This window comes from Dermacentor albipictus, chromosome 6 (assembly GCF_038994185.2).
Source record: "Dermacentor albipictus isolate Rhodes 1998 colony chromosome 6, USDA_Dalb.pri_finalv2, whole genome shotgun sequence".
Taxonomy (NCBI): Eukaryota; Metazoa; Arthropoda; class Arachnida; order Ixodida; family Ixodidae; genus Dermacentor; species Dermacentor albipictus.
The window spans coordinates 72,774,251-72,888,274 of NC_091826.1; the positions used below are offsets into that span (position 1 = coordinate 72,774,251).

Sequence of the window (114,024 nt, forward strand, 5' to 3'; positions counted from 1 at the left end):
AGATATGTACCGCTCCCAGCTCTCTCTCTCTCTTTGCACGTCGACGTGTTCTCCTGCCTTGTGATTTGGCCTGTTTAAAATTAATAGGATTTTCAGCTGTTGGAGAATTGCGAAGCAATCCCCAAGCTTTGTTTTGATTTTTGCGTGTTTCTCGGCATTCGTCATTCCACCAAAGGATGCGACGTTTCTTTGCCCGTCCGTTAAATATAATAATGCATTTTGTTGCAGCGTCAATAATAAAACCAGTTAGGTATGCCACGGCATCGTCTATATTAAAATCAGTGATGTCGTCCTCGCCTAAATATGTGAATTGTCGAAACAGTTCCCAATTTGCTGATTGGACGTTCCATCGAGGGAAATGGAGCGAGTATGTATCTGGTTTTGTTAGATTTAATGTAATTGGGAAGTGATCACTCCCAGAGGAGTTCTTGAGAACAGACCACTCCAGGTACGGAAATATTGAGCTGGAAGCTATGCTCAAGTCAATGGACGAGTACGTTTGATGTGTAACATTGTAGTACGTTGGTTCTTTTTTATTCTATAAACATGCACCTGAAGAAAATAGAAAGTTTTCTATCAGGCGACCACGTGCATCGGAACGCGTGTCGCCCCGCAGGGGGCTATGCGCATTTAAATCCCCTACGACTATATATGGCGGAGGAAGTTCGTCGATGAAGCTTTCAAACTCTGTTTTATTAAGATGACAAGAAGGGGAGACGTACATCCAACTAACCGTGATTAGCTTACCAAAGAGCACAGCTCGTACAGCAACTGCCTCGAGGGGGGTCCGGAGATTTACTTGCTGACATGCTACGCCCTTATCGACTATTATGGCTACACCCCCCGAGGAGGTGGGTGCATCATGACGGTCTTTGCGGAAAATGCCATATTGCCTAAGAAAGTTGGTCTGTGTTAATTTTAGGTGTGTCTCTTGAACACACAGCACCTTGGGATTGTGTTTGTGCAGGAGTTCTTTAATGTCGTCGAGGTTATGGAGAAGTCCTCTAACGTTCCATTGAAGTATTTGTGTATCCATTATGCTTTATGTGCAGGGTGCTGTGTGTTTAAGAGACTAAGATTAGTTCACGAGCCCTTTGCAGGTGCCGTGACGGGAGTTTTGTCTTTTCTGGAGCGGTCGAGTGATGCTCGCCGCTCCTTAGGCGCTGGTGACGCCGTCTGGTTGGTCGTTGTGTCCATCGCCTCTTGCGAGGCGCTGGACACACGCTCTTCCGAGCGCTTTGTTTGACGAGACGGCCTCGGCACGTTGGACGAGGCCTTTGGGGGCACCTGCCCGGAGGTGGATGGCCCCTTCTGCTGGGGTGACGGAGCAGCGCTAGCTGCAACCGCCGCGGGGGCAGGTGGCGCAGCTACCGACTCACTGCTTGTGGGTCGGACAGCTGCCGGAAGCCGTTGTGGCGCTGACCCCTGACGCGCCACATCGGCAAAGCTGTTTGGCAGGTCGGACACCCACCTACGCGCTTCTTTGAATGAGACGTTCTCCTTTACTTTAATTGCAACGATTTCTTTCCTTTTTTCAAGGATGGACAAGACCGCGAGTATGCCGCGTGGTCCCCATCGCAGTTTACACACTGTAGAGGTTTATCGCAGGATTCAGTGGGGTGTTCGTCTGCACTGCACTTAGCACAGGTCAATCGGCCTCGGCAGTTTTGCGAGCTGTGGCCGAATCTTTGGCACTTGAAGCAACGGAGAGGATTAGGTATGTACTGCCTTACTCGAATCTTAATATAATCTGCTTCTATTGTTTCTGGTAGTACACTGGAGCCAAATGTGAGAATTAGGTGTTTGGTATCGATTTCTTTCCCGTCGCGCCTGATTCTAATTCGTTTTACGTTGATAATATTTTGATCCTTCCACTCTTCCCAAAGTTCAGCCTCCGTCAAGTTCATTAAGTCGTCCTCAGAGATCACACCACGGATGGTGTTCATGGTACGGTGTGGGGTCACTGAAACAGGAGTATCCCCAATAGACACTAGGTTACTTAGTTTTTGGTACTGGTTTATGTCATGCAGTTCTAACGGGAGGTCGCCACTTGCTAGCCTAGATGCATTGTAGCCTGGGCCAATAGTTTGAGTTAGAGATTTGGAAACGAGGAAAGGCGAGATCATTCTCGTTGTCTTCCCAGGTTTCTCCAAATGAATGACTTGATAGCGGGGAAAGTTTTCAGTGTGTCGGCCAAAAAATTTAAATACTTCTTCGGTGCGCCCTCGCTTCTGAGGGCGATCAGGGAGTTTTGGAAAGGAATAATCCATAAGGGAATGTTCAGTTTTCGGCAGTAACGGCAGCCGCCCACCATGGAGCTCAACAAGGGGACGCCACAGGTCTTATAAAGAAACAAGTCCTGCGAACGCCAACTGTATGTTTCCGCTATAACCAAATATGTACAACCAAGGTTGATTGCAGCACACATGGTTAACCCTTGCTGCCAGGAAGCTCGGAAGTAATAAAGAAATGAGAAGAAGACAGGAAAGGTGGAAAGTAAGGGAAAGACGAAGATTGCAGAGAAGGACAGGAAAAGGCAACTACCGATTTCCCCCGGGTGGGTCAGTCCGGGGGTGCCGTCTACGTGAAGCCGAGGCCAAAGGGGTGTTTTGCCTCCGCCGAGGGGCCGTAAAGGTCCAAACACCCGCCATCGGCTCGACCCCCAGGATCCCCTTTTTCCCCGGACACGGCTAAGCCACGCACGGTTAAACGCGGGAGGGTCCAACCCTCGTGTGCTCGGTTACGTGGTGTCGCAACGCACCAAACGCCTGCTGACGCAGACACCCCTGCGGGGATTTATTGTTCTTTACCCGCCTTAATTCACCCAAATTTCAGAGCAAGCTATACTTTTCTAAGTGCAAAAGACCGTGCAAAGCACAATGGCTACTAACTGCAGCGGTTCAGTTGGTCGACGTCGCCAAATCGAAATGCGCCAAGCGTCTCAACGCCTTGGCTTGGTCGCAAGAAATTCATAAAAGCCTCTATGCCGCTTATCAATGCATGCGCCTAGGGTGCAATGCTTTGATATCGGGTTTCTTTGCTACAGGTCCTGCGCCCGAACCCTGTTAGTAGAAAACTTCGAAAATGTTCATTTGAACGTTTCATACAGTGTTTCTTTGAAAATTATGAACTTGCAGTCACGAAGCCGTTTGAAGCGAGAAAGACGAACTTTAGACAAGTCCGCGTACTACCCATAACTCCCATGCTGGCTTAACCGCCCCGCTAGCAGCTTCCGCAGGCAATAGCGTCAGAGTTCCTTCTAGTAATTATTGTATCAAACTCTATGTTTCTATAAACATGTCCTTCAGCGACCACCTGCAAGGCTGCCCTCCGGAAGCAGCCTGAATTCAAAGCACCGTCCGGAATAGCGTGATAAACTACATCAGCCTTTTTCCGACCTGACATTCTTCTTCGAGGCAAAATAAGCACTAACGCGCGCGATATTTTGTCTTCAAATAAATTCCTTAGCGGGAAGAACACACTGCAAGACAAAAACAAAAGAAAAATGAAAACACCCCGCATTACGAGCAGAAAATAAAGGCTTCCACCAGAACTTGAACATCAACGCTTACTTTCTTCAAGTGAAGCAAAATTAGGGACTAATAATTGTAGGCAGCTAATGTTAATACGAGTAAAAAAATAGCAAACCAACAATCTGGTTATGAGGCACGCCGTAGTGAGGGACTCCGGAAAAATCCTGGTCACCTAAGGTTCTTCACCGTGTACCCAAATCTAGGTACACGGGTGCTTTTGCATTTTGCCCCCATCGAAACGCGGCCGCCGTGGCCGGGATGAAAACCAAGGCATCGAGCTTAGCAGCGCAACACCGCAGCCACTAAGCTATCACGGCGTCTTGTTAATGCGAGTCAATACACGCAGAAAATTAAATTACTTGTGCACAAACTCTCAAGCTAGACAAAGACGTATTTAAAAAGTAAAAAAAAAACACAGTGCGCCTAAAAGGAACGCCTTAATATAGAAAGGAAAACCTATATTTAGCAATGAAGACATCCGGAGAAACAGCATTTACTTAAAAAAACAGGTCAGCAACATTGGAGTCACTAGCTTAAAATAAAAAAATGCGTCGCCTTGTTGGTTGTTATTGTTCGCATAATTCAATGAAAATTTCAGAATACACATCAAAACACTTATCATTCAGGCGCTATTCATGTGAATGCTCTGACCTGCAGCCTCATAGGTGAAGAATATCGCGATTAAGTCGCAAAGCGCATGATAGTGCTCGTCTGCAGCCTTCTCCTTTTAAACGTGGTCAAAAATAATTTGTTCCACTTACAAGCTGCACTGTTCACAATATATCGGCGCATCGTGCAAATAGCGCAAGCGTCGCCAGTGAGCCCATGTGTTGTTTATTGTATATCTCAACATCACTGTGTGTGGCTCTCAGACAGCGTCAGGTAGTTAGTGACCAAGTGACGCAACAACCATAGATTATGCTGACTAGCGCATGCGACGGCCCCAAATACATCGACATACCAGTGTTAGTTGACAATATGAAAGAGTGGCAGCGAGCGAATACATTTGTGAAGCATTCCGAGGTCTTTCCAGGTGTGCCTGATGTCAAGCACTATTACTAAAGCCCGTCAAGTAGTCCAAGAAGTGACCACAGAGGGAGTGTCACTGCCGGGCCAAGAAATAATTGTAAATGAAACCGCCGAACTACAAAGCCGGTTTGATAATATTTGATGTAAGCTGTTACGTTTCAAACGGCGAAGGGCATTACTTGGGTGAATTCCACGAGGCAGGCGCTTTCGTCAGCACCCTATCCTGACGTCGACGCCGCCCTGGCGCCGGCTGCTGAGGTCAACCAAGAAGCTCCCATCAAAACGACAACGACCACCGAATTCTGTTGACACGCTAACCATCGTGAAGGCCAAGTTTCCCAGATCGTTGCAAGCTCACCGTCATACAAAGCCCGCTAATTGATGCAATGGGCCAACGCCTTCCGTGGGAACGGCGTCGGCGCCAGGTTCCCAGATTATCGCGTAGTTACCTTGTATGCGGGGACGATCACGAAACACTGGACGCGGAGTCGGGAGGAATGGTGCGACGCCATGAGTGGGGTTTTCCGAACGATTCGACGGTTTTGATTGGTCGAGACAGGACGCACTCATCAGATTCCCTAGTGTGGTCACCTAGGGAAACGACTGCTTTAAAAGCGGAAGGCCTTGGTGCAGTGAGTGTGTCCGGACGCCTGTTGGCATTTGTGTCCTGACGTATCCTGATGTTGTACTCAGATATGTAGTAAGCTCAGATATTTAAAGGTCTCCTACATGGACTGGACTTCGATATCTGGACCCAGTGCAAACGATGTAAATTAAGCCATTTGTCTTTCCCTACTACTCACGGACGTACTCAGCCTTGTGCGTCGAGGATTCCTGGCCTTAACAGTACACCTAGTCGCAACAAAGCAGAGATCGTCACTGTAAGAAAGCCACCGCTATGCGGAAAGTTTCAAAATTGAGGCCTTCGTATTTGACAAAAGGACGATTGCCGCTGTAAAAGGTGCGACCAAGTGCCTTTCTTCGACGTCTGTTGGCGGGCGCAAGGAGGGAAGGCATCTGGCGGCACTCCGCAGTAGAAGCAAATTGGGGTGTGCGAATATTGGACGCTTTCGGATAAGAAATTGAATATCGCTTGGACGGCGAAAACTGTACTGCCTATGATAAATGAAAACTCTGTGATCCCATCCGAGCACGTGGGGCACAACAAATGCAGTCTCAGAAAAATATATTTACTTGCAACGAAACAATGAAGCGTTGCTCCCGAATGGGGCTTAGCTTTTGCGGGCCTAGTACAGGTAGAACCAGTAGCAGCTTGTTCGAAGACACAAATGCACCTTGAAATTGGAGAAGTAGCCAAACGTGTGTGCAGTACCTTGCATCTGCTCTTGGCTGAGTGAATTCATGCCAGTGCTTTACGCAGTTGTATATTGTCTCGGGCCACAGGAGGAGTGATCTGCGTCAATGGTAACACCTCACGAGTTCATTGCAGTGTTTGTTCTTCTGCGTCCTCTTAGTCGCTGTAGAATTCCACGTCTGATACTTTCTTTCTTTCATCTGGAGAAAAATATTCCCGTTTATTTCCTTATCTTCTAGAAATCTGCTGCTACTCCCTCTTTCCTAATGCGCAACAAAGGTTACTCTATAGAATAGAATATTGTCTATCTGATTCGGCCGTCAACTACGCACTGTACGCAAATTTGCATATGTTTCAAGTGTCCAATGTTACACATCAAAAGGGCTGCAGGAGCCAACATGAAGCTGAAACTAAATTATGATAGCTTTTGTCTTTGCCACAGTGGATTAAAATCCAAAACGTCGGCGCGACTGGGCGTTGAACTGAAACTAAAACCTTGTAAGATTTATCCGGCCAGGGTGAATCAAAACATGAAAATTTACTTATAGATAAGGCTGTGTCCCTCGTGGAGAGCAAAATGACATTCGCACTTGAACAGATGTGGCAGTCGACATACACACGCGTGTGCGTGCTTTTGTGTGAATGCTTGAACGCGCATGCGCGAGTTAACAACAGACACCCTTAACTAACCAAAAATTATTACGAAAGCGTTTGGTGTTCACCTCGATTGGCTTTCATTGCTATTCGATTCGAAGACAATTAGCTTTCACAAATTACAATTCACACTTTGAAGAAACGAAGTCAAATTGTGAAAAAGCAACCATGCAAGGGGTGCAATAAAAACAGCGCTAAGCAACAGGACGAGGGAAGCGACACGGACAACAACGCTGACTAACAGCCAAAGTGGCTTTATTCTTTCAGTCAGCATATATATACTCCGCCTCGATTGGCTTTCATTGTTATTCGATTCGAAGACAATTAGCTTTCACAAATTACAATTCACACTTTGAAGAAACGAAGTCAAACTGTGAGAAAGCAACCATGCAAGACGTGCAATAAAAACAGTGCTAAACAACAGGACAAGGGAAGGGACACGGACAACAGCGCTGACTAACAGCCAAAGTGGCTTTATTTTTCCAGTCAGCATATATATAGTCTGCCGCTATCTCAAACCACACAATCAACAGAATGGGGCATGCGCTGAGGGGAATTGCAAATACTTCGATAGGAAGGCAATCTCCTTCGGAAGGAGAGACATAGAGGGAAGGCCTACGCATGCTTCGCCGCTAACATGAATGTGGAAAGCTTCGGAAATAAGACGTGCGGGGTCATCGCGGTATTTCGACAGGTAGGTCACATCTTTGAAAGACCGCTTGCAGCCGCATTCATTGCAATGCAGTGATAACTGACTATCTATAGCTCGTTTTTGAACTTTTTTTGAGTGCTCGAGCATGCAGTCATTCATGCACCGCCCCGTTCGGCCGGTATAAAAATGTTTGCATGAAAGCGGAATCTTATACCCCACACAGTCACAACAGTCATCAACAAACCTCTGTCTGTGCTGCTTTTTACAACTTTTTTTGTTGTTCTCGGTTACCCGATTGACTCTATGGCACAGGCTGCCTAACTTATTTATGGCAGTGTACAGCAACCTGACGCCTGTCTTGCTGACAACCTTTTTGAGATTATGCGCAACCTGGTGCACATATGGGATAAGCGCAACCATTTGCCGTGTGCGATTCTCAGATTGAGCAGCTGCTGACTGCTTTCATTTAAGTCTTGTTGCGAAGCTTTCAGCGATGCTGCTCAAAAGCATTACCGCGAAACCTACGAGCTTCAGCCTGGTTACTTGCTTTTCGAAGCTTGCATCCACTTGGTGGTCACAAGACCTCATGAGGGCCGCTTTCATGCAAGATCTTGCAATACCGCGCCTGACTGTCTTTGAGTGCGCAGAGCAAAAAGGGAGAAGGTTCTTATGAGACCGAGGAGCGTAACCCAAACACACATGATTACTTGAGAACGATAGCTCCAAGTCTAGGAAACGAAGCTTGTTGTCTGACGCATGCTCCGTGGTCAATTCAAAGGAATCTAAAACTATGCGATACAGGTCGAATATTATAGCAGCAGCAGGCTGCGCGTCAGTAGTGTTGTTATTGTAAAACATTAAAAAATCATCGACGTATCGCATCACTTTTACAGTGCCTGTCTGCCTGAGCTTAGTTCCAAGATTGTGGTCATAGGTGGCTAATAAGATGTCACTAAGAACAGGGGCTATACATGAACCGATGCACACACCTTTCTTCTGCATAAAAAAGCTTATCCTGCATGGAAACGTGGAAAGCATGTAAAACCTTAAAACCTCTAAAAACTTGTCAGCATTGATAACACATGCATTCTGAAACCTAAGAACGCCATATTTGTCAATGCAATGGCCGACTTCAATGCATACGTCTTCTTGAGGCAAAAAGTTATATAAGTCCATGATGTGCACGGAAAAGGTTCAGAAAGCCTTAGGACGTTCCTCACGGAGAACGTTGGAGAGAGTACCTGGCGTCTTTACGAGGAAGGCGTGATCAATGTCGAGGAGGCACAAAAACCTTTGCAGGAACACTCCCACTTGTCGTTGCCAGGTTCCGCGTTCACAAACAATGGCCCGAAGCGGGCACAGTCCCTTGTGTGTCTTGGCGCTGAAAAACACAGAAAGACTGGTGCCATCGCAGGCCTTTATGGAGGAGGCCATCTTGGAGAGTCCGGCTTTTTCGCAAAGCTGAACAGCCCTTGTTTTCACTTTCACAGGAGCCACTCCACGCATTTCTTTGAAGTTGCCTTGAATGGCCGAATCAGCTTTGCTCTTGTACAAGCCTCGAGGCATCCCGACAAAAACACCTTATTTGTCGGATAGGAGCAGCTTGAGGCCCGTATCCCGAAAGAGAGTCACTGCCGTGTGGAGTCGAACTGTGTTGCCTTTTTGAACCTGCTGGGGCAGGCCATCAACACTTTCTCTGACCCATCTATCAGCTTCATCTGTACTTGCTCCACCAGCAGCTGTCCTGACGAGGCTGAGCAGTTCCGTCTTATCCAGAGTAGGATGCTCACAAAATTTAGGACCAAGCTTGAGTAGATCAGCAACATTGTTCGGGATTGAGGCATCCCCGAATGTCGTTCCCTCTTGGCCTTGCCCCGGATTTCTACGTCCTCTCGTAGGCAGTCAAACCACCAAGTTGCCCCACAGGAACTTGGCTGTGTGAGACGCCATTCGCAAATCTTGAAGAAACTCTTTCTGAGCACTGTGGAAATGCAGCTCTTTATGGTTCACAACCTGCAAGCAGTCGGTGTAGAAGCGTACCTGTCGAAATGCTTCCGAGCGCGAAATTCGGCACGTTCTCTTTATATGGCTCTCCGAAGGCATCAGTCCCCCGAACAACGGATTGGCGGAGTATACAACAGTGGCGGAGTACATATATATGCTGATTTAAAGAATAAAGGCCCTTTGGTTGTTAGCCAGCACTGTTGTCTGTGTCCCTTCACTCGATCTGTTGTTTAGCGCTGCTTTTATTGCTCGTAATGATGAACCAACCAGCCCAAAGGCGTAATCTTCTTCCGTACTCTTATTCAAGACGTGTAAAGCTTGTTCTGCCAACGATATCCTCTCCTTTTTTTCCTATACATCTGTTTGCTTTCTTCAAGTCTATAATAATAGCGTAGATCCTGAAATACCATGGAAGCGAATGCAGCAATGCTTGCGCTGCATTTCGCTTCAATAAGTCTCCGAAACGTCATTACACTACCTCCAACACTAGGCATGCGAGAACACAGCGCACACGAAGCCACCACCGTCTTGGGTCGCCTAAGCTTTCCACCCACTCGTAGACTGCCTCATAGGCAGCGCGCGAGGAGCCGCACTCAGCCGTGCCATGCGCATCGACGGCCCGGCTAGATGCGGAGACGCGCACACACCTGCCCCTCTTCCCCTCCGCCCCTTTTATCGCGCGCTTGCTCACGTTACCATGCGCTCACCTTCCTTGTGACTTCTTTACGCATTGGGCGAGCGGGACGACTGCTCGCATCAAACCGCCGACCATCTCGACTCCCCATTCACAGGCTAGTCATTGCGATAGAATCTTGTCGCACTTGAACTTTATGCGGGACCTCACGCCGACGCCAACGCCGGAAATTCTCCTGGAGTTTCCCTATAATTATAAAATACGAGGAGATGAATTGCTTAAGGTGACAGGAAACTTTCTTATTCTTGTAATGCAGCAACTTTCGTCGTTTTCGGCAATATTCGTTTCCGTAAACACTACCCCGCTTGACTTAAAAGCAAAATGAATCCTAGGTATATAGAAGTTTCTGGGTCAGGTTTGCCACAGGTGTAACACTCTTTCGTCTTCGTCCGACAATATATGGGCAATGAAAGGCGCTTACTCTACACTCGCCTTACACTATAGGCGTGGTTCCCAATATGGTCCAGAATCGACTTTAAGACCCACACCTCACTACGAGTAGCAGCTAACTAGTTGTTGCATCAAAACGAAAAGGGCGAGACCCTTTGCCAAGATGAAAGCCCCAGTGAGCTGGCTGCTGGATTTGTGCCGCCTTGCAACGGCGCGACGACAGGCACGTTGTGCGTCGACTCGACTGTCCTGAATAAATACGTAATACGCAATCGACGTGTGGTTAGTTCTGGAGGCCATCAGAGAAGCAGTATTTCTCAAGCTTCATGCGAGCTAACATACCACCACGTGAAGTTTCAAACAGGCTTACATAAGCTGACTCCATTTTTAACTTCGTGCGACTAAGCAGCCGTGGTGGTGTACTGGTATTGTCATCGCGCTGCTACGCCGAGGGCACGAGATCAAATCCCGGCCACGGCGGCCCGCTCGGCGGCCGTATCTCGTTGGGGGCGAAATGTAAAAAAAAAATGCCCACACACTGTGTGCACGTTAAAGAACTTGCGGTGGTCAAAATTATTCCGAAGTCCCGCTACTGCGGCGTGCCTCATAATCAAATCGTTGTTGTGGCACGTCAAACACAACTACTCCAATAGTACGGCTGTTACTGCTTTGAACGATTGCTGGTTGTCATGGCCTCGTCCTCAAAACACTTCGAGACAAAGGAGCGATAATTGATTGTTTGATTGAAAACTTTATTATTCCACCAAGTTGGTGTGCCCGCCTCTTAGCCTACTCGCAGGTAGGTGTGGAGGACTAAGCAGTCCCCGCACGTTGAGGACGGTGAGTGTTCACGGCCTCAACGGCTAGGCGGATTGCTCGACGCTGGTCGTCCTCAGCCTCGCTCTGGACCAAGGCCTTCCAGGCTTCTCTACTGTCAATGTTTTCCTTGGCCCTCGGGGAGTCAGCACACTCCTATAACATGGCCTGGCGTACATTTCTTACAATTTTTGCAGTCAGTGTCGTTATAATTCCTCGTCTAAGTAGATCCAATACGGTGATGTATAATTGTTTCCCTGGAGGCACCGCCAAAAGCGAGCGTCCTCCAGAGAGAGAGAGACCGATGCGGAGGCGTAAAGATTTTTCTGTCGGCTTTGTAATGATCTACAATTTCGCTGTACGCGATCATGTTATCTTTGATCGCTGTAACTGGCTGCTCTACAGTTGCCTGTTAGTAGAGTGCTCGGGCGAGCTCGTGAGCGGCTTCGTTACCTGGGACTTCTTGGGCCGGAACCCAAATAAAAATTATTTCCCTCCTAGGCGGGTTTTTGACCAGAATTTTGAGGGTCTCTTCGGAGATTCTCCCTTTGCTAAAACTTCGGATAGGTAATTTGCTATTGCATAATATTCTCCCGCTTTTGTACCCGCACACGCCAGCGCTACTGCAATCTCCTCGGCTGTACAGGCGTCCCTCGTGCACGTGGAGCACGCGCTAATCTTAACGCACTCGTCGCCATCAACAACGGTCCATACTGCAGCCCCATCTCTGCCGCAAGCGGCATCCACGTACGCTACTTTATGCGGCGGTGTGTTTTTTAAGTTTATTTACAAGAGCTTTAGCCCTGTGATCTCTACTCTCTTCGTTGTAGATAGGATGCATATCTTTAGGTAGGGAGGGGGGCCAATTCGCAAGCGTTTTCGCACGTCCAACGTCCTACTTGCCTGTCGTGGCACCCCTGTCGCATTGGATTCCCACCCATGCCATGATTTTTCTGCCTGTTTTGGACTGGCCTAATCTTTCCAACTGAGACACTCGTACTGCCTCTGTGAGCTCAACTAGCGTGTTGTGAACACCCATTTTGAGAAGGAGGTCTGTCGAGGTCGAGTCTGGTAGCCATAGGGCTCTTAACGCTCTTCCTAGTGATCGCATCTATTTTCTCTTCTTCTTGTTTAAACACAAGATACGGTGTGGCATACGCTATTTGGCTTGTAATAAAGGCTTGCATGAACCTGAGGAGGCTGTTCTCTTTGAGGCCCCTGCCTTTGAGTGCAACTCTCGTAACGATCCCCGTGACCTGTGCCACGTATCCTTCTAAGTTCTTCATTGTCGTGAGTTTGTATCGATTTCTCTGGATATACATGCCCAGATATCTGATTTCCTCCACCTTGCGAACATCATTTCCGTTTACAAAAACATTGATGGGTCCGCTGCTCCCAGCGTGTCCCCTTTAATGTTTTGACTCAATGATTAATAGCTCCGATTTCTGTGGCGAGCATGCCAAGCCTCTGCTGGTCGCATACTCCTCCACCATATTCGCCACTGTCTGTAGTTTAAGTTGGATGGCTGCGTCACTCCCACTGTTAACCCAGATGTTAATATCATCCGCGTAAATGCGAAATTTTATCGAATTAATCTTATTGAGTACCGTCGGAAGATCCCTCATCGCTATGTTGAATAGGAAGGGTGATAGCACTGACCCTTGCGAGGTCCCCTTGCTCCCAAGTCTGATAGGATGGGACTTTACATCAAGAAATTTTATATTCGCCTCCCTCTGTGACAGAAACTCTTTGACGTATGCATACGCCCTATGTCCCACACCTAGCTCTTGAAGGCCTGCCAAGGTAGCTTTGTGGCTAACCTTGTCAAATGCCTTGGTGAGGTCGCACCTAGGATCGCCCTGGTGTCAGTTGAGTCGTATCGGTCTAGGATATGATTCTTACGTCTGAGAATGACATCTTGTGTACTGAGCCCTGGCCGGAATCCAACCATTTCACGCGGCCAGAGATCGTTCTCCTCCATGTACTTGGTCAGCCTCCTTTGAACAGCAAGCTCCATCAATTTCCCTACACACGAGGTGAGGAGATCGGTCGCATGTCGCTCAAGCCGGGTACTTTGCCTGGCTTTGCAATAACGACTACATCCGCCTGTTTGCATGTGTTTGGGAGTTCTGGTTTCTCTCACACTTGGTTCATGTATTTGGTTGGTGTGGTGATGGACTCATCGTCTAGAATCCTGAGAGCTCTGTTCGATAGTCTTGCTGCGATGCCAGAAGGGACGTAAGCGCGCCGTGCTCAGCCTTCGGCATGGTCGCAGTGTGGCCTGCGACCGCTGCACCGGGCAGACTGATGCATGCGTCAGCGGTTTCTGACATCATGTGATCGCCGTCATCGGTTTTCATAATGTCAACTGGAATTCTGCTTCGGGGCCGATGTAGCCGAGCAGTTGGGGCACATTTTCAAACGGTCGTTTCATAGCTGAATGTAAGAAATTATTTTTATTGTGCTTTCCAGAAATCAAAGCATCACAGCCTTTAGGTGAAAAATAAAGGTGCGGCACATCCTACGCACATGTGAGGTTTCGTTACTACCGAAGCTTTCTTTGATGTTTACTGAAATTGTTGTCATTGTTGTCGTCGTTGTTCTCGTCGTCATCGTTGTCGTTGTTGTTGTTGTTTGCCCCCAATTTATGGCTCCAGAGGGAAATTGCCCACCAGAGGGAAATTGCCCAACGTTGGCAATGGATACACTACTTAAATATTGGTCTGTATTACGTATAGTTAAATAACAATAATACCATATTAAGTCGCGATCATGAGAGTCTCTTGATGAACCCGCAAGATAATAAAAGAAAACAAATAAAATGTTACAATGAAGAAAAAGTGGTTCGGCATGTTAGCCTCCCTGCAGCAATCGTATACTCGGGAACAGTTTGACATACTTCATTTCTGGCACTACCAAGGAGCCTGCCCGAAAAAGGTAAATTGTCAAATACTGAGAGACTAGGGCCACTACTCGTTAGGGATTCATGGAAGTGTGCCTATTTTCGGGACTATTTCTTCCGCAAAAGAGGGGCAAATAGCCCAATGATTGTACGTATCCTCATGTAGCACGAATGTTCGACGGTGCGGTATATTTCAAGGTTTAATTAAGTTTACCTTGTTTAATTGCGCTATTATGCACACTATAAGTATACTCATGCCTCCTATTTTCTCATCTATCTACATTTCAGCGCTCTTCGCTCAACGCACGCTCCACTCCCCATCGTGCTCACTTATCGTCCTGCACTGGCCAGCTGTTCCTGTTTCTGACTTTTTCTTCACTTCTGTGCATCCGTATTTATTATTTCTTTCTGTTGCCGACTTCCCTTATCTGCAGTGCAGCGCTTTTCGTTCTATGCACGTTCTGGTCTCATTTAGTTTCCTTTTACTTCTTTCCCTAATCCGGCTGCCATCAAGTCGTTCTGTTTTCCTTTGCAGCCGACATCAATTTTCTGTTGCCGATTTCACGTCTTCTTGTTCTACCTATTTATGTCAGCACCTACTCAGAGGGACACACTCCTTCTTAAGTATTGGTCAACGACGTTCAACGGCGCAGTACCACACGCCCATTTGAACTTGCGCATTGGCACATACGCATTTGCATATGCATTGGCACATACACACTGGCCCAAATTGTATAGTTGGAAAACACCGCTGGGGCTAGCACCCGCAGTGCAGAGGCAGAAGGCAAAGAAAGTTCGGCTTCAAAAAACGGCTAACAAATATTTTGTGCCAGTATTATATGTCTTGCGAGAGAGGGACCGGCTTGGCAAGAATGATTTGGCAGCTTATTTTTTTTTCGACCTTTCTCTACTTAAACTTATGAACCATCGTGTTTTCAAATAAATGGTTTATTCATACCTTCACAAATGTAATACGAGGCATTGCACTCTTCGCTGCTGAACATAATCAGAGTCATACATTTTCAAAAGAGGTCAGGATTTTTTGCATACAAGCGTCAGCCTCGTCATAACACGGGGCAATAGCAGACATACACCTTCTGATGACCTATAGTGGAAAACAATATAAACTAGCCTCATCGTAGATCATAGATGCTGGTTTTGTCCTGGCGCACACAGGTCATGGGCTGTTGGAGAGTATGGACAGTCGATGTGTTGTTCCTGTTCGTTCTTACTATGTGCAGATGCGACGGGGATCAAACACCAGATCCGTGCCTTTATCTCAAGACGCCGTAAGTTATAGTGCTTAGGAGTTTTTACGCTAAAGGTACCTAACGCTGCAAGTAACCTGTGAATGCATGACGGTTATTGGCTTTGAGGATCGTAAAAAAGTTCTTGAAAAATATTTTCTTGAAATGAGCAAACACGTTTGAATGCCTGCGATGTTTACCATTCTAATTCCTTCAAAACGACCTAATATTAAGGGACGTATAGCGGGCAATGTATAGTTTTCCCGTTCCCCTTCACCTCATCGTTTCTTTGCAGTTTATGTGGCTTCCATAGTAGAGTATGTAGTGGCACGGCAGCTCAGTAGAATGGCACACGGGGCGTGCCTTTCTGTCGAGCAGCTTGTTGTTGTCGTTGTCGTTCTGAGTGATTGTTGCGCTTACCCCCAAAGCTTAATTGGCCATGAATTTGGTGTTTGAGGCGTCAGTGGTAGTGCCCTGCCAACCCTTTATTTAAGCGAAGCTTTCATTGCGGCTTCCCTCCTCATCCTATTGCTGCTGCTAGGTTGTTGTTTTTGAGCGCGGCAGAGAGGATAGGCGACCTGAGAAACTCCTTTGGACCTTTGGAGCTCCGTAGGCGTCGTCACAATATCCTCTCTATGGCTGTAATGATCAGTGAGCTCTCCCGACAAAGCGCTGCAGCAGCTGCAACGTTTTCCTTTGTACTAACGCGCCACAGACATGAGGGGACATACATAAAATGGGAGAGAGGATTGAAGATTGGGCGTGTCGGCACAGCATACTAAATGGGGGATTGCGTCGCAGTTTGACGGGACACACAGCAAAGCGCCCTGCCATCTGTTTCCCTCCGGTGTGTGACGTCAAAATGCTGCGCAATCCCACTTCTAGTAGAGAGGAGGTAAAGAGAGGACGCGGGTACAAGGGACGCAGTAACAGCCTTGAAACTCCACGCTCATGGCAGCCTGCATACATGGGGGTAGCGCGAGAGAGGGAAAAGGTGACGTATCAAAGCAAGGAAACACTGGTTACTAGACAAGGCTGCCACCTGCGAATGAAGTGCATAAATTCATATTTCCCGTAAGGTACTGTACGTTTCTGCTATTTCTGATAAACAAACTCCGTGCCAATTTGTCAAGCGGATAGCAGACGCAGGCCGTGCAGACACAAAGCCGTGTTAAAGCCCCGCAGCATCCAGACGACACATTCGAAGAGGCTGCCCATCAAATGAACATTTTTGTACCCGCCGCGGTAGCATTGTGGCTATGTCGTTGCTTGGGGTCGCGGATTGAACCGCGACCACGGTAGCGGCATTTTAACAGGGGCGAAATGCGACGACAGTCGTGTACGTAGATTTTGGTGCACGTTAAATACCTCTACGTGCTCAAATTTATTCCCCTACCTCGTGTCTCATAATCACATTGAAGGTGTTGCACGTAAAACCCATTTTTTGAATATTGATTAATGCTTCTGACAGGACGCGATGCACTGCGAGATGTAATGATAGTGCTAACCTTCTCGCAGACCATGAACAATGGCGCAGAACAACGCCTCAAGCAAATACGTCCCGCTGTATGTTCCACGTACTACGAAGACACACAATAGCGGTTTACGCAAGCTAACCTTAAACATCAACTCACCACTCTCGTATTGCACAATACGCTGAAGAATTCAAATATTCGCCGTAAACATCACCGTCCATTGTCGTTGAGTGGCCAGGAGCGATACGCCTGCTCAGCATCCGTTCCATCAAATGAGTTACTTTTCGACTTATTTTTTCGCAATGGCGTCAGCCCCTGTTGTGCAGGTGCCCACGAATGGAGGTTTCACCAGGCTACCGAACACATAAGCTGTCCATAACAAAGCTAATGACATGCTCAACTACTTCCAGAACGTCACTTACATTGAAGAATTCGGACTGGGAGGTATAGGGTGCATTCGCCGGGCCAGACCTTTCTTGAAGCCTTACTGAAATGCACATCATTCGCTTCCATTCCGACGAGTGCTTTTGTCCCGCCTCACCTCGCGTGCAACAAGGTTCTCCTAAGGGGCGTAGATCCCCGTTTAAGTCCTGCTGAAGCGCTAGACTCAAGCTCAAGAAGGGCAAAAACTAGCAGTAACCGACCACCGCCACCGCTCCCGAACAGATGTCATTGCAGTTAAAGACAGGGCCTATGGGTACCGTGGTGGTACAGAGCGCCAGGGCAACACTTCAGTCCTAGATATTAATTCCTCTAAAGTTATCGTCTCTGCTGGGAAAAAGACAGTGACTAAAACTATGGATATATTATATTCCAGCCTGCCTAACGTTTTAAGCAGATCAAGCAAATCGTTTGCAGCGAGTATATGCAGATATTGCAGGCCACTACGGAATCGCTGCAGTCCTCAGCGCCTTGTATCACAACTGAAGTGGCTAGCGACATGGTAGAGAACAGGAAATGTGCCACTCTTGTGTTTTCCGATACATAACCCAGTGTCCATCTCATTGTCTTACCACCTTCATGAAATAGCTCAGGTAGAGTCTTAAATACCTTGGTGTGATTTATGACGCATATCTGTCCAGCAGGCTCGTGCAGCAGCCGCATGGTACTCACTGTCGGTCCCTGCGTGGGAGACGCCCGTTGTGCACTGACACACGTGCTACAGGACCTTCAATAAAGTTTATTCAATCAACTGTCTCCCACACATAGATTATGTGATAGGAAAAGGTACCCGCGCTATTCGCATTTTGCGTATGCCGAGCAATCGAAGAACAGGATTGAGAAGAGATACACTCCTAATGATGTACCGCAGGTACGTCTGCCCTCTATTAGGATTTGATTGCCGTACTGCTCTCCGGAGCTCCAGCCTACAAGTCTCGCCCCCTGAGCCTCTTATAATACGAATCATTGCGTTTGTGCCTAGGGCTTGCTAAATTGTTAGCACGCGCGCACGCAGTCCTGTCCATACTTTGAGTATGCCAGCATATGGTAGAACATATATAAATATTAGTTCCAACACAACAGTTCTTCGGCCTCGTTTTATTGACTTCCGTTTCCAAAAACAGATATTTTCGCATAACTTGGTATGATACACGCTCAGAAAGTAGACAAAGGTGTAATATTCATGACATATGCACGATTACTAAGCAACGCAAAAGGGCACACACAGTGAAATAAAAAAAAACTCAAGAAAACGCGAAATCCGTCTCATGTACACACAGAAAAAGATTTCTATATAATGCCCTAAAGACCAAAGTAGAAGAGCTTCTGATATACTGACTGAAATATTGCACATAACTGGACGACGTGTATGACATAGTCATGACAGCTAAAGAAAGGCAAATTCACTGGTAATGGCCAAAACAATCACAAACAAAATACTTAAAGAATAGAATAAAATGCTAAGTTTGCTTGATTGACAGCCATACCAAAAATGCAAGAGCTTATGTATAAACCTTCACAAAAGTATATCAAATGCATGACATGTTCATTACTACTGAACAAAATGAAAAAGACATGGCAGAACGAAAATACCATTGTACTAAAGACTGAAATACATATTACCACATCATTTTGCACTTGGCCACAACTAGAGTAACGGTGCCAAGGGGCAGCAGAAGATAGTCAGCTTTTGCAGCAGCTCATAGAAAACATTCGCAGAACAGCCTATTCCTCAATCAAAGACCAGGTAAAATAAGCCAACAACACGACTTTTCTTTCACCCCGAATGCAATGCTTAACAGTAAAATTACGTCACTTAAGGCACTAATACCCGTGTCACACGGGACATCGGATCTCCTTCAAACGTCCTTCCCTTAAAGGACCGCAAGGGAGTTTCACCTCAAAGGAGTTAGCTCCGTGTCACACGGCCTATAAACGAGCTTTTGAAAGCTGCCGCTGGAAGCCCATTAGGCGCTGCTCACCTCGTACGCAGTCATGAAAGAAAAACGTTATATATGCATGAAAGGTCTTGGGAAAGACGTGAATCACTCATTCTGCATGCGCGAGACGTGCGATCGCGTTGACCAAAACAACAAAAAATTGCGCAGTCAGGGCAAACGCAGCAGCAATTCCGAGAACGCCCGGTTCGAGAGTCGAATGTAGCTGCTCAACTCAAATATCTTTGACAGTGCTCAAATACAATATTATATGCAATAAAAACAGTTATAATTGCTGGTAAAAGTGAAATTAATAAACATGAGGGTAATTTGACTCGAAATTCAAGCACGCTGGAAACAAGAGTACACCTTTCATTCTGCAAGGGAGATCTTCCATCTCCTTTCGCTAGGAACTTCCTTAAACTTCCTTTGCTAAAGGACTGCCGTGTGACACGGCGTGCATCTCCCTCGAGATCTCCATGTGACAGGGGTAGAAGTCTTACAAACTGGGCACTCCTTTGTGTAGTAAACATGAATTGCAAAAATCTCCATTAAGCTCACTTACAATGCTCATGCTTTCCAGAAGAAAAAAAGCACCGCGTATCACGCCTACCCGTGAAGGTTGTTCGCACGGTTTTCCCGCCGGCGATTACTGAGATAATACACAAACACAAACAGTAATTGTTTAGCTGTTAGTACGGTTGTAGAACGTGGCACACAGAAAAAGCACCGAGGGCGGAATGGAAAGCTGAGCAAGTTACTGAAGTTGCAGAATGAGACTTACCTCAGACAAAGACAAGTCATAGACCACGGGACAATGAGGAGGAACATATATTTGTCAGCTTTCTCTATCGGTAAGAGGGAAGTGTAACGCAATCAAGGCGCAACGACATCCGGAGACTCATGGAGCACACACATGGACGGCCGTGTACGTGTACATGCGCCTTCCGATGTCCCTGGGTCTGCGCGCTCACCTGTTGTCTTTAGGCACCCGGAACAACTTTGCAGGGCTTCTTCTTGAGGTATTCGTGCACCACTGCACGATGCAAGAGCGGTGCGAGTCGTGGAACGGGTGAAAGATCGCGGAGCGCTAGCACACAGCTATCGAGGACCATGAAACTAAAGAAACTGCCCACGCCTGTCAATGCACAGCAGCGCAAGCTTCCAGATAACAGCAGATAACGAAACATGAAATGTCATGCGGCCCGCTAAGCTTGCGCTGGGCGCGCGCGGACACAGTCGAAGGTGAGGGCGTTGCGAGAAAGGGCAACGAGAGAGGAGTTTAAAGGAGCGGCGAAAGGGCACGGCTTCCTGGATCGGTAAGGAGGTCGTACAAGGGAAGCGGATTTGCTTTCCCGCCCTCCCGATGGATTGTGCCAATTACCTCTGCCACCGGAGCGGCCGAGTTTCCAAGACCGGGCCAATGTGCGCGCCCGCACGGGCCTCATTTTCAAAGCGATAGGCGATCGTCGCAGAGTGCGCGTAGTCCCGGTAGCTTCGTATGCGCTGTGCTTTCGACGTTTCGTTTGCGTTGAAGCGAGAGATGCATGAAGGTCAATTCGCTCGCTGTTTCTGAAGCGAATCCTCACTCCAGACTTTTGAAAGCGTGTCTCCGCGGTCATCAAGCGAGATGTGTTCATGTTTACCTGTGCGCGCGTGACACCATGGTTGTTAATTTAGCTAGTAAGCAAATGTTTTCAAGTTTACACTGCCGATAAAGCTACTACCATTACTAGGTGAATATATCTACTAATTTGTTATTGCAATCGGTGCTTCGCCTTTTGGGAGAAAGTGCGAAACTTTAAAGCATGACATGCTTTTAGCTCCCGTTGTCAGCAGTCTTCAAGTGACCTTGAGCCAAAAGCCAGAGCCATTATCCGGGAAAGTTGACAAGGAAAATTATTCACCCCCTAGGCACGCTTCCAAGTGGGGTATGAACGTAAAGTACAATATAAGGTATAGCACATGTAATACATTATACTTGATGTAAACAAAACATATCAGCGCATGAAATAATAAATGGTGCCTGCTTGACACTGGCTTTGCCACACACAACAACAAAGTTGCGAGAAAAAAATGAGATAATCCGGGCAACCAGTCAAAACTTATAAATCCAACCCTTTGTGCAGTGCTACATTACGTACGCCAGTTACTGCCCAAACAAGTTACAAAAAATACTGCTTCCGAGTTCTTCCTAATGTTTACTCACGACATCACTCAAGCTGTAACTTCTAGCACGTTAAAGTTTTATTTGTCATTTCCACTTGCGACGTTCAAAAGGCACATACTGGGCACCATACAGTTGATTGTCATCTTTTGGCGCTGAGACAGGGTTGCCTGTTCAACACCAGCGGTCCGTGAGTTCCGTGGCTCGAGATATGGCGCCACACTGCGTGACCAAGCTGGCAACGTTCGGCGTGCTGCGGGTGGCTGTTTGGCCGAGACGACACTTGCAATGAGGTTCGGTTCAAAACGGGTTCGTGTGGTGGGGTGTGGGGGAGTGCAGTGTGCCGTTGCGAACATGCACTATACCAATTTTAAGATTGTGGCTAGCATCATCTCCAGTATGCTTTGCTGGCAGCCATTTCATGCTCACATCTACTCTCAATTACGGGAGGGACACCATTTTTTTTCTTTATTTTGTGGTTTAGTTGCGATTTCTGTCTATGTACTTTCGTTATATGGCGCATATTTTTTTAGTTCTAAGTTCTCACTTCCAAATTGTTCATTATTTTGTCGTCGCCTAATTAAACCGCCAGATTGATGGCCAATCGCCACTGTAGGTATGCGCCACGAGCCACCCTGGTCAACGAAAACAACAAAGCTTCGACATTGACGCCTTACAAAGCTGCCCGGAAAGACGAAAAAGCGCTGACAAGACCGGGCGGGACTCGTTAAAGGGACACTAAAGGAAAATATTAAGTTGAGCTAGATTGAAAGATAAGGCTTTTCTAATAGCAAATTTACCATTCTTAGCAAGAACAAATTACTAGTGCACCAGAAAACGACGAAATTTAGAAATTGGAGTACCACAGCGCGCGCTGTGGTACGTATCTCTCATGAAGTGACGTCAGAGCTTCTACTTTATTTACTCAGCTAGAATTCCATTACGCGAACTACATCTCCACACGCTCTAGAAGAACGTCGTTAGTGAAATATGTGACCCAGACGCACATGCTATCACAGGCTCCACGCACACAACATAGAATGAGGAACGGCATTTCATTTGTTTCGCGGTTGCGACTCCACTTGACACGCGAGCTGTGAAGACCGCAAACGAGCGCTGATTCGGTGAGAACGTCAGCCGAGATGTGGACGTCAGCTCCTCGACTTTTGGCGCGAGTGATTCAAATAGAGCAGCCGCACCAGGGACTTTCGGTGGCAGTTTTAGACGCAGCAAACTCATTTATTGATGCGCAGAACGCGGTGAATCCGCCGTGGTTGCTCAGGGGCTATGGTGTCAGGCTGCTGAGCACGAGGTCGCGGGATCAAAGCCCGGCCACGGCGGCCGCATTTCGATGCGGGCGAAATGCGCAAACACCCGTGTACTTAGATTTAGGTGCACATTAAAGAACCCCAGGTGGTCGAAATTTCCGGAGTCCCCCGCTACGGCGTGCCTCATAATCAGAAAGTAGTTTTGGCACGTAAAACCGCATAATTTCATTTAGAACACGGTGATAGACTTCTACACAGATAATTTACCAATCTAACCACACTTAACATTTATTTTAGTGTCCCTTTAACAACCACTGCGTTGCCGTTTCCATGACAATATGGGAGGATGTACATGCACATGCGAGCCTTTCTGGAGAGTAACATGTGGTGCAAAACAATTGCCGATTGGTTGGCTTCTGCCGTCCATCGGGCAGGCTGTAACGTCGTCATCTCTGACAGTGCATATTATGTTGAAAAAGAAATAACGGGCCTTTAAGCCACTGTAAAGGTCAAGCTAAGTATACTGTGATCATCCTGCTGTGTGCAGCGGAATGTTGTTTCATTCAGAATGTTCACAGTAGCATTCTCAGGGCAGCGCGGTCTCCTAATCGTGGTCAATTTCTTACTGTGCTGAAGTGTTTAGCTGCGCCTTTAATTCAAAAGCTACAGAAAGCAAGTGAAAATGCTCAAAAAACTTGTGCTAAGCGTCCAGAGGGAACATTTGAGCTGAAGTTCTGTCTTTCCATGTTGCTTTTACACATTCTCTAAAGGATAATTTATGTTATGCTTGTCACTACGAAAGGATCATTATCATAAGCGCACTCATTTTTCTAGTTTCGAATGAATAATTTGCTGACATGTGGTAAAGCAAAACAAGCGCAATGTGACGTATCACGCAGGCCTTCTGTAACAACCAGATACATTTCTCTTAATTTTATACGAACTACGAACGAGTATAAGTTTGCTTGAAATGCATTCCCTTTCTCGTTCAGGGTACCACTGGATGACACCGTGCTATTAGCGAATAGCGACCGACTGAAGGTGATCAATAGCGAGAGACTGAAGGTGATCAAGCAGAGCAGCCGGGTGTGCTTGCCGGCGCCCTGCGATAAGCTGGAAGCCTACTCTGGCTTTATTCCGGTTGACAACGAAAGTGATTCCTCGTACCTGTTCTTCTTGCACATCAAGTCAGACGTAAGAATTTTCTGCGTTTACGTATTGTTTTAGCATTTACAGGCTGAAATAATTTTCAACCAATTAAGTCCACGACGTATGCCTGGGTGGTGGTAAAACACAAAAAGAAGGATGCACCATGCATGAGGGTTTTTCTAAAGCCACAAATAAGGCTCGCACATTGGGCATGACACGGATGGCAGCAGACTTTGCGACAAAGGCAGTTATCCTTTGTGTGCAGAATGAATCAAAATGTTTCTACATGACAGAGCAGTGCTTATACGCATGCTCAGTGTTGTAGTGATAGTAATCAGGAAACGTTCATTCTCTCCTGCCTGCATAAAGGCCAACTGCAAGGAAATTTCACTTGGAACATAATCGCTAGCCTATTATTGCAATTGGCTACAAATGCACAGCACATACTATCCAAGCAAATTTGGCCAGACCGCAGGACTGGTAATTGTCTCATTTTTTCTTGTTAGAAACTTTTAAGTAGCGCCTAAGCAGACGATATATGCACCTGGCGGTGAGCGGTAATGAAGTGGATGTGGCAAAAGTGCCAGAACCGTGCAGGACTGCTGATCTCTCAGTTGCGCCAAGGCGTCCAGGCGCATTGCTCGCTCAACAAGTAGCAAGTTGACGCATGTGCCTCTCGGCGTGCTTTCTCGTTGGGCACTTGATCTGAGTTGTTCCAGGAATGCTGGCGGGTAGTGTACTCATACTCAAACACGAGCGATCCATGGCTGTGCATTACACAACGCTGCGCGGAGGAAGGCGGAACACATCTCTCCTGTCCCAAGTTTCAGTAGAACAGATCTCTCTTGTCCCAACTTGCGCCGTAGCAGGCAACTGCGATGCGGACCAGCCAATGAGCACAAAGCGTGCAAACTGCACTTGACAAAACTGACAGGCTACATTTCGCGAGCGCAGTCCCTCCCCGTGGAAGATCTGCTTGTCTAACACTTTCTCGGGATGACTATAAGTACTATATGTTAGCCGCGTTGGCGCACGAAAAGGACACGTAAGTCGTATTCTGGGTCGTTATTCTCGAGCGGTCAGTTCCGGTGGCGCATCTCGTTCGAGACATCTCGCGCGTCTCTACACCATACGCGTTGAAGGGTACGAACTAAAGCCTTTCTGACACGAAGCCAGAAACCATCTCAGCAGGAGCCGCATTGCTGCATTTGTCACAAAGGAGAAAGCGACGCGGCAACCATGGTGCAGATGCGGTGGCAAACGATGCTGGAATGCGATGCCTCCAGAAGGACACGGGCGAAACATTAGTTACGCTCACTTTACGCTAAGTTCGTAGCCCCCGAGATTACGCACCCTGGCAGGACTTCCTCCGGCCGTACCATTTGGCGCGTTCCACAGCAAAACAAATGTAATGCGGTGGCGGCCCCTGGATGGCACTGCTAGCCGAGTGCTAGAGCATTGCAGGAGCGTATGACAATTTAGACCGCAATATTTTGTGAAATATTCTCGAAGGGCAAAGCTTCGGCGACGACTGTACACCGCTTTTGAGAGATATTTACTTAGAAAATTCCGTTTGCACTGAATGGGAAGGGATGAGGAGCGAGGAGAGAGTTCACATCAGCAAGGGACTGAGGCAGGGGTTTCCTTTATCCCCACTGCTGTTTATGATGCACAGCGTGAGGATAGAAATGGCGCTAAAGGAAAGTAATATCGGGTTGGATCTCTGATACAAACAGGTGGGTACAGTAGTAGAGCAGCAGCTTCCAAGTTTGTCTTTTGTGGACGACATTGTGTTGCTGGCTAACAAGCAGTGATATGCAACATCTGGATAATATCTGTAGAAAGGAAAGCGAGAATTTAGGTTCAATGAAAATTGAAAATTTTCAATGAACAGAGTGTCAATTCAGGGTCAGGAAATACCTCAGCTAAATGAATGTAAATACCTTGGTATATGGATAAACGAAGGCAATAGATGTATGGCAACACAACAAAAATCAGTAACAGAAAAGGGGAAGAGAAATGCGGCCATAATGAAACACAGAGCGCTATGAGGGTAAAATAGGCACGAGGTGCTCCGGAGTATGTGGACAGGTGTAATGGTTCCAGTACTTACATTAGGAAATGCGGTTGTTTGCTTGAAATCAGGCGTAGAATCAGGCCTCGATGGCAACCAAAGGTCAATGGGACGCCTCGAATCGGGCGCTCGCGGGACCTGTGCAGGGTGATATGGGTTGGACAAGCTCTGAAGTGAGAGAAGCTCACAGTGAAATTGACTACGATTATTACTGAGAAATATTGAAGAAAGTAAATGGGCTGGGAAAGTTTTCAGGTATTTGTACAGGAAGAACATTTATTCCCAGTGGAGGAAAAAATTTGGAAGAATTAGGAATTAGGCGTACAAGCAAGTATGAGACCTGTATGGCGAGCAACATGGCAACAAAGAACGTCAAGCGGAATGTCAGATAGCCTGAGGTAACCTCATGGGTAGCGCCAATGGAAAATAAACCTGCTATGAGTAACTACTTAGGAGGAAAAAACGAAATCCGGAAAGAAACAACTTAAAACTGAAAGGAAAGCTCATTACTTTTCGAAGCAAGGTCTAGATGCTTTATAACACGTACATATAAAGCGAGATATAAGGAAGAAGAAGCATGTGCTTACTGCGATAAAGCTAGGGAAACGATGAAGCATGTTTTATTAGAATGTAGACATCTTCCCAGCGGTCGATTTAGGCACCACTGGCCTCCTTGAATACCTTGGGTTCAGCGAGAGCAGGGGGAAAGGCAACATGTCCGCAATGTAGATTAGTAAGCGGCGATTGGATGATTGGTGGAACAAAAGTAGGGAATCGACAAACAACGAAGGCGTACAAAAGGAAAGGTCACAATAGGGGTTCAGAACGTTTGGTTATGGTAATTCATCGTGGGTTCACTTTTCTCCTTTTCTGTTTCTTTTCTTTTTAACTTAGGTAGGACGAAAATTCGCGCGTCGATTCATTGTCGCAGACTTTGAGAAGAGCTGTGGGCGGTACACTTCACCGATTGCACTCCCTCCGCTTGGTTAAATTATGAACGGCGCCTCCATACATACTAAGCTTGTGTGATGTCAGTGCATAACGAGGGTTCATCACCTATGACTTTCTATGAAAGCTATGACTTTCCCATACTGAACACCGGGAAGCATTTGCGTAGATCATAGCGTATGAATGAGCCAAGGCAATTTGGAGTGTGCCTGCCCCTTCAGATCTAGATGATGTTTGCTAAGTAACACTCACCATGTGTAATTATTTTCTCAATTGTAACCAATATTTCGTCTTTGTAATATTCTGCTCAACAACTATTGGTGGCAAAAATTCGAGGGCAAATGAGAGTAACTGTCCGCAGATATTGATACATGCATATGGCGTGTTTTTTGCGGACGATGCACTTGGGCGCCCCGATGAAGACGACGAACGCTCTCTGGCTCTCGAGTTGCCGGCTGAACTGGCCAGCGCTGCAGTTATTCTTTGTAAGTATAGCTTGTAAATTGTCTACAGTTCCTAATCCTTCGTTCGCGTAACATTTTGGTGGAGGTGCGGGGTAACAATATATTTCAAGTCGAAGAGCTAATTTCCCAAACGCTTAATGAAATTCGTAAGGCCCTTTGAAATGTTAACGACAAAGTTAAAGCAAATCCTTGTACTGTCACTGCAGCAGCATAGGCCGATATTAATGCCAGATTTTCCTCTGTAGTATCTCTAGTGAAAAAGCTGATGTCTCTCCACCGCCTACAGGCAACATCCTCGCCTGCGCACAACTCCGAATATCCCCGTGCATTTTCTCTCGTTGACTTTGTTCCTGTGTCTGCGCGCACGGCTTACGTAAGAGTGTCGGCGTACGTGTACATGGTGAAAAAGCTTGCGCTTCATTATATGCATAACAGCACCAAAAAAATTAAAAGCGCAAAGAAAAATTTGTCAAAGACTTGTATTCGAGAACCCTTCAACTTAAGGTTGCTTTTCATTTCTGCCGCTCTCGGAGTATTTATTTGCACTTGTACTGAGTGCGCAAGACCTGATTTTCTTGCATTTGTTCTATGTGCAGAGCGAGTCGTACCAAAAGCCGCTCCTTCTGTGGACACAGGGTGGCCCATGGAAATCTTCCTTATACAGCCAGTTCCTCGAAAATGGACCCCTGGGCATTAACGCCATGGGGGAGCGTTACTATAGAGACCACAGTCTGATAAAGGATTTCAATGTAATATACCTCGACCAACCTGTTGGATCGGGATACAGCTTTGACGACAACGGCCGATACCCCGCGACGCTTGATCAAGCATCTGAGCAAGTCATGACGTTCCTCAGACGCTTTCTGAGAATATTCTCGGAGTACCACAGGCGGGATTTGTACATTGCGGGAGAGTCTTATGGAGGTAATACATCTTTCTGAAGCACTGAATGCCAAAGTGGTATAATAACGGCATACACGGTGCGCCTTCTAAGGTTACGCTTCTGCGATGTGAAAATGACCATTTCATCGCGAGAGTCAGAAAAGAAGCGTAAAAATGAAGGATACACTGTTACACAAAAAAAGGTTTACCTATATCTCTTCACGAAGAAATTTTCCTCTGTGTTTCTTCGCATTACCTTTCTTGCTCGAAAACTCTAAGCTCGCTATACTTTCCTGTCAAGAATGATGTCACGCTGATAACGCGCATGCCGGCTATGGCCTAGAAGCACCGGGCGCGCAGCGTTATAGAAAATAAAAGCACGCATGATATATGGTCATTATTGTTCGGGAACAAGATAAGCTCCAAACGGTTGAATTGATTTTGAATCTAGTGGTTTTACGTGCCAAAATCACTATATGATCATGATGCACGCCATAGTAGAGGACGCCGGACTCATTTCGACCACCTGGGGCTCCGTAAAGTGCACCCAATGCACGGTACACGGGCGTTCTTCCCCTCAACCCCGTCGAAATACTGCCGTCGCGGCCAAATTGTTGCGACTTTTTATGGTAGAGTTTGTGGATAGCGACGGTAAAGTTCTTACACCAGTTCACCGTGAAGTCATCGAATTACACAGTGTCTGCGTAAATAATTGTTTATCGCTAAAGACTGAAAACATCGAATTCTAAAGACTCTGGAGACTCACAGTAGTAAATTTGCTTCTTTCATCAAAAGAGCCAGAATACGAGAAAATACTTCGAAATCCTTGACGTTGTAGTGACGTGGTGGTCCCAAGGTTCAGACGAGAAAGTGTGGGGGGGGGGGGGGGGGAGAGTTTTTCTTAATTTGTTTTAACTGTCAATTTTATCAACCGTCAAAGTATTCAACCAAATTCATGAAAATTACATTGGGAACCAAAACTTTAACAATATAAATTGAATTAGTGGTACCGTTCAGTGTCTCTACAGAAAGTGCTCCACATCTTCTTTTGGAAATAAGAATTACCAGGTAATTCGTGCGAAGCCGGGCACACTATGCCCCGATTAAATTAAGTTTATTCATGGAAACAAAGGGATGTCTTTTTTGTACTCATTGGCTTCCTCTGCAAAAAAGCGCGAACAGTCACTGAAATGTAATTGCGGATACGGCAACCCACGTAGAATGAAATGAAAAGGCTCCGGCATTTGGTGCTTTCCAGTTCCTTGAAAGCGCGCGAATAGCAACATGACAGCGAAAACACTCTACAATGGCAAAACGTCACGATAAAGAACCAAAGTAGCGCAGCGTGTACGGCCAGCCCAAATATCAACCAAAATAACAAATCTTTCGGGGGAACAGAAGTTATACTTTTATAATGACAGGACAAAATATACAGATACACCGTACTCTCCGGAAATATGTTTCGCTCCCAACATTAGTTCCCGAGTACTAGGCATTATTTCCTTTCGCATAAAACATATATGTTAGCATTCACATACTTAACAACAGATAAATATTCTGGGCAGAAATGAAAGGCGCCTTCAGCGACCTCGCCAACCTGTGACAACTCTCATAATTTGAGCGAAAATGTCAATTGCGTACATTCGAATTCCAAAGTAAACATTTTAAAAGAATGCGTTATCTGTCTTGAGAAGAAATGGTGACAAAATGCAGTACTAATGCAGATATATAAACATGTGCACATCTGCTCAGGTGGCGGCCGACCGGGTTCTCCAATATCGCAGCTCTACATAGACCTGCGAGAAAGTTCGCTGGTTCGAATGCGGCACTGTTGTGTCATGTTCTATTGCGACAGCAATTATATGGATACTCCAGGCGTACTTATGCCGTCGGCGTCGCTGTGAGGTTCCATGTAAAGTCCAAGGGTGGTAAAATCGTCGCTGCATGCCGTATCCTGTGTGTGCGAGCGAAAGTAGGAGAGGGTGAGCAGGCGAGCGCGGCTCAACGTTGCGCGCGCAGCAATCGAAAGCTGGCAGGAAGCGTGCAGCCTTCCATCACGTGCAAGGCTTCGGGACAGGACGGGGGGGGGGGGGGTGTTGTTCTATTCGCGCGGCGCGCACCCGGCTCGGCCGCCGTATCTGAAAGTCATCTGCGACAGGTGTACAGGCCGCACTGCCGTTGAGTAGTTCGCGTTGGTGTGAGCGGCTGCACGGAGGTCAATTCGCTCGCTGCTGCTGCCGCGTTTCCTCATTACAGTGTTATGACCCCGAGTTTCCGCAGTCATCGAGTGAGATGTTTTCATGTTGGCTTGTGCGCGCCTTACACCATGCTTGTTAATTTAATTAGTATAACTGCTTATAAGTTTACAGGGTCGATAAAAATACTATCCTTACTTCGTATAGCTGTCGAATAATTTACTGTCGCAATCGATGCTTCGCTTTTCGTGCGAAAGTGCGACTTTTTTTAACGCACTGCTGATTAGGCGAACCGATTGGTTGTGCTAGCCTTCTATGTAAACATTTGCGTCACCGCAGCTCGCAGGGCACCGCGCGCTGGCCGACCGGCAAACTAAGTCCTATGACCAAACTTTCTCTGCAGCTGGGTATAAGAACAGTTTACTACCTACAGCCTAATGCCGCAACTGAACATCTGCGACACAGCTGTAGAAGTTCGCCTTTAAGATTCCTTTGTCATATCTTGCATTGCCGCGCCTTTTCTTTCCTTCTTTGTCCTCGTTTTTCTAGATATTTTACTTCTCTCTATCCTCTCTTTCAGCAAGGTCAGCCGCTGGAGTGGCCTACAAAGTCCTGAAGAAAACTAAGCAAATCAACGTGGAACTCAAAGGCATAATGCTGGGCGTAGGATTCGTGTTCCCACTGCTCGACATCATCGACTCCACGGACTACCTTTATTACTCCGGGCTGCTAAATGATTTCGGCCACACAACACTTGCTGGCTGGTTCAACATGATACGCGCCCTTGTCGATAAAGGGGACTACTCAAAGGCTGCAGAAGAACACAGCAAAACTGTTTTGAACATGGCACCTGCCGAAACTCAGACGATATTTCAAAGTCTAACCGGCTTCCAACACCACGGAAGCATAGCAAGACCGCAGGAACCGGAAGAAGCTAGACAGTACATGGACTATGCGAATAGCCCAGAATTTAAGAAGATAATTCACGTTAACATTTCCCGGATCCTCGACAGTGCCAGGCCAGAGCTCACAAAGCAACTAGGTTCAGGAGATTTCTTCGTAGACATTGAAAGGAAACTAGAGTTCTTGCTCGACAGAACGCCCATCCTCTTCTACACGGCTCAGTACGACGCCGTTTTTCCCGAAGTGAATATTGAAGAGTGCTTCAAGAAACTGCGATGGCGTGGTTCTGAGCAATTTAGCAACGCCACACGGAACAAATGGAACAAAGAAGAAAATCCCTCCCTTGCTCTCCTCGGTTACGAGCGCGTGGTAGGGACACTTCAGTATATTAACGTACTTTGGGGAGGCCATGACATCTCGTTGGACAGGTCGCTCCCGGTAAGCAAACTGTACAGACGCTTTCTGAAACTTGTGAGGGAAAACAAACTGAAGTGGACAGATTAGCCATCGTGACACATAACTTCGACATACTTTACACTAAGTTCTGGTCCACAATGCTTATTTGGAGGTGGTTGGGGGTCAATAATTATCAATGTTCACAAAGGCTAACACTTGCGCCTTCACTCTCACCTCACTGACATATGAGAAGCAATAAAACTATTGAATGCTAAGTGCACTGAAAGAATTTGGCTGTGTATTTTAATGTTTCATTGCAGTTCCTGTACCTAGAACACGTGTACTTGGTACTGTTCCATGAATAATCGGTAGCAAAACAGTCTGTCTCATCATTTTCGCACGAAGGTCTTAAATACGCAACAATTATGACCAAACTCGCCCTTCCCATTGCGCAGGCCGCATCGAATGCGTACGGACAAACATCATGAACGCGCATTGAACGTTTTGTTGGCACACTCGATGCGCAATATCCCCGTTGTCCGGCTGTCCCGAGATGTGAGACGCATGCTCGACCTAACCCTCCTAGTCTACGTGCCGTGAGTTAGAGGTCACACGCGTAGCTAAAAAATGACGGTGATCAGCCATGGACGTCTCACTCGTTCGTCATCTGGCAGAAACTCAGAAAGCCAGTAATCGTAGCCGCTACTCGTGATCGGCGCATGTTCTTTATTTTCATACATGGTTTCGGGAGCAAGGCAGGGGGACCCAAAAGGCTGATGGTTGCATGCACGCCATCTTTGGTGCGCATAGTGTTGGGGGCCATGTGATCTCAGCTTTAGAGACGCGGTATGGTTGAAATTGTGAAGGGAGTCGCAGGAACATGTTCGTTTTGAAAGGACAAGCACGCTGACTCACCGCGGCGCTATGGACGCTTATTACGCCAGCGTCATTACGGCAAGTGCTCGCGGTCAATGAGTGAACTGTGTTCGTGAGTGCCTATGAACGCGTATCACCATTCTTGTTTTGTTAGTAAGAAAATATTTACTGCAACTGATATTGTCCACAAACTACAAACATCTTTCGCGTAATGCTGTAATACTCTGTCATCGGCTTTCCCGCGAAGCAGCAATTTTCACTTTTCACGTCGGCACCTAGGCAGAAGGGATCGCCAAATCGGTGCGGTCCAAAAAGTCGCAGGCCTGCGCTGCTCCTCCAGCATAAGCTGAAGGAGCACTACGGGGCCCTCACGTCATTTTCACGAGAAGAATCTGAACTGTCCGCCCGGCGTAGACGACAAGCTGCAGCTTGCGCTGTGGTTTGTCCTGCTCTCTGCACAGCTGTCTGCTGAGCCCGATGATGCCTGGATGCAGCGGCGCGCACAGCTCTACGATTCATTACTTCATGAGTGCTTAGTACCTAGGCGCCATAAAGTACCGTTAGTACCGTTAGGCGCCATAACGTGTACCGAAGTGTAAACACACGTACCCAGACTAAGTGTCGCACATGCGACATCCCTTGACCCGTGACATGGCACGTTCCTGTTGACAATGATGATGATAATAATGGTCTTGGGGCATCCCCTTCGAAACGGAGTGGTGACAAATAGTCATCTAGCTTGATAGAGTTAACCAGGTCCAGCTACATGCAGCATGCAAGTGCTACATGTCAGGAAACGTGGCGGAATATAACAAAACTGCAATGCAAATGTTGTACGTATCGACTCTACGCGGCGCACCTGTCACATCGCGCGTCAAAATGCACGACACAATGTTAATGATGATGATGATTTATTCGCATTCCCTTTTAAACGGGGCATTGACATGACGTCGCCTAGCCTGCTTGGATTAATCGATACGCCATATGCATTTTCCATTACATCAATATATACACATCATCATAATCTTTTTCTTTCTCAAGACTTCCCTATCTACCTTGTATCGCTACCAATGCAACTGCAACATGGCGTGCCACCTAGTTTAATAATATGCAGCTGCAATGCAAATGGCGCATGCATGGACGCTGCGCAGCGCGCATCTCACATGGCAAGGCAAGTTACGCGATACGACGACAACGACGACGACGATGATGATGATGATTCATGTTGATTTTGGCAGCGGCGGCAGCATCCAGCGAGCATCGCTTACCTTGCTATTGCAATTGTCCAGATACAGTGACTTGCACTCTATCCCGGATCGTGAAACGCTGCCCGGTGAAGGAGCCATCGGATGTTGCTGGTTGCTGACTTTTATTACTGCTGGAACAGTCGTGCTGCACATCACTTCCGAGGGCTTTGTCGACCAGGTGCCTCGCTGCGTACACAATCACCGCCGCAATCAGCTGCGCACCGAATCACCTAGCACCAACTACGTGTGCGCAGCTGAATAGGGAAACGAGTGCGTATAAATCACGAGCACCTGGAGGGGCGGTCATTTGGCAGCGGTGAAAGCATCCAGCGAGCATCGCTTATCTTGCTATTACAATCGTGCGGATTAGTTTGTTCCCCTATTCTGTAGTTTAAGGGTGCTTGCGCTGCTGTCGCTGCGAAAGAGTTGCGTGTCTTAGCGTATTGCTGGGTTTGTGTGTGTGTGTTTTTTTTGTTTTTGTTTTTTTGCGGTGGCGAAAAGAATGTCTCATGCCTGGTCCACTGGTGATGAGGCATTTCATGAAAATGAAGGGCATGTAACTTGTTTTTAAAGTGTCCGGGAATAGCAGAGAAGTCGTAAAAAGGGAAGTCCGAACCCGCAAAGAAAATATGGCGATGCCAGAATTGCCAGAGCTTGGTACCAAGTGTTAGCTGCGTTGGCGAAAACAAGACAGACATGAAAATGAAAGCTAACCTTGAATCTATTAATATAAATCTGGAAAGCATACCTCCCCTCATAGCTCGAGAGGAAGCTATGGAAGAGTCTGTCACGCACATGTCGGTCATTTTTGAAGAACTAAGAAATACAATCCGTGTGCAAGGAAATGAAATTAATGTTTTGAGAGCAGGTGCAGGAACTAGAGGAAAAGGAAGATGGGAACCGATCAGTTCAGGCTCAGCTTCGGCGAAAAGTGAACAAGCTGGAATTTCAAAATAGGCAGCGGAATGTGGAAATTCGTGGGGTGCCTTTAGTGCAAGGTGACAACTTGCACAAGATGATAAACGAATTTGCAGACCAGATGGAAACGCCTCGTTTGGTTGAGGATGACATTGCCTCAGTACACAGGCTGCCCGCACAGAAATATACGATACCTGGAATAATCGTGCGTTTCACAAAGCAGGCGATCAGGGAGAACCAGCGAGGACAGCGCTAACCAACCGTGAACTCGCTTTGGAAAACTGCGGCCTAGGTTCGCTCTGGAATTTAGAGGCGCCGGCTGGGTTCGGGCGTGACCACATGACTACGGGGTCACAGAACAATGGATACCACTACGACTGCGCTGCAAACGTCGTCATGCCCTCGAGAGAGCACTGAAACCTGTGCGGCACGTGTGTGTGAGCCCTCCTCCTCCAAAAAGGCGTGTAGTCTGCGATGACGTCGAATGATGACGTCGAACGGAGTGCTTATAAGCAGCGATTGTCGGCTGCTAGAGTGTGCTCGTCGCCGTGCTCTGTGCTCGTCAATGTACTCGTGAGCTGTGTGCTCGTAAGCTGTGTTCTGTATGCTCGTCTTGCGTGCTCCATTTGGGAGCCACGCATAGACTGTCGAATGTATCTCTTGTTCCAAATGTAAATAAAGTAAATAAACCCTGCTCGCCTAGTCATGTCGCCCCAAGTTCCTCCGATCGTCCTACAAGCCCGACTCCAAATCTTACATATGGTGGAAGCGGCGAGATCGTCCGAGAACTCCTACAACTGGTAACAGCGTCAAATGAAAGGGAGCCAACCCACTATGCGGAATAATAGTCCGGTTCATTGTCTGCGCGGCATGGGCGTGTCACGGAGGCATCTCTTATTTACAAAACTGACACGCAGGTGTGAGGATCAAGGTTCTCTAATGCTCTCATGCACTTGGGTGAACATGGTTGCGTGACATAATGGACACTCCAAAAGTTGAACAGCATGGTGTCGTGAGGTTTTTGACGGATGAAGATGTTTCCCAAAAAGTTATTAGTCGCCGTATGGCTGCCGTGTACGGTGAACATTGCATTTTATTGGCCACTGTGAAGTGTTGGAGCAAACGGTTCAAAGAAAGCCGTGAAAATTAAAAAGATGATCCAAGACCGGGCCAAAGCCACCGTGCAATCACGCCCAACACAATTCCCTAGGCTGGTTAGAAAAGAACGACGAATAAGCATCGATTAATTGGCAGGGCGTGTGAACTTCAGTCACAGCTCACGTCACACCATATGTCATGGTTATCGGCTCTTGTATGCGTAATGAATGCCCGACAATTTGAACTACCGCCAGAAGAGGGAGAGGTTCGGCGCGGCTTTCACTCATCTAATCCGGCATCACAATGGGAGTGACGACATTTTGTCTGCAATTGTGACAGGGGACGAATCATGGTGCCGCTACTACGAGCCTGGCAAACTTTACAGCGGGAACGTTTGTATTCACCACCCCCAAGAAAAGCAAAGGCCATCATTTCTGCCGGAAAGGCACTGTTGACTTTTTTGTCGATCGTCAGGGGCCATTATTTATCGAATTTGGTAAACCTGGAGAGACTATCAATGGTTTCCGATATTGTGAAACGTCGGATCGGTTGCGTGTCGCAATCAAGAACAAACGACATGAAAAATTGAGGAATGGGGTGATCTTGCTCCACCACAATGCCCGTCCCAACGTCGCTGATGTGGGTAACAGAAAATGGGAAAGCTTCAAGTAGGAAACGCTACAGCATCCGCCATACAGTCCAGACCTGTCGCCTTACGACTTCCACATTTTGGAGCATTTGAAAAAACACCTCAAGGGAACGAGATTCGTGTCGAACGAGTGCGTGAAAGAGTCAGTTACAGACTTTTTGAAGCAGCAACCCAAGGAGCTTTATGAAAGGGAATCACGCGACTCGTTAGTCAGTGGGACAAATGTCTAAATGCTCATGGAGACTAGTTTTAAATAAAGTACCCCGTCTGTCATATGTTCGCATTGGCTCACTTTCATTTGACTCGCCCTTGTATATTTCGCAGAACGCCTGCTCTTTATATGCGCTCTCTCTTGCGACTCTAATTTCGAAGCAATTACTCAAGATACACGACCGGTGACAGCTGCTTCTGTGCAATACATGCTAACAAAGGAGGGCGTCCTTGAGATTTTTCTCTGATCGTTGCAAAGCAAGAAAATGTAAACAAGGCTCTTCAGTGACAGAAAGAGAGAGAGAGAGAAAGAGAGATAGAGATGCAAATGATAGAAAGGCAGCGAGGCTAACAAAGTTTTAATAAAATATTTGTCAACTTGTTCATTTCATGGCCTTTACAGTTTTCATATCAGCGGCATGCACTGGTTTGTTTGTTTCAAACTCATATAGTTCTAAAGCTCGTGTGATATTCACTTCACTTATTAAATATACAGAAAACATGGAAGCATTGATATCAGTAATTTCGGGCACAATTTTTGAGGCATACGAGTAAAGTGCTTTATGAAAACATAAATATTTTACTTGTCTTGACAGTGCGTAGCGTTCAAGAATTCGTTTGCAACACCTTTGGCAATGGCAACGCAGTTATTATCAATGTTTAATGTATTTGATCTCTCGAAAAAATTCTATAACGAGGAGGCCGAGCTGCAAAGTGAGCCCCCCCCCCCCCCCTCTGTCCCTCCCGAACAAAATTTCTGGCTACGCCACTGCCTCAAGGCCATATGTCATTGAAGAGAGGAGTGGTTACAAAGCAGTAGAGTGAAACAAAAAACTAGAGCAATGTGTTCTGGTAACGTATGTTATGTGGTAATGCAAGACATGGTAACGTATGATAGGTGGTGTTTAATTGCGCAAGGGCCAGGTATGGCCAAAAAGCACCATGACAAATGGTTATGTTATTGATGAAATGTAGATGATGTGGTCAGTGAACTCCTTATGGTAGATCTGACATGGCTGAAAAGGGCCTAAAGCCTGTCGCCGTAGATGGAGTAAAATATATAGGTACTAAACTAATGAGACTGACTAACTAGTGATGTAGGCTATGACAATTGGTTTCGTTAAAACATGATAGAATAAAACAAGCAGTGACACAAGGGCTTCAATAGAGCCGTTGCATACAAGAGCTGCTAATCGTGTACTAAAAACTACCCTGCCAAATTATTTGCAGCGTGTCTCTTTCAGCTAAAAAGTCTAAGATCAATTTAAGGATAAAAAGCGGTTCATTGTTAAGAAAACATGCGGGGTTAAGAGGTACATTTTCGCGATATGCAGAAAGGAAACACTTTTTCCTCTCTGTTTCGACCTATTGCAGGGCATTGAATAAAAACGTGGATGTCGGTGAGATTATTGCCGCACTTAAAAGTCGGAGGATTCTCCCCAGATAAGAGGCAAGAGTTAGTACCGTATGCGTGTCCTGTTCTTAATTGGAAAAGGAGTACTTCCCTGTACCGTGCAGTTTTCTCACTTATCTAGTTGCCTAGTTGTGTTTTTGTCATGTGTAGCTTATTTAGTACTTGTATATCCCACTCTCCTTGCCAATGATTCCTCAGTTTCCGGCGTATATAAGCCTTTAAATCTATGGCAAGGAATGGGGATATTTCCAGCTGTGGCACTAAAACTCACTGACGTAGCGTTTTCGTCAGCAGGTACGTTGCCTTTTATACCCCTATGGCCAGGTACCCAGCATGAGACAATCACTTGGTTGCTCATACATGCGGAGCACAACAAGCTGTATAGTTCATTCAGAACAGAGTTGTCGTGTTTTCCTAGACTAATTAGGGTTATCACTACACTTAATGACTCCGTGAAGGCAACAGCCTTAGCGACATTTGTGAGCTTTATGGGTTGGATAACCTAGAGTACAGAGTATGCTTCCGCTGCAAAGATAGTGGTTTGTGGATTTATTGCCCCAGATGTTCAAAAAGAGCGTTCGAGAGCTGGGTAAGCAACACCAGCAGGAGAATTTGAAGCATCTGTGTAAAATTCAGCTCTGGAATAGTTCTTAAGCTCAAGAAAATGCGGGTGTATATGTGCCTGAGGTGGTCGTTTTGATATCTCTAAGAAAGAGATGTTACACTGGGTAGTCTGCCATTTCCCAGGACGGTGGAAACCGAGTAGGAGCCATTAGTACTTCACCTAAAACAGAGATGCCTGTTTATTCTGACAGTACTTCTCATCGGAGGGACAGAGGGGGCCTGATGGCTGGGCGGTGATGGAACAGCCTGGCCGTGGTCAAGTCGCGAATAATCGAATATCACGAATGATCTACATTTGATTGTACCTTCAAGGCATAGGAGAAGCTAAATTATGTCCTTTGGCAGTGTAGAGACCGTTCGTTACATTCAACGTAAAAGTTTTGTGCAGGACTTGTCCGGAAGGCGACTGTAGCAAGGCATATAACCAAGTGGTCGATAGGATCTAGCATCTTTAGAGCACTAGGCACAGCAGCATATACTATGGCTCCATAGTTAAGGCGCGACCGTATAAGGCTTTTGTATAGGCTGAGGAGGCATCTTCTGTCGCTTCCCCATGATGCGCGTCCCAGGAGCTTCAACAGATTCATAGTCTTCAGGCATTTCACTTAAAGATACTTCAGATGGGAGGTAAAGGTTAGTTTATTGTCTATGATAATACCTAAGAATTTACATGCGGAGCTCACAGATAGTCGTTCTCCATGAAGGTCTATAACGGGGTCTGGTAGCACACCTCTTTTGTTGGAGAAAGAGAAGCACGTACTTTTTTGCAGGTTTAGTTTGAAACCGTTCTCTTCCGCCCACTTAGACAAGTTATTCAAGCAGAGCCACACTTGTCGCTCGCGGATACTTAGATTACATGATTTGTAACCTAGCGGTAACTCTGAACCATGATCAGCAAGTTGCATCGAACTCCCATTCCAGCCAGGTCACGGACAGTTCCAAAATGCCGTGTTTTGTCGAATGCCTTCTCCATGTATAAAAACACTCACAAGAAAAAAATGTGCACAAAGGCATCTCGGATATTCTTATCGATACGGACAAGGTGATCGAGTGTGGATTTACCTTCGCTGAAACCAAACTGTAAGGGTTCGAGAATTTTGTTGCTTTCAAGAAAACGTATAAGGCGCTGGTTAATTACTTTCTCAGAGTTTGCATATGCAACTTGTCAGGCTTATCAATGCATGCGCCTAGGGCGCAATGCTTTCAATATTGGGTTTCTGTGCTAGAGGTCCTGTGCCCGAACCCTGCCAGTAGAAATCTTCAAAAATATTTATTTAAATATTTATTACAAAGTACTTCGTTGAAAATTATGAATTTGCAAAGTCACAAAGCCGTTTGAAGCTAGAAAGACGAACTTTAGACAAACCCATCTACTACCCATCATTTCCATGCTGGCTTAACCGCCCCGCTCGCAGCTTCCGTAGACAATAGCGTCAGAGTTCCGTCTAGTAATGATTGTACGAAAATTTATGTTTCTATGAACACGTCTATTAGCTACCTCCTGCAAGGCTGTCCTCCGGAAGAAGCCTGAATTCAAAGCAGAGTTCCCGGAATAGCGGGATAAACTACATCAGTCTTGCCTGATTTAGTTGCCTGATGATGCTCCTGACATTCCTGATGATGCTCCTGACATGCCTGATGATGAACCTGACATTCTTCTGCGTATCAAAGTCAGCCATGACGCGCGCGATACTTCGTCCTCAAATAAATGCCATAGCGGAAGAACACACTGCGAGACGAAAACAAAACAAAAATTAAAACAAGCCATATTACGCACAGAAAATGAAACCTTCAAACAGGACTTGAATGGCAACGCTTATGTTCTTTAAGTGAAGAAAAATTACGGACGAATAAATGTAGGAAGCGAATGGCATTACGATTTACAAAAATGTCAAAACAACAATCCGATTATGAGGAACGCCGTAGTGAGGAACTCCGGAATAATCATGACTTCCTAAGGTTCTTCACCATGTACCCAAATCTAGGTACACGAGTGTTTTTGCATTTCGCCCCCGTCGAAACGCGGCCGCAGTTACCGGGGTCCAAACCATGGCATCGAGCTTAGCAGTGCAACACAATAGCCACTAAGCTATCGTTGTGACTTAGTACGACTCAATAGACGCCGAAAAATAAATGACTTCTCAACAAACTCTCTAGGGTAGACAAAGCCGTATTTAGAAAGATAAGAAATACAGTTCGCATAAATTACAGCGCGCAAAAGGAATCGATGTTTAATTTCTTTTGAATACGAAATCGAACATCGCTTTGATGGAGAAAACTTTACTGCATAGGATAAGTAAATAAAAACACCGTGATCACTTCCAAGGACAAGGGACACAACAAACGTATTCCCAGAAAAATATCTTTACTTGCTAAGAAACAATGAAATGTTGTTCTTGAGTGAGGCTGGGCACTTGCGGTCATAGGACAGGTACAACTCTCTAAAGTAGTTGCCGACTTATAATTGGTCGACGACACAACTACAACTTGGATTTGGAGAAGTAGATAAACGTGTGTGCAGTACCTTGCATCTGTCATTCGGCAGGGTGAATTCAAGCCAGTGCTTTACACAGCCGTAGACTGTCTCGGGCCACAGAACGAGTGATCAACTTCAATGGTGACGCCTTTTGAGTTCACCGCAGCGTCTGTTATTTTATTAATTAGCATTTATGGCGCAAGGGCTACAACGGCCAAAGAGCGCCAGCAACGATGTTTAGTAGTGCAGTAGAATGTTATAAACATGCCAGCGGGTATAGTGGTTTGCGATGCCTGTGATGTACTGCGGTGGCTGTAAAGGCCTAGGAATTAAAAGCATGAGGCTTGCATTTCTTGGGAGAATTTAGGATGATCATGTAGGATTTCAGGCAGTGTAGAGAAGATGAGTTTAAAAGCGGTAAGATATATTCTTGAAAAAGTTCACATCATTAAGATAACTTAACAGCCGGTCGAGGGGGAACATCAGCTTAGCCGATAGGAAAAATGCAGGATGCATAGGTAAATTGGTGCGGTAAAGTTCAGGAAAGTATTTTTTTCGCGTAGCTTCCATGCCAGGGCATTGTATAAGAACGTGGATGACTGTGAGTTGATTTCCACATCAAATGCAGACCGGTGGATCAGTACCGGTTAGCAAGTATGAGTGAGTTGCATCTGTGTGTCCTATCCTCAGTCTCGACATCATTACTTCCTCCTTTCTATGCCGGTATACAGGTGTTTGGGTAATGTAAGGTTGGATGATGTGAAGTTTGTTATTATTTTCTGTGTCCCAAGCTTCTTGCCATGCGTGACGCAGTATTCCTCGAACGACAGGTTTCATATCTGTATATGGTACATAACTTAAATCTATTTGGGGCCTTAGACCTGCTAAGGCCGCATTTGCGTCTGCTGCTTCGTTACCAGTTATACTAGTATGGCCAGGTACCCAGCAGATTATAATATGTAGCCCTCTCTTGTAGGCTAAGGTTAAGCTGCTGATGAGAGTGTTTATCACCGGGTTCTTTCTTTGTTTTTCAATGTGTATTGACCGGACCACACTTAAGGCATCTGTGTATATTATCGATTGATTGATCTGTTTGGTTGTTGTTTCTTTAACTGCGAGGAGTATAGCGTGAGCTTCAGCAGTGAAGATACTTGTGTATTTGTTTAATCTTAAATGCGCTACAAAATCTGGACCAATTGCAGCACATGATGTTGTTTCAGCAGTTTTTGAAGCATCAGTGTAAAATTCTGGACACTTGTACTTACTCTGTAGTGATAAGAAGTGTTATTTTACAGCTTCTTGGGGTGTATGCTTTTTGTTTATTTCGGTGAACGAGAAGTCACAATGTATGGTGACTGATTCCCATGGTGCTACTAACTCGTTAGGGTTATGCAGGTGAACGTCCGACAGCAATATGTTGTTTTCTTGACATAGCGACGGTGCTTTCAGTGGAAGTGGCTTTGCTAATGATGGCCGCTTTGCAAAGAGGGTTCGCGTTTCTGTGCTCTTCAACATTTTGTAACACGGGTGTTCTCGGTTGGAACTAATCTTAAGTGCGTACATAAAACTATAGTAGTTACGTTGTCGGTCTAGGTTCCACTGATTAGCTTCTTCGTGCAAACTTGGAACAGGGCTAGTACGGAATGCACCTAGGGTTAGCCGCATGCCAAGGTTATGTACAGGAACCAGAATTTTTAAAACAGAACGTGAAGCTGATTGGTAAACAATGTTCCCGTAATCGATACGTGTTCTAATCAAACTGTTATACAGCGAGAGCAAGCATTTCTTGTCAGTTCCCCACGACTGGTGCGAAAGAATTTTGAGGATATTCATAGTTTTTAAGCATTTCATTTTTATGCTTTTTATATGTTGCACAAACGAGAGCTTATCGTCCAATATAACGCCGAGAAATTTCTGCTCCTTTTTTACACTAAGCACATACCCGTTCATCGTAATATTCGGTTCAGGATGTATGCCTCTTTTGCGAGAAAATAACACGCATGTCGTCTTTTCTTCGCTAAAGCGAAAGCCATTCTTGTTCGCCCATATTGAAAGCCTGTTCACTCCCAGCTGAATCTGCCTCTTGCATATGGACAGATTGCATGATTTAAAACTTATCTGTATATCATCTACATAGAGTGAGTAGGATATAAATGGTGTTCCTGCGGTATGTCGACGATTGTTATTCTATTATCCGCCGCGAAGACGTCGTACCTTTTCTGCAGCACCTGAACTCTTTCCAAAGCACAAGAAGTTAATAGTCGCTTGGCCTTCCTTGACGTTGAAGTCATGCGTACTGCATCCGGCCTTTCCACGAGTGTTTACCGAAAGCCTACACACACAGGGAAATATCTTCACTTTGATTTGGCCCACCCCCTTAGACAAAAACGATCTGTTGCCTCCACATTGCTCACCCGTGCATTCCGATTATGCTCGACTACTGACGCACGCAGAGCTCAGTTGAAGAGAGTGACGCAGGATTTGGTCAGCAATGGCTACTCCGGCCAGATTATAAAGACTGAAGAAAAGCGTGCAGCTGAACCCCCTGTAAGGCCGATGAGAACAAGAAAACGGGCGTCTCTCCCCTATGCACGAGGCGTAAGCGAGTGATTATCAAGAATTTTCAAAGATTATGATGTACAAATCTGCCACGTCCTTTCAAGCAAGCTAAAACAACAACTCGTCCGAGTGAAAGACCGCCTCAAAAAAGAAACATTTCCGGGCGTCATCTACAAAAATTCCTTGCCAGGACTGCCATGCGTGCTACTTAGGCGAGACGGCGAACGTTAAAAGAAGGCTACAGCAGCATCGCAATGATGTAGCCAAAGGACACACGGTCTCCAGCACCCTGGCAGAGCACTACGGAAAGACTGGACACAGTATTAACTGGAATCCGGCTTCTGTCATCGAAAGAGAGAAAAAATTATCGTCCCGATTGCTCCTTGAATCATTCTGCATACAACCTACTATTAACACGATAAGCCGGACACGGGGACCCCTCCCTGAGTTGTACGCAAGCGCATTACGTCTTCCGATGCATATATAATAAAGACCACCATGCATTCGCTCATTGTGAACAAGGCACCCGTATTGGGCGCCGAAACGTCAATCCGTGTTTTGAAATTTTTTTCAGTTGGCGAGTGTACGTTTATTCAGCCATGTTATTTCCTCGCCAGACGAGTTTTCGTCAAACCCTAGACTTCTTTACTTCTTTCTCAAATTCGGCTGCCGTCGATTCGCTCTTTTCTCCTCTGCAGCTGACTTCAATTTTCTGATGCCGACTTATTCATGTCTTCTTGTTCAGCCTATTTATTCCAGCACCTACCGAGAGGCACACACTCATCCTTGGGTATTGGTCAACGATGTTGAACGGCCCGGTGCCACACGCCCATTTGCACATTCGCATTGGCTCATGCGCATTGACACATGCATTGGCAAATACACACTGGCCCAAGTTGTATAATCGCCAACAGCGCCGGGGATAGCACCCACAATGCAGAGGCAAAAGGCAAAGTAAGTTCGGCTTCAAAAAACGGCTAACAAATATTTTGTGCCAGTATTATATCTCTTGCGAGAGAGGGACCGGCATGGCAAGAATGATTTGACAGCTTATTTTTTTTCTACCTTTCCCCACTTAAGCTTATGAACGATCGTGTTTTGTAAAAAATTGTTTATTCGTACATTCAGAAATGTAATACGAGGCATTACACTCTTCGCTGCTGAACATAGTCTGAGTCATACATTTTCAAAAAGACATCAGGATTGTTTTATGCAGGTGTGAGCCCCGTCTTAACAAGGGGCAATAGCAGACATAGATCTTCTAATGACCTATAGTGGAAAAAGCAATATAAACTAGCCTCATCATCGATCATAGATGCTAGACTTGTGACGCACACGGTCATGGGCTGTTGGAGCATATGGACAGTCGATGTGTTATTCCTGTTCGTTCTTACTTTGTGCGAATGCAATGAGGATCAAACACGACAGCCGTGCCTTTATCTCCAGACGCCGTAAGTTATTATAGTGCCTAGGAGTTTTTTACGCTAAAGATACCTAACGCTACACGTAACCTGTGAATGCATGACGGTTATTGGCTTTAAGGATCGTAAAAAAGCTCTTGAAACATATTTTCTTGAAACGAGCAAACACACATGAATGGCTGCGATGCATACCGTTCAAATTCCTTCAAAAGGACCTAATATGAAGGGAGATATAGAGGGCAATATAGAGTTTTTACGTTCCCGTTCAACTCATCGTTTCTTCGCAGTTTATGTGGCTTCCATAGTAGATATTGACACGTGTACTTATCTCTATCGGGCGACCACGTTTCGCCGCCGAACAAATGTTATCGCACAGCGCGGGACGCGCCTGCATGTATCCGAATTTTCTAGAAAGTTATCGATGCTTCTATCCGCAGTCTGTTGTCGCCGAACCTTGGGTTATCTGATTTCATCGCTTGACGCGAATGGTGTAGAACTTTGTAGAAGGCATGCGGGTCTCGACGATTAGTCTGGAAAATTCGATAACTACTGTATAAAAGCTGTCGCGCTTGACCAGCTGATCAGATTTTCGACGATCGCCGACTGTGTTCGCCGCTATCGTTGCGCTTTAAGTGTAGCCTGTTTTGTGGGCACAGGTTCGCCCAATAAAAGCTAGTTTTGAGCTTCTGTTCCTCGGCCACGTCATCAGTAAATCCGGAGTACGCCCCAACCCCCAGAAAACAGCTGCCATCGCAAAGTTCCCGCAGCCCACCGACAAGAAGGCAGCGCGTAGATTCCTTGGCATGTGTGCCTACTACAGGCGCTTCGTGAAGGACTTTTCACGCATCGCCGAGCCGTTGACACGTCTAGCTATATGTGATGTTGAGTTCAAGTGGGAAACACCGCAGGCCGACGCATTTGAAGAACTCAAACGACGCATGCAGTCGCCGCCGGTACTTGCGCACTTCGACGAGTACGCCGATACAGAAATCCATACTGACGCCAGTAGCCTAGGCCTCGGTGCCGGTCTAGTCCAAAGGAAAAACGGAGTCGAACAGGTGATACCTTACGCTAGCCGGTCGCTGTCAAAAGCGGAAGGCAACTATTCTACGACCGAAAAGGAATGCCTCGCCATCGTTTGGGCTACAGCTAAATTTCGCCCTTATCTTTATGGCAGGCCATTCAAAGTCGTCAGTGACCATCACTCGTTGCGTTGGCTAGCGAGTATAAAGGATCCTTCAGGACGACTGGCGCGGTGGAGCCTCAGACTACAAGAATACGACATCACTGTAACCTACAACTCCGGACGAAAACACTCCGATGCCGATTGCCTATCACGCGCCCCCATTGACCCGCCGCCGCAAGATGACGAAGATGACGACGCCTTCCTTGGAATGATAAGCGCGGAAGACTTCGCTGAACAGCAACGGGCAGACCCGGAGCTAAAAAGGCCTCGTGGAGTATTTGGAAGGGCACACCGACGTTGTCCCTAGGGCATTTAAGCGCGGATTATCTTCCTTCACGCTTCAAAACAATCTACTCGTGAAGAAGAACTCACCAGTCCGCGCCAACTACCTTCTTGTTGTCCTGTCAGGACTTCGTCCAGAAGTATTGCACGCCCTACATGACGATCCGACCACTGGACACCTCGGATTTTCCCGGACACTATCGAGGATACAAGAAAAGTATTATTGGCCGCGCCTGACCGCCGACGTCGCCCGTTATGTCAGAACATGCCGAGACTGTCAGCGACGCAAGACACCGCCGACAAGGCCAGCCGGATTACTACAGCCAATCGAGCCTCCTTGCCGACCATTCCAGCAGATAGGGATGGACTTGCTGGGACCCTTTCCGACGTCAACAACCGGAAATAAGTGGATCGTCGTGGCGACAGCCTACCTCACCCGCTTCGCTGAAACTAAAGCACTGCCGAAAGGTAGCGCAGCCGAAGTAGCGAAATTCATTATCGAAAATATCCTGCTGCGACATGGCGCCCCAGAAGTCCTCATCACCGACAGAGGAATGGCCTTTACAGCGGAGCTCACCCAAGCCATACTGAAATAAAGTCAAACAAGGCACAGGAGGACAAGGGCCTACCATCCGCAGACGAATGGTCTTACGGAGCGGCTGAATAAGACCCTCGCCCACATGCTAGCGATGTACGTCGACGTCGAACACAAGACCTGGGATGCCGTCCTGCCGTACGTAACATTCGCTTACAACACGGCCGTGCAAGAAACAACACAGATCACGCCGTTCAAGCTGGTCTACGGCATGAACCCGACGACGACGCTAGACGCCATGCTGCCGCACGTCACTGACGAGGAGAACGTTGACGTCGCTACCTATCTCCAGCGCGCCGAAGAAGCCCGACAGCAAGCGCGACTGCGAATCAAGAGCCAGCAGAGCACCGACCGCCGACACTACAACCTCCGACGACGCTTCGTCGAGTACCAGCCCGGCGACCGTGTTTGGGTATGGACCCCGATACGCCGACGAGGACTCAGTGAGAAACTACTCCGACGCTATTTCGGACCCTACAAGGTCATCCGACGTATTGGCGCTCTGGACTATGAGGTCGTGCCAGACGGCATTTCGCATTCGCAGCGGCGCCGCGCACGATCTGAAGTGGTCCACGTGGTGCGCTTTAAACCCTTTTACGGACGCTGGCGAAATTCCTTATTTTTTGCTGCTTTCTTTGCTACGGGTGTTTTTATTTCGCTTGTATGTAGCATCGGGTCGACGCTTTTTAAGAGGGGGGTATTGACACGTGTACTTATCTCTGTCGGGCGACCACGTTTCGCCGCCGAACAAATGTTATCGCACAGCGCGGGACGCGCCTGCATGTATCCGAATTTTCTGGAAAGTTATCGATGCTTCTATCCGCAGTCTGTTGTCGCCGAACCTTGGGTTATCTGATTTCATCGCTTGACGCGAATGGTGTAGAACTTTGTAGAAGACATGCGGGTCTCGACGATTAGTCTAAATAATTCGATGACTACTGTATAAAAGCTGTCGCACTTGACCAGCTGATCAGATTTTCGACGATCGCCGACTGTGTTCGCCGCTATCGTTGCGTTTTAAGTGTAGCCTGTTTTGTGGGCACAGGTTCGCCCAATAAAAGCTAGTTTTGTCTTTCACAGTAGTGCTACTGTGTTCTTTAACGTCACTACCACGTGACAATATATAGTGTCATGGCAGCTCAGTAGAAAGGCACACGGGTCGTGCCTTTCTGTCGAACAGCTTGTTGTTGTTGTTGTCGTTCTGAGTGACTGTTGCGCTTACCCCCAAAGCGTAATTGGCCATGAATTTGGTGTTTAAGGCGTCAGTGGTAGTGCCCTACCAACCCTTTTTTTTAAGCACAGCTTTCATTGCGGCTTCCCTCCTCATCCTACTGCTGCTGCTAGGTTGTTCCGGTATTTGAGCGCGATAGAGAGGATAGGTGACGTGAGAAACTCCGTTAGACATTTCAACCACGTCGCCACGATGTCCTCTGGAGCTCCGTAGGCGTCGTCACGATATCCTCTCGACGGCTGTAGTGATCAGTGAGCCCTCCCGAAAAAGCACGGCAGCAGCTGCAACGCTTTCCTTTGTACAAACGCGCCACAGTCCAGAGGGGAGGCACATAAAATGGTAGAGAGGGTGGAAGACTAGGCGTGTTGGTATAGTATACAAAAATGGGGACTGCGCAGCAGTTTGACGGGACACACAGCAGAGCGCCGTGCTTTGTGTTTCTCTTCTGTGTGTGGCGTCAAAATCTTGCGCAATACCGCTTCTAGTAAAGAGCAGGTAAAGAGAGGAGGCGGATACAAGGGACGCAGTAACAGCCTTGCCACTCCCCGCTCGTGGCAGCCTGCATACATGGGGGTAGCGCGGGAGAGGGAAAAGGCGACGCATCAAAGCAAGGAAACGCTGGCTGCTAGACATGGCGGCGACCGGCGAAGGAACTGCATAAATTCATATTTAACGTAAGGTACGGTACGTTTCTGCTTTTTCTGATAAACAAACTTCGTGCCAATTTGTCAAGCGGACAACAGACAAAGGGCGTGCAGACACAAAGCCGCATTGAAACACCGCAGCGTGCAGACGACACTTGCGAAGAGGCCGCCCATCAAACGAACATTTCTGTACCCGTCCCTGTAGCACTGTGGCTATGTCGTTGCTCGGGGTAGCGGGTTGAACTGCGACCCCGATAGCGGCATTTCCACAGGGGCGAAACGCGACTACAGTGGTGTTCGTAGATTTAGGTGCACGTTAAATAACTCCATGTGGTCAAATTTATTCCCCTACCTCATGTCTCATAATCACATTGAGGGTGCTGCACGTAAAGCCCATTTTATGAATATTGATCCATGCTTCTGACACGATGCGATGCACGGCTAGTGGTAATGATAGTGCTAACCTTCTCGCAGGCTATTAACAATGGCACAGAACCACGCCTCAAGCAAATACATTCCGCTGTATGTTCCACGTACTACGAAGACAAACAATAGCGGTGCCCGCAACCTAACCGTAAACATCAACTGCCCACTGTCGTATTGCACAACACGCTGAAGAATTTAAATATTCGCCGTAAACATCACCGCCTATTGTCGTTGAGTGGACCGGAGCGATACGCCTGCTCAGCAACTGTACCATCAAATGAATTACATTTCAACTTATTTTTTCGCAATGGCATCAGCCCCTGTTGTGCAGGTGGCCACGAATGGAGGTTTCACCAGGATACCGAACACATAAGCTGTCCATAACAAAACTAATGACATGCTCAACTACTTCCAGAACGTCACTTACGTTGAAGAATTCGGACTGGGAGGTATAGGGTGCATACGCCGGGCCAGACCTTTCTTGAAGCCTTACTGAAATGCACATCATTCGCTTCCATTCCGAGGAGTGCTTTTGTCCCGCCTCACCTCGCGTGCAACAAGGTTCTCCTAAGGGGCGTAGGCCCCCGTTTAAGTCTCGGTGAAACGCTAGAATCACGCTCAAGAAGTGCAAATACTAGCAGTATTCGACCACCGCCACAGCTCTCGAACAGATGTCATTGCAGTTAAAGATAGGGCCTATGGGTACCGTGGTGGTACAGAGCGGAACACTTCAGTCCTAGATATTAATTCCTCTGAAGCAATGGTATCTGCTGGGAAAAAGACAGTGACTAAACTACGGATAAATTATAATCCAGCCTGTATAACGTTTTAAGCAGATAAGAAAATCGTTTGCAGTGCGATTATGCAGATTCTGCAGGCCACTACGGAATCGCTGCAGTCCTCAGTACCTTGTATCACAACTGAAGTGGCTAGCGACATGGTAGAGAACAGGAAATGTGCCACTCTCGTGTTTTCCTATACATAACCCAGTGCCCATCTCATTGTCTTACCATCTTCATGAAATAGCTCAGGTATAGTCTTAAATACCTTAGTGTGATTTATGACGCATATCTGTCCAGCAGGCCCACGCAGCAGCCGCCAGGTACTCACAGTCGGTCCCTGCGTGGGAGACGCCCGTTCCGCTCTAACGAGTGTGCTACAGGACCTCCAATAAAGGTTACTCAATCAACTGGCTCCCACACATAGATTATGTGATAGGAAAAGCTACCCGCGCTATTCGCATTTTGTGTATGCCAAGAAGAAGAAGAAACTTTGATAAAGAATAGTCCGGCAGTGCTTGCTGTGGTGGCCTCAGGTGACGGCTCGAAGTCCTTGGACTCGAGCGGCATCTTCGGCTTGCCGGACGGCCCAGAGCTGGTCTGCCAGCTCTGAACTTCTGATAGCCGCCTCCCAGCGGCGGCGACGCCTACGGAGAAGGTCCCCGGCGGCTCCCGCATCCGGGGCGGCGTCGGTAAGAAGCGAGCTCGAGCCTTCTCCCACCCTGGCAACGGCCGCGATTATGGACGCAATCGACGAATATTATTGAGAAGAGACACACTCTTCTTATAAAGGCAGTCTTTGACTTCTTCCCTCTGCAGTCTTTGACTTCGGGACCTCCTTCTGTATATTAACGTCTTGTAATATTTCTAATCATCTCAATATAAACAGATTCTGATTCCTGATGATATATCGTGGGTACGTTTGTCCTGTATTAGGATTTGATTGCGTACTGCTCTCCGGTGCTCAAGCCTACAAGTCTTGCCCCCTGAGCCTCTTATAACACGAAGCATTGCGTTTGTGCGTAGGGTTTCCTAAATTAGTTGCAAATGCTGTTCTTTATCTGGAATCGCGAGTTTCTTGTCTTCCCAGCAGGTTCCGTCTTTTGACAGTGCAGTCGACCTTGAGAGTTTATGTATCACCTTTAAGACATTCTGCAACCTTCTTTGTTTCCAAGCTCGGGTTTTTCTTTTGATATAAATTGGCTGCGATCACATAATCCGAAAATTACATTGTAATAACATTTACTTCACCATTTAGGCGGGCGCTGCTGCAATGTACTTCCGGCTCCCGACAGCTCTGTTGCTACTGTAATGCATTAAGATTACTTTTTTCTAATAATTCAAAATTACTTCCTCATCGTATTTTAGACGGTCTATTACGAGATAATCTGCCGAGCATGCAGTCCAAATAACATAGCAATTGCCCCAGATGCTTCACAATGTGAACAAAAGTCCGGTCCGGGTACCTCAATTAATGTTATCGATTACCATGCTAAGCTAATCATCCCCCCTTTCCTATCAAACGCCCAACAGTTTTATTGCGATAGCAATTATGGACATAGGCGCATTTCTGCCGTCGCAGTGAGTTAAAGTATAAAGTCCAACGGCGATAAAATCCTCGCCGCGCGCCGTATGCTGCATGTGTGAGTGAAAGCATACAGGGCGAACCGGTGAACAAAGCTCAATCTCGCGCGCCCAAGCGAGAGAGGCGGGGCGGAAGCGCGCCCTCTTCTGTCGAGCTCGAGGCACGGTGATGAGGCGAGCGAGAGGGGCATTCTTTCCTGGCGGCTGCAGCTTACGGCGGGGCCATGCTGGCGTCGTACATTGAAAGCGATCTGCGACGTGGCCAAAGTGCGCGTCCGTGCGGGCCTCATTTTCAAAGCTATCTGCGATGCTTGCAAAGTGCGCGTAGTGCCGGTAGCTTCGTATGGGATGTGCTTTCGACACTTCGTTTGCCTTGAAGCGAGAGATGCACGAAGGTCAATTCGCTCGCTGTTCCTGCCACGATTCCTCACTCCAGCATTTTGACAGGGAGTCTCTGCGGTCCCCAAGCGAGATGTGTCCATGTTTACCTGTGCGCGCATGACACCGTGCTTGTTGATTTAGTTAGTAAGCGAATGTTTACAAGTTTACACGGCCGATAGAGCTACTACCATTACTACGTATGCCTATCTACTAATTTGCTATCGCAATCCGTGCTTCGCCTTTCGGGCGAAACTGCGACATTTTTAAGCATGACAAGGTTTTAGGTGCCGTTGTCAGCGGCCTTCAAGTGACCTTAGACCAAAAGCCAGCGCCATTATCCGGGAAAGTTGCGAAAACAAAACGAGATCATCCGGGTAACCAGTCAAAACTTATAAATGCGGTCTCTGGCCCCCAACCATTTGTGCAGGACCACAGTACATGCACTGACCGAACAAGTTACAAAAAATATTGCTTCCGCGTTATTCCTAATGCTTATTCACGAAATCACTCAAGCTCTAACTTCTAGCACACTGAAGTTTTATTTGTCATTTCCAATAGTGACGTTCAAAAGGCACATACATTGCACCCTACACTTGATTGTCATCTTTTGGCGCTGAGATAGGGTCGCCTGTTCAACGCCAGCGGTCCGTGAGTTCCGCGGCTCGAGAGATGGCGCCACGCTGCATGACTAATCCGGCAGCGTTCGGTGCACCACGGATGGCTGTTTGGCCCAGAATACACTTGCAATGAGGTTCGGTTCAAAACGGGTTCATGCGCTGTGGTGTGGTGGAGTGCGGTGTGCCTTTGCGAACATGCACTATACCTATTTTAGGATTGTGGCTAGAACCATCTCCAACCAATCTGCTTTGCCGGTAGCCATTTCATGCTTACGTCTACTCTCGATTACGGGAGAGCCATAACTTTTTCCTTCTTTTGTGGTTTATTGCGATTTCTGTCTATGTACTTTACTTTCTTTCTCGCGCATATTTTTTTTTATTTCTGAGTTCCCACTTCCAAACTGTTACTTGATTTGTCTACGCCTAATTTAACCGCCAGATTCATGGTCCATCACCATGCTAGGTATGAGCCACGACCCTCTCAGGTGAACGAAAACAACAAAACTTCGACATTGACACCTTACAAAGCTGCCCGCAAAGACAAAGAAGCGCTGACAAGACCGAGCGGGACTCGTTAACAACCACTGCGTTGCCGTTTCCATGACAATATGGGAGGATGTACGCGCATACTCAAGCCTTTTCTGGAGAGTATCGTATGGTCCAAAAGGATTTCCAATACGTTGGCTTCTGCCGTCCATCGTGCAGGCTCGAACGTTGTCGTCTCTGACCCTGCATATTGTGTTGAAAAAGAACTAACGGGCCTTAAAAGCCACTGTAAAGGTTAAGCTAAGTATTCTGTGATTATCCTGCTGTGTGCAGCGGGATAACGTTTGATTCAAATTGTTCACAGTGGCATTCTCACGGCAGCATGGTCTACCAATCGTGGCCATTTTCTTACTCTGCTAAAGTGTTCAGCTGCGCCTTTAATTCAAGAACTACAGACAGTAAGTGAAAATGCTCAAAAAACCTGTGCAAAGCGTCTAGAGGGAACATTTGAGCCGAAGTTTTATCTTTCCATGATGATTTTACACATTATCTAAAGGAGAATTTATGCTCTGCTTGTCACTACGAAAGGATAATTTATGTAAGCGCACTCATTTTTCTAGGTTTGACTGAATAATTTGCTGATATGTGGTAAAGCCAAACAACCCCAATGTGATGTATCACGCAGGCCTTTTGCAACAACCAGATATATTTCTCCTAATTTTATACGACTTACGAGCGAGTATAAGTTTGTTCAAAATTCATTCCCTGTCTCGTTCAGGGTACTCCTGGATGACACCGTGCTATCAGCGACGAGCGACCGTGTGTTACCCGAAAAACTGAAGGCGATGAAGCAGAACAGCCGGGTGTGCTTGCCGGCGCCCTGCGAGAAGCTGGAAGCCTACTCTGGCTTTATACCGGTTGACAACGAAAGTGATTCCTCGTACCTGTTCTTCTTGCACATCAAGTCACAGGCAAGAATTTTCTGCGTTTACGGATTGTTTTAACATTTACATGGTGGAATAATGTTCAACCAATTAAGTCCACGAAGTATACCTTGGTGGTGGCAAAACACAAAAAGAGCGGTGCACCATGCATGAGGGTTTTTCTAAAGCCTCAAATAAGGCTCGCACATTGGACGTGACATGCATGGCAACATACTTTGAGAAGAAGGCAGTTAATCTTTATGTGCACAATGAATGAAAATGGTTCTTTATGACAGAGAAGTGCTTATACACATGCTCAGTGTTGTAGTGATTATAATAAGGAAACGTTCATTCTCTCCTGCCGGTATAAAGATAAACTGCAACGAAATTTCACTTGGGCCATAATTGCATAACCTATAATTGCAATTTGCTACAAATGCACAGCACAAACTATCAAAGCAACCTTGGCCAGACCGCAGGACTGGTGATTGTCTCATTTTTTTCTTGTTAGCAACCTTTAAGTAGCGCCTAAGCAGACGATGTGTGCACCTGGCACACATCGTTTGGAATAGTTTTACGTTATAGCGCCCCTGGTGTTTCTCCACCTCCTATAGGCAACAGCTTCGCCTGCGCACAGTGCCGATTATGCACGTGCATTTTCTCTCGTTGACGCTATTACTGTGTCTGCTCGCACGGCTTACGTAAGAGTGTCAGCGTACGTGTATATGTTGAAAAAGCTTGTGTTTCATTATACGCATAACAGCAAACAAAAAAATTTAATCGTAAAGAAAACGCTAGCCAAAGACCTTCAATTTTGAGAACCCTTCAACTCAAGATTGCTTTCATTTCTGTCGCTTTCGGAGCATTTATTTGCATTTGTACCGAGTGTGCGAGACCTGATTTTCTAGCATTCGTCCTATGTGCAGAGCGAGCAGCCAAAGAAGCGGCTCCTTCTATGGACACAGGGTGGCCCATGGAAATCTTCCTTATACAGCCAGTTCCTTGAAAATGGACCCCTGGGCATTAACGCCATGGGGAAGCTTTACTACAGAGACCACAGTCTGATAAAGGATTTCGATGTAATATACCTCGACCAACCTGTTGGATCGGGATACAGCTTTGACGACAACGGCCGATACCCCGCAACGCTTGATGAAGCATCTGAGCAAGTCATGACGTTCCTCAAGCGCTTTCTGAGAATATTCTCGGAGTACCACAGGCCGGACTTATACATTGCGGGAGAGTCCTATGGAGGTAGTACTTCTTTCTGAAGCACTGAATGCCAAAGTTGTATAATAACGGCATACAAGGTGCGCCTTCTAAGGTTACGCTTCTGCGATGAGAAAATGACCATTTCACCGCGAGAGTCAGAAAAGAAGTGTAAAAATGAAGCATACACTGTTAGAAAAAAATGTTTACCTATATCTTGCCCCGAAGACATTGTGGTCCGTGTTTCTTTAATTTCCTTTCTTGCTCGAAAACTGTGCGCTCGCTATATTTGCCTGTCAAGAATGATGTCACGCTGATAACGCGCATGCCGTCGATGACATGCAAGTATCGGGCACGCAGCGTTATAGAAAACAAAAGCACACTTGGTATATGGCGATTATTGTTCGGCAACAAGATAAGCCCCAAACGGTTGAATTGATATAGACTCCTGTGGTTTTCCGTGCCAAAATCACGATATGATCATGATGCACGCCGTAGTACAGGACGCCGGATTTATTTCGACCACCTGGCGCTCTTTAAGGTGCACCCAATGCACGGTACACGGGCGTTCTTTGCAATTCGCACCCCTCCCCCCCCCCCCCCCCCCCCGTCGAAATAATGCCGTTGCGGCCAAATTGTTCCTACTTTTTATGTTTAGAGATTGTGGGTAGCAAAGGTAAAGTTCCTACACCCGTTCACCGGGAAGTCATCGAATTAGACAGTGTCTGTGTAAATAATTGTTTATCGATAAAAACTGAAAACGTCGAATTCTAAAGTCTCTGGAGACTCAAACTAACAAATTTGCTTCTTTCAACAAAACAGCCAGAATACGAGAAAATACCTCGAAATCCGAGACGTTGTAGTGACATGCTGGTTCTAAGGTTAAGACAAGAAATTGGGGGGGGGGGGGGGGGGGGGGCTCTTAATTTGTTTTAACTGTCAATGTTATCAACCGTCAATGTAATCAACCAAATTCATGAAAATGAGATTTGGAAACAAAACTTTAACAATATAAACTGAATTAGTGCTACCGTTCAATGTCTCTTCTGGAAGTGCTCCACATCGTCTTTTGGAAATAAGAATTACCAGGTAATTCGTGCGAAGCCGGGCACACTATGCCCCGATTCAATTAAATTTATTCATGGAAACAAAGGCATGTCTTATTTGTACTCATTGGCTTCCTCTGCAAAAAAGCGGGAACAGTCATTGAAATGTAACTGCGGTTCCGGCAACCCACGTAGAATGAAATGAAAAGGCTCCGGCATTTGGTGCTTTCCAGTTCCTTGAAAGCGCGCGAATAGCAACATGACAGCGAAAACACTCTACAAGGCCAAAAAGTCACGATAAAGAAGCAAAGTAGCACAGAGTGTATGACCAGCGCAAATATGAACCAAAATAACAAATCTTTCGGGGAAACACAAGATATGCTTTTATAATGGCAGGACAAAATATACAGATACACCGTACTCTTCAAAAGTATGTTTCGCTCCCAACATTAGTTCCCGTATACTGGGCATTATTTCCTTTCACATAAAACATATATGTTAACATTCACATACTTAACTACAGATAAAAATTCTGGGCAGAAATGAAAGGCGCCTTCAGCGACCTTGCCAACCTGTGACAACTGTCATATCTTGAGCAGAAATGTGAATTGCGTGAATTCCAATTCCAAAGTAACCATTTAAAAGAATGCGTTATCTGTCTTGAGAAGAAACGGTGACAACATGCAGTAGTAATGCAGATATATAAACATGTGCACATCTGCTCAGGTGGCGGCCGACCGGGTTCTCCAATATCGCAGCTCTACATAGACCAGCGAGAAAGTTCGCTGGTTCGAATGCGGTACTCTTGTCTGATGTTCTATTGCCACAGCAATTATATGGATACTCCAGGCGTACTTATGCCGTCAGCGTCGCTGTGAGGTTCCATATAAAGTCGAAGGGTGATAATATCGTCGCTCCATGCCGTATCCTGTGTGTGCGAGCGAAAGTGTGAGAGGGTGAGCAGGCGAGCGCGGCTCAATGTTGCTCGCGCAGCAGTCGAAAGCGGGCAGGAAGCGTGCCGCCTTCCATCACGTGAAAGGCTACGGGAGAGAACAGGGACCGGGGGGGGAGGGGGGGACGATTATTCGCGCTGCGTGCACCCGGCTGGGCCGCTGTATCTGAAAGTCATCTGCGACGGGTACAGAGTCCGCACTGCCGTGGCGCAGTTCGCGTTGGTGTGAACGGCTGCATGGAGGTAAATTCGCTCGCTGCTGCTACCGCGTTTCCTCATTGCAGTGTTTTGACCACGAGTTTCCGCAGTCATCGAGTGAGATGTTTTCATGTTGGCTTGTGCGCGCCTGACACAATGCTTGTTAATTTAGTTAGTATAACTGCTTATAAGTTTACACGGCCGATAAAAATACTATCCTCACTTCGTATAGCTGTCGAATAATTTAATGTCGCAATCGATGCTTCGCTTTTCGTGTGAAAGTGCAACATTTTTTCACCACACCGCTGATTAAATGAACCGATTGGTTGTGCTAGTCCTTTAGGTACACATCTGCGTCTTCGCAGCTCGCAGGGCGCCGCGTGCTGGCCGACCGGCAAACTAAGTCCTATGACCAAATTTTCTCTGCAGCTGGGTATAAGAACTGTTTCCTACCTACAGCCTAATGCCGCAACTGAACTTCTGCGACACAGCTGTAGAAGTTCGCCTTTAAGATGCCTTTGTCATATCTTGCATTGCCGCACCTTTTCTTTCCTCCTTTGTTCTTGTTTTTCTAGATATTTTACTTCTCTCTGTCGTCTCTTTCAGCAAGGTCAGCCGCTGGAGTGGCCTACAAGGTTCTGAAGAAAGCTAAGCAAATCAACGTCAAACTCAAAGGCATAATGCTAGGCGTAGGATTCGTGTTCCCACTGCTCGAAATCATCGACTCCACGAACTACCTGTATTACTCCGGGCTGTTAAATGACTTCGGCCGAAAAACGCTTGCTGGGTGGTTCGACATGATACGCGGTCTCGTCACTAAAGGGCTATACTCACAGGCTGCAGAAGAACTCGGCAAAACTGTTTTGAACATGGCGCCTGCCGGAACTCAGACGATATTTCAACTTCTAACCGGCTTCCAACACCACGGAAGCATAGCAAGACCGCAGGAACCGGAAGAAGCTAGACAGTACATGGACTATGCGAATAGCCCAGAATTTAAGAAGATAATTCACGTTAACATTTCCCGGATCCTCGACGGTTCCAGGCCAGAGCTCACAAAGCAACTAGGTTCAGGAGATTTCTTCGTAGACATTAAAAGGAAACTAGAGTTCTTGCTCGACAGTACGGCCGTCCTCTTCTACACGGCTCAGTACGACGCCGTTTTTCCCGAAGTGAATATTGAACAGTGCTTCAAGAAACTGCGATGGCGTGGTTCTGAGCAATTTAGCAACGCCAGACGGAACAAATGGTACAGAGAAGAAAATCCCTCTCTTGCTCTCCTCGGTTACGAGCGCGTGGTTGGGACACTTCAGTATAGCAACGTACTTTGGGGAGGCCATGACATCTCGTTGGATAGGTCACTCCCGGTAAGCGAACTGTACAGTCGCTTTCTGAGACTTGTGAGGGAAAACAAACTGAAGTGGACAGATGAGCCATCGTGACGCATAACTTAGACATACTTTACACTAAGTTCTGGTCCACAATACTTCTTTGGATGTGGTTGGGGGTCAATCATTATCAACGTTCACAAAGGCTAACACTTGCGCCTTTACTCTCACCTCACTGACATATGAAAAGCAATAAAACTATTGAATGCTAAGTGCACTGAAAGAATTTGGCTGTGTATTTTAAGCTTTCATTGCAGTTCCTGTACCTGGAACACGTGTACTTGGTACTTTTCCATGAATAATCGGAAACAAAACAGTCTGTCTCCACATTTTCGCACGAACGTCTTAAATACGCAACAATTATGAACAAACTCGCCCTTCCCATTGCGCGGGCCGCATTGAATGCGTACGGACAAACATATCAAGAACGCGCATTGAACGTTTTGTTGGCACACTCGATGTGCAATATCCCCATTGTCCGGCTGTCCCGAGACGTGAGACGCATGCTCTACCTAACCCTCCTAGTCTACGTGCCGTGGGTTAGAGGTCACATGCGTCGCTAAAAAATGACGGTGATTAGCTATGGACGTCTGACTCCTTCGTCATCTGGCTGAAACTCAGAAAGCGAGTAATCGTAGCCGCTACTCGTGATCGGCGCATGTTCTTTATTTTCATACATGGTTTCGGGAGTAAGGCAGGGGGACCCAAAAGGCTGATGGTTGCATGCACGCCGTCTTTCGTGCGCGCAGTGTTGGGGGCCATGTGATGTCAGCTTTAGAGATGTGGTATGGTTAAAATTGTGAAGGGAGTATAACGGACGCATAATACACCAGCGTCGTTACGGCAAGTGCTCACGGTCAATGAGTGAAATGTGTTCGTGAGTTCCTGTGAACGCGTATCACCTTTCTTGTTTTGTTAGTAAGAAAATATTTACTGCAATTTATATTGTCCACAAACTACAAACATCTTTCGAGTTATGCTGTAATACTCTGTCATCGGCTTTCCTGGAAAGCAGCAATTTTCGCTTTTCACGTCGGCACCTAGGCAGAAGGGATCGCCGAATCGGTGCGGTCCAAAGAGTCGCAGGCGTGCGCTGCTCTTCGAGCATAAGCTGAAGGAGCAGTTCCACAGGAACTCCATTTTCGGCACCACGCACATGGGGTCCTCGCGTCATTTTCACGAGAAGAATCTGAACTGTCCGCCCGGCTTAGACCACACGCTGCAGCATGCCCTGTGGTTTGTCCTGCTCTCTGCACCGCTGTCTGCTGAGCCCGATGATGCCTGGTTGCAGCGGCGCGCATAGCTCTACGATTCATTACTTCATCAGGGGTTAGTACCTTGCGAGGAGGCGCCATAACGCGTACCGAAGAGTAAACACACGTACCCAGACTAAGTGTCGCACATGCTACATCCCTTGACCCGTGGCACGGTACGTTCCTGGTGACGATGGTGATGATAATAATGGTCTTGGGGCATCCCCTTCGAAGCGGAGTGGTGACAAATAGTCATCTAGCTTGATTGAGTTAACCAGGTCCAGCTACATGCAGCATGCAATCGCCTCATGCAACTGCTACATGTCGGGAAACGTGGTGGAATATAACGCAACTGCAATGCAAATGTTGTACGTATCGACTCTACGTGGTGCGCCTGTCACATCGCGTGTCAAAAAGCACGACACAATGTTAATGATGATGATGATTAAATCGCATTCCCTATTAAGCGGGACAGTGACATGACGTCGCCTAGCCCGCTTGGATTAATCGATACGCAATATGTATTTTTCATTACATCAATATTTACGCATCATCATAATCTTTTTCTTTCTCAAGACTTCCCTATCTACCTTGTATCGCTACCAATGCAACTGCAACACGGCGTGCCACCTAGTTTAATAATATGCAGCGGCAATGCAAATGGCGCACGCATGGACGCTAGGCAGCGCGCATTTCACATGGCAAGGCAAGTTACATGGTACGACGAGGACGACGATGATGATAATGATGATTCATGTTGATCTTGGCAGCGGCGGCAGCATCCAGTCAGCATCGCTTACCTTGCTATTACAATTGTACAGCTACAGCGACTTGCACTATATTCCGGATCGTGAAACGCTACCCGGTGAAGGAGCCATCGGACGTTGCGGGTTGATGGCTTTTCCTACCGCTGGGACTGTCGTGCTGCACAGCACTTCCGAGGGCTGTGTCGACCTGGTGCCTAGCTGCGTACGCAATCACCGCCGCAATAACCTGCGCGCGGAATCACCTGGCACCAACTGCGTGTGCGCAGCTGACTAGGCAATCGAGCACGTATAAATCACGAGCACCTGGAGGGGCGGTCATTCGGCAGCGGTGAAAGCATCTAACGAGCATCACTTACCTTGCGATTACAATCGTGCGGATTAGTTTCTTCCTCTATTCTGTAGTGTAAGGGTGCTTGCGCTGCTGTCGCTGCCAAAGACGCATATCTTACCGTATTGCTGGGTTTGTAGTTGTTGTTGTTTTTTGCGGAGGCGAAAGGAATATCTCATGCCTGCTGCACTTGTGATGAGGCATTTCATGAAAATGAAGGGCATGTAACTTGTTCCGAGTGCGCGCACGAATACCATATTGTAAAGTGCCCGGGAATAGCAGAGAAGTCGTACAAAGGGAAGTCTGAAGCTGCGAAGAAAACATGGCGATGCCAGAATTGCCAGAGCTTGGTACCAAGTGTTAGCTTCGTTGGCGAAAACAAGACAGTCATGGAAATAAAAGCTAACCTTGAATCTAATAATGTAAATCCAGAAAGCCTACCTCCCCTCATAGCTCGGGTGGAAGCTATGGAAGAGTCTGTCAGTCTGTCGGTCATTTTTGAAGAACTAGGAAATACAATCCGTGTGCAAGGAAATGAAATTAATGTTTGGAGAGAAGGTGCAGGAACTAGAGGAAAAGGAAGATGGGAACCGATCAGTTCAGGCTCAGCTTCGGCGAAAAGTGAATAAGCTAGAATTTCGAAATAGGCAGCGGAATGTGGAAATTCATGAGGGGACTTTTATGCAAGGTGACAACTTGCACAAAATTATAAACGAATCTGCTGACCAGGTGGAAACGCCTCGTTTTTTTTTTAGCATGACATTGCCTCAGTACACAGGGTGCCCGCACAGAAAGATAAGATACCTGGAATAATAGTGCGTTTCACAAAGCAGGCAGTCAGGGAATCGTGGTTGAACAAGAAGAGAAAACTAAAAGATAGCCATCCGCGCATCTTCATTCAGGAAAACTTGACGCTTCACAAAAGAGACCTGCTACAAGCAACAAAAAACTGGGCCAAAGAAGCTGGATTTAAATATGTTTGGTATCTGCATGGAAATGTTCTATTGCGAATGTCTGATGGGGCCAACGCAATTCACGTTAGATGCCGCGAGGACCTTGACCGCATTCAGCCCAAGTGATTTGCCCAGCCTGTACTATTCTTGACCAAATAAATGCAAGGATGAATGACCACGATTTCTACTCACCAGATCACTTGAACAGCGCAGTATCTATAATTAGACCTCAAGCACTGAAATGTGTGCGCCTAAACGTCAGATCTGTTCGGAATAAAGCATTTCTTCAGTAAATTTTCTTTCAATTTCTCTGTTATCATGCTCAGTGAAAGATGCAGCAAGAACAAGAGTGACGTCTTCAGAATGGTAGACTATAATATACATTATCTCAATCGACTTTGCTTCCGGTCGTGGAGGTGGTGTTGTACTTCTAACTTTAGAACAAATGAACGGCGAACTAGTAGATGCTTTAGGTATTGTGACGCCCGATTACGAAGCATTATCTTTATGTGTAGATAAAGCATTATATTCTGTCTGTTATTGACCGCCGAGTGGGCATATCCAAACATTTCTAGAATTTTATGAAAGATTTCTTTCCTTTGTTGTAGAGAGCAGGAGCATGTTCGTTGCCGCAGGCGATTACATTAAAAGGGGAGTCAATACTCCTGTTAGCACAAATTTTAAAAATATTGTACTCTCAAATGGTTGTACTCTCAAATGGTGGTACTCAAATGGTCTCAAAGGGTTGCAGCGGTGGCGTAGAGGTAGAACACCCGCCTCGCGTGCAAGAGGTCCGTGGTTCGAATCCCGGTGCCAGCACTTTTCCACCGGATTAAAAAAAAATCCGCGTGTTGATAAAATTGGATAAACAGGCCTGGAGTGTGGCCTGATCCCGGTGACCAGAACCGGTAACGCACTCCCTCACCAGAGCAGGATTGGCCACCCTGGTGCAGTACTTGGCCACAACCTCCTATATGAACAACACAATCAAACCCCGGCCCTCAGTCCCCAGCAGCTGCGAAGCAACTGAACACGGCGGCGGTCAGAACTGCGACGCTGCAGAGGGTGCTAAGAATCACTGGCTCCGGACAGGCCGCCATTGGAATATGAACCTGGCAACGTTTAACGCTAGCACGTTATCCAGTGAGGCGAGTCTAGCAGTGCTATTGGAGGAATTAGAGGGCAGTAAATGGGATATAATAGCGCTCAGTGAAGTTAGGAGGCCAAAAGAAGCATATACAGTGCTAAAAAGCGGGCACGTCCTGTGCTACCGGGGCTTAGCAGATAGAAGGGAACTAGGCGTGGGATTCCTGATTAATAAGAGTATAGCTGGTAACATACAGGAATTCTATAGCATTAACGAAAGGGTAGCAGGTCTTGTTGTGAAACTTAATAAGAGCTACAAAATGAAGATTGTACAGGTCTACGCCCCTACATCCAGTCATGATGACCAGGAAGTCGAAAGCTTCTATGAAGACGTGGAATCGGCGATGGGTAGAGTGAAAACTAAATACACTATACTAATGGGTGACTTTAATGCCACGGTAGGCAAAAAGCAGGCTGGAGACAAGGCAGTGGGGGAATATGGCATAGGCACTAGGAATACCAGGGGGGAGTTATTAGTAGAGTTTGCGGAACAGAATAATATGAGGATAATGAATACCTTCTTCCGCAAGCGGGATAGCCGAAAGTGGACGTGGAGGGGCCCGAACGGCGAGACTAGAAATGAAATAGGCTTCATACTCTGCGCTAACCCTGGCATCATACAAGATGTGGACGTGCTCGGCAAGGTGCGCTGCAGTGACCACAGGATGGTAAGAACTCGAATTAGCCTAGACCTGAGAAGGGAACGGAAGAAACTGGTACATAAAAAGCCGATCAATGAGTTAGCGGTAAGAGGGAAAATAGAGGAATTCCAGATCAAGCTACAGAACAGGTATTCGGCTTTAACTCAGGAAGAGGACCTTAGTGTTGAAGCAATGAACGAAAATCTTGTGGACATCATTAAGGAGTGTGCAATGGAAGTAGGTGGTAACTCCGTTAGGCAGGATACCAGTAAACTCTCGCAGGAGACGAAAGATCTGATCAAGAAACGCCAATGTATGAAAGCCTCTAACCCTACAGCTAGAATAGAACTGGCAGAACTTTCGAAGTTAATCAACAAGCGTAAGACAGCTGACATAAGGAAGTATAATATGGATAGAATTGAACATGCTCTCAGGAACGGAGGAAGCCTAAAAACAGTGAAGAAGAAACTAGGCATTGGCAAGAATCACATGTATGCGTTAAGAGACAAAGCCGGCAATATCATTACTAATATGGATGAGATAGTAGAAGTGGCTGAGGAGTTCTATAGAGATTTATACACTACCAGTGCCACCCACGACGATAATGGAACAGAAAATAGTCTAGAGGAATTCGAAATCCCACAGGTAACGCCGGAAGAAGTAAAGAAAGCCTTGGGAGATATGCAAAGGGGGAAGGCAGCTGGGGAGGATCAGGTAACAGCAGATTTGTTGAAGGATGGTGGGCAGATTGTTCTAGAGAAACTGGCCACCCTGTTTACGCAATGCCTCATAACGTCGAGCGTACCGGAATCTTGGAAAAACGCTAGCATAATCCTAATCCATAAGAAAGGGGACGCCAAAGACTTGAAAAATTATAGACCGATCAGCTTACTGTCCGTTGCCTACAAATTATTTACTAAGGTAATCGCAAATAGAATCAGGAACACCTTAGACTTCTGTCAAGCAAAGGACCAGGCAAGATTCCGTAAAGGCTACTCAACAATAGATCATATTCACACTATCAATCAGGTGATAGAGAAATGTGCGGAATATAACCAACCCTTATATATAGCTTTCATTGATTACGAGAAAGCATTTGATTCTGTCGAAACCTCAGCAGTCATGGAGGCATTACGGAATCAGGGTGTAGACGAGCCATATGTAAAAATACTGAAAAATATCTATAGCGGCTCCACAGCCACCGCAGTCCTCCATAAAGAAAGCAACAAAATCCCAATAAAGAAAGGCGTCAGGCAGGGAGATACGATCTCTCCAATGCTATTCACAGCGTGTTTACAGGAGGTATTCAGAGATCTAGATTGGGAAGAAATGGGGATTAAAGTTAATGGAGAATACCTTAGTAACTTGCGATTCGCTGATGATATTGCCTTGCTTAGTAACTCAGGGGACCAACTGCAATGCATGCTCACTGACCTGGAGAGGCAAAGCAGAAGAGTGGGTCTAAAAATTAATCTACAGAAAACTAAAGTAATCTTTAACAGTCTCGGAAGAGGACAGCAGTTTACAATAGGCAGCGAGGCACTGGAAGTCGTAAGGGAATACATCTACTTAGGGCAGGTAGTGACTGCGGATCCGGATCATGAGACAGAAATAATCAGAAGAATAAGAACGGGCTGGGGTGCGTTTGGCAGGCATTCTCAGATCATGAACAGCAGGTTGCCATTATCCCTCAAGAGAAAAGTGTATAATAGCTGTGTCTTACCAGTACTCACCTACGGGGCAGAAACCTGGAGGCTTACGAAAAGCGTTCTACTCAAATTGAGGACGACGCAACGAGCTATGGAAAGACGAATGATAGGTGTAACGTTAAGGGATAAGAAAAGAGCAGATTGGGTGAGGGAACAAACGCGAGTTAATGACATCTTAGTTGAAATCAAGAAAACGAAATGGGCATGGGCAGGACATGTAATGAGGAGGGAAGATAACCGATGGTCATTAAGGGTTACGGACTGGATTCCAAGGGAAGGGAAGCGTAGCAGGGGACGGCAGAAAGTTAGGTGGGCGGATGAGATTAAGAAGTTTGCAGGGACGGCATGGCCACAATTAGTACATGACCGGGGTGGTTGGAGAAATATGGGAGAGGCCTTTGCCCTGCAGTGGGCGTAACCAGGCTGATGATGATGATGATGATGATGATGATGATGACTCTCAAATGGGTTTAATAATGTTATATATGAACCAACACGAACAACAACTGGATATCAGTCAGTATTGGATATATTAACAACAAATTTTTCGCTGTTAGAGATAAAAGCGGGTGCCTTATTATGCTCTATTAGTGATGATCTTCTTATTTTGTTCTTTTTTTTTGCCTAGATGATGCCTGCATTCCTAAACATTCGCCTGCTGAAAGCTTTCACCACCCAGTGACTGACACAGCTGTTAACGCGTTCACAAATGAGCTGCTTCAAGTAGACTGGTGCAGGGTACTCAATTCAGGCGATACTGACAACGCTTAGAATGCATTTTCAGATATATTTAAAGGTTTTTACCAAGTTACCGCCAACGAAATAGAAAAATTCCAAAATCACAGGTAACACGCGACCTCTATCAACAAATGATAACAAAAGATCGGCTCTACAGACAATTTCTCAACGCTCATAATCCTGACGATTTGACCATTTTCAAACAATATCGAAGCAAGCTAACCAAGAAACTGCGCATTGCAGGTAAAGAGTATTTCTCCTCTTTCATGGATGTCAAGAATGCGCTGAGCGAACTACTTTGGGACAAATAAATACATTACTACGTCGAGGTAGCGGTCCGAGCTGCATATCCAAACTTAACATTAAGGGTAGCGATTTGCATGGGGCGGATGTGGCCTATGCTTTCAATGCATTCTTTACAAACGTGAGTACATCGGGTACTTCCCCAGATGCATGTCAATATGTGAACATGAGGAATGATAAATCTTTATTTCTGCAGCCAGTCCCACAACAAGAAGTGATTGCAATAATCACAAATTTAAACAACAGCAGCAGTTGAGATATCGATGAAATTCAAATAAAACCTGCGAAATTTGTCGCAGACGTAATTGCCCCAGGTCTTGAGAATATATTTAATATTTGTCTAACGGCATCAAAATTTCCAATAAAAATGCAATTGCCAAGTAGTAGTGCTCTTCAAAAAGGGAAATCAAAATGATTTGGGTAATTACCGACCGGTATCTATCTCGCCAATTTTTTCAAAGGCTCTCAGGAAAATAATTCACCGTAGAGTCTTGAACATCGTTGGAAGCTCTAATTTCTTAACACCACACCAATTTGGGTTCCGGAAGAACATGTCAACAGAATTAGCTTTGCTTTACCAAAAGGAATGCATTGCAACACAATTTGAAAGCAAGAAAATAGTGATTGGCTTATTTGGCGACTTCTCCAAGGCTTTTGACTTGGTGAATCATGAAGTTTTGCTAGATAAGTTGTATATTTATGGTATACGTGGATGTGGGTTACATTGATTGCGGTCATATTTATCGCATCGGCGACAAGTTGTCCAAATCAATACCTCACGGTCACAAGTTCTTCCACTGCTTTGTGGTGTCCCAAAAGGCAGCATATTGGGGCCCTTGCTATTAAATCTATGTATAAATGACATTGCTAATGCAAACTTCTTTAACTGCAAACTGCAAACATCTTTAACTAAGTCTTGTATACATTTGGTGTCAAGTAGCCTTAGCGCTCAAGTGCAACGACTACAACAGGCAGGCTTCCCGCCATGTCTGATTTCAGCTGTCTGCGAAACGATGCTCCAAAAACTGAAGCACCCGCCTCTTATCAAGGAGCCAGTTTCACGCAGTTCTGTTGCGGTAATTCCGTACCTTCATAAGGTATCGCACAACATTAAGAAAGTGGCAAGCAGGCATAACGTTCAGGTTGTCTTCTTGGCGCCTTGCAAGTTGTCTAAGCTTTGTGCCATGAACCAAGACAAACGCCCTGCTTGTTCAATTCAGCATCAGAAGAAGTTCACTGAATGGAGGACACCTGTCGTCTACCAAATCCCTCTGAGCTGTGGTCGCAGCTATATCGGACAAACAGGTCGATGTTTCAATGAGCGTGCCATGGAACATTGTCGTAATGTGCGCAACAATGAAGGGAGCTTCCTTGCAAAGCTTTGCAGAGACTGCACTAATTGCCACCCTCAGTTCGACAAAACTAAATTTTTGAAGTTTGGACAAGGCAGGTTCCAGCGGGAGATTGCAGAAGCCTATTTCATCACGAAAAAGGGAAACAAATGCGTCAGCAGGCCGTCCATTGTGCTTAGTGACAAGAAGACAACTTTTTTAGAAGGGTTCATTTAGGCCCCACATTACAGTGATATCATTTAGGTTTTTCCCTCTGTCTTCCTTTTAACGCGATAGCGTTAAGGAGCTCGTGTCGCAGAAAAGCCGGTGTCGTCGGCGTCGGTGTCGGCGTCAGCGGCGTTGACCGTGAGTGATAAATCACGGCAGGCACTTCATAAATAAAAAGCAACTTCCAAAGTGGCCTGGGTGGGAATCGAACCAGGGTCTCCGGAGTGTGAGACGGAGACGCTACCACTCAGCCACGAGTTTTTTTTTTCTTTATTACCGGCTTGGCAAAAGAAGGTACAATGTGAGTATTACATGGCCATAAAAACAACTAGTCAATGCCGGATCAGTGTGGTGTGATAAGAACGATGTAGGCTAGTCACTTTGTCCAAAGCACTTAGCCAATCAGGAGGGTCACTCTGTGCACAGAAAAATTCGCGTATATATAACACACTTTCAATGAAATATTCATGTGCAGGGGCCTGAACAATGCGCTCATGTCTAATATCCATACGCGTTCGCCACACACTGTGCATGCACAAAAGCATTAACAGATCGACAGGCACTCCCTCTGGTTCCGCGCATGGCAGGAAGCGTATTCCGAAAGCACTTAAGGGCAACTCCTTTTTAAGGCTACGTTTTAGAATATCCCACAAAAACACTGCGTCATGACAGTCCAAAAAGATATGCTCAATCGTCTCCGGTTTTTTGCATATAAAGCAATTCACAGACCAAGGTACAAAAATGCCTTTGCTTTGCAGCCACGGTTTCACTGGGAGAGTGCCTGTATGTAGTTGAAAAAAGAAAGATTTAACAGAAGCTCTTACCGGCATTCGTTTAACTCTCTTAAGAACATCTCGTTCTGAACCTAAAACAAATACTGTACGATACAACGGTACAGGCAAGAATACATCAACAAGATCTTTGTACAACTTCTTACTAGTAACAACGGCCAAATATTCACTGGAAAATCTTGCTTTTAGTATTCGGAAAGATGCGACCACTTCACGCAAAAAAGCACTTAAAGGCATTGGCGCCGTATGCATGGACGACACTACATAATCAGGCAATGAATCACGCAGTCTAGCTTGAATCATTGTTCTCAGAAAAGCATCCTTTTGATCACGCAAAAAAAGAAACCTGCTTACAATCTGTGTGAGGAACAAATGTGACAACCCCAGCCCCCCATTCAACACTCTATGGAACAGATTACTACGACTTGTACGTTCCCATGTTGAGGCCCAAATGAACATCGCAAATACTCTATGTAGCTTTTGCACAGACATCCTCGTCAGACATAACGCTTGCATCACATAAAAGATTTTCGCGACTAAAAACAAATTACACACTGTGGCTCTTGCAAACATTGAAAATTTATGCCCTCCCCATTTGCCGGTCTGGGTTTTCATTCGCACTACTTCATTGTCCCAATATTCTTTGCTATCTCGATAATGTGCGAGGGGGACACCTAGGTAGGTGCCTGGAGTTACTGCCCATTTCATGTTACAAAAAGTCTCGGGCTTGTATTGCCAATTCCCATGCCAAAAACCAAGACACTTGTTCCAGTTAATAGCACTTCCACTTGCAGTACAAAATTTTACAGCCTCCTGTACAACCGCTTTAACACTGTCATGGTCCGTACAAAACACTGCTACATCATCAGCATATGCTAAAACTCGAACTTCAGTTTTATGAGAAGTGTAACCCCGAATGTTTGGGCTCTTCAGCAGCCGCAAACAAAAGGGCTCGAGGTAGAGAGCGAAAAGCAGGGGGGATAAAGGGCAGCCTTGTCTCACAGACGACAGCACAGGAATACCATCACTTAGCTGCCTATTAATTATCAGCTTCGCTATACAACCATTGTACATCATTTTAACACCTTCTGTAATAACATTTCCAACATTGATATGGTCTAGGATCAAGAACAGAACTTCATGTACGACTTTTTCGAACGCCTTGTGGAGATCTAATTGCAACATGGCCACGCGCCCATACGTTCCGTCACAGCATTCAAGGACAGTTCTAGCTGTGTGAACATTGGTAAAGATTGACCTGCCTTTTATGCCGCATGTCTGATGTGGCCCTACAAGTGACTTAATAACACTTTGAAGGCGACGAGCTAAAATCTTCATGAATATCTTATAGTCCACGTTTGTTAGACTGATGGGACGGTATGATTCAACAGACTGTAACTTAATCGGATCAGTCGTTTTAGGAATTAGTACTACGTGGCACGCTCGGAAGGATGGAGGACTTGTTTTCGTTTCATAGAATTCACTAATTAGTCTTTCAAGTGCGACTGCCATTTCTGTTCTAAAGGCTTTATATAGAGATGCACCGAGACCGTCTGGCCCAGGTGACTTGTTAGAACTAAGCTCCAGAATCGCTGATTCAATTTCCTCAGCCGTAATACTGGCTTCTAGAGCGTGCACAAGGTCATCCTCTAATCTCGGCATCAGCGATAGGAATTCTGTTCTGAAGTAGTCAGTGTCCGGAGTATTAAGGCTGAAAATATCTGTGTAATGTTCGACGAATGCCTGTTTGATTATTTCTCTTCGATTTGTGATTTCGTTTTGATAGCATATTTCCGTTATCTCTTTCGACAAAGCGTGCCTTTTTTCATCACTGAGCGCGCGTTTGGTAGGCGTCTCTCCGGACCACAGTTTCTCGTTACGCGCCCTTATCACTGCGCCAGGGTACATTTCTTCGTCTATTGCCTCGAGCTTACTTTTAGTCTCTTTAATTTCCCTTGTGAACAATCCCGGCTCGTAGCACTCCGTACTTAGCATAAAATCTAGAGCACTCTGCAGCTCTTTAACTCGTTGTTTTTCTTTTCGCCGGAGCGCACATGACCTATCAATAGCGGCTATTTTAGTATCGCATTTGAACTGCTCCCATACTTGCATAAAACTTCCGGAGTTACTTCGCAGCATGTTCGCTATATAATCCTTGACTTTAGTCACGTACTCTTCATCTTCCAGTAATTTATCATTAAACTTCCACAAGTCCCAATTAAATTTCGCAGCTATTCTCTTCGTACCGATTGTAACCATGACTAGGCAGTGATCACTAAAAGAGACATAGATCGTCTGGTAGTCAGAACATAACAGCGAACATTCGACAGGAACATATATACGGGCCAATCTAGCATGACTGCCTCCCTGAAAGTGAGTGTACATTGCCTGGCCTTCATGCGTCGATATCAAGCCTACATCTTCAAGGTCGTGCTCACCTACAATTTCGGACAGTAACTCGGCGCTCCAATCTCGAAAGGAACGGCTTGTTGTCCTATCCTCTGGTCTACAGACGCAATTGAAATCACCAAGCAAGATCACCCGCCTCTCAGTAAGCAGGACAGGCTTCACCTGTCGGAAGAAACTCTCCCTTTCAGCAATTGCATTCGGAGCGTATACACACACAGCTCTCCAAGCCACTCCATCCGATTCAAAATCACACATTACAAGGCGCCCACTTTCACACGAGAACACAGTATCAACAGCCCCAATACCATTTCTTAAAAAAATAACGCATCCACCCGCTCTTCCAACAGCATGACATACGCAAATGCTGTATCTGCTACGATAGACCGCTACCATTCTGTCTGTTTGTTCTTCGTCTTCAATTTTAGTTTCCTGAACCGCGAGCAAATCTATTTCGTTTTCTAGCAGAAGGCGGTTCAGTTGCAGTTGCCTTCTACGCGCCGACAGGCCCCTTACATTAAGCGTAGCAACACGTAGGCTGGACGTGAGGTTGGTAGCCATCTAAGGAAAAGGGAGACGCCGATCAGTCTGCTCACACATCAAACAGGGTGAAACCATATCCATTAAGGCGTTTGAGCTTAGTACTGACCCGATCAAAGACCGGGCTTCAACCGTTGTGGCAAAGGTAGCCTCCGCTAAGGCGGAGGGAGAGCAGACGCAGTACTGCGTTCCGGTGGCAATTTCGGTTTGGGCTTGAACGGTCCGCGGCGAGTTGAAGGTGCCTTCGGCGGAGGCTCCTCGCCGCGTTCACCGACCAATCTCGGTTCCTGATTATCCGAATCCTCGTGAGCCCGCTTCACTGCTACACTTGACGCGGCGGGCATCTCGGTATCGGCGTCTTCCTGGTTGTCGCCCTGCTGCCCAGTCGTAACCAGGCTTACAGCTGTCACGCTATCCGCTTTTTCCGGAAGGAACGCTGGCTTTGATGCGACGGCCGGCTGGGTTTGGTCCTTACCGGCTTGGCTGGTATCTGCAAGGGGTGCGGGTGCGGTTTCCTTGGATGTTGACTCCTTGGTGGCATCATCTCCCTCACTTCCGTGGGTTGCTTCAACCGCGTCTGCTTCATCCATGATGTGTTCGGCCACTTCATCATTTCGTGCCTGGCCCGTAACATTAGCGTAGCTACGCACGCACTGGCTCTCATCGTGGCCGAAACGCCGGCATAGCCCGCAGCGTGGCACCCGACACTCACGGCGTATATGTCCTTTTCCACGGCACCGAAGGCAGAGCGGAGCCCTGCCAGGAACATGGACGAGAGCAACGTCCTCACCAACACGCAACTGATGGGGCAAGTCCTCGATGGTAACACCCACCTTCAGTTTCAGTGTAACCGACCGTGTTGTTGAAGCCTTGTCAACGCAGCCTTTAACCCTCCATTTATCGCGGGTTATTTCAGTCACTTTTCCGAACGCTGCTAATGCCACTCGCACGTCGTCGTCTTGCACACCGTGGAGCAGCCAAAACAGCTTCAGCCTGACACCTCGGTTGGTCGGGTCAATAACCACGCAGCGGTGGTCTTTTACATTGAAAGCTTCGGCCTGCAGAATCTTTGCCTTCGCTCCTTCGCTGTTGAAAGTAACGGCCCACAGGTGGTTCATCTGATATGCCCCAAGGGCAACCACATCCGGCAGCAATGACAGACGCGCTAGGGCGTCGCGAAAATGCTCGACGCGATATGGCCTGGCGGTGACATCACCATGCAAAAATACTGTGTTCAAAACACTCGAACCTGATGGCAGATGGGGAACAACCATTTCATAATCCTGGGCAGGCATTTCAGTGCTCCTGATACCGCGACCCGGCTGGGCCGCTAAAGCCGCTCCTTGGGAGCCCATGAAGCACACGTCCGTCACGCTCGGTGGCCGGAAGTCGTCGACTCAGCCACGAGTTGGATGCTTCCAAGCGGTACAAACGTGCCTCTAGTGAATGCGGTGTTGCCTTCGAAACGAGCCGTGGAAAGTTATACTGCGGTGTATATCGGTAATTATAAACATGTAACTTACAGAAGTCGCAATTCCACGAGTAGCGAAGTGCGTTTCCGCTGCATTTCTTCTGCGCTTTCCGCACACGCAGAGCCATCTTGCGGCAAACACAGAAGACCCCCTCCTCTCCATGTACGGAGCTGCCCCGACAGATGGCGCGCCACGCGCGCATTGGAGCTTTGCGGCCCGGACTCTCTCCCCTGACAACGCTTCGCCTTGCTCCCTCTGTAGAATCAAGTGTCCTTCCTTTCTTTAGATCACTATCTGTCTATCTCTCTGCCCGTGCCGATCACGACGTTTGGCTGGCGTGCATCATTTCCCCCTCCGAGATACCGAGTTCTTTGGTTCGTTCCGCTTGCTCAGGCGCACGTTTCGTTGCTGCGCCGAACGCCGCGTTGCTCGACCATATGGCTCGACGCTCACCGCGTCCGATGCGGGGCGCCTCGTAAGTGATGGCTGCCCTGCAGCCCATTGTCTTACACCCCTTGGCGGGTCGACGGGAACGCTGTCGCGTTCCACTCTTGAAGGCGAAGCTTAAGCGTCCTCCAATTTTTTATTTATTTTGTTGACAATTTTCTAGTGGCTTTTAAACTTTTTTGCGCTTTTTTTTGTTTTGACGCAGACACTGTTCTTTAGGTCCTTTGTCGTTTAACTGTTCTGTCCTTTTCACTGTTTGTCACATGGTTTATTTTTCGCGCGTTTTATCAATTGTTTAGGTGAGTGACCATTAGAGATTTTAATTTTGACGCAGACGCTGTACTTAAACACACTTATTCATGTTTTTTCCGTGTTATTCGTTGGTCATTATTCCCATTGTCGTGCGGGGTTTATCACTGTCTGGGCCTTAGGCGTTTGAAGTGTGTTACGTTGTGGATAGTGTGATAGTGAAGCGTACACAGTACTTTTTATGTCTCCTTCTCCGTTGGCTTGAAAAAGACTATGCTCGATGAATTGTTTCCCGTGCTGCTCCACGTGTGGTTCTTGTTTGCTCATTTGATATCTTGTGCCAGATATGATTACTGAGTGGTCGATAGATTGCTGTATTTTACTTCTAAAGTTTGTGTTTAATTCGGCTTGATTAACCTACATAAGGCAGGCTTGTTGGGGAAATAAACTTAGTTGTGAGTGGCGCCGGTCCTGTCGTTTGTGTTCGTCTTGAGTCCTGGTCTGCTGCGCCTTGCCTTTACTAATTATTGGCAAGCATTTTGCGAACTTTCGCGCGAATAACTTGACGCTCAGCCGGCCACACTCGATACGGGCGGCGATGCATAGGAGGGGCATCGCCGGTATTAATGCGATGCTTAACAGCTGTAGTTTGGGCCAAAGGACGATCATTAAAGTGAAAAATATCGTGGTAGGAAAACAGAACGGGGTAGAGCTCACGAGCGTGCTCGGACGGCATGTCGGGCACAATCATTTTCTGTAAGTCGGCGATGGTACAAGTTGCCGACTGCGATGGTAGAGGAGGATCAGCTGAATTGTCGTCTACTGCAATAGATGCTACTGAGTGATGAGCAAAGCAGGGCAAGAGACATCCCGCGGGGCAGCACTTGGGTCGTCAAGACAAAATTGACTACTGGCAGGCAGACGCAATTCGCTGTGATAGATAAAACTGTATAAGGTACTGTGATCCCGTATATAAGTAGGACGTCTTGCATAGGAGCCGCGATGTAGTGACCATCGGGGACTGGTGGGGATGACATTAAATCAACGTAAGTCAGTGCCGAAGGTGGCAAGCGAACGCATTCGACTGAACTGAGGCGACTGGGGTGTGCTTCAGCGGGATCTAGAGCAGGCAAGTCAAGGCGGAGAGTACTGGTGGAACAATTGATGAGAGCAGAATGTGTGGAGAGGAAGTCTAAGCCGAGGATGATGTCGTGGGGACAGTGGGCGATGACTGTGAATAGCACGACAGTGGAGCGATCGGTGAAGGCGACGTGGGCTGCACACATGCCAATTATTGGCGCTGTTCCGCCATCGGCGATGCGGACAACAGGCGTCGTGGCGGGCGTGATTATTTTCTTCAGGCGGTTACGAAGGTCAGCGCTCATTACCGACAAATGCGCCTCAATGTCTATAAGAGCAGACACAGAAACACCGTCGACTTGCACGTCAAGAAGGTTCAGATGAGTGGGCAACGTCAGTAGAGGATTTGGCGGCGTAGGGAGCAATGCAGCGTCACCTCGAGGCGCTGGGTCGTCTAGTTTTCCGGCTGGGAGCGGCGTCCGAAGGGAGTCCGAAAGGAGCGACGAGGCTGGAGAGAGCGAGATTGCCGTCGTTGCGGTGAAGGCGAACGAGATTAGGGGCGGTTCGGCGCAGGAGAATCAGTGGCGGCATTATCGGAGCGTGCGGCATAGGGACGAGAAGGGCTACCTGAGGGGCGAGAGTAGGCAGTATAAGTATACCAGGTCGAGGAACTCCAGCGAATGCGACAGTGCCTCGAAATGTGCCAAATTTTACGGAAGTGAAAACAAATGGGCTTGTCGTCAGCATTGAGCCATTCAGAAGGGTTGCGGAAACGTGGTGGGTAATAAGATGCGGGACGGGGTGGACTCAAAGAAGCCGGGTGGGTAACAGGGCGATGGGCCAAGCAGATGTGTCAAGACCAGTGTTTGCGAATTCCTAGTGGACAACTTCTTTCTTCTTTCGACTGCAGTCTCCAAGGCGCTGCTCATGTTTGTTCACCCTTTGGAATCTATTATCACTGGACGTACAAGTCAAGAGTGAATGGATCAAGACAGAGCCAGAATCATCCCAACGTATGTTTCTGAACACTTCAACTGGACCGTCATTTGTTCATTCATTCGACTAACTTTTGTTTCCCCATTTTTTGATCGCATGTTTGTCATGGTTTCATGATTTCTCTTTTCGGCAAGAAGGGCAAAAGAGAGATTGTTGGTTTGCAAGCTGCCCAGGCCAAGCCATGAGAATCTCAACGGTTACCACAACGACAACAAGTATTCTTGAACTAAGTGCCTAATCATGAAATGATTGCAAGTTTGCCAGAGAGGGGTGTAAGCCCTATCAGGAATACAGTAGTCTGCAGTTTTGTACCGTACCGAGCGAGAATGCAAAAATTTGGCATACAGGCTCACTTGCTTTTAAGGGACGTTTTATGACAATCGGAGAAGTAACATGTTGAGTCCCAACTTCTTTCTTTTCAAGTCATTATAGCCATGTGACCAGAACAAAGACTATGTAGCAAGCTCGTACTTGCTAATGCACAAACTCTGTCATCTGCTCTTTGCAAATCAGATTGACGCGCATTACCAACAAGTATCACATGTTCCCACATAGCGTTAATTTGTTACATGAAACTGCACAGAATAATAAAACGTTCAAAATCGCTCAATCCAATTTCGAAGAAATGATGCTTCATGTTGACTGTAACTCTGGCAGTCACTCTTCACTTTATTATTATATTTTTTATTTAAGATACCCTCAGGGCAGAGGCGTAGCCAGGGGGTGGGGCTTGCGGGACTTCAGCCCTCCCCCCCCCCCCTCCCCGAAGTTTTTTTGAGCTGTCATGCGCCACCGACAAAAACAACCACCGGCGCCGGAAATCATGCTTGATTTTGTCTAGAATGTCCTTTTTACGCCCCGAAAGACACTTCAACGCGAACTTTGCGAAACTGGGTAGGATTTCACAGCGATGCCAATGTACCGGGAGTCAGATATCGTAATGCTCCCCCCCCCCCCCATATAGCTCCATCCGAGCACAAAGCTTAAAAGGCGTTTGGATCACCAGCGGGCTCGTCGCAGCATCTCACGAAGGCCGCTGGATCTAGGGGGAGGGGATCTAGGGGATCTAGGGGGATCTAGGATCTAGGGGATCTAGGGTGAGGGAGCGCTTGGATGTGAATTCTGAAACTTTATGGGTATAAAGTTTTGAAACTTTTGATGCGAAAGGTGCATTGACATGTCCAAAGTCGTGATTTGAGTTTTCAATTCCGGAACTATGTGGCTTTAATGTTGTTGTAAGCATTTGACGCCAAAGGTGCATTGACTTTTCTAAAGTCCTAAATCGGACCATACAGTGAGACAAGCGAAATCAACACACTGTCAGACAAGTTCACAAAGCATGCAGTGAGGTCCGATGAGACGAAGCAGTGTAGTGGTGTGTTTGTGCGGTCATGTCACAGAAACGAATATCAACTTTTTTTTTTCACCTGCGCCAAAGCATCCTTGTCAAGACACTAAAGCCAGCAAATGTAACTACGTTCTTATTTATTTTTCTACTGGGGCTTCCGTTCGCGAGGACACGCTGTGTCTCTTGTTTTTCTTTTTTATCTTTTCTCACTACCCGCGGGCTGCCCAACCGGCCAAAGTGCATGCGTTTTTCTCGTGCTGCATCGACCACCGCGCGGCGCACTTGGATGTGCGTTCGTTTTTCTCTGGCCGAGTGGGTATTTGCCTGGGCGACGTTTGGACGCTTTCTGGCTGGCAGACGAGAAAAAGAAACAATGCATGATCACTCGCCGCCATCACTACGGGGACTCGACGGATGGCAGTGCGTTCACTTGAGCACAACCTCTCCGGAAATTTTTTTCTTTGCGGTGTAGAATTCCGAGCAGTGCGCGTATGGTTCTCTGTGGACCAAGCGTCTCATGTTTTCTTCGATATTCGTTGGTAGACACACTAGGTGCCCAAAGTAGCACTCGATTGTAGCCAACATGCTTTCCTACGCGTTATTTCATGTTCGACCCCTCCAGCCCAACAAAAAAAAAGACGTTGTGGCACAGCGAATTGTCGCATGGTGAAAGTTCGATTTTATTACTTCTTTTTAGAGGAAATCAATAGGCCAAGTGACGCTTCAGTTGTTGGATACTCTTATTATATTATTTCGATAGCAGTTATAGTTATATGGGCACTTCAGGAGCATTCCTGCCGTCGGCATCGCACTCATATTTCGTATAATGTCCAGGGGTAGTAAGATCGTGACCGCGCGCCGCATGCTGTATGTGCGAGCGAAAGCATAGGGTGCAGGGAGGGGGTCTTACGCTTAGCCGACGATGGTGAGCCGACAATGTTTGCCCAGTCTTGTGTGCGCAAGGGAGAAAAGCGGCGATGAAGCTTGCCACCTTCCGTCGCGCGCGATACATCGGGGGAGTGGAGATAGTGGGGCCTGTGATATGTGAATCTGTGGGTGCGCCACATGTTTATTTGCCTTCTTTGGCACATCATATATAGTGACTTTTTCTTAGATACGTAGATTTATTGAATACTTATACGTATATTTAAATATCTTCTTGCGAGGTTTTGTGTATATGTTGTTAGGATCGGCGTGCAGCTATTTCAGCCCGCTGCAGATGCGTCGATCGATCCGGGCTGGTGGCGCCCTTCAGAGAACCAGCGAGGACAGCGCTAACCAACCATGAACTCGCTTTGGAAAACTGCGGCCTAGGTTCACTATGGAATTTAGAGGCGCCGGCTGGGGTCGGGCGTGACCACATGACTACGGGGTCACAGGACAATGGATACTGCGCTGCAAAGGTCGTCTGCCCTCGAGAGAGCACTGAAACCTGTGCGGCACGTGTGTGAGCCCTCCTCCTCCAAAAAGGCGTGTAGTCTGCGATGACGTCGAATTATGACGTCGAACGGAGTGCTTATAAGCAGCGATTGTCGGCTGCTAGAGCGTGCTCGTCGTCGTGCTCTGTGCTCGTCAATGTACTCGTGAGCTGTGTGCTCGTAAGCTGTGTGCTGTATGCTCGTCTTGCGTGCTCCATTTGGGAGCCACGCATAGACTGTCGAATGTATCTCTTGTTCCAAATGTACATAATGTAGATAAATCCTGCTCGCCTAGTCATGTCGCCCCAGGTTCCTCCGATCGTCCTACAAGCCCGACTCCAAATCTTACATATGGTGGAAGCGGCGAGATCGTCCGACAACTCCTACAACTGGTAACAGCGTCAAATAAAGTGAGCCAACCCACTATGCGGAATAATAGTCCGGTTCATTATCTGCGCGGCATGGGCGTGACACGGAGGCATCTCTTATTTACAAAACTGACACGCAGGTGTGAGGACCAAGGTTCTCTAATGCTCTCATGCACTGGGGTGAACATGGTTGCGTGACATAATGGACACTCCAAAAGTTGAACAGCGTGGTGTCGTGAGGTTTTTGACGGATGAAGATGTTTCCCAAAAAGTTATTAGTCGCCGTATGGCTGCCGTGTACGGTGAACATTGCATTTTATTGGCCACTGTGAAGTGTTGGAGCAAACGGTTCAAAGAAAGCCGTGAAAATTAAAAAGATGATCCAAGACCGGGCCAAAGCCACCGTGCAATCACGCCCAACACAATTCCCTAGGCTGGTTAGAAAAGAACGACGAATAAGCATCGATTAATTGGCAGGGCGTGTGAACTTCAGTCACAGCTCACGTCACACCATATGTCATGGTTATCGGCTCTTGTATGCGTAATGAATGCCCGACAATTTGAACTACCGCCAGAAGAGGGAGAGGTTCGGCGCGGCTTTCACTCATCTAATCCGGCATCACAATGGGAGTGACGACATTTTGTCTGCAATTGTGACAGGGGACGAATCATGGTGCCGCTACTACGAGCCTGAAACACGACGGCAAACTTTACAGCGGAAACATTTGTATTCACCACCCCCAAGAAAAGCAAAGGCCGTCATTTCTGCCGGAAAGGCACTGTTGACGTTTTTGTCGATCGTCAGGGGCCATTATTTATCGAACTTGGTAAACCTGGAGAAACTATCAATGGTTTCCGATACTGTGAAACGTCGGATCGGTTGCGTGTCGCAATCAAGAACACACGACATGAAAAATTGAGGAATGGGGTCATCTTGCTCCACCACAATGCCCGTCCCCACGTCGCTGATGTGGGTAACAGAAAATGGGAAAGCTTCAAGTAGGAAACGCTACAACCTCCGCCATACAGTCCAGACCTGTCGCCTTACGACTTCCACATTTTGGAGCATTTGTAAAAACACCTCAAGGGAACCAGATTCGTGTCGAACGAGTGCGTGAAAGAGTCAGTTACAGACTTTTTGAAGCAGCAACCCAAGGAGCTTTATGAAAGGGAATCACGCGACTCGTTAGTCAGTGGGACAAATGTCTAAATGCTCATGGAGACTAGTTTTAAATAAAGTACCCCGTTTGTCATATGTTCGCATTGGCTCAATTTCATTTGACTCGCCCTTGTATATTTCGCAGAACGCCTGCTCTTTATATGTGCTCTCTCTTGCGACTCTAATTTCGAAGCAATTACTCAAAATACACGACCGGGGACAGCTGCTTCTGCGCAATACATGCTAACAAAGAAGGGCGTCCTTGAGATTTTTCTCTGATCGTTGCAGAGCAAAAAAAATGTAAACAAGGCTCTTCAGTGACAGAAAGAGAGAGAGAAAAAGAGAGAGATAGAGATGCAAATGATAGAAAGGCAGGGAGGCTAACAAAGTTTTAATAAAAGATTTGTCAACTTGTTCATTTCATGGCCTTTACAGTTTTCATATCAGCGGCATGCACTGTTTTGTTTGTTTCAAACTCATATAGTTCTAAAGCTCGTGTGATATTCACTTCACTTATTAAATATACAGAAAACATGCAAGCATTGATATCAGTAATGTCGGGCACAATTTTGAGGCATACCAGTAAATTGCTTTATGAAAACATAAATATTTTACTTGTCTTGACAGTGCGTAGCGTTCAAGAATTCCTTTGCAACACCTTTGGCAATGGCAACGCAGTTATTATCAATGTTTAATGTATTTGATCTCTCGAAAAAATTCTATAACGAGGAGGCCGAGCTGCAAAGTGAGCCCCCCCCCCCCCCTCTGTCCCTCCCGAACAAAATTTCTGGCTACGCCACTGCCTCAAGGCCATATGTCATTGAAGAGAGGAGTGGTTACAAAGCAGTAGAGTGAAACAGAAAACTAGAGCAATGTGTTCTGGTAACGTATGGTATGTGGTAATGCAAGACATGGTAACGTATGATAGGTGGTGTTTAATTGCGCAAGGGCCAGGTATGGCCAAAAAGCACCATGACAAATGGTTATGTTATTGATGAATTGTAGATGATGTGGTCAGTGAACTCCTTATGGTAGATCTGACATGGCTGAAAAGGGCCTAAAACCTGTCGCCGTAGATGGAGTAAAATATATAGGTACTAAACTAATGAGACTGACTAACTAGTGATGTAGGCTATGACAATTGGTTTCGTTAAAACATGATAGAATAAAACAAGCAGTGACACAAGGGCTTCAATAGAGCCGTTGCATACAAGAGCTGCTAATCGTGTGCTAAAAACTACCCTGCCAAATTATTTGCAGCGTGTCTCTTTCAGCTAAAAAGTCTAAGATCAATTTAAGGGTAAAAAGCGGTTCATTGTTAAGAAAACATGCGGGGTTAAGAGGTACATTTTCGCGATATGCAGAAAGGAAACACTTCTTCCTCTCTGTTTCGACCTATTGCAGGGCATTGAATAAAAACGTGGATGTCGGTGAGATTATTGCCGCACTTAAAAGTCGGAGGATTCTCCCCAGATAAGAGGCAAGAGTTAGTACCGTATGCGTGTCCTGTTCTTAATTGGAAAAGGCGTACTTTCCTGTACCATGCAGTTTTCTCACTTATCTAGTTGCCTAGTTGCGTTTTTGTCATGTGTAGCTTATTTAATGCTTGTATATCCCACTCTCCTTGCCAATGATTCCTCAGTTTCCGGCGTATATAAGCCTTTAAATCTATGGCAAGGAATGGGGATATTTCCAGCTGTGGCACTAAAACTCACTGACGTAGCGTTTTCGTCAGCAGGTACGTTGCCTTTTATACCCCTATGGCCAGGTACCCAGCATGAGACAATCACTTGGTTGCTCATACATGCGGAGCACAACAAGCTGTATAGTTCATTCACAACAGAGTTCTTGTGTTTTCCTAGACTAATTAGGGTTATCACTACACTTAATGACTCCGTCAAGGCAACAGCCTTAGCGACATTTGTGAGCTTTATGGGTTGCATAACCTAGAGTACAGAGTATGCTTCCGCTGCAAAGATAGTGGTTTGTGGATTTATTGCCCCAGATGTTCAAAAAGAGCGTTCGAGAGCTGGGTAAGCAACACCAGCAGGAGAATTTGAAGCATCTGTGTAAAATTCAGCTCTGGAATAGTTCTTAAGCTCAAGAAAATGCGGGTGTATATGTGCCTGAGGTGGTCGTTTTGATATCTCTAAGAAAGAGATGTTACACTGGGTAGTCTGCCATTTCCCAGGACGGTGGAAACCGAGTAGGAGCCATTAGTACTTCACCTAAAACAGAGATGCCTGTTTATTCTGACAGTACTTCTCATCGGAGGGACAGAGGGGGCCTGATGGCTGGGCGGTGATGGAACAGCCTGGCCGTGGTCAAGTCGCGAATAATCGAATATCACGAATGATCTACATTTGATTGTACCTTCAAGGCATAGGAGAAGCTAAAATATGTCCTTTGGAAGTGTAGAGACCGTTCGTTACATTCAACGTAAAAGTTTTGTGCAGGACTTGTCCGGAAGGCGACTGTAGCAAGGCATATAACCAAGTGGTCGATAGGATCTAGCATCTTTAGAGCACTAGGCACAGCAGCATATACTATGGCTCCATAGTTAAGGCGCGACCGTATAAGGCTTTTGTATAGGCTGAGGAGGCATCTTCTGTCGCTTCCCCATGATGCGCGTCCCAGGAGCTTCAAGAGGTTCATAGTCTTCAGGCATTTCACTTAAAGATACTTCAGATGGGAGATAAAGGTTAGTTTATTGTCTATGATAATACCTAAGAATTTACGTTCAGAGCTCACAGATAGTCGTTCTCCATGAAGGTCTATAACGGGGTCTGGTAGCACACCTCTTTTGTTGAAGAAAAAGAAGCACATACTTTTTTGTGGGTTTAGTTTCAAACCCTTCTCTTCCGCCCACTTAGACAAGTTATTCAAGCAGAGCTACACTTCTCGCTCGCGGATACTTAGATTACATGATTTGTAACCTAGCGGTAACTCTGAACCATGATCAGCAAGTTGCATCGAACTCCCATTCCAGCCATGTCACGGACAGTTCCAAAATGCCGTGTTTTGTCGAATGCCTTCTCCATGTCTAAAAACACTTACAAGAAAAAAATGTGCACAAAGGCATCTCGGATATTCTTATCGATATGGACAAGGTGATCGAGTGTGGATTTTTCTTCGCTGAAACCAAACTGTAAGGCTTCGAGAATTTTGTTGCTTTCAAGAAAACGTATAAGGCGCCGGTTAATTACTTTCTCAGAGTTTGCATATGGAACTTGTCAGGCTTATCAATGCATGCGCCTAGGGCGCAATGCTTTCAATGTTGGGTTTCTGTGCTAGAGGTCCTGTTCCCGAACCCTGCCAGTAGAAATCTTCAAAAATGTTTATTTAAATATTTATTACAAAGTACTTCGTTGAAAATTATGAATTTGCAAAGTCACAAAGCCGTTTGAAGCTAGAAAGACGAACCTTAGACAAATCCATCTACTACCCATCATTTCCATGCTGGCTTAACCGCCCCACTCGCAGCTTCCGTAGACAATAGCCTCAGAGTTCCGTCTAGTAATGACTGTACGAAAATTTATGTTTCTATGAACACGTCCATTAGCTACCTCCTGCAAGTCTGTCCTCCGGAAGAAGCCTGAATTCAAAGCAGAGTTCCCGGAATAGCGGGATAAACTACATCAGTCTTGCCTGATGTAGTTGCCTGATGATGCTCCTGACATTCCTGATGATGCTCCTGACATGCCTGATGATGAACTTGACATTCTTCTGCGTATCAAAGTCAGCCATGACGCGCGCGATACTTCGTCCTCAAATAAATGCCATAGTGGAAGAACACACTGCGAGACGAAAACAAAACAAAAATTAAAACAAGCCATATTACGCACAGAAAATGAAAGCTTCAAACAGGACTTGAATGTCAACGCTTATGTTTTTTAAAGGGACACTAAAGGGAAACAATAAATCAGTTTAGACTAATAAAGCATTGTTTGAGAACCCTGCAGGCAGTCATTTCAAGAAAATAGTTTGAATATTAGATGAGAAAATGAAGGTCCAAGTATCAGTATTTGAATTTCGCGCCGAAACACCAGCGCCGGTACGTCAGCGTGACGTCAGGGATTCCAAAGTTTGTTTTCGCATTTGGGCCGCGTTGGCTGAATAAAGGTTCCCGAAACTTGTCATGTTTAACATTTGGTTCCTTTAGAACACAATGTAGTCAATCTGTACCGCTATATATATTTAGTAGGCCCTAGAAGATGCCATCAAAATCCATGACGTCACAGCCCCCAGGTGCGGGAACTTAAGTAGGCGTCGCCACCCGTATTTCGTTCTTGCGCTTTTTCTGGCTTACCAAACGTCTTTTCGTTTAAGAGTGGTGTTTTTGGTGTTGTAGAACGGTGATTTACTGATGCAGAAGAAATCACTTTTCACTTTAGTGTCCCTTTAAGTGAAGAAAAATTACGGACTAATAAATGTAGGAAGCGAATGCCATTACGAGTTACAAAAATGTCAAAACAACAATCCGATTATGAGGCACGCCGTAGTGAGGAACTCTGGAATAATCATGACTTCCTAAGGTTCTTCACCATGTACCCAAATCTAGGTACACGAGTGTTTTTGCATTTCGCCCCCATCGAAACGCGGCCGCCGTGGCCGGGGTCGAAACCATGGCATCGAGCTTAGCAGTGCAACACAATAGCCACTAAGCTATCGTTGTGACTTAGTACGACTCAATAGACGCCGAAAAATAAATGACTTCTCAACAAACTCTCTAGGGTAGACAAAGCCGTATTTAGAAAGATAAGAAATACAGTTCGCATAAATTACAGCGCGCAAAAGGAATCGATGTTTAATTTCTTTTGAATACGAAATCGAACATCGCTTTGATGGAGAAAACTTTACTGCATAGGATAAGTAAATAAAAACACCGTGATCACTTCCAAGGACAAGGGACACAACAAACGTATTCCCAGAAAAATATCTTTACTTGCTAAGAAACAATGAAATGTTGTTCTTGAGTGAGGCTGGGCACTTGCGGTCATAGGACAGGTACAACTCTCTAAAGTAGTTGCCGACTTATAATTGGTCGACGACACAACTACAACTTGGATTTGGAGAAGTAGATAAACGTGTGTGCAGTACCTTGCATCTGTCATTCGGCAGGGTGAATTCAAGCCAGTGCTTTACACAGTCGTAGAATCTCTCGGGCCACAGAACGAGTGATCAACTTCAATGGTGACGCCTTTTGAGTGCACCGCAGCGTCTGTTATTTTATTAATTAGTATTTATGGCGCAAGGGCTACAACGGCCAAAGAGCGCCAGCAACGATGTTTAGTAGTGCAGTAGAATGTTATAAACATGCCAGCGGGTATAGTGGTTTGCGATGCCTGTGATGTACTGCGGTGGCTGTAAAGGCCTAGGAATTAAAAACACGAGGCTTGCATTTCTTGGGAGAATTTAGAATGATCATGTAGGATTTCAGGCAGTGTAGAGAAGATGAGTTTAAAAGCGGTAAGATATATTCTTCAAAAAGTTCACATCATTAAGATAACTTAACAGCCGGTCGAGGGGGAACATCAGCTTAGCCGATAGGAAAAATGCAGGATGCATAGGTAAATTGGTGCGGTAAAGTTCAGGAAAGTATTTTTTTCGCGTAGCTTCCATGCCAGGGCATTGTATAAGAACATAGATGACTGTGAGTTGATTTCCACATATAATGCAGACCGGTGGATCAGTACCGGTTAGCAAGTATGAGTGAGTTGCATGTGTGTGTCCTATCCTCAGTCTCGACATCATTACTTCCTCCTGTCTATGCCGGTATACAGGTGTTTGGGTAATGTAAGGTTGGATGATGTGACGTTTGTTATTATTTTCTGTGTCCCAAGCTTCTTGCCATGCGTGACGCAGTATTCCTCGAACGACAGGTTTCATATCTGTATATGGTACATAACTTAAATCTATTTGGGGCCTTAGACCTGCTAAGGCCGCATTTGCGTCTGCTGCTTCGTTACCAAGTATACTAGTATGGCCAGGTACCCAGCAGATTATAATATGTAGCCCTCTCTTCTAGGCTAAGGTTAAGCTACTGATGAGAGTGTTTATCACCGGGTTCTTTCTTTGTTTTTCAATGTGTATTGACCGGACCACACTTAAGGCATCTGTGTGTATTATCGATTGATTGATCTGTTTGGTTGTTATTTCTTTAACTGCGAGGAGTATAGCGTGAGCTTCAGCAGTGAAGATACTTGTGTATTTGTTTAATCTTAAATGCGCTACAAAATCTGGACCAATTGCAGCACATGATGTTGTTTCAGCAGTTTTTGAAGCATCAGTGTAAAATTCTGGACACTTGTACTTACTCTGTAGTGATAAGAAGTGTTGTTTTACAGCTTCTTGGGGTGTATGCTTTTTGTTTATTTCGGTGAACGAGAAGTCACAATGTATGGTGACTGATTCCCATGGTGCTACTAACTCGTTAGGGTTATGCAATGAACGTCCGACAGCAATATGTTGTTTTCTTGACATAGCGACGGTGCTTTCAGTGGAAGTGGCTTTGCTAATGATGGGCGCTTTGCAAAGAGGGTTCGCGTTTCTGTGCTCTTCAACATTTTGTAACACGGGTGTTCTCGGTTGGAACTAATCTTAAGTGCGTACATAAAACTACAGTAGTTACGTTCTCGGTCTAGGTTCCACTGATTAGCTTCTACGTGCAAACTTGGAACAGGGCTAGTACGGAATGCACCTAGGGCTAGCCGCATTCCAAGGTCATGTACAGGAACCAGAATTTTTAAAACAGAACGTGAAGCTGATTGGTAAACAATGTTCCCGTAATCGATACGTGTTCTAATCAAGCTGTTATACAGCGAGAGCAAGCATTTCTTGTCAGTTCCCCACGACTGGTGCGAAATAATTTTGAGGATATTCATAGTTTTTAAGCATTTCATTTTTATGCTTTTTATATGTTGCACAAACGAGAGCTTATCATCCAATATAACGCCGAGAAATTTCTGCTCCTTTTTTACACTAAGCACATACCCGTTCATCGTAATATTCGGTTCAGGATGTATGCCTCTTTTGCGAGAAAATAACACGCATGTCGTCTTTTCTTCGCTAAAGCGAAAGCCATTCTTGTTCGCCCATATTGAAAGCCTGTTCACTACCAGCTGAATCTGCCTCTCGCATATGGACAGATTGCATGATTTAAAACTTATCTGTATATCATCTACATAGAGTGAGTAGGATATAAATGGTGTTGCTGCGGTATGTCGACGACTGTTATTCTATTATCCGCCGCGAAGACGTCGTACCTTTTCTGCAGCACCTGAACTCTTTCCAAAGCACAATAGAATTCCCCGTTGAAGAAGAAGTTAATGGTCGCTTGGCCTTCCTTGACGTTGAAGTCATGCGCACTGCATCCGGCCTTTCCACGAGTGTTTACCGAAAGCCTACACACACAGGGAAATATCTACACTTTGATTCGGCCCACCCCCTTAGACAAAAACGATCTGTTGCCTCCACATTGCTCACCCGTGCATTCCGACTATGCTCGACTACTGACGCACGCAGAGCTGAGTTGAAGAAAGTGACGCAGGATTTGGTCAGCAATGGCTACACCGGCCAGATTATAAAGACTGAAGAAAAGCGTGCAGCTGAACCCCCTGTAAGGCCGATGAGAACAAGAAAACGGGCGTCTCTCCCCTATGCACGAGGCGTAAGCGAGTCATTATCAAGAATTTTCAAAGATTATGATGTACAAATCTGCCACGTCCCTTCAAGCAAGCTAAAACAACAACTCGTCCGAGTGAAAGACCGCCTCAAAAAAGAAACATTTCCGGGCGTCATCTACAAAAATTCCTTGCCAGGACTGCCATGCGTGCTACTTAGGCGAGACGGCGAACGTTAAAAGAAGGCTACAGCAGCATCGCAATGATGTAGCCAAAGGACACACGGTCTCCAGCACCCTGGCAGAGCACCACGAAAAGACTGGACACAGTATTAACTGGAATCCGGCTTCTGTCATCGAAAGAGAGAAAAAATTATCGTCCCGATTGCTCCTTGAATCATTCTGCATACAACCTACTATTAACACGATAAGCCGGACACGGGGACCCCTCCCTGAGTTGTACGCAAGCGCATTACGTCTTCCGATGCATATATAATAAAGACCACCATGCATTCGCTCATTGTGAACAAGGCACCCGTATTGGGCGCCGAAACGTCAATCCGTGTTTTGAAAATTTTTTCAGTTGGCGAGTGTACGTTTATTCAGCCATGTTATTTCCTCGCCAGACGAGTTTTCGTCAAACCCTAGACTTCTTTACTTCTTTCTCAAATTCGGCTGCCGTCGATTCGCTCTTTTCTCCTCTGCAGCTGACTTCAATTTTCTGTTGCCGACTTATTCATGTCTTCTTGTTCTGCCTATTTATTCCAGCACCTACCCAGAGGCACACACTCATCCTTGGGTATTGGTCAACGATGTTGAACGGCCCGGTGCCACACGCCCATTTGCACATTCGCATTGGCTCATGCGCATTGGCACATGCATTGGCAAATACACACTGGCTCAAGTTGTATAATCGCCAACAGCGCCGGGGATAGCACCCACAATGCAGAGGCAAAAGGCAAAGAAAATTCGGCTTCAAAAAACGGCTAACAAATATTTTGTGCCAGTATTATATCTCTTGCGAGAGAGGGACCGGCATGGCAAGAATGATTTGACAGCTTATTTTTTTCTACCTTTCCCCACTTAAGCTTATGAACGATCGTGTTTTGTAAAAAAATGTTTATTTCGTACATTCAGAAATGTAATACGAGGCATTACACTCTTCGCTGCTGAACATAGTCTGAGTCATACATTTTCAAAAAGACATCAGGATTGTTTTATGCAGGTGTGAGCCCCGTCTTAACAAGGGGCAATAGCAGACATAGATCTTCTAATGACCTATAGTGGAAAAAGCAATATAAACCAGCCTCATCATCGATCATAGATGCTAGACTTGTGACGCACACGGTCATGGGCTGTTGGAGCATATGGACAGTCGATGTGTTATTCCTGTTCGTTCTTACTTTGTGCGGATGCAATGAGGATCAAACACGACAGCCGTGCCTTTATCTCCAGACGCCGTAAGTTATTATAGTGCCTAGGAGTTTCTTACGCTAAAGATACCTAACGCTACACGTAACCTGTTAATGCATGACGGTTATTGGCTTTAAGGATCGTAAAAAAGCTCTTGAAACATATTTTCTTGAAACGAGCAAACACACTTGAATGGCTGCTATGCATACCATTCTAATTCCTTCAAAAGGACCTAATATGAAGGGGGGTATAGAGGGCAATGTACAGTTTTTACGTTCCCGTTCAACTCATCGTTTCTTTGCAGTTTATGTGGCTTCCATAGTAGATATTGACACGTGTACTTATCTCTACCGGGCGACCACGTTTCGCCACCGAACAAATGTTATCGCACAGCGCGGGACGCGCCTGCATGTATCCGAATTTTCTGGAAAGTTATCGATGCTTCTATCCGCAGTCTGTTGTCGCCGAACCTTGGGTTATCTGATTTCATAGCTTGACGCGAATGGTGTAGAACTTTGTAGAAGGCATGCGGGTCTCAACGATTAGTCTGGAAAATTCGATGACTACTGTATAAAAGCTGTCGCGCTTGACCAGCTGATCAGATTTTTGACGATCGCCGACTCTGTTCGCCGCTATCGTTGCGCTTTAAGTGTAGCCTGTTTTGTGGGCATAGGTTCGCCCAATAAAAGCTAGTTTTGAGCTTCTGTTCCTAGGCCACGTCATCAGTAAATCCGGAGTACGCCCCAACCCCCAGAAAACAGCTGCCATCGCAAAGTTCCCGCAGCCCACCGACAAGAAGGCAGCGCGTAGATTCCTTGGCATGTGTGCCTACTACAGGCGCTTCGTGAAGGACTTTTCACGCATCGGCGAGCCGTTGACACGTCTAACTATATGTGATGTTGAGTTCAAGTGGGAAACACCGCAGGCCGACGCATTTGAAGAACTCAAACGACGCATGCAGTCGCCGCCGGTACTTGCGCACTTCGACGAGTACGCCGATACAGAAATCCATACTGACGCCAGTAGCCTAGGCCTCGGTGCCGTTCTAGTCCAAAGGAAAAACGGAGTCGAACAGGTGATACCTTACGCTAGCCGGTCGCTGTCAAAAGCGGAAGGCAACTATTCTACGACCGAAAAGGAATGCCTCGCCATCGTTTGGGCTACAGCTAAATTTCGCCCTTATCTTTATGGCAGGCCATTCAAAGTCGTCAGTGACCATCACGCGTTGCATTGGCTAGCGAGTATAAAGGATCCTTCAGGACGACTGGCGCGGTGGAGCCTCAGACTACAAGAATACGACATCACTGTAATCTACAAGTCCCGACGAAAACACTCCGATGCCGATTGCCTATCACGCGCCCCCATTGACCCGCCGCCGCAAGATGACGAATTCTTCCTTGGAATGATAAGCGCGGAAGACTTCGCTGAACAGCAACGGGCAGACCCGGAGCTAAAAAGGCCTCGTGGAGTATTTGGAAGGGCACACCGACGTTGTCCCTAGGGCATTTAAGCGCGGATTATCTTCCTTCACGCTTCAAAACAATCTACTCGCGAAGAAGAACTCACCAGTCCGCGCCAACTACCTTCTTGTTGTCCTGTCAGGACTTCGTCCAGAAGTATTGCACGCCCTACATGACGATCCGACCACTGGACACCTCGGATTTTCCCGGACACTATCGAGGATACAAGAAAAGTATTATTGGCCGCGCCTGACCGCCGACGTCGCTCGTTATGTCAGAACATGCCGAGACTGTCAGCGACGCAAGACACCGCCGACAAGGCCAGCCGGATTACTACAGCCAATCGAGCCTCCTTGCCGACCATTCCAGCAGATCGGGATGGACTTGCTGGGACCCTTTCCGACGTCAACAACCGGAAATAAGTGGATCGTCGTGGCGACAGCCTACCTCACCCGCTTCGCTGAAACTAAAGCACTGCCGAAAGGTAGCGCAGCCGAAGTGGCGAAATTCATTGTCGAAAACATCCTGCTGCGACATGGCGCCCCAGAAGTCCTCATCACCGACAGAGGAACGGCCTTTACAGCGGAGCTCACCCACGCCATACTGAAATACAGTCAAACAAGGCACAGGAGGACAAGGGCCTACCATCCGCAGACGAATGGTCTTACGGAGCGGCTGAATAAGACCCTCGCCGACATGCTAGCGATGTACGTCGACGTCGAACACAAGACCTGGGATGCCGTCCTGCCGTACGTAACATTTGCTTACAACACGGCGGTGCAAGAAACAACACAGATCACGCCGTTCAAGCTGGTCTACGGCAGGAACCCGACGACGACGCTCGACGCCATGCTGCCGCACGTCACTGACGAGGAGAATCTTGACGTCGCTACCTATCTTCAGCGCGCCGAAGAAGCCCGACAACTCGCCCGCCTACCGATCAAAAACCAGCAGCGTACCGACAGCCGACACTACAACCTCCGACGACGCTTCGTCGAGTACCAGCCCGGCGACCGTGTTTGGGTATGGACCCCGATACGCCGACGAGGACTCAGTGAGAAACTACTCCGACGCTATTTCGGACCCTACAAGGTCATCCGACGTATTGGCGCTCTGGACTATGAGGTCGTGGCAGACGGCATTTCGCATTCGCAGCGGTGCTGCGCACGATCTGAAGTGGTCCACGTGGTGCGCCTTAAACCCTTTTACGGACGCTGGCGAAATTCCTTATTTTTTGTTGCTTTCTTTGCTACGGGTGCTTTTATTTCGCTTGTATGTAGCATCGGGTCGATGCTTTTTAAGAGGGGGGTATTGACACGTGTACTTATCTCTGTCGGGCGACCACGTTTCGCCGCCGAACAAATGTTATCGCACAGCCCGGGACGCGCCTGCATGTATCCGAATTTTCTGGAAAGTTATCGATGCTTCTATCCGCAGTCTGTTGTCGCCGAACCTTGGGTTATCTGATTTCATCCCTTGACGCGAATGGTGTAGAAATTTGTAGAAGGCATGCGGGTCTCGACGATTAGTCTAAAAAATTTGATGACTACTGTATAAAAGCTGTCGCGTTTGACCAGCTGATATCAGATTTTCGACGATCGCCGACTGTGTTGGCCGCTATCGTTGCGCTTTAAGTGTAGCCTGTTTTGTGGGCACAGGTTCGCCCAATAAAAGCAAGTTTTCTCTGTCACAGTACTGCTACTGTGTTCTTTAACGTCACTACCACGTGACAATATGTAGTGTCACGGCAGCTCAGCAGAAAGGCACGCGGGTCGTGCCTTTCTGTCGAACAGCTTGTTGTTGTTGTTGTCGTTCTGAGTGACTTGCGTTTACCCCCAAAGCGTAATTGGCCATGAATTTGGTGTTTAAGGCGTCAGTGGTAGTGCCCTACCAACCCTTTTTTTTTAAGCGAAGCTTTCATTGCGGCTTCCCTCCTCATCCTACAGCTGCTGCTAGGTTGTTGCGGTATTTGAGCGCGATAGGCTCTCTGCAATGGTCAGGCGGCGCGGCGATCGGCTCAGCCGTCAGCGCCACCGTGTCAGTTGCGCGAAACACCGAGGCGGCCACTGCTGCGGAGACGGGCTTTTGCGGCGCTCGTTTGAAACCTTTCGGACGTTCTAAATTCCGGTTTTAAGGCAATCGAAAACGTCGATGCCCATTTTTGACCACCGACGCTTGCGAAAGGACATCAAATTTACGACTACAACCACATATACCGTGTCAAAGAAGTAAACAGCACGGACATCACAGTGAGGTGCTTAAATTGTGGTGTTTTAGGTGCCAAAACCACGATCTGATTAGGAGACACGCCGTGGTGGGAGACTACGGTATAATTTGGACCACATGGGGTTCTTTAACGTGGACCTGAATTACACGGGTGTTTTGGTATTTCGACCCCATCGAAATTCGGCCGCCGTGGCCGGGATTTATTCCCGCGACCTCGCGCTCAGCAGCCCAACACCGTAGCCACTAAGCAACCACCGCAGGTCGCGAATTATTTGTCACAACAAAGTAAGTGTGCTTACGACGTCGATCGATGCGTTAACAAATCATTATATTATGCCATTTTAGTGAGCAAATACGGCCGTGGACGTCTTTGAACTGTCATTTGTCGCTTCCTTACTTGGAGCGTGTCTTGCACCTCACATTGTAGAGGTTTTGGCGAATTGGCAGGTAAGTGCTTTTTTTCTCCGTTGACAAAGTGCCTCGAGCATATTCTGGTATTGCCGTTCGGGCTCGAATGTGAGAGGGCATTACCGCTGAAGACTCGAGAGCAATCAGCTGAGACTAAACAACGTCAAGACTGAACAAATATGCGCTTGTGTGCGCGAGGAAAATGCTAATTTTCGAATACTCGACGTGTCCTGCAGTGTACTGCAACCTTAGTTCTGTTGTTCTAAGCACGAGAAAACATCGGCACGAATGAGCTCGGTTCCAACGTTCACGTCTTGATCTTGGCGCAGGAAGAAGCACAGCGCTTACGAAGCTAGATTTGACACTTAACAACCACTGCGCGTTTGTTTTGGAGCAAGACGAGCTAAACTATCAAAACTGATTTACAACAGCCGGAATCAGTTCAAGCGTTTTTATGCAGTTGACGCTTTATTGTGTGTTTTTACAGATGCCGCTGTTGGTTCTTTTAATATTTTCTTCTTGTTTTTGCACTTACGTCTTAGTTGTTTAACAGCAATTCGCAAGACCGACACGAACCGCGACGATCCACTTCAGCCGCCGGATTGCTTCCCCCGGTTTTAAAAGAAAGCGGTACGGTTTGATGCCGACATCCACTTCGCGGTTGTGACAGTCCTTAACGCAGCAGTATCTGCGCTTGTTCTTTTTGTTCAAACTTCTCACGAAGGAGTTGCCAAGAGGCCGCGGAGAATCCATCGGAAAATTGGAAAAGCAGGCTTGCAGGCGGGCCTGAGCGGTGAGGGCCTACCCGCGGGTGCTCACCGCCGCTGCCAGGTGGCGCGACACGTACAGGCAAACTGCATTGCAGGGTGCCCATAGAGAGGATAGGTGACGTGAGAAACTCCGTTAGACCTTTCAACCACGTCGCCACGATGTCCTCTGGAGCTCCGTAGGCGTCGTCACGATATCCTCTCGACGGCTGTAGTGATCAGTGAGCCCTGCCGAAAAAGCACGGCAGCAGCTGCAACGCTTTCCTTTGTACAAACGCGCCACAGTCCAGAGGGGAGGCACATAAAATGGTAGAGAGGGTTGAAGACTAGGCGTGTTGGTATAGCATACAAAAATGGGGACTGCGTAGCAGTTTGACGGGACACACAGCAGAGCGCCGTGCTTTGTGTTTCTCTTCTCAGTGTGGCGTCAAAATCTTGCGCAATACCGCTTCTAGTAGAGAGCAGGTAAAGAGAGGAGGCGGATACAAGGGACGCAGTAACAGCCTTGCCGCTCCCCGCTCGTGGCAGCCTGCATACATGGGGGTAGCGCGGGAGAGGGAAAAGGCGACGCATCAAAGCAAGGAAACGCTGGCTGCTAGACATGGCGGCGACCGGCGAAGGAACTGCATAAATTCATATTTAACGTAAGGTACGGTACGTTTCTGCTATTTCTGATAAACAAACTTCGTGCCAATTTGTCAAGCGGACAACAGACAAAGGGCGTGCAGACACAAAGCCGCATTAAAACACCGCAGCGTGCAGACGACACTTTCAAAGAGGCCGCCCATGAAACGAACATTTCTGTACCCGCCCCTGTAGCATTGTGGCTATGTCGTTGCTCGGGGTAGCGTGTTGAACCGCGACCCCGATAGCGGCATTTCCCCAGGGGCGAAATGCGACGACAGTCGTGTACGTACATTTAGGTGCACGTTAAATAACTCCACGTGGTCAAATTTATTCCCCTACCTCATGTCTCATAATCACATTGAGGGTGCTGCACGTAAAGCCCATTTTATGAATATTGATCAATGCTTCTGACACGATGCGATGCGCGGCTAGTGGTAATGATAGTGCTAACCTTACCCGCAGGCTATTAACGATGGCGCAGAACCACGCCTCAAGCAAATACATTCCGCTGTATGTTCCACGTACTACGAAGACAAACAATAGCGGTGCACGCAAGCTAACCGTAAACATCAACTGCCCACTGTCGTATTGCACAACACGCTGAAGAATTTAAATATTCGCCGTAAACATCACTGCAAATTCTGGTTGAGTGGCCGGGAGCGATACGCCTGCTCAGCATCCGTTCCATCAAATGAATTATTTCAACTTATCTTTTCGCAATGGCGTCAGCCCCTGTTGTGCAGGTGTCCACGAATGGAGGTTTCACCAGGCTACCAGCACATAAGCTGTCCATAATAAACCTAATTGAATGCTCAACCACTTCCACAACGTCAGTTACGCTGAAGAATTCGGACTGGGAGGTATAGGGTGCTTTCGCCGGGCCAGACCTTTCTTGAAGTCTTACTGAAATGCACATCATTCGCTTCCATTCCGAGGAGTGCTTTTGTCCCACCTCACCTCGCGTGCAACAAGGTTCTCCTAAGGGGCATAGACGCCCGTTTAAGTGTCGCTGAAACGCTAGACTCACGCTCAAGAAGTGCAAATACTAGCAGTATTCGGCCCCTGCCACCGCTCTCGAGCAGATGTCTATGGGTACCGTAGTGGTACAGAGCGCAACACTTCCGTCCTAGCTATTAATTCCTCTGAAGCAATCGTCTCTGCTGGGAAAAAGACAGTGGCTAAACTACGGATAAATTATAATTCAGCCTGTCTAACGTTTTAAGCAGATCAAGCAAATCGTTTGCAGTGCGATTATGCAGATACTGCAGGCCACTACGGAATCGCTGCAGTCCTCAGTACCTTGTATCGCAACTGAAGTGGCAGCGACATGGTAGAGAACAGGAAATGTGCCACTCTCGTGTTTTCCTATACATAATCCAGTGCCCATCTCATTGTCTTACCATCTTCATGAAATAGCTCAGGTAGAGTCTTAAATACCTTGGTGTGATTTTTGACGCATATCTGTCCAGCAGGCCCGCGCAGCACCCGCCAGGTACTCACTGTCGGCCCCTGCGTGGGAGACGCCCGTTGCGCTGTAACGCGCGTGCTACAGGAATTCAATAAAGTTTACTCAATCAACTGGCTCCCACACATAGATTATGTGATAGGAAAAGCTACCCGCGCTATTCGCATTTTGTGTATGCCGAGCAATCAACGAATATGATTGAGAAGAGATGCACACTTCTTGTAAAGGAGGTCCCATTGCAGTCTTTGACTTCGGTACCTCCTTCTGTATATTAATGTCTTGTAATATTTCTAATCATCTCAATAAAAACAGATTCTGATTCTGGTTCCTGATCATATATCGCGGGTACGTTCGTCCTGTATTAGGATTTGATTGCGTACTGCTCTCCGGCGCTCCAGCCTACAAGCCTTGCCCCCTGAGCCTCTTATAACACGAAGCATTGCGTTTGTGCGTATGGTATCCTAAATTAGTTGCAAGTGCTGTTTTTTATCTGGAATCACGAGTTTCTTGTCTTCCCAGCAGGTTCCGTCTTTTGACAGTGCAATTCACCTTGAGAGTTTATGTATCACCTTTAAGACATTCTCCAACCTTCTTTGTTTCCAAGCTCGGGTTTTTCTTTTGACATGAATTGGCTGCGACCACATAATCCGAAAATTACATTCTAATAACATTTGCTTCACCACCTAGGTGAGCGCTGCTGCAATGTACTTCCGGCTCCCGACAGCTCTGTTACTACTGTGATGCATTTAGATTACTTTTTTTCTAATAATGCAAAATTACTTCCTCATCGTATTTTAGACGGTCTATTACGAGATAATCTGCCGAGCATGCAGTCCAAATAACATAGCAATTGCCCCAGATGCTTCACAATGTGAACAAAAGTCCGGTCTAGGTACCTCACTGAATCTTATCGATTACCATGCTAAGCTAATCATCCCCCCTTTCCTATCAAACCCCAACAGTTTTATTGCGATAGCAATTATGGACATAGGCGCATTTCTGCCATCGCCGTGAGTTAAAGTATAAAGTCCAACGGCGACAACATCCTCGCCGCGCGCCGTATGCTGCATGTGTGAGTGACAGCATACAGGGCGAACCAGTGAACAAAGCTCAATCTCGCGCGCCCAAGCGAGGAAGGCGGGGCGGAAGCACGCCCTCTTCTGTCGACCTCGAGGCACGGTGATGAGGCGAGCGAGAGGGGCGTTCTTTCCTGGCGGCTGCAGCTTACGGCGGGGCCATGCTGGCGTCGTACATTGAAAGCGATCTGCGACGTGGCCAAAGTGCGCGTCCGTGCGGGCCTCATTTTCAAAGCTATCTGCGATGCTTGCAAAGTGCGCGTAGTGCCGGTAGCTTCGTATGGGCTGTGCTTTCGACACTTCGTTTGCCTTGAAGCGAGAGATGCACGAAGGTCAATTCGCTCGCTGTTCCTGCCACGATTCCTCACTCCAGCATTTTGACAGGGAGTCTCTGCGGTCCCCAAGCGAGATGTTTCCATGTTTACCTGTGCGCGCATGACACCGTGCTTGTTGATTTAGTTAGTAAGCGAATGTTTACAAGTTTACACGGCCGATAGAGCTACTACCATTACTACGTATGCCTATCTACTAATTTGCTATCGCAATCCGTGCTTCGCCTTTCGGGCGAAACTGCGACATTTTTAAGCATGACAAGGTTTTAGGTGCCGTTGTCAGCGGCCTTAAAGTGACCTTAGACCAAAAGCCAGCGCCATTATCCGGGAAAGTTGCGAAAAAAAAACGAGATCATCCGCGTAACCAGTCAAAACTTATAAATGTGGTCTCTGGCCCCCAACCATTTGTGCAGGACCACAGTACATGCACTGACCGAACAAGTTACAAAAAATATTGCTTCCGCGTTATTCCTAATGCTTATTCACGAAATCACTCAAGCTCTAACTTCTAGCACGCTGAAGTTTTATTTGTCATTTCCAATAGTGACGTTCAAAAGGCACATACATTGCACCCTACACTTGATTGTCATCTTTTGGCGCTGAGATAGGGTCGCCTGTTCAACGCCAGCGGTCCGTGAGTTCCGCGGCTCGAGAGATGGCGCCACGCTGCATGACTAATCCGGCAGCGTTCGGTGCACCACGGATGGCTGTTTGGCCCAGAATACACTTGCAATGAGGTTCGGTTCAAAACGGGTTCGTGCGCTGTGGTGTGGTGGAGTGCGGTGTGCCTTTGCGAACATGCACTATACCTATTTTAGGATTGTGGCTAGAACCATCTCCAACCAATCTGCTTTGCCGGTAGCCATTTCATGCTTACGTCTACTCTCGATTACGGGAGAGCCATAACTTTTTCCTTCTTTTGTGGTTTATTGCGATTTCTGTCTATGTACTTTACTTTCTTTCTCGCGCATATTTTTTTTTTTTATTTCTGAGTTCCCACTTCCAAACTGTTACTTGATTTGTCTACGCCTAATTTAACCGCCAGATTCATGGTCCATCACCATGCTAGGTATGAGCCACGACCCTCTCAGGTGAACGAAAACAACAAAACTTCGACATTGACACCTTACAAAGCTGCCCGCAAAGACAAAGAAGCGCTGACAAGACCGAGCGGGACTCGTTAACAACCACTGCGTTGCCGTTTCCATGACAATATGGGAGGATGTACGCGCATACTCAAGCCTTTTCTGGAGAGTATCGTATGGTCCAAAAGGATTTCCAATACGTTGGCTTCTGCCGTCCATCGTGCAGGCTCGAACGTTGTCGTCTCTGACCCTGCATATTGTGTTGAAAAAGAACTAACGGGCCTTAAAAGCCACTGTAAAGGTTAAGCTAAGTATTCTGTGATTATCCTGCTGTGTGCAGCGGGATAACGTTTGATTCAAATTGTTCACAGTGGCATTCTCACGGCAGCATGGTCTACCAATCGTGGCCATTTTCTTACTCTGCTAAAGTGTTCAGCTGCGCCTTTAATTCAAGAACTACAGACAGTAAGTGAAAATGCTCAAAAAACCTGTGCAAAGCGTCTAGAGGGAACATTTGAGCCGAAGTTTTATCTTTCCATGATGATTTTACACATTATCTAAAGGAGAATTTATGCTCTGCTTGTCACTACGAAAGGATAATTTATGTAAGCGCACTCATTTTTCTAGGTTTGACTGAATAATTTGCTGATATGTGGTAAAGCCAAACAACCCCAATGTGATGTATCACGCAGGCCTTTTGCAACAACCAGATATATTTCTCCTAATTTTATACGACTTACGAGCGAGTATAAGTTTGTTCAAAATGCATTCCCTGTCTCGTTCAGGGTACTCCTGGATGACACCGTGCTATCAGCGACGAGCGACCGTGTGTTACCCGAAAAACTGAAGGCGATGAAGCAGAACAGCCGGGTGTGCTTGCCGGCGCCCTGCGAGAAGCTGGAAGCCTACTCTGGCTTTATACCGGTTGACAACGAAAGTGATTCCTCGTACCTGTTCTTCTTGCACATCAAGTCACAGGCAAGAATTTTCTGCGTTTACGGATTGTTTTAACATTTACATGGTGGAATAATGTTCAACCAATTAAGTCCACGAAGTATACCTTGGTGGTGGCAAAACACAAAAAGAGCGGTGCACCATGCATGAGGGTTTTTCTAAAGCCTCAAATAAGGCTGGCACATTGGACGTGACATGCATGGCAACATACTTTGAGAAGAAGGCAGTTAATCTTTATGTGCACAATGAATGAAAATGGTTCTTTATGACAGAGAAGTGCTTATACACATGCTCAGTGTTGTAGTGATTATAATAAGGAAACGTTCATTCTCTCCTGCCGGTATAAAGATAAACTGCAACGAAATTTCACTTGGGCCATAATTGCATAACCTATAATTGCAATTTGCTACAAATGCACAGCACATACTATCAAAGCAACCTTGGCCAGACCGCAGGACTGGTGATTGTCTCATTTTTTTCTTGTTAGCAACCTTTAAGTAGCGCCTAAGCAGACGATGTGTGCACCTGGCACACATCGTTTGGAATAGTTTTACGTTATAGCGCCCCTGGTGTTTCTCCACCTCCTATAGGCAACAGCTTCGCCTGCGCACAGTGCCGATTATGCACGTGCATTTTCTCTCGTTGACGCTATTACTGTGTCTGCTCGCACGGCTTACGTAAGAGTGTCAGCGTACGTGTATATGTTGAAAAAGCTTGTGTTTCATTATACGCATAACAGCAAACAAAAAAATTTAATCGTAAAGAAAACGCTAGCCAAAGACCTTCAATTTTGAGAACCCTTCAACTCAAGATTGCTTTCATTTCTGTCGCTTTCGGAGCATTTATTTGCATTTGTACCGAGTGTGCGAGACCTGATTTTCTAGCATTCGTCCTATGTGCAGAGCGAGCAGCCAAAGAAGCGGCTCCTTCTATGGACACAGGGTGGCCCATGGAAATCTTCCTTATACAGCCAGTTCCTTGAAAATGGACCCCTGGGCATTAACGCCATGGGGAAGCTTTACTACAGAGACCACAGTCTGATAAAGGATTTCGATGTAATATACCTCGACCAACCTGTTGGATCGGGATACAGCTTTGACGGCAACGGCCGATACCCCGCAACGCTTGATGAAGCATCTGAGCAAGTCATGACGTTCCTCAAGCGCTTTCTGAGAATATTCTCGGAGTACCACAGGCCGGACTTATACATTGCGGGAGAGTCCTATGGAGGTAGTACTTCTTTCTGAAGCGCTGAATGCCAAAGTTGTATAATAACGGCATACAAGGTGCGCCTTCTAAGGTTACGCTTCTGCGATGAGAAAATGACCATTTCACCGCGAGAGTCAGAAAAGAAGTGTAAAAATGAAGCATACACTGTTAGAAAAAAAATGTTTACCTAAATCTTGCCCCGAAGACATTGTGGTCCGTGTTTCTTTAATTTCCTTTCTTGCTCGAAAACTGTGCGCTCGCTATATTTGCCTGTCAAGAATGATGTCACGCTGATAACGCGCATGCCGTCGATGACATGCAAGTATCGGGCACGCAGCGTTATAGAAAACAAAAGCACACTTGGTATATGGCGATTATTGTTCGGCAACAAGATAAGCCCCAAACGGTTGAATTGATATAGACTCCTGTGGTTTTCCGTGCCAAAATCACGATATGATCATGATGCACGCCGTAGTACAGGACGCCGGATTTATTTCGACCACCTGGCGCTCTTTAAGGTGCACCCAATGCACGGTACACGGGCGTTCTTTGCAATTCGCACCCCTCCCCCCCCCCCCGTCGAAATAATGCCGTTGCGGCCAAATTGTTCCTACTTTTTATGTTTAGAGATTGTGGGTAGCAAAGGTAAAGTTCCTACACCCGTTCACCGGGAAGTCATCGAATTAGACAGTGTCTGTGTAAATAATTGTTTATCGATAAAAACTGAAAACGTCGAATTCTAAAGTCTCTGGAGACTCAAACTAACAAATTTGCTTCTTTCAACAAAACAGCCAGAATACGAGAAAATACCTCGAAATCCGAGACGTTGTAGTGACATGCTGGTTCTAAGGTTAAGACAAGAAATTGGGGGGGGGGGGGGGGGGGGCTCTTAATTTGTTTTAACTGTCAATGTTATCAACCGTCAATGTAATCAACCAAATTCATGAAAATGAGATTTGGAAACAAAACTTTAACAATATAAACTGAATTAGTGCTACCGTTCAATGTCTCTTCTGGAAGTGCTCCACATCGTCTTTTGGAAATAAGAATTACCAGGTAATTCGTGCGAAGCCGGGCACACTATGCCCCGATTCAATTAAATTTATTCATGGAAACAAAGGCATGTCTTATTTGTACTCATTGGCTTCCTCTGCAAAAAAGCGGGAACAGTCATTGAAATGTAACTGCGGTTCCGGCAACCCACGTAGAATGAAATGAAAAGGCTCCGGCATTTGGTGCTTTCCAGTTCCTTGAAAGCGCGCGAATAGCAACATGACAGCGAAAACACTCTACAAGGCCAAAAAGTCACGATAAAGAAGCAAAGTAGCACAGAGTGTATGACCAGCGCAAATATGAACCAAAATAACAAATCTTTCGGGGAAACACAAGATATGCTTTTATAATGGCAGGACAAAATATACAGATACACCGTACTCTTCAAAAGTATGTTTCGCTCCCAACATTAGTTCCCGTATACTGGGCATTATTTCCTTTCACATAAAACATATATGTTAACATTCACATACTTAACTACAGATAAAAATTCTGGGCAGAAATGAAAGGCGCCTTCAGCGACCTTGCCAACCTGTGACAACTGTCATATCTTGAGCAGAAATGTGAATTGCGTGAATTCCAATTCCAAAGTAACCATTTAAAAGAATGCGTTATCTGTCTTGAGAAGAAACGGTGACAACATGCAGTAGTAATGCAGATATATAAACATGTGCACATCTGCTCAGGTGGCGGCCGACCGGGTTCTCCAATATCGCAGCTCTACATAGACCAGCGAGAAAGTTCGCTGGTTCGAATGCGGTACTCTTGTCTGATGTTCTATTGCCACAGCAATTATATGGATACTCCAGGCGTACTTATGCCGTCAGCGTCGCTGTGAGGTTCCATATAAAGTCGAAGGGTGATAATATCGTCGCTCCATGCCGTATCCTGTGTGTGCGAGCGAAAGTGTGAGAGGGTGAGCAGGCGAGCGCGGCTCAATGTTGCTCGCGCAGCAGTCGAAAGCGGGCAGGAAGCGTGCCGCCTTCCATCACGTGAAAGGCTACGGGAGAGAACAGGGAGCGGGGGGGGAGGGGGGGACGATTATTCGCGCTGCGTGCACCCGGCTGGGCCGCTGTATCTGAAAGTCATCTGCGACGGGTACAGAGTCCGCACTGCCGTGGCGCAGTTCGCGTTGGTGTGAACGGCTGCACGGAGGTAAATTCGCTCGCTGCTGCTACCGCGTTTCCTCATTGCAGTGTTTTGACCACGAGTTTCCGCAGTCATCGAGTGAGATGTTTTCATGTTGGCTTGTGCGCGCCTGACACAATGCTTGTTAATTTAGTTAGTATAACTGCTTATAAGTTTACACGGCCGATAAAAATACTATCCTCACTTCGTATAGCTGTCGAATAATTTAATGTCGCAATCGATGCTTCGCTTTTCGTGTGAAAGTGCAACATTTTTTCACCACACCGCTGATTAAATGAACCGATTGGTTGTGCTAGTCCTTTAGGTACACATCTGCGTCTTCGCAGCTCGCAGGGCGCCGCGTGCTGGCCGACCGGCAAACTAAGTCCTATGACCAAATTTTCTCTGCAGCTGGGTATAAGAACTGTTTCCTACCTACAGCCTAATGCCGCAACTGAACTTCTGCGACACAGCTGTAGAAGTTCGCCTTTAAGATGCCTTTGTCATATCTTGCATTGCCGCACCTTTTCTTTCCTCCTTTGTTCTTGTTTTTCTAGATATTTTACTTCTCTCTGTCGTCTCTTTCAGCAAGGTCAGCCGCTGGAGTGGCCTACAAGGTTCTGAAGAAAGCTAAGCAAATCAACGTCAAACTCAAAGGCATAATGCTAGGCGTAGGATTCGTGTTCCCACTGCTCGAAATCATCGACTCCACGAACTACCTGTATTACTCCGGGCTGTTAAATGACTTCGGCCGAAAAACGCTTGCTGGGTGGTTCGACATGATACGCGGTCTCGTCACTAAAGGGCTATACTCACAGGCTGCAGAAGAACTCGGCAAAACTGTTTTGAACATGGCGCCTGCCGGAACTCAGACGATATTTCAACTTCTAACCGGCTTCCAACACCACGGAAGCATAGCAAGACCGCAGGAACCGGAAGAAGCTAGACAGTACATGGACTATGCGAATAGCCCAGAATTTAAGAAGATAATTCACGTTAACATTTCCCGGATCCTCGACGGTTCCAGGCCAGAGCTCACAAAGCAACTAGGTTCAGGAGATTTCTTCGTAGACATTAAAAGGAAACTAGAGTTCTTGCTCGACAGTACGGCCGTCCTCTTCTACACGGCTCAGTACGACGCCGTTTTTCCCGAAGTGAATATTGAACAGTGCTTCAAGAAACTGCGATGGCGTGGTTCTGAGCAATTTAGCAACGCCAGACGGAACAAATGGTACAGAGAAGAAAATCCCTCTCTTGCTCTCCTCGGTTACGAGCGCGTGGTTGGGACACTTCAGTATAGCAACGTACTTTGGGGAGGCCATGACATCTCGTTGGATAGGTCACTCCCGGTAAGCGAACTGTACAGTCGCTTTCTGAGACTTGTGAGGGAAAACAAACTGAAGTGGACAGATGAGCCATCGTGACGCATAACTTAGACATACTTTACACTAAGTTCTGGTCCACAATACTTCTTTGGATGTGGTTGGGGGTCAATCATTATCAACGTTCACAAAGGCTAACACTTGCGCCTTTACTCTCACCTCACTGACATATGAAAAGCAATAAAACTATTGAATGCTAAGTGCACTGAAAGAATTTGGCTGTGTATTTTAAGCTTTCATTGCAGTTCCTGTACCTGGAACACGTGTACTTGGTACTTTTCCATGAATAATCGGAAACAAAACAGTCTGTCTCCACATTTTCGCACGAACGTCTTAAATACGCAACAATTATGAACAAACTCGCCCTTCCCATTGCGCGGGCCGCATTGAATGCGTACGGACAAACATATCAAGAACGCGCATTGAACGTTTTGTTGGCACACTCGATGTGCAATATCCCCATTGTCCGGCTGTCCCGAGACGTGAGACGCATGCTCTACCTAACCCTCCTAGTCTACGTGCCGTGGGTTAGAGGTCACATGCGTCGCTAAAAAATGACGGTGATTAGCTATGGACGTCTGACTCCTTCGTCATCTGGCTGAAACTCAGAAAGCGAGTAATCGTAGCCGCTACTCGTGATCGGCGCATGTTCTTTATTTTCATACATGGTTTCGGGAGTAAGGCAGGGGGACCCAAAAGGCTGATGGTTGCATGCACGCCGTCTTTCGTGCGCGCAGTGTTGGGGGCCATGTGATGTCAGCTTTAGAGATGTGGTATGGTTAAAATTGTGAAGGGAGTATAACGGACGCATAATACACCAGCGTCGTTACGGCAAGTGCTCACGGTCAATGAGTGAAATGTGTTCGTGAGTTCCTGTGAACGCGTATCACCTTTCTTGTTTTGTTAGTAAGAAAATATTTACTGCAATTTATATTGTCCACAAACTACAAACATCTTTCGAGTTATGCTGTAATACTCTGTCATCGGCTTTCCTGGAAAGCAGCAATTTTCGCTTTTCACGTCGGCACCTAGGCAGAAGGGATCGCCGAATCGGTGCGGTCCAAAGAGTCGCAGGCGTGCGCTGCTCTTCGAGCATAAGCTGAAGGAGCAGTTCCACAGGAACTCCATTTTCGGCACCACGCACATGGGGTCCTCGCGTCATTTTCACGAGAAGAATCTGAACTGTCCGCCCGGCTTAGACCACACGCTGCAGCATGCCCTGTGGTTTGTCCTGCTCTCTGCACCGCTGTCTGCTGAGCCCGATGATGCCTGGTTGCAGCGGCGCGCATAGCTCTACGATTCATTACTTCATCAGGGGTTAGTACCTTGCGAGGAGGCGCCATAACGCGTACCGAAGAGTAAACACACGTACCCAGACTAAGTGTCGCACATGCTACATCCCTTGACCCGTGGCACGGTACGTTCCTGGTGACGATGGTGATGATAATAATGGTCTTGGGGCATCCCCTTCGAAGCGGAGTGGTGACAAATAGTCATCTAGCTTGATTGAGTTAACCAGGTCCAGCTACATGCAGCATGCAATCGCCTCATGCAACTGCTACATGTCGGGAAACGTGGTGGAATATAACGCAACTGCAATGCAAATGTTGTACGTATCGACTCTACGTGGTGCGCCTGTCACATCGCGTGTCAAAAAGCACGACACAATGTTAATGATGATGATGATTAAATCGCATTCCCTATTAAGCGGGACAGTGACATGACGTCGCCTAGCCCGCTTGGATTAATCGATACGCAATATGTATTTTTCATTACATCAATATTTACGCATCATCATAATCTTTTTCTTTCTCAAGACTTCCCTATCTACCTTGTATCGCTACCAATGCAACTGCAACACGGCGTGCCACCTAGTTTAATAATATGCAGCGGCAATGCAAATGGCGCACGCATGGACGCTAGGCAGCGCGCATTTCACATGGCAAGGCAAGTTACATGGTACGACGAGGACGACGATGATGATAATGATGATTCATGTTGATCTTGGCAGCGGCGGCAGCATCCAGTCAGCATCGCTTACCTTGCTATTACAATTGTACAGCTACAGCGACTTGCACTATATTCCGGATCGTGAAACGCTACCCGGTGAAGGAGCCATCGGACGTTGCGGGTTGATGGCTTTTCCTACCGCTGGGACTGTCGTGCTGCACAGCACTTCCGAGGGCTGTGTCGACCTGGTGCCTAGCTGCGTACGCAATCACCGCCGCAATAACCTGCGCGCGGAATCACCTGGCACCAACTGCGTGTGCGCAGCTGACTAGGCAATCGAGCACGTATAAATCACGAGCACCTGGAGGGGCGGTCATTCGGCAGCGGTGAAAGCATCTAACGAGCATCACTTACCTTGCGATTACAATCGTGCGGATTAGTTTCTTCCTCTATTCTGTAGTGTAAGGGTGCTTGCGCTGCTGTCGCTGCCAAAGACGCATATCTTACCGTATTGCTGGGTTTGTAGTTGTTGTTGTTTTTTGCGGAGGCGAAAGGAATATCTCATGCCTGCTGCACTTGTGATGAGGCATTTCATGAAAATGAAGGGCATGTAACTTGTTCCGAGTGCGCGCACGAATACCATATTGTAAAGTGCCCGGGAATAGCAGAGAAGTCGTACAAAGGGAAGTCTGAAGCTGCGAAGAAAACATGGCGATGCCAGAATTGCCAGAGCTTGGTACCAAGTGTTAGCTTCGTTGGCGAAAACAAGACAGTCATGGAAATAAAAGCTAACCTTGAATCTAATAATGTAAATCCAGAAAGCCTACCTCCCCTCATAGCTCGGGTGGAAGCTATGGAAGAGTCTGTCAGTCTGTCGGTCATTTTTGAAGAACTAGGAAATACAATCCGTGTGCAAGGAAATGAAATTAATGTTTGGAGAGAAGGTGCAGGAACTAGAGGAAAAGGAAGATGGGAACCGATCAGTTCAGGCTCAGCTTCGGCGAAAAGTGAATAAGCTAGAATTTCGAAATAGGCAGCGGAATGTGGAAATTCATGAGGGGACTTTTATGCAAGGTGACAACTTGCACAAAATTATAAACGAATCTGCTGACCAGGTGGAAACGCCTCGTTTTTTTTTTAGCATGACATTGCCTCAGTACACAGGGTGCCCGCACAGAAAGATAAGATACCTGGAATAATAGTGCGTTTCACAAAGCAGGCAGTCAGGGAATCGTGGTTGAACAAGAAGAGAAAACTAAAAGATAGCCATCCGCGCATCTTCATTCAGGAAAACTTGACGCTTCACAAAAGAGACCTGCTACAAGCAACAAAAAACTGGGCCAAAGAAGCTGGATTTAAATATGTTTGGTATCTGCATGGAAATGTTCTATTGCGAATGTCTGATGGGGCCAACGCAATTCACGTTAGATGCCGCGAGGACCTTGACCGCATTCAGCCCAAGTGATTTGCCCAGCCTGTACTATTCTTGACCAAATAAATGCAAGGATGAATGACCACGATTTCTACTCACCAGATCACTTGAACAGCGCAGTATCTATAATTAGACCTCAAGCACTGAAATGTGTGCGCCTAAACGTCAGATCTGTTCGGAATAAAGCATTTCTTCAGTAAATTTTCTTTCAATTTCTCTGTTATCATGCTCAGTGAAAGATGCAGCAAGAACAAGAGTGACGTCTTCAGAATGGTAGACTATAATATACATTATCTCAATCGACTTTGCTTCCGGTCGTGGAGGTGGTGTTGTACTTCTAACTTTAGAACAAATGAACGGCGAACTAGTAGATGCTTTAGGTATTGTGACGCCCGATTACGAAGCATTATCTTTATGTGTAGATAAAGCATTATATTCTGTCTGTTATTGACCGCCGAGTGGGCATATCCAAACATTTCTAGAATTTTATGAAAGATTTCTTTCCTTTGTTGTAGAGAGCAGGAGCATGTTCGTTGCCGCAGGCGATTACATTAAAAGGGGAGTCAATACTCCTGTTAGCACAAATTTTAAAAATATTGTACTCTCAAATGGTTGTACTCTCAAATGGTGGTACTCAAATGGTCTCAAAGGGTTGCAGCGGTGGCGTAGAGGTAGAACACCCGCCTCGCGTGCAAGAGGTCCGTGGTTCGAATCCCGGTGCCAGCACTTTTCCACCGGATTAAAAAAAAATCCGCGTGTTGATAAAATTGGATAAACAGGCCTGGAGTGTGGCCTGATCCCGGTGACCAGAACCGGTAACGCACTCCCTCACCAGAGCAGGATTGGCCACCCTGGTGCAGTACTTGGCCACAACCTCCTATATGAACAACACAATCAAACCCCGGCCCTCAGTCCCCAGCAGCTGCGAAGCAACTGAACACGGCGGCGGTCAGAACTGCGACGCTGCAGAGGGTGCTAAGAATCACTGGCTCCGGACAGGCCGCCATTGGAATATGAACCTGGCAACGTTTAACGCTAGCACGTTATCCAGTGAGGCGAGTCTAGCAGTGCTATTGGAGGAATTAGAGGGCAGTAAATGGGATATAATAGCGCTCAGTGAAGTTAGGAGGCCAAAAGAAGCATATACAGTGCTAAAAAGCGGGCACGTCCTGTGCTACCGGGGCTTAGCAGATAGAAGGGAACTAGGCGTGGGATTCCTGATTAATAAGAGTATAGCTGGTAACATACAGGAATTCTATAGCATTAACGAAAGGGTAGCAGGTCTTGTTGTGAAACTTAATAAGAGCTACAAAATGAAGATTGTACAGGTCTACGCCCCTACATCCAGTCATGATGACCAGGAAGTCGAAAGCTTCTATGAAGACGTGGAATCGGCGATGGGTAGAGTGAAAACTAAATACACTATACTAATGGGTGACTTTAATGCCACGGTAGGCAAAAAGCAGGCTGGAGACAAGGCAGTGGGGGAATATGGCATAGGCACTAGGAATACCAGGGGGGAGTTATTAGTAGAGTTTGCGGAACAGAATAATATGAGGATAATGAATACCTTCTTCCGCAAGCGGGATAGCCGAAAGTGGACGTGGAGGGGCCCGAACGGCGAGACTAGAAATGAAATAGGCTTCATACTCTGCGCTAACCCTGGCATCATACAAGATGTGGACGTGCTCGGCAAGGTGCGCTGCAGTGACCACAGGATGGTAAGAACTCGAATTAGCCTAGACCTGAGAAGGGAACGGAAGAAACTGGTACATAAAAAGCCGATCAATGAGTTAGCGGTAAGAGGGAAAATAGAGGAATTCCAGATCAAGCTACAGAACAGGTATTCGGCTTTAACTCAGGAAGAGGACCTTAGTGTTGAAGCAATGAACGAAAATCTTGTGGACATCATTAAGGAGTGTGCAATGGAAGTAGGTGGTAACTCCGTTAGGCAGGATACCAGTAAACTCTCGCAGGAGACGAAAGATCTGATCAAGAAACGCCAATGTATGAAAGCCTCTAACCCTACAGCTAGAATAGAACTGGCAGAACTTTCGAAGTTAATCAACAAGCGTAAGACAGCTGACATAAGGAAGTATAATATGGATAGAATTGAACATGCTCTCAGGAACGGAGGAAGCCTAAAAACAGTGAAGAAGAAACTAGGCATTGGCAAGAATCACATGTATGCGTTAAGAGACAAAGCCGGCAATATCATTACTAATATGGATGAGATAGTAGAAGTGGCTGAGGAGTTCTATAGAGATTTATACACTACCAGTGCCACCCACGACGATAATGGAACAGAAAATAGTCTAGAGGAATTCGAAATCCCACAGGTAACGCCGGAAGAAGTAAAGAAAGCCTTGGGAGATATGCAAAGGGGGAAGGCAGCTGGGGAGGATCAGGTAACAGCAGATTTGTTGAAGGATGGTGGGCAGATTGTTCTAGAGAAACTGGCCACCCTGTTTACGCAATGCCTCATAACGTCGAGCGTACCGGAATCTTGGAAAAACGCTAGCATAATCCTAATCCATAAGAAAGGGGACGCCAAAGACTTGAAAAATTATAGACCGATCAGCTTACTGTCCGTTGCCTACAAATTATTTACTAAGGTAATCGCAAATAGAATCAGGAACACCTTAGACTTCTGTCAAGCAAAGGACCAGGCAAGATTCCGTAAAGGCTACTCAACAATAGATCATATTCACACTATCAATCAGGTGATAGAGAAATGTGCGGAATATAACCAACCCTTATATATAGCTTTCATTGATTACGAGAAAGCATTTGATTCTGTCGAAACCTCAGCAGTCATGGAGGCATTACGGAATCAGGGTGTAGACGAGCCATATGTAAAAATACTGAAAAATATCTATAGCGGCTCCACAGCCACCGCAGTCCTCCATAAAGAAAGCAACAAAATCCCAATAAAGAAAGGCGTCAGGCAGGGAGATACGATCTCTCCAATGCTATTCACAGCGTGTTTACAGGAGGTATTCAGAGATCTAGATTGGGAAGAAATGGGGATTAAAGTTAATGGAGAATACCTTAGTAACTTGCGATTCGCTGATGATATTGCCTTGCTTAGTAACTCAGGGGACCAACTGCAATGCATGCTCACTGACCTGGAGAGGCAAAGCAGAAGAGTGGGTCTAAAAATTAATCTACAGAAAACTAAAGTAATCTTTAACAGTCTCGGAAGAGGACAGCAGTTTACAATAGGCAGCGAGGCACTGGAAGTCGTAAGGGAATACATCTACTTAGGGCAGGTAGTGACTGCGGATCCGGATCATGAGACAGAAATAATCAGAAGAATAAGAACGGGCTGGGGTGCGTTTGGCAGGCATTCTCAGATCATGAACAGCAGGTTGCCATTATCCCTCAAGAGAAAAGTGTATAATAGCTGTGTCTTACCAGTACTCACCTACGGGGCAGAAACCTGGAGGCTTACGAAAAGCGTTCTACTCAAATTGAGGACGACGCAACGAGCTATGGAAAGACGAATGATAGGTGTAACGTTAAGGGATAAGAAAAGAGCAGATTGGGTGAGGGAACAAACGCGAGTTAATGACATCTTAGTTGAAATCAAGAAAACGAAATGGGCATGGGCAGGACATGTAATGAGGAGGGAAGATAACCGATGGTCATTAAGGGTTACGGACTGGATTCCAAGGGAAGGGAAGCGTAGCAGGGGACGGCAGAAAGTTAGGTGGGCGGATGAGATTAAGAAGTTTGCAGGGACGGCATGGCCACAATTAGTACATGACCGGGGTGGTTGGAGAAATATGGGAGAGGCCTTTGCCCTGCAGTGGGCGTAACCAGGCTGATGATGATGATGATGATGATGATGATGATGACTCTCAAATGGGTTTAATAATGTTATATATGAACCAACACGAACAACAACTGGATATCAGTCAGTATTGGATATATTAACAACAAATTTTTCGCTGTTAGAGATAAAAGCGGGTGCCTTATTATGCTCTATTAGTGATGATCTTCTTATTTTGTTCTTTTTTTTTGCCTAGATGATGCCTGCATTCCTAAACATTCGCCTGCTGAAAGCTTTCACCACCCAGTGACTGACACAGCTGTTAACGCGTTCACAAATGAGCTGCTTCAAGTAGACTGGTGCAGGGTACTCAATTCAGGCGATACTGACAACGCTTAGAATGCATTTTCAGATATATTTAAAGGTTTTTACCAAGTTACCGCCAACGAAATAGAAAAATTCCAAAATCACAGGTAACACGCGACCTCTATCAACAAATGATAACAAAAGATCGGCTCTACAGACAATTTCTCAACGCTCATAATCCTGACGATTTGACCATTTTCAAACAATATCGAAGCAAGCTAACCAAGAAACTGCGCATTGCAGGTAAAGAGTATTTCTCCTCTTTCATGGATGTCAAGAATGCGCTGAGCGAACTACTTTGGGACAAATAAATACATTACTACGTCGAGGTAGCGGTCCGAGCTGCATATCCAAACTTAACATTAAGGGTAGCGATTTGCATGGGGCGGATGTGGCCTATGCTTTCAATGCATTCTTTACAAACGTGAGTACATCGGGTACTTCCCCAGATGCATGTCAATATGTGAACATGAGGAATGATAAATCTTTATTTCTGCAGCCAGTCCCACAACAAGAAGTGATTGCAATAATCACAAATTTAAACAACAGCAGCAGTTGAGATATCGATGAAATTCAAATAAAACCTGCGAAATTTGTCGCAGACGTAATTGCCCCAGGTCTTGAGAATATATTTAATATTTGTCTAACGGCATCAAAATTTCCAATAAAAATGCAATTGCCAAGTAGTAGTGCTCTTCAAAAAGGGAAATCAAAATGATTTGGGTAATTACCGACCGGTATCTATCTCGCCAATTTTTTCAAAGGCTCTCAGGAAAATAATTCACCGTAGAGTCTTGAACATCGTTGGAAGCTCTAATTTCTTAACACCACACCAATTTGGGTTCCGGAAGAACATGTCAACAGAATTAGCTTTGCTTTACCAAAAGGAATGCATTGCAACACAATTTGAAAGCAAGAAAATAGTGATTGGCTTATTTGGCGACTTCTCCAAGGCTTTTGACTTGGTGAATCATGAAGTTTTGCTAGATAAGTTGTATATTTATGGTATACGTGGATGTGGGTTACATTGATTGCGGTCATATTTATCGCATCGGCGACAAGTTGTCCAAATCAATACCTCACGGTCACAAGTTCTTCCACTGCTTTGTGGTGTCCCAAAAGGCAGCATATTGGGGCCCTTGCTATTAAATCTATGTATAAATGACATTGCTAATGCAAACTTCTTTAACTGCAAACTGCAAACATCTTTAACTAAGTCTTGTATACATTTGGTGTCAAGTAGCCTTAGCGCTCAAGTGCAACGACTACAACAGGCAGGCTTCCCGCCATGTCTGATTTCAGCTGTCTGCGAAACGATGCTCCAAAAACTGAAGCACCCGCCTCTTATCAAGGAGCCAGTTTCACGCAGTTCTGTTGCGGTAATTCCGTACCTTCATAAGGTATCGCACAACATTAAGAAAGTGGCAAGCAGGCATAACGTTCAGGTTGTCTTCTTGGCGCCTTGCAAGTTGTCTAAGCTTTGTGCCATGAACCAAGACAAACGCCCTGCTTGTTCAATTCAGCATCAGAAGAAGTTCACTGAATGGAGGACACCTGTCGTCTACCAAATCCCTCTGAGCTGTGGTCGCAGCTATATCGGACAAACAGGTCGATGTTTCAATGAGCGTGCCATGGAACATTGTCGTAATGTGCGCAACAATGAAGGGAGC

The 114,024-nt window shown here is 46.5% G+C and overlaps 4 protein-coding genes across 4 annotated transcripts; 3 read left to right on the top strand and 1 right to left on the bottom strand.

Annotated features, from left to right (window-relative positions):
• Positions 1-18,012: 18,012 nt before the first annotated feature.
• Positions 18,013-33,920, top strand: LOC139047035 (vitellogenic carboxypeptidase-like). Its single transcript, XM_070520980.1, has 5 exons — positions 18,013-18,023; positions 23,517-23,718; positions 27,756-28,083; positions 30,817-31,422; positions 33,799-33,920. The coding sequence occupies exons 1-5, from the start codon at positions 18,013-18,015 to the stop codon at positions 33,918-33,920; spliced, it is 1,269 nt and encodes a 422-aa protein (XP_070377081.1).
• Positions 33,921-45,021: 11,101 nt separating this feature from the next.
• LOC139046912 (probable serine carboxypeptidase CPVL) lies at positions 45,022-59,115 on the top strand. Its single transcript, XM_070520841.1, has 4 exons — positions 45,022-45,057; positions 54,017-54,209; positions 55,088-55,415; positions 58,173-59,115. Exons 2-4 carry the CDS (start codon positions 54,084-54,086, stop codon positions 59,006-59,008), a joined length of 1,290 nt encoding a protein of 429 aa, XP_070376942.1. The 5' UTR covers positions 45,022-45,057; positions 54,017-54,083; the 3' UTR covers positions 59,009-59,115.
• Positions 59,116-71,543: 12,428 nt separating this feature from the next.
• LOC135909184 (uncharacterized) lies at positions 71,544-73,487 on the bottom strand. The gene is made up of 2 exons (XM_070520842.1): positions 72,198-73,487; positions 71,544-72,109 (listed from the first exon to the last, which is right to left on the bottom strand). Exon 1 carries the CDS (start codon positions 73,441-73,443, stop codon positions 72,244-72,246), a length of 1,200 nt encoding a protein of 399 aa, XP_070376943.1. The 5' UTR covers positions 73,444-73,487; the 3' UTR covers positions 71,544-72,109; positions 72,198-72,243.
• Positions 73,488-89,587: 16,100 nt separating this feature from the next.
• Positions 89,588-104,980, top strand: LOC139046913 (probable serine carboxypeptidase CPVL). Its single transcript, XM_070520843.1, has 4 exons — positions 89,588-89,706; positions 99,891-100,083; positions 100,962-101,289; positions 104,038-104,980. The coding sequence occupies exons 1-4, from the start codon at positions 89,597-89,599 to the stop codon at positions 104,871-104,873; spliced, it is 1,467 nt and encodes a 488-aa protein (XP_070376944.1). The 5' UTR covers positions 89,588-89,596; the 3' UTR covers positions 104,874-104,980.
• The last annotated feature ends 9,044 nt before the right edge of the window (positions 104,981-114,024 follow it).

Bases quoted from the DNA above. Each gene is read 5' to 3' on its own strand.
- LOC139047035 (XM_070520980.1), top strand. The intron at 23,719-27,755 runs GTAAGAATTTTC...TTCTATGTGCAG, and splicing joins TCTTGCACATCAAGTCAGAC to AGCGAGTCGTACCAAAAGCC. The intron at 28,084-30,816 runs GTAATACATCTT...CCTCTCTTTCAG, and splicing joins TGCGGGAGAGTCTTATGGAG to CAAGGTCAGCCGCTGGAGTG.
- LOC139046912 (XM_070520841.1), top strand. From the start codon at position 54,084: ATGAAGCAGAACAGCCGGGTGTGCTTGCCGGCGCCCTGCGAGAAGCTG. The intron at 54,210-55,087 runs GCAAGAATTTTC...TCCTATGTGCAG, and splicing joins TCTTGCACATCAAGTCACAG to AGCGAGCAGCCAAAGAAGCG. The intron at 55,416-58,172 runs GTAGTACTTCTT...CGTCTCTTTCAG, and splicing joins TGCGGGAGAGTCCTATGGAG to CAAGGTCAGCCGCTGGAGTG.
- LOC139046913 (XM_070520843.1), top strand. From the start codon at position 89,597: ATGGGCTGTTGGAGCATATGGACAGTCGATGTGTTATTCCTGTTCGTT. The intron at 89,707-99,890 runs GTAAGTTATTAT...TGTCTCGTTCAG, and splicing joins TGCCTTTATCTCCAGACGCC to GGTACTCCTGGATGACACCG. The intron at 101,290-104,037 runs GTAGTACTTCTT...CGTCTCTTTCAG, and splicing joins TGCGGGAGAGTCCTATGGAG to CAAGGTCAGCCGCTGGAGTG.
- LOC135909184 (XM_070520842.1), bottom strand. From the start codon at position 73,443: ATGGGCTCCCAAGGAGCGGCTTTAGCGGCCCAGCCGGGTCGCGGTATC.